Source organism: Coptis chinensis, chromosome 8, assembly GCF_015680905.1.
Source record: "Coptis chinensis isolate HL-2020 chromosome 8, ASM1568090v1, whole genome shotgun sequence".
Lineage (NCBI taxonomy): Eukaryota > Viridiplantae > Streptophyta > Magnoliopsida > Ranunculales > Ranunculaceae > Coptis > Coptis chinensis.
Window position 1 is genome coordinate 42,888,145 of NC_141463.1, and position 144,179 is coordinate 43,032,323.

Genomic DNA, 144,179 nt, shown 5'->3' on the forward strand with positions numbered 1-144,179 from the left:
CTTCACTGGAAAACTCTCACTGGCTATAACTCGGCCCACTAGGGAATTCCTATTGGTTTAAGGCCTTGTTGCATATGGTCAATGCAATCGACTCAGCTTAAATGAGAGTAGTAAGAACTCCATTTTTGGTCACTTATTCTAATTTCTCATCTTTGCTTCGGACAAGCAAAAAATGTCGCTTGGGGGTGGTTTGATAAGAGCCCAAACTGTAGTTTTAACCCCTTAATAATCATACTTGTTAGACCAATTATGTGAATAATAAGTAAGAGTTAATACCGATTACGTGTTTTATGCATTTCAAAGCTTCAAAGTCCATTATGTGCGAAAATGTGCCACTTTAGCGAGATAAAGGAGCAAAAGTCAGCAGAACTTCCAAATGCCATATCTTTGGACTCAGACCTCGGATTGAGGCCTACCTTATGTCAAAACGACCGGCTCGGAAAGAGCTTTGCAATGGTCCAAGCCTTGACCCAATCAGAGGAGCAGAAGTGGACGAAAAGTCTGTGGAAGCCAACTGCAGCTGAAGAGGCCTTTTGGATCGAAGACTGGGTTTTGGGCCCCCGATTCTCTCCGCCCAAAACATGGCTCCAAGCCCATGCACGATTTTTGGATCTGGATGTATAAAAACAAAAGCTTGACTCAGTGTTAATGGAGTCAAGGGCAGTTAGGTTAGGTAGATAGGTTAGAATAGAAAGTAGCTATTAAAATAGCTTCTAGATCTAGATTTAATTGTTTTATTTAATTAGCTTCAAATCCTTTATTATATTAAACCTTTGAATCTTGTTCTTCATTTAATTAGATCAATAAAGTAGTATTTTTTATCAATTTCGATTTTGTCATTTCCATTTCTAGATCTAATTTCAATTCTTGTTCTTATTTCATTTTAGTCATTAATTTAGATTTCATTATTGTTTAAATTAGTAAATTTCAATGCTTTATATTATGTTTAGTTCTAATCTAAATGGGAATGATTGCGGAATGATTCAAGGCTAAACTCCATTAGAGGGGGTTGAGAAGCCTTGATGAAAGCTTGATCCCGTTTATCGTAGAGTCGTCGTAATTTCTATTCCACGCCAGAAATAATTAGTTCACCATGAGAATGGGTTTAATTGTTCACATGCTAGTTATAAATTGGTAGAAATGCCATGTGTAATTAGGGATTAGGAAGAACCGATTGTTCCGTGGTAGCAGTTCAATTCGGATTACGACGACTCGTCGTTAGTGGATTAAGTTGAGTTAAGGTGGAATCAATCCCCCCTCTAACTCCTTATCATCGAATCAATGTAGCATTCCCTTAGTTGTCTGATAATCGACTAGTTGCATTTCGTGGGTAGTTGCATCGTAGTCTAGTTCGTAATTCGTAAATCTCTCATTGACTTAAGACTGATTTCTTAGACTTAGAAAACAATCCATGCTAGGGAACTAGGAGTGGAACGAACTTCCTACTCCACTTAGTGCAATTCGCATTAAGAGTAGAAGATTTGATAATTGAGACTAGTAAAAGTAGAGTTTTAGTTTACTTACGTTGTGAAACCATCGTTCATTTCGTAGGTAGACTATTCATTTCACTTTTATCAGTAGGGACGGAACTTATCTAAGGCATAGATAACGGCTAAAAATTCCTTTTCAGTAGTAATATAATTACGTTGAGCATCATTTAAGGTTTTACTAACATAAAAAATAACATTAGACTTATAATCTAACTTCTATCTTAGCACAGCACCGACAACATAATCATTAGCATCACACATAAGTTCAAAAGGTTTTGACCAGTCTGGTGGTTGTATGATAGATGCAGAGGTTAAAGCGGCTTCCAAAGTTTCAAAAGCCTGTTTGCAGTCATGATTAAAATAAAAAATGGCATATTTTAAAAGCAATTGTGTTAAAGGCTTAGTTATTTTTGAAATATCTTTTATGAAACGTCTGTAGAAACCTGCATGGCCTAGAAAGGTTCTAATCTCACCTGGACAAATCCGTGGTATAAAGCAGAGACGATATTTGATCTATTTTAGCTCTATCTATTTATATTCCATTTTTAGAAACAATATGACCTAAAACTATATGGTCGGCTAGACGTTCAAGCATTTGGTCGACAAAAGGTAAGGGAAAGTGATCATTACATGTCATAACGTTAAGCTTCCTATAATCAATACAAATCCGCCATGTTATAGGAATCCAGGTGGAAACTAACTCTCCATTTGCATTACGAATGACTGTAACACCTGATTTCTTAGGGACTACATGAACTGGGTTGACCCATTCACTACCTGAGATAGGGTATATAATGAAAGGGTTCAAACGATGTTGTGGCTCACGGGAAGTTTTCACATTATCCTCCAAATGTATGCGATGTTTGCATACGCTAGGGTCAATACCTTTAATGTCGTCTAAAGACCAACCAATCGCAGAACTATGCTCACGAATAACCCTAATCAAATTTGCCTCTTCAATAGTAGATAACCGAGATGATATAATAATCGATGAGTGCCATCCATATCAAGATGAATGTATTTTAACTTTCAAATGGAAAGAGGTTTAAGCTCGGGGTAGGAGGAGTGGGAATGAGGGAATCAGGGAGGGTTTTCCTCCTCTAAAACGCAAATTTGTTCAAGTTAATGAGTTCTTCACACTTAGGAGCTATATCGTGGATAGGAGTAGATTCTAATAGGGTATGTACTTCTTGGATGTAAGAATCCTTAATAATCGCCAAAGAAAAGAAATTGGTGCATCCGATTATCCGGAAAAGTTTTGTTAAAATAATCTTAAGCTTAGGCTATCTATCATGGTAATTTCACCATCTATAGTTGTGTCTAGTGTATGTTACATCATTTTAAAAACATTTACCTCAACAGTAAGATTTCCAAAGGAAATGGACAACGAACCACCGCGGCAATTAATAAGGGCATTGGTAGTTGCCAAGAAATGATGCCCTAAGATGATAGGAACAGAGTCATGAGCGACTTCTGTGTCTAGAATGACAAAATCCGCTGGATAATAGAAGTCTTGTACTTTAACAAGAACATTTTCAACTACGCCCTTAGGATACTTAATCGAATGATCGGCTAACTGCAAAGTCATTTTAGTCGATTTTAGATCGTGTATACCTAGTTGTTTATAAAGGTAAAATAGGAGTAAGTTAACACTCGCCCCTAGATCTAGAAGAGCAGTTGTTGTAAAAGTATCACTTAAGGTGTATTATATAGTGGGACGATCAGGGTCCTTATACTTAAGGATTCCGTTGTGCTCAGATAAAGAGGGAAACTGTTATGTTAAGAAGGTTTCTTTAGGTGTATTTTTTTTTCTCTTTGTGGTGCACAAATCTTTAAGAAACTTAGAGTGTGTTGGAAAACATTTTATGGCTTCGAGGAAGGGTCAGTTTATAGTTAAATTTTTAAAAACTTCCCTAATCTCATCAAAATTATCGTCCTTATTTAGCATAGCTAGTCTCTGGGGTAACGGTGGTTTTTCTCTAAGTTTAGCGTAAGTGTCAATATGAGTATTGCCCTTGTCTTTAACTGTTGTCGGTTTCCCTTTAGGTTGAGGTTTCACTGGTACTTCTACAGTAGTAGGATCTTCAGTTTCAACTATGGTATCTACTAAGTTTTTTTTATCTTGTTGTGGGGAATCCTCAAGAATTATTACTTTGTTGTCAACCATTTTCCCCGAACGGAGAGTAGTTATAGCCTTTAGTTCTCCTTGTATTATATTTTCATTACTAGAACTACCATTTAATTCAAAGATTGTGTTTGTTGATTTTAGATTAGGTACAAGTTGACCTGGAAACACGCCTTTTAGTTGTGGTTTTTCTTGGGCTAACTGTTGGATGGATTGTTAGATGGCTAGTAATATCTGTTTTTGAGCTTGCATGTATGCATCGAATCTATCAGTTTGGGAAGGTTGATTTGTCATGGGTTGTGTAACAGGAACTATCTCGCGTTGATTATTAATGGGTGGATTATGATAGTTGTTATTTACCAGTACTAAACTTCTATTATTATTATTATTATAATTACCTTGCCCTTGTCCTTGCCCTGGTTGATATTGATTGTAGTTATTAGTGGGCCTAACATTTTGATTATTAAAACCTGGAGGTGCTGCTTGTTGGTGATTATTACGCCAACTAAAATTAGGATTTTGTTTCCAAGGTGCGTTAGGTATATAATTAAAAGCACAGACATCTTCTGGCTGTGATTGTGGTTGTTCATAAGCAAGAGAACAGTAATGATCAGAATGCTCAAGACTTTAACATAAATTATAGCGAAGAGAGTTTATATTCATGATGGGAGTTGGTTTTTCTTCTTGCTTTTTAACAGAGTGGGCATCTACCTTATGAGTGAGGGATTCAATTAAAGTTTTAAGTTCAGGATCTTGTTTAATCTCAAACATACTAGCTGCCTTAGCTGTAGAAAAAGGAATGTAGCAGGAGTAATCGTTACCTCCCAAGTTGTTACTTTTCTTGGATTGATTATCTAGAAAGTTATAAGCATTTGTGGCTCCTTTACCAAGGAAATTACATCCATTCATGATATCAAAAGTCTCTTTATGATGTTGGGATAGGCCTTTATAGAAGGCACGAACTAGTGTGTCTTTACCAAGATTATGATGTGGACATTCTACTAGAAGATGAGGTAAATGATTCCAAGCCTCAGAAAAGGATTCTTGAAACTTTTTGGCGAAGAAATGAATATGTGATAACATTTCATCAGTCTTCTGTGGCGGGTAAAATTGTTCCAAAAATAATTCTACTAGTTTTTCCCATGTGTCGACAGAGTTCGGCTTTTGTGATGTTAGCCAAGCAGCCGCTTTGTCAGCTAGGGTGAAATGAAACACCCTGTGCTTTATTTGTTCAGGTCTTATGTTAGGATGATGAAATGTAGTAAGAACTCGTTGTATCCTACATAAGTGTTGATAAGGCTTCTCATGCTCTGATCCATGGAAAACAGTAGCGATTAAATATATTGGGGGCATTCTAAAATCTCCGTAGTATCTCTCTGCAAGAATTATGCAGGACTCAGTCCATCGTTTAAAGCATTATAGAAATCAAAAAGGGTCTCTCTGCTATTTCTTCACCCATTGCTACAAATGTAGTATTGGTGGGTGTATATGATGTGTGTGTGGTGATTGGTGAATTTCTAGATAGGCGATTACTTATACGTCAACAATAAACAAATATAATAGGTTTATGCGTACTAGATCTTAATCTCATGCAAGTTTTAAGTCTAATAGGCAAGTCCTAATGAGCATGGAAAAATTAGCCTGATTATTACTAGAAATATAATCCTCTTATAGTAATTCGAGGAGTATTGCTTTTTTCTTTAGTTTTTGTTGGTTTCCCTTTAGGGTGAGGTTTAACTGGTACTTCTACAGTGGTAAGATCTTCAGTTTCAACTACGATATCTAGTAAGGTTCCATTATATTTTTCAGTTTGTGGGGAATCCTCAGGCATAATTACTTTGTTGTCAACGACTTTCCCTAAATGAAGAGTAGTTACGTCTTTAATTCACCTTGTATTAAATTTTCATTACTAGGATTACCGGTTATTTTGAAGGCTGTGTTTGTTGATTTTGGATTAGGTACGAGTTGACCTGAAAACAAGGCTTTTTGTTGGGTTTTTTTCCTGGGCTAATTGTTGGATAGATTGTTGAATATCTAGTAATATATGTTGTTGAGCTTGCATGTATGCATCAAATCTATCAGGCTGGGAAGGTTGATCGGCCATGGGTTGTGTAACAGGAACTATCTCACGTTGATTATTAACTGGTTGATTTTGATAAGTTGTTATTTACCGGGACCATACTTTTATTATTATTATAATTACCTTGCCTTTATCCTTTCCTTGGTTGATATTGGTTGTAGTTGTTGGTGGGCATAACGTTTTGATTATTAAAACCTAGAGGTGCAGCTTGATGGTGATTTTTATGCCAACTAAAATTAGGATTTTGTCTCCATGGTGCATTAAGGATATTAAAAGCGCAGACATTTTCTGGCTGTGGTGGTGGTGGTTGTTATTGTTTATAGGTAAGAGGACAATAAAAATCGGAATTCTCAATACTATAACATAAATTACAGCGAGGAGAATTTATGTTCATTACTGGAGTTTGTTTCACTTCTTGTTTATTTACATAAAGGGCATCAACCTTACGAGTGAGGGATTCTATTAAAGTTCTAAGTTCAAAATCAGGTTTAATCTCAAACATACTGGCTGCCTTAGTTGTAAATGAAAAAGCGGTGGAGCGGGAGTAATCGTTACCTCCCCAGTTATTACTTTTCTTGGATTGATTATCTAAAAAGTTAGAAGCATCTGTGGCTCCTTTACCTAGGAAATTTCCTCTATTCATGATATCTAAAGTCTTCTTATGATGTTAGGATAGGCCTTTGAAAAAGGCACGAACTAGTGTGTCTTTACCAAGATTATGATGGGGACACTCTACGAGAAGATCAGTGAAACAATTCCAAGCTTCAGAGAAAGATTCTTGAGGCTTTTGGCGAAAGAAGTGTATATTTTGAAGCATTTCGTCAGTCTTTTGTGGTGGGTAGAATTGTCCCACAAATAATTCAACGAGCTTTTCCCATGTGTTGACAGAGTTCGGCTTTTGTGATGTTAGCCAAGCAGCCAGTTTGTCAGCTAGGGTGAAAGGAAACACCCTGAGCTTTATTTGTTCAGGCCTTACGTTAGGATGATGAAATATAGTAAGAACTTGTTGTATTTTAACGTAAGTGTTGATAAGGCTCCTCATAGTCTAAGCCATGGAAAACAGGTAGCAGATTAAAAATATTAGGGGGATTCTAAAATCTCCCGTAGTATCTGTAAGAATTATGCAAGACTCAGGTCTATCGTTTAAAGCCTTATAAAAGTCAGAGAGAGGTCTCTCTGCTATTTCTTCACCCATTGCTATAAATGTAGTGTTGGTGGGTGTAGGTGGTGTGTGTGTGGTGATGGGTGAATTTCTAGATAGGCGTTGATTTTTGCGTCTACGATAAACTAATATGGCAAGTTTATGCGTACCAGATCTTAATCTCATACAAGTTTTAAGTCTAATATGCAATTCCTAATGAGCATGCAAAAATAGCCTGATTATTACTAGAAATATAATCCTTTTACAGTAGATTTGAGGATGTAAAGAAGTGTTACCTAGAGCATCCTTGCTACTCGTATAAATAACGTCTTCAATTGCCTTAAAGCACGTCTACGTTACTTGAACAATTATATGAGTAATCGTCCGGGTACACGGTGTAGATTGTGAAGTCCTGTAAAAAGATTAACCTTATTAGTTTTGAAATTTTTAAGGATTAGGAAAGGGCTTTTAACTATGGGCTTCATGTTGGGCCCTGATGTTAGGCCTATGAAACGGGCTTTGGTAATGGGTGGATTTATTAACTTAACTACGATTAATTAATTAATTTTTTTAGTATTTTTCTATCAAACCATATGATAAGAGCCCAAAACTATGTTTTTAACCCCTTAATAATATTACATTTAGACCAATTATGCTTATAATAAATAAGAGTTAGTACTGTTTACGTGTTTTTATGTATTTAAGGTATTGGAGTCAAATATGTGAAGAAATATGTCAAGAAATATGTCACTTTTGCGAGATAAAGAAGCAAAGGTTGGTTGCTAAGAAGTTCTATGATTAAAGGCCAAGATTCAAGGAGAAAAAGCCTTTTTAAAGCCTAGTCAAAGCTGAAAAGTCAAAGTCAATGTGGGCAGAAATAGAGCAAAAAAGTCAACAGAAATTCCGCAGGCCGTATCTTTAGACTCATACCTCTGAATTGGGCCTACTATATGTCAAAACGACTGATTTGGAAAGTGCTTTCTAATAGTCCAGGCCTTTACCTAATCAGAGGAGCAAAAATAGATGAAAAGGCTATTGTAGTAATTTCCAACAGAGAATCCCTTTTTGGGCATATGTAATTAGGTTTTGGACTTGATTTCATGGCCCAAAATATGGCTCCAAAGCCCGTGCACGAAATTGTAAACCTAGCCCTCTACTATATAAAGAGGACTAAGGCATAACTCTAAAGATACTTAGTTTCAGTTTTTAGAATAATTCTCTCCCTTCCCATTAGTTAGTACTAAGCTACCTAGGTTTTAATTCATATAACTCTTTCATTAGTTTTAAGTTAGTTGATTATTCAATATTTATTCTTTAATATAGTTTCAATTCTTAAACTCTCTTCCATTAGATTAATAAAATCCAAGTTATTGTTCCTCATTATGTCTTCTTCTTATTTTTCTATTAATGATAGTCTAATAACTTCTAGCTAAACCTCCATTAGAGGAGTTTGATGAAGCTCGATGAAAACTTGATGTGTTAGTTAGGATTATTGCCTTTTGAAGAGTTTTACTCTAGTAGGTTAGTTGATTCACCATGAGAATGGGTTGAACTTCCTCACATACTAGTTATTAGTTGGTAGAGATTGCCATAACTAATTAGAGATCAATTACTTAATCTTTATTGGTTAGGATTGCAATAATCTACACCACATTAGGAATCAATCAAAATGGAATCAAATCCCCCTAATCCCTTCTCCATATTCACATCTTAGTATTTAATTACTATAGTATAAGTTAAAACATCTTAATTAGTTCAATCATCATATTAGTATAATTACAATCCATTACTCTCATTGGTTTTTGATAAGAACCCAAAACTGTAGTTTTAACCCCTTAATAATCATACTGTTAGACCAATTATGTGAATAATAAGTAAGAGTTAATACTGATTACGTGTTTTGATGCATTTCAGGCTTCAAAGTCCATTATGTGCAGAAATGTGCCACTTTAGCGAGATAAAGGAGCAAAAGTCAGCAGAACTTCCGAATGCCATATCTTTGGACTCAGACCTCGGAAGGAGGCCTACCTTATGTCAAAACGACCGGCTCGGAAAGAGCTTTGCAATGGTCCAAGCCTTGACCCAATCAGAGGAGAAGAAGTGGACGAAAAATCTGCAGAAGCCAACTGCAGCTGAAGAGGCCTTTTTGGACTGAAAGAATTGGGTTTTGGGCCTGATTCTCTGGCCCAAAACATGGCTCCAAGCCCATGCACGATTTTTGGATCTGAATGTATAAGAACAAAAGCTTAACTCAGTGTTAATCGTAGATGGTTAGGTTAGAAAATAGAGGTAGCTTAGAATAGAAAGTAGCCATTAAAATAGCTTCTAGATCTAGTTTTATTTAAGAGTTTTAATTAAGTTTAGTTCCATTTAAATTATTGTATTAGATTAAACATTTGAATCTTGCTCTTAAATTTGATTAGATCAATAAAGTAGTGTTCTTTATCAATTTCGTTTTTGTCATTTACACTTTATTAGATCTAAATTCAATTCTTGTTACCATTCAATTCTTAGTTATTAATTAGATTCCATTATTGTTTAATTAAGTAAATTTCAATGCTTTATATTATGTTTAGTTTTAATCTAAATGGAAATGATTGTGGAATGATTCAAGGCTAAACCTCCATTAGAGGGGTTGAGAAGCCTTGATGAAAGCTTGATTCCGCTTAAAATTAGAGTCGTCGTAATTTCTATTCCACTTGTAAATAATTAGTTCACCATGAGAATGGGTTTAATTGTTCACATGCTAGTTATAAATTGGTAGAAATGCCATGTGTAATTAGGGATTAGGAAGAACCGATTGTTACGTGTAGCAGTTCAATTCGATTACTTAATTTTAACTTCCGCTAGTGGATTAAGTTGAGTTAAGGTGGAATCAATCCCCTCTAACTCCTTATCATCGAATCAACGTAGCATTCCCTTAGTATTCTGATAACCCGACTAGTGCATTTCGGTGGGTAGTTGCATCGTAGTCTAGTCCCCCCCTTTAAAGCTCTCATTGACTTTAAGTAGAGTATTGAGACTAGAAAACAAGCATACGGAAGGACTAAGAGTGGAACGAATCACTCTACTCCACTATATCTCATAGGATTGAGAGTAGAAAATATCTTTGATAATAGACTCGTAAAAGTCCAGTTTTAGTTTACTTACGTTTTGAATTCATCATTCATTTCGTAGGTAGACTAACCATTTTTATCATTACCAAATGGCGCCGCTGCCATCTTAGTTTCACTTTCGTATTATTTTCGTAGTGTTAGTACTATTTTTAAAGTCCCATTTCACCCACCCACCCTTGTTTGATTCATACCGTGGCTATCCGATTCGATCTTAGAAAAATTCGGGCAAAATTACCGAATGGCTAGGCTCTATACTGAGCGACCAGCCCTATGTTATCGATAGCGACCAACCCCCATATGGAGCCGACCAGCCTAAAAACACCGTAATTTGAAAATTACTTTCGGGCCTTGCCAGCGCTATCTGAAGCGAAGGCCTATCTTGGCCTTTGCCATGCAATGTTAAATTTTTTCGGATTACGACGGTTTTGATTCGAACTTTGCTCTTTCATATTTTTCAGTGTTCTAACCTGCTATATACACTCTAACAAGCGTAAACAAGACGCTATTCATAAAGCGAAAGCAAGGACGCAATCAGGTATTCCTTTCTCCCACACCTCGCGATCTCCTCGTTAGAGTTTTATACTAGTATATCGTAATTGTTTGGAGTGTTGCATGTTTAGTTAAGCTCGACTTAGTCTTGCAAAGAGATTAAGGTCCGGTAGAACAAAACACCAAACGTAAATACACAACAACACCAACAAACAAATCTATCTAGTATACCACACACTACACCTCTAGCTACTATTTCACACACACCACCGATATAATGGGGAAGAAAGAGACTCTCCTCTCGGACTTCTACAAAGCCTTGAGCGATAGCCCCAAATCTTGCATCATTCTAGCAGACCAGTGATTTCAGAATCCTCCAAATATTTTTAATTTGTTACCGTTTTTCATGGTTTAGACCATGAAAAACCTTATCGGCTACATCGTAGGATTGAACAAGTCTTAACAACATTCCACCATCCTACGGTTGGTGCGGAACAAATTAAATTAAAATTATTCCCTTTCACCTTAGCCCGATAAAGGCGTCTTGGTTAACTGCCCAAAGCCCTAATTCGGACTCGTTCGGGCTAAACTTGTTCAGCCTTATGGAACATTTTACCCACCCCTAAAGACGGATGAGATGCTTTCCAAGATTCATTTCTTTTCGACAAAATCCTCATGAATCATTTTCGTGAGGCTTGGAATCGTTTCACCGATCTGCTTATAGAGTGTCCACACCATAACCTAGCAAAAGACATGTTAGTTCGTTGCCTTTTTCAAAGGACTTCAACATCACCATAAAGAACCTTGACATTATGAATGGGGGTAGTTTCTTAAGTAAAGGAGCCTGAGGCTTATAAATTTTTAGAAGACCAAACTAAAGCGAAATAATAATTGGGGGTAGTGATGATATCCCCCGCCGGCTAGTTCTTCTTTCTTCAACAAGGCCGCCCGGTATGTTTGAAATTAAACACGATTCGAGCTTAAAACTCTAATCGAATCACTCACTAAAAGGTAGAGGCCATTTCTGTACAACAAAAGCCTATCCCCGTCATGAATGTAAATTCAAACCCATGTAGTTTCTGTTGAGTCCCGAGCATCCCGACTCCACTATCCTATAGCCTATGAACAGGCTTCTTCCATTAATAGTGAACCTAACCTCTTGGAGACAAAATCCCAACTTCGGTTGGAGGAATAACCAACAAGTCACACCTCAAGGGTACAATAATCAATATGTTAGGCCAACGCACGGCTTTAACCAAGCTCCACTACGACAAGGGCCAGTCGGGGTAATTTTAATAATTATAACAACCAAGTGCAACCTCGACAAGGTCAAGCACAAGGTCAAGGTAATTATAATAATTATAATGCTAATAGAGGTATCGTTACGGTAAATAATAACTATCAAAATCCACCTATAAATAATTGACGTGAAATAGTTCCAAAACACCACCCGTGACTACTACACCCACACAACCTGATCGCCGACACCTTCATACAAGTGAGCCAAAAAACTTTTCCAAACCATGGCTCAATCTAACCAACAGCTTCTACAATCCGTAAATAATTTAACCCAACAGTTGGCTCAAGATAAAGCCCAAACCAAAGGTGTGTTTGCCAAGTCACGCGCATAATACATAGTCCTAAAACAACAAACCACAGACCTTTGAGGTAACGGATAATACTAGTAATGAATTTGAAAATGTAGGTGAGATAAATGCCATCACCACTCTCTCCCGCAGAGTGGTTGATAACAAGGTAACTATGCCTATAGTTACCCCAAGATAACCCTACACCTACTATTTTACTAGATACGAAATAGAAATGAAGAGCCTACCACCGTAGAGGTACCGGTTACAACACATCCTAAGAAACGAAAGCCACGGTTAAACATCCGGTGATACCATTGCTAAATATAGACGAAACCACCGTTTCCACAAAAATTAGCCATGTTAACTAGGGATACAAATTACGAGGAGATTAGGGACGTTTTCAAGAATCTAACTATAAACCTTCCCTTCCTCGAAGCTATTAAAAGCTACCACATCATGCTAAGTTTCTTAAGGAATTGTGTACTACTAGGCGAAAGACAAATATACCAAAAGCGCTTTTAGCGAACAATTCCCAACCTTATCTGAACATAATGGAATTGTTAAGTACAAGGACCACGGTCGCCCTCTCGCATAATGCACCTTAGGAGATTCCTATCACGACAACCGGCGTTATTAGACCTAGGGGCTAGTGTTAACTTACTCCCATTTTATTTGTATAGACAAATAGGTCTAGACAAGATGCAACCCACTAAAATGACATTGCAATTAGCCGATCGGTCTATTAATTATCCTAAGGGTGTAGTTAAAATGTGTTGGTAAAAGTTCGAGATTTCTACTATCCGGCTGATTTTTGTAGTCCTCGATCTGAAATTAAGCTAACGACTCTGTCGATCATTCTAGGGCGCCCTTTCTTGGCAACCGCCAATGCGGCTCATTAATTGCCGTGATGGTTCAATGTCCATGTCTTTTGGCCATCTTGCTTACATTGAAGTCAATGTTTTTAAAACAAGGACACAGATTACCCGATTAGCCTATGGATGGAGAGGTTAGCATGATCGAGAGCTTTGCTTTCGAGATTATTTCAACAACACGTTCCCCGATAGTCATATGCCCAAAATTCTTTCCTTTGGAAAGTCGGACTCAACATTTTCATCCCTACACTACTAGTCGATACACGATTATTGATGAGGAAGGGATAGAGGGATTTTCTCAAAGATGTAAAGGACTACCATAGTAATGTGGATATGACCAATCTAGATGAGGAATTGGATGAGTTTCTTCGGTAGGTGACAATTCACCCTATCAAGAACTAACTTGCACAACATCCACCTCGACTCCCCTCCTTCCACCCTTTCAAAGGAATCTCGAGTTTGCACTCGATCCTTTTTGTTCTCACCGCGGCTTCATAATTTTTTAAATCCTCCTAGCAAACGGATACTTCAGAAGGACAAACTATTTGACACCTTCATTTTTAGAATTGAGACAGTCCCTACACACACAATGAATGAGTTGATTGCTAAAAACCACATCCTCATTGTGTACAAGCTGTCTTTCTACAACTTATCCATATCCACCATATTCTCCACACCTATTCACTTTTCCACACTTATTTACTAGAACACCCACTCATTCAAAAATTAAAAAGAAGGTGCATGATAGGTTACCTGATAGGGTAATCCGACTTCCCTTTCATATCACTAGGTTGAGTCATAGGGAAAATTGGTGTTTCATTGTGTTTGGATATGTTTTCTGTGATATTTATTTATGGAATGATCCACAACTATTTCGGTTGTTGATATATGATCAATCTGCATGTTCATACATATGTTTTAGATAAAGTCTTGAGTATCCGACTATAAACGACTCAAATTTCTGTGTTGGTGCATTTCCTTTTCATTCCAATATATTGGTGGTGAGTGCACCATTAAAGGTAACCGGGCCCTCCCTATGGAGAGTGTGGTACGTAAGTACCGGATCCTAAGTCCACGGTTCACATAGTTCACGTTTTCCAATCTTGCATGTTTTTCTCGGATTTTTGAGTCATGTTTCTCTATGGTGTGAATTATGTCTTTATTGCTTATTGTTTTTTTTTCTTCTAAAAATAAAATAAAAATAAATAAAAATAAAAAAAATAAAATAAACATAGTAATCTAGGAAGTCTCGAATCTCGACTCTAAAAGACCCATTGCTAAAACAAATTTTCTAAGCCGTTGTAAAAATTTGTTTGGGGTGGTGTTAGTGGTTTCCGTAATAAATGTTTATGTCCCATTAGAGTTGCTTAGGCCGTTTTATTGTATTCACGATTTGGATTGACATAATCTATTAATTTAGAGTTCATTCGTTTCATAGATAACTTACGTCATGCACGCACTTCGAGGCGTTTTCCACTATCTCGTATGTCATCTGAAGTCGGAATAGAGTGTTTTATGGATATTTGGATAGGAAATTCTCTCCTGATCATTTCCATATCTCATTCGCATAAATCGGACCGGTAACAAAGCGGGAATTTTGATTTGAAATTCGCGAAAAAAAAAATCGAAAAAATCAAAAATTTCGATTTTGGGCTTGGGCCCAACCCGCGCCCACCCGCGCCCATGGAGAGCGCGCTCGCGCTCTTACATTCTCACGAACAGTTCATCGTTTTTTTTTTTTTTTTTTCATCTTCCACCGCCATTAACACCAAGCTTAAAGCTTAAACCTAAAACAAAAATCAAAATAAAAAGAAAACTAAAAACAACCCACGCCAAAAATCAAATCCCAACCCCAATCGACTTCAAACACCAATCAAAACAAACTCCACCAATTTAACCCAAGAAAAACCACCGAAAAAATCAAAAAATTGGTGCTGCGCCGCCACCACTCCACCACCACCACTGTTCTTTCAGTCGGTCTAGTTAAACCACCACCACCACATCTTATTTAAGCCCTCACTCCATTCCAAAAACAAGATGGCTCAACAACGCCGAATTATACCGGAGCAAGTTTTCATCGCCGGACCATTTCGCCCGTTTCTCGGTGATCGAAATGGCTAGTAGAGACTGGAATAGTCTCACGGTACTCGTCGAAGCCTTCTACCACGAAGACTTGGTCCGGCGTTTCTACAACACCGAGGGGTTGTTGGGGAGTAGGATTTTTGTGATGGTACTGAAGAAGAGAAGGGAGTTGACTATCGGTCATTGGCCGAGATTCTAGGCATTCCGCGATAGAATCCATCCGAGGCCACCTTTACGGAGCCCCAGGTTGATGAAATTAGAGCCTCGATGGGCGGATCGCCATCAATGGGAGCTACAATACAAACTCCCATTGTATGCGCCGCCAGCATCCTCGGACACAAACCAAAGCTCTGACCCGAAGGATTGGTCGGAATGTCCTAGGGAAGGACAAGGTCGGCGACATCGGTCGACTGCCTCCCATCGCTATGGATACTCCGGGAGCGGAAGTGCGATTTCTGTATCCCGGAGTTTTTGCCGAAGCATGATTAGGGGGGGGAAGGTCTTTGGCACCTCTTCCTATGTTAATCACCAAGATCATGTCGAAGATGAAAGCAGCTCCAGCTGGTCGAGGGATTTACATTACCCCGCACTGCAACACGCTGCATCTATAGGGAGTGTGTCCAACAAGTTTGGAGGAGGATAGAGGATAGAAAGAAGAAGAAGAGGTAGGAGGAGCTGAGAATGAAGAGGAGGAGGATGAGGATGCCTCAGAGGATGAGGAGGACGGGCGTGACTCGCTTTGATGCGGATGCCTTCCGAGGTGTTGGTTACGATGCGAACGCGTGGCTATGCTTCATAGGGCATCGTTCACTAAACACTATCTGCCAAGACCTCTCGGACTTCGATGGCTTACTATTCATCACAACTTCGAGATCCGCACCGAGAGAGGATGAGAGATGGGAGAGGCAGGCGAGGGTGAGATAGAAGCCAGCCTAGAGTGGATATGCTATTCTTCCCCACCTCATACATTTCGCCTCACGAGGACACCTGACTACGACATGAGCCGTCGTCGCCGACGAAGGGCGATCTTCTTGGACCTTCCGGAACCCGGGAGCCACCACTAGAGATCGTGCCCTCGGCCACCACCGGCGAGGTGTTTAGAGAGGATGAGGAGGATAGTCGAAGTTATTTTTGTTTTATAAGTTGTTGTTTTATTTATTTTTGTTTTTTTTATTGTAATGTAATTTTTATTCTCGTAATTTGAATTTTGTAAGTGAAAGGACCTCCGAATGAAAATTATAATATAAGGGGTTATTTTCAGTATGTGTGCTTGTTTCATATTGATCCCACCTTCCCAACTTGTTTGGGGGTGGTTTTATCATTTCAAGCTGTATTTTTATAAAACCCTAGTGTTAGAATTTACTGCGGAGTAAGGTGAAAATATGGAGTTTAGGCCTATCTATGATTGAGAATCATTGTAGGATGAAATCTAGATTAAATAGGTACATTCTATCATAAAATCAACCTAAAAGATACTGGGTTTGAATTAGAATCCAGGTTATGAGTTGTTTCCGTTTTCGAGTTTGGAAATTTTTGGATTTCCTGAACTGCCGTATTAGTTTTGGCAACTTTCCGATCCTTTTAGCAACTTTAAACCTATATAAACTTGATACAAACTATTCTCACAACTCACACTACACCTAAACTCCATCACTCACCTTTCACACCACCCGATTCCCCGTTTTCGACTTCATTTTTACGCCAAATCGCAACTTTCGGGCCTCGCTTTCGCTGCCAAGCGCCTCTACAATTTTAACAGAAAATTTTTGTCGAGCGCCTAAGTCTTCAAGTCAAGCGACTTCGCTTAAAACACTGGAATTCCAAAATACTAATAAGCAGCGCCGCTCTCCTTGAGCGCCTTCCTTCTAAAGTTACCTTGAATTCCAAAACACAAACAAGGCGACTTCGGCGCCCTGGTTGAAATTAAGCTTCGGCGCCGACTTTGCATGGACCGAGAAATTTTCCAGTTTTTGGCGTAGTATCCGGATCATTAGCAGCTATCCCAAAGCTGGTATTTTGAGATGACATCTCCAACATTGATACCGAACGTCTTTTCGAAGATTTGTTCCAAAGCGGTACTTACGGTGCTTGGTTTCACAGGTGATCACATATGTTGGCTGGAACCTCTTATGGTAAAGACCGCTGAACTTTATTCTCCAAAGACTTGCATCTTATTTTTATAATAACTGCATTTTCTTTGAGACCGGATGGAGAACAAGTGTTCTCCATCAACATTAACGATGAACCAATGGAAATTACGGGTTCTTGCTAGCATTTGTTCTTGGACTTGCTATGCCCGGCTGAGATACAAGACCCATGGTGCTATTGGTCAATAATATGCATGTCTACACTTATGAGTCTTTGCACGCAGGCTTATGGGGCAGGCATTTTCCGTATTGAGGACCAAAGGGACTATAGCGTTCCCGCGGTAGCCTTGTCCATGAACATAGGAACTGTTATGTTTTGGATTATGCTAAACATTTTAGGGAATGGCGCTTTTCTTACGTGGAATGACGCCACTTGCGGCGTTTTCCTTGCTTTAGCCAATGGATGCGGTTCTATGACCTTCCCGAACTTTGATGTCTAGTTTAGCACGAGCCCATACCATGAGGCATAAGTACCTTCTTATGCCCGCTTCTAATTTCAATGTTATGCTATGTTTCTTTCTTTCCTTTTTTGTACACGCTTCACGGATTGGATTAGGATTAGACACGGTCGCGACCCACCAATAGTATTATTCGATCTTTCCGTGCAATGACTTGGCAAGGGTGGCGGATACAACCTCACCAGGTTGCACCCTACACCCCATCGCATCCAAGTGGCACTTAATAGGTTAGCAACCATAGATGATAAATGGCGTGAAGCCCGCAAATTATCATAGCATGGCGGATCGCTGGGAGCCTCACTTCTTTATAGAAGTAGAGGATGACTGAAGATGATGAATAACAACGGAGTGGAGGTAAGTTTTAGTTTTACGTTAGTGTGCGCTATGTCCCCCAGCAATTTCATTCCTTTAACCCCATAATGGGTAGAACTTCATTATAGAGTTGAGTCGGTTTATTTCCTATATTAGTATGCGTTCTAACCTTCTTTGCAGATGTTTTACACGAATTTCAAAGCTTCAATGGTATTTTTACTACCCTCTCTTTATTTAAGTGCGTTGAGGACAAAGCATGCTTTTGTTTGGGGGCATAGAAACACGTGTAATTAAGACATCTGCTAGGATATAAATATGTATAATATGCATTTGTTTTCTAGTAAAAATTTCAAAAATTTAAAAATATAAATAAATAAGTCATGCTATACACTTAGGAATATTGGTATTGTTTCTTTCTCCATGCTCTTAACAATCTAGAAGTCTCACATAGCTTTTGCATCAGAATAATTGTTAGGAACTTAGGTTAATATGTAGGTAATAATCTTTGCATCTATCTATAAATATATTACATGAGTATCTATGATTGTTTGGCAGTAAGTTTCTGAAATCTAGGCTAGAGTACTTATTCTACAAATCCTGTGAGAATATAGCCTAAAGCCTTATATATGAGCCGTAAACATTTGAGAAATGACACAAAGAGAAGTAAAATCCGGATAGAGAAATCACACGTCCACTTGCTTGATCACTAAACCATATCCTAAGCGAGAATTTAGGCCCTTTTTGGATCGATATAGCCAGAAATTCAAACCCATGAATTATTTTCCGCTAGTCGCCCCTCTGAGCCTTTCATTAGCCCTTCCATAAACCACAATTCCTTTACCCTGTTAAAAAAAAAAAAAAAAAAAAAAAAAAATATATATATATATATATATATATATATATATATATATATATATATATATAATAAATCAACCTACCCAATTTAGAATAAGTCTGAGAATAGAATGAATGGAGAAAAGAAGAAGAGAAAAACACGTGTAAACAAAAATTAGTTAGTGCTTTTAAAATAAAGAAAATAAGTTTCCATCCAAGAAAAAAAAATAGAAATAAAATAAAAACTCCAAAAATAGAATAAAAGCGGAGTCAAAAGCCAAAGAAAAAAAAAAAAAATATGGCTAAGGATGGAAACAAAGTGTAGAAGCAAAAAGTAAATAACAAGGTTTTCTCTAGTTACATAATATGAAGACTCTATTATCTCAGACTTGTCCTTTGAATATCCATTTCCTTCCTTCTTAAACCATCTCCTAATCCCGTAACACCTAATAAAGACCTCTAGCTCAATTAGGAATAAGTTAGTGTGATAGTAAGTGGCGATGTGTTTGATCGACCAGGCTTCCTTGTTGTCATTGAGTTGTAAGGTAAAGTGTGCCCACCGCATTAATCGGAGTAGCTTAAACTTGAGTGGAAAAATCGTAGTGTTGTTTCTTGACTATTATTGTGAGAACCTACTTAAGGACGCTATTCGAAGTTCTCGAGAAACAAACCTGCTAAACATTTGATAGTACTACTCATTGTATATATGTTTATTGTAGATGATTGATTATTATGCATATATTAACTTAGGGTTTTGACCGGTTATTCTTGTGTAATTGCTAGAGATGTATAGATAGTTGAGCATGAATAAGGAAACAATAGTTTTATTTTCTTAGTGGATTTATGCAGTATAGATGAAGTTTGTGAGTATCTTCAATCGAAAACTCTCAACGAGGCTATAACTCCGTCCACTAGGAATTCCTAGTGGTTTAAGGCCTTGTTGCATATAGTCAATGCAATCGCACTCAAATAAACGAGAGTAGTTAGAACTCCATTTTGGTCAACATTCTAATTTCTCATCTTTTTGCTTGAGGACAAACAAAATGTTTGTTTTTAAGGGTGGTTTGATAAGAGCCCAAAACTGTAGTTTTAACCCCCTTAATAATCATACCGTTAGACCAATTATGTGAATAATAAGTAAGAGTTAATAATGATTACGTGTTTTGATGCATTTCGGGCTTCAAAGTCCATTATGTCAAAGAAATGTGCCACTTTAGCGAGATAAAGGAGCAAAAGTCAGCAGAACTTCTCGAATGCCATATCTTTGGACTCGGACCTCGGAAGAGCCTACCTTATGTCAAAACGACCGTCTCGAAAGAGCTTTGCAATGGTCCAAGCCTTGACCCAATCAGAGGACCAGAAGTGGACGAAAAGTCTGTGGAAGCCAACTGCAGCTGAAGAGGCTTTTTGAATTTGAAAAGACTGGTTTGGGCCCGATTCTCGCCCAAAACATGGCTCCAAGCCCATGCACGATTTTTGATCTGAATGTATAAGAACAAAAGCTTAACTCAGTGTTAATCGTAGATGGTTAGGTTAGAAAATAGAGGTAGCTTAGAATAGAAAGTAGCCATTAAAAATAGCTTCTAGATCTAGTTTTATTTAAGAGTTTTAATTAAGTTTAGTTCCATTTAAATTATTGTATTAGATTAAACATTTGAATCTTGCTCTTAAATTTGATTAGATCAATAAAGTAGTGTTCTTTATCAATTTCGCTTTTGTCATTTACACTTTATTAGATCTAAAATTCAATTCTTGTTACCATTCAATTCTTAGTTATTAATTAGATTCCATTATTGTTTTAATTAAGTAAATTTCAATGGTTTATATTATGTTTAGTTTTAATCTAAATGGAAATGATTATGTGAAATGATTCAAGGCTAAACCTCCATTAGAGGGGTTGAGAAGCCTTGATGAAAGCTTGATTTAGCTTAACGAAAATCGTAATTTCTATTCCACGCTAGAAATAATTAGTTCACCATGAGAATGGGTTTAATTGTTCACATGCTAGTTATAAATTGGTAGAAATGCCATGTAATTTAGGGATTAAGGAAGAACCCCATTGTTCTGCCAAACACTTGATTCAAAGTACGACAACTCGTCGCTAGTGGATTAAGTTGAGTTAAGGTGGAATCAATCCTCTAACTCCTTATCATCGAATCAACGTAGCATTCCCTTAGTATTCTGATAACCACTAGCGATTTTAAGGGTAGTTGCATCAGAAGTCTTAGTCCCCTTTTTAAAAAGCTCTCATTGACTTTAAGCAGAGTATTGAGACGCTTTAACAATATTGCTTTAGACCAATTATGTGATTAATAAGTAAGAGTTGATAACGTTATCGTGCTTTTTGTGTATTCCGGGCATTGGGTCGAATGTGTATAAGGAAATCGTCCCTTTTCTTGAGATAAAAGACGAGGTTGGTTGCTAAAGTTCTATGATAAAAGGCCAAGATTCAAGGAGAAAAGCCTTTTAAAGCTGGTCAAAGCTGAAAAGTCAAAAGTCAACGATGGTAGGAAATAGTGAACAAAGTCGGTAGAGAACTGGTCATTATCTTTTGGACTCGGACACCAAAATTGGGCACAATATGTCAAATTGACCGCTGGAAAGAGCTTTCCAATAGTCTAAGCCTTGACCCAATCAAAGGAGTAGAAGTGGGCGAAAAGTCCATGGAAGTCAAATCCAAAACTGAAAATGCCTATGTGGATTTGAAGAAATTGGGTTTAGGCTCCCATTTTCCGACCAAAAACATGGCTCCTCAGCCCGTGCACGAAAAAGTGGATCTGGTCTCCTCCATTTGTATGGAGAAGACTTAACTCTGAAGATACCTAGATCTAGATTAGAAAATTAAGTTAGACTCATTAATTAGTTAGAATAGCTTGTTTTAGATCTAGTTTTACCTTCAATTAATTAGTGTTAGAATAAAGTAGATTATTATTTAGAATCACTATTAGTTTTATAATAAAGTATTAGTTTTCATTTCAATTTAGTTATTGATTAAATTCTTATTTAGTTTTAGTTGTTTTAAATTCATAAATTAGGTTGTCTTCATTTTGATTCTTAGGCTATTGATAAAATTAGATTTATAAAGTTTAAATTAGTTATTAAATTATGACTTGTTATTATTGTTCTTGTGTTGGGAATGATAGTATAGAAATTTCACATCACACATTACTCTCACCATTGTTCTTTGTGTTTGTTCAATGAAATTTGTTTAAGTCTTGATAGTTAAGAGTGGAGCGATTTAGGTACTCTATATATTGCATGAATATATATGTGAGAGTAGGAAATAAAAATAATTGACAATCGGTAAGAATTAGGTTAGAGTAATCTAGTCGTGTTTTTACGGGTTATCGAGGGGAAATATTATGCCCGAGCATTCCGCGAAGGTAATTAGAAAGGTGAGAAGCCAAGACAAGTGCCGTGCAGCTGCGCACCTGCACATGTTGAAATACTATAAGAAACGGGTGGGGTCAAGAACTACCACCCAGGCATCCCTCTCGCTCTTTGGGGATCCGCGTGATGATATCCACCATCACAAAGCATCGATTCGCGATCAATTGGTTACAGAGAAGAGTAGATGCGAGAGATAACAGCGAGAAGAACTAGTCCAAAGCACTTACACAAGATCTCATAAAGTTTATAAAGAAGCATACTTTATTGTTGGGGCATGGGCATGCTTTCTAGGACGAGGAATCCCATTAGCTCACCCTCAAAGATCTTGAGGACAAATATCCCGATCTTCACCCAAGACCACGATATGGTGATCATCCCAAAAGTCGTATTTGTGTTTCCCTTTAAAGAAAATGATTGGGCGTTAACATCTCTAGTCATGAGATAATAATAAGGCCCGGTCTTGAATAAGCCGAACCTGCGTAGAAATACCGAACACCCATCAGTTGAACAAAACCCATGTCTCTTCACCAAAATGGCGAGTACATAACAGATTCTATAGAACATGGAGCTGCTTCCAAAAGGTTAAAATGGATCGGACACTCTCTTAAGAATGGGTGGGCGGAAGGGAAAGACCCGGTGATAAAACATAAATTTTGCGTTTATTGGTTTTGATTACTTATTTCCTTAAGTCCGAGGTCCACGGTCCAAAGTCCGAGGTCCACAATCAAGTCAAAGTCAAAGTCCAACGTCCATTATAGTCGTGCGTTTTAGTCAAGTTACCTTACTCCATGGGATTGGTAGGATAGGTCGAGTAAAGGGATTATCAAACCTTAGGGCTCGGATAGGTTCTGGCTGGAGTTACACTTTAAGTGAGTAGGATTTTTAGGTTTCTTTTTTAGTTGGTTTTAATTAAAATAGCGGTAATGCAAATAAAATAAATTACTCACGGTGATTATATATAGATAAACAAAAGTAAGAAAGCGAGGGAGAGTTAATCATGCTCATCACGAGAATCATTTTTCAACAGTTTTATTACTAAATCACTACATCTCTAATTAGTCTCGTTTAGGAGGCGTCGATATTGATCCTAGTGCATGCCCACATCTCTAGGTAAGCATTTCACTAGCATAAGGAGTTTCGATAATACCTCATCTCACGGTATATTATTTTCAGCTCTGGCCTCAAGTTCACATCGGTTTGGGCGAATTGGAAATTTCGACACCGAGAGTATTGTGCGGGAACATTTTTAGGGTCGAAGACTATTCTGGAGCATCGACCTCGAACTTTGTCTGATCTGAGTCATTTTGGGACGGGATGTTAATTCTATGCCTAATTCCTAAGTAGTGATTCTAGAATATTAGCGAGTCAATCAGGATTTTCACACGCGGCGGCATAACCACCCCCGGGGATTAGCTAAATCATCATAGTAGGAATAATAAAACTTGCTGTATACATTAATTAAATAAATCACGGGACAAAAATTAAACAAGACAAGAAATGAAATTATTAAGGGTAAAATAACTTCTTGTATTAAAGCTGCTGAAATAAAAATGGCGGAAGGTAAGTCTTGAAGAAAAACTAAAAGCGTAGCTAAAGCATTAATATCTTTGAAGACCTTATAATGAAGGCCCGAACCCCTCATATATATAGGCGGATGTCACGGAGGATCATTTAATTCGGGTTTTGGCTGTTTTACTCCATTTGAGACATTCAAAACTTTGAATGTCGAGGTTTTGTTTTTCACGTGACTAAGTTTTGTTTATGAAACAAAACTTATTTAAAGTTTCGTCCGTTTGCCTTATATTTGTCCCTTTGCTTAATTTCATTTCCATCTTGAGCAGTGCGTGTCTTTCTCATTGCAAGGTGGCATCAATTTGAAACCATTCTCTTGCCACCCACTTTATCTTTGACTCATCATGTCTTACGGCCCCGCGTAGTGTGTCGATTAAATTAAAATTAAGCGTTTTATGACTTTTTGTCCTTTCTTGAGAGTTAAATTTCGAATTATTGCTATGGCTTCTTTCACTAGCCAACGTCGGCACCTAGATTTATCGATTTGAGCCGGGAAGTTTCACCGCCTCTTTATATGTGGGCCCGTTACTTTGGTTACGTTTCTTTTTGGAAACTTCGGCTCTAGTCGGGGCTTTGTTTGGGCTTTACGGGGATTGGCGGGGAATTCCAATATTCACGTATTCTTGTACTTGGCGGCTTCACTAGCGTCGGCACCTAGATTTATCCGATTTGAGCATCGGAAGTTTCTGTTTCTTTATATGTGGGCGGATTACGCGGTTACGTTCTTTTGGGAACTTGGCTCTAGTCGGGGCTTTGTTGAGCTTCCGCGGGGATTGAGTGTGAATTCCAAATATTCCGTATTCTTGTACTTGGCGGCCACTAGCCAACGTCGGCACCTAGATTTATCGATTTGAGCATCGGAAATTTCTTTGCTTCTTCATATGTGGGCCGTTCGTCCTTGGTTACATTTCTTTTGGAAACTTGACTTCCGCGGAGATTGAGTAGGAAACTCAAATATTCCCGTATTCACTGTACTTTGATGCATGTTTTATCCCTATATTCATTTTAATTGCGAAACACGCAAAAGTCACGAAAATATAATTATTACATGATTATTAAACACATAATCGACCAAAATGTTATGTCTCGGGGTTTAATATTACGGTTTTGGGTGCTTATCACACCACCCCAAAGCGACACTTTGCTTGTCCTCGAAGCAAAGAAGAGACGATAAAGCGATAAGTGATCAAAAATGTGTTGTCTAAGCTAAATCTCATTTAGCGAGTCGCGGTTGCATTGACCAGAGTATGCAACAAGGCCTTGAACCACTAGGAATTCCCTAGTGGGCCGAGTTATAACCTCGTGAGAGTTTTCGAGAAGATACTCACAAACTTCATTTATCTACTCTGGCGACTTCGATAACAAAGGCTTGTTTCCTTAATTAATCTAAGGTATCTAGTCATCTCTCTAGCGGCGGGAAACAAAGGATTTTATTCTTTTTCGAAATTCAAGTTAATATACATACAATAATCTAAACATCTACGTATGAGCATGCATGCGATGATCTAATAATGAAATGTCTGGCGGGGCCGTTTCTGGATCCTTTGGATAAGCGTCCTTAAGTAGGTTCTCACAGGTATGTGTGAAACACAATTTCTCTCTTATTTTTCCACTCGAAGCTTTGCTATCTCCGGTGTCGCGGTGGGCACACGTTTCCTCACATACTCAATGGCGGTCGGAGGAGGGGCGAGGGTCGAGAAGTCCATGACTACTACTTATTATCACACTATCCTATTCCTAATTGGGCTAGAGGTCTTTATTAGGTGTTATGGGGCTTAGGTGGTAGTGTAGAAGAAAATGGAATGGAAAGTTCAAAAAAATGATAAGTATGAGAGAATAAGGTCTTGAGATATTTATACTAGAAAATCCTTTTTTTCTTTTTCCTTCCAACATGGTTTCCATACTTGGATTTTTCAAGCTTTTGTATTCCCTTTTGATTTGATCTTTGGGGAAATTCTAACCTTGATATTTCTTTTGATTTTTTGGAAACATATTTCTATTTTCTTTTTCTTTTCTTAAAAAGCAGTGGCGATTTTGATTTGTGACAAGGTTTTCTCTTCATTTTTCGCACTTCATCCTATTTCTCATACTCATCATCTAGGTAGGCTTATTTATTTGTGGTTTACTAGATGGGTAATGATTTTTATTGGTGAAGTAGAAAGGATTAATGAAAGGTTCATTAGGCAACTAGCGGTAAAAAATTTTCTGGTCGCGAATTTTTGGCTATATCGATCCAAAGAAGGCCTAAATTCTCACCTAGGATTTGGGTAGTGATCAAGTAAGTAGGCGTGTGAACTTCTCTATTAGGAAGAACTACTCCTCTGTGTCATTACTCATATATCATACATTTTGAGGCTTTTGGTTAGATTCTTACGGGGATATGGAAACTAAGTTGTCTAACCGTGGGTCCCGAAAACTTACTTTATGTACATTTAATGATAGTCGGTCGTGAATGCTCATGAAAAGATGTAAAAACTATTGCATCACGTTATTAAATTAAGTTTCTAAGAACAAGTCCTAATTTTGATGCTAGGGTGAGATTTCTAAATATTTTTCATCATATAAAGAGAAACGAGAATTTGTCACTAAATACGTTTATTTAGACATTAAGTAACTATGTACAACTATGCATGCCTAATTTTTGCAAAAGGTTCTCACCACCCCTAAACAGTCGGACACTGTGTCCTCAAAGTGTTAAGAGGAAGAAAGAGTATACGAGAGGCTTTGAGCAAAAATAAAGTGACATCTTCCACATAAATTTATTGTAACACACTATATATTATACATCATAAAAGTAGAAAGCACAACTTTAGAGAGTAGCACACCTGTTAGGTCACTTATTTATTTCACATCAAAACATAAAACAAATATGTACATGCATCAACTCACATTGCCCCAACCTTGAATTGGGGATAGTCCTTCCTTGCCTCGTCCTGTAGAAATGCCATTCCTTCCATCCCCTTGTCTCTATCATAGCTTTCCGGACTTCCTCCACTTCCTTTTCTTTGCATTGTCTAGATGAGCTATCATTTTATCATCATTAGGGAAAGAGCGAACTTTCTTAAGATACCTTGCGGCGTGTCCATGTCCAAAATCGCAAAGGAGCGAATTATCTTGTTTGTTGGACACATAGAGTCGACCTTTACCCATCTTGAAAGGTGGCTGCAAACTTCGAGGAAATATGTCCTCACTATCACGCATCTTTATGTGGCGGGGTGATATAGTCTTGCCCGAAAAGACCGAGCCTTCTTAAGATTCTCAATTACTAGTTACGTAATGTCGAAGGTGAATGCGTTCTTTGGGCCCAATGCATGGAATGTCTTACACGCCCTTTGATGCCGTGGAAAAATGCCAATCTCCCATGATGTTGAAGAATAAATAACATAGCGGTTCCACATTCATGGTCATCTTGGCTAGTGGAATAGTGAATTATGGCCATCGGCCGGCCGCGTTCTTTGGCGTGGGCAAGGCCATCGCCATAGCGGGCGACAAAATCTTCCCTAGAGTAGTCATTAAGGTCATTCTCTATCATGTATTGGATGGGGAGATCTGGCTGAAGAGGAGGAAGGTCTAGAGCCATAGCCACTTTGTTGGCTCATAAAAAGCGTGTCGGGTGTTACCAATACATAGTGTAAACCCATTCAAAGGGAAACCACTGGACGGTTGGTAGATCTTCCATGTTATTATAAAAATAAGTTGCCAAACACGGGGTATATGCGCTCGGGTGTAGAATGAGAGAGTTCCATCCAACTTGGTGATGTAGTCTCTGAAAGATGTCCATATGCGGGAGAATTTAGCAAGGAATGGAAAGATTGTTGCGGGATCATCTTTGGAGCTTCCATTGTGAAAAAAAAATGTGACTGTTTAGACAAGGATAAACAAATATTAGAGCATGATGAGAATTTAAGTAAAAACAAATTACCATACTGAAAATTAAAATTAAAAAGAAAATGATAAATAATATAAAATTGCAAAATTTAAATGGTTTTATTGGCCCAATAACGGCGAGGATCCTTTTGTGGAAGGGATCCGTTTATAAGATTTTCTATGCCGTCAATCCGTTAACAGCGACTGTTGCAACATTTTGCTTTAAATGCGGTAAATCTCGGTGGTTTTCCATTATGAGAGTGTGATTTGCCAAGAATTGGTTGTGGGTACATTGTGCAAGAATTGTGCTTGTTCCTCTTAGTTTATTGTCCGAGTCACGAAATTCAAGAAGGTTGGTGATAATAATGTTAAAGGCGTTTGAATAATGTCATCAGTCCTTGTTGAATTAAAGCGAAGCCCTTCCATGGGATTAAATCGTTGCATAAGGCATTTTCATTAAAAGATGTTGTCGGTGGAACAATCTTCGTTGGTTCTGCGCCCGACATGGTTCTTTAGCGTCGGGGTTCGAGAATCCGTTCCTACATCTGAGTGAATGGTAAGAATGTTAGCTATTCAAGAGGTGTATGAGGAGAAGTACTAGAAAAACCCCAATGTATCATGATAAGTGTCACAATGGTTGGTAAAGGGGCTGCCTTTTTCACGGCACGTCGCGATCGCATTCGAGAAATTTTATAATGCAAAAATCATTGCGGTTAGTCTACAACACCGAGTAAATGGAGGAGTGGTTTGGTTATTTGAAGTCTTAGATGTGCCTAGGACATTATGAGCTACCCATTGGATCCGCGGATAATTGGTTCTTTTGTAAAGATCTCGATAAACAATACGGTTTTCGGTTGTATTAGCCGTGAAGGATAGTTGCAAACATCGGATCTGCGGATATTATCGAAGGTGAATCCACGAAGGTGAACTCCTTGGTTTGTAATAGGAATTTGAAGTACCTCAGAGATGATTTCCATAGTCAATTCATGCTTTCGCATCCGTTAGTACGGACAAAAGAATTGTCCGTTTTGGAAATAATCGCTTTTATAGAATAACAAGACCAATTCTCCGGAATAAAATGTTTGCTTATGGTGTAAAGAGGGTACCATCCTCGGCGTAATATTTCATTGTAAAAAAAAAGGATGAAAAAAGACCATTTTGAAAATTTTCCATAAAATTTTGCTCGAGGCCGCGAAACTTCGAGTGAGGGCCATTAAAGATGGATGGTGAAAAATTATTTTGGAAAAAAAAAGGAAGTTAAATATTTTGAGGTGCTCATCCTTGGTATAAATAGCCACCCATCCGAAAATGTAAAAGATACGTTTGAGGTGTCCACGGGGTAGTTATACCACGTGTATCTTCTAAGATATGCAAAAGTGGATGAAGTGTGGATGAGAAGAATGGGGCATGTGACAAGGAGTGCCCCTTTTTTTTTTTTTTTTTTTTTTTTTAGAAGGACAAGGAAAAATGTAGATATACTATCACAATAGGATGTAAGAACGTATAAATGGTATGGAAACACAACATAATGATCACGATAACTTAACTACAAACCTAAATATTAGATAGAATAATATGCCACATTAACAACATGCCTATAACAAAATAACCTAGCATGAAAACTTGAGTAGCATATTCAAGTCTGCTGCTTTGCTCAAAAACTTTTCTAGTGCATCCATGAATCTTGAACTTGGAGTGATCTAAAAGCGTTTTTAGAATAAGAAGTGTAGAGGGAAGAATAAGAAATGAGTGAATATGGAGGAAGAGGTGAACTTATTTATAGAAAGAAATTTGCCGTTTTTCGACCGTTTTCTAGATGTGGTCATGACCGCGTTTTCGACCGTTTTTAGTTGTGGTTCATGACCGTTTTAGATGTGGTTCATGACCGTTTTCTGACCGTTTTTTTTTCGTTTTCATTATCGGTTTCTGAGCGTGTTAATTCGTTAAAATTTGTTGTTTAAGTATGACATATGAAATATATTTATATATATATGTATGTATATAATTTATTATTAGCAATATATGTTCCTACCTATATACTATTAGATATATATAGCTAATATATCAAGATAAAAATATTTAGGAACCATCTACTATTAAGCTAGAAAGTGCAAATCGTAAATAAAATATCGATATAAATATTATACAAGACCAGAAAAAAATAAAACTAGCTCTTGATGATCCTCAAGTGTTTAGTAGAGTCCTCGGGGCTGCGAAAGAAGAACCGAGGGAGTCTGCGGACGTCGTGCGATCTGAGCTCCGTGGAGGCTAACTGCTCTGGATATCACCAAGAGTATCCATCACGAGCACTGAAATCGATCTTTGGCTTCGCCATGAACATTCGCTGGCCCTGGTTTACGGCGAGTAAGCATATTGTCTGAAAAATGTAGTCATGGAGGCTCTCATTTCTGCTGGAATTCACCCATGCTTCTCATCATCGACTTCGTGGCGAGTGGTCATATCGGTCCTTAACTCACCCAAAGGTGCGTCTCATCGATACACGCGAGTGTACATGTCTCTCGGACCAACTTTTCACTGCCGCGTAGGGCCTCTATGGGTTGGGTGATCTTACTCATGGCGAGTCTCATCAAAGTATGGTGGGTGAGAGGATCCTACGCTAAGCGTGCTTTCGGCAGCCCTAGGTGCTTTGTGGGTTCCCAAAGGGTCTTGTATGCATTTCTTAAAGACCAGCATATTCTCATATTGTGGTATAGGGAGTAGTGGGGTGGCGGATAGAAAGCCCGGATTAATCATGACTTGCGTTACTAGAGCGGCAAGGGGCTGACCTAAGAGTGGCATGTGTGATAATATCAAAAAGAAAGGTAACGATGCGAGAAGTTACCCTTTAAATCTGAAGGATCGAGAGAAGGTGGAGGAAGGTCTTGTTGATGTCGGAAGGCTTCGAGGTGCCAATGGCGTTGATCCGACCATTGAGTCAACGCTAGCTGGTTCCGTCGCGCCGGCTGATCTGGCGCATTTCCGTCGATGTTGTACTCTCCCTCGATAAAGCGTGTCGAGCATTAGGTCGTAAGTCCGTGGGTACCGCGGACTGCTCTTTGAAAGTCGATCCGTGGGTCGACCCGATGGAATGCCCGTGATCCCTCGAGAGCAACACCGGTGTGACTTAAGTTAAAGCGCACACCCTCGGCGGTGATCCAAAATGGTAGCCATTAAAGCTTCCATTGTCGTAGAATTTCATCACCAAATCCTTAGAATAAAGCCCTCCATTGGTATATAACAAACTCTCCCATCCTCTAGAGTGAATTTCGTGATCAAAGAATGGAGCAAACATCCGTTTTTCAAACAAATTTCCAAAAATTTTTTCCACAAATCCGTCTGTTTCCAGCCATTTCTGATCTAAGAGGGAGGATGGCTATTGATTATTGATGAGGGAAGAATTGGGATGATCGGCGGAAGGAAATCTTGATCGAACTGTGAGGGTCTCGTAGCGAGACTGGTTTTAGTGGGGCTGTCTCGTCGCGAGGCCCGATTCGAGGGGCAAAGATCCGGTTTTAGGAAGGCGAAAGCGTGGATTTGTGGCCAGCGTGTGATCGGGTATTTTGGGTTTAAATGGACCGAGAAATCGATATTTGGGCTGGGCCAAAATTTTTTCTCGAAGCCCAAATCAAGCCTAAAGCCCGATTTAAACCTAAAAATCTAATTCGCGTACGACTCGTTTGGACTCGAATTGGACCGAATGAAATATCAAAGCGATCGGCACGAAAAATTCTATCCAATTATATGAGTCATTCTTGAAAGCCACAATTTTTTTTTTTTTTTTTTTTTTAAAGAAAGTGTAAGGGTTTTATTTACATACAAAGGGAGATATACATGAAAAACACTAGATGTCGGGGGAGTCACCATCTTAAATCATAGACAAGCTGTCATGTCGGCTCTGGAGGCGAACCCAATCCAGCCGGTGTGGCTTCACCTCTATGTATTATGGGGTTAGGGCGGGGCGGTACCATCTGGACCCGTCGTCTTGCTTCTGATCTAATAAAATTGCCCTTTTTACATACGGCTATCCTCAAACCGCTCCATGGGACTCAAAGTAACCAATTCTAGGGTTGGTCTAGTGGAATCCATTGCCCGTTTGTGTTCCAAGTATGCAACATCTGAGGTTTGACACGAATCCCTTGTGCAAAACTTAATGCAAAGGGAAAAGGTAACAAAATAAACATATTTACAAGGCGAGTCTTTTAACGTCAGATCCTCAAGACGAATCGAGTCTTTTAACGTCAGATTCTTAAGACGAATCGAGTCTTTTATCGTCGATTCTCAAGAGGCGAATCCCAACACAGGAGAAAGCGGTAGCGGCGACGAAGATTATCCTGCGCGTTTGGTGTTAGACAAAAGTATACCTTAAAGCGGCTAGTATCGGATAGGAAGTCCGGCCTAGGAAGGAAGAAGGGTGTTTGGCAATGCATACACCAGCCCATCCCTTCAGCGCCGCGTCGTTTCTGAGCAAAAGAACTACGACCATTCCCTATTCGTGATGAGTGAGACTTACACCAAATGATTAGCTGAAGTTCGCGAGGTAGAGAGTAGAAAAGGGAAGAGAAGGAAGGAGTTGAAATTTTAGGTACCCATCGTTTACCGAAAAGTACGTTTGCTCGTGGTACAGAATACATTTATACTCCGTTCTGTAAAAGAGTTTTCGTGGACTAAGGTTCCGGCGCTTGCAACCACACACTTCAAAGAACTTTGGAGATCATAAGATAGAAGATGGCCCGCTACCAAAATGGCGTACCCTCTATAGAAACAAGATTGAGTATGCCAAATGAAAACATCTAGTCGATTAAAAGCGGGATTCCAAGAAGAGTCCGTTCAACATCTGGTGGCGTAATTAAGTGGTAATGTTTTAGGCGTTGTCCATTGACTTGAAATTCAGCTGTTATCTTTTGGATTAAGCAAAGAGATTGCCCCATAATGTTTCACGGTGACCAATGAAAGGACCGGACCATCGTGTTTTCAATTTACGGGGAAAGATGTGTAATCTGGAGTTATGCTGATAAAACTTTTTGGCCAATTTTGAAACCCTTTACGCCAAAATGTGCTTGTCGTGCACTCTTTTCATATTAGCCTTGTAGGATTTCGAGATCATAAGCATCACTCGAATCTCCTCCACTCATTTAATTGCAGTTTTTAAACTTCTCACCGCCTCGATGATATTGTAATTGAGGCTTTTGATGGCCCAAAAGGCCGCGGTGCTCAAGTTCAACCGGGCGGATGACAAAGTTTTCCAAAACAATGCGGTAAGGAGACATCCCTATAGGTGTCTTAAAATCTTTTCGGTATGCCCACAAGGCATCCGATAAAAGTAGAACCGATCCTTTCTTGATGGGTTGACCAGTTTTCTCGAATAGACTTTATCTCTCTGTTGGAGACTTCCACTTGGCCACTCGTTTGTGGGTGGTATGGAGTAACAACCTTGTGAGTAACTCCATATTTTTTCATTAAAACCCAAAAATTTTGTTACAAAAATGTGTACCCCCATCATCGATGATAGCTTTGGGAACACCAAAGCGAGAAAATGTTTTCTTTTACAAATCTCACGGCGGTCTTATGGTCATTTGAGCGACATCGAGAGTGCCTCAATCCATTTGGACACATAGTCTACAGCTGACTAAAATGTATAGAAAACCTTGAGAAATAGGGAAGGGTCCCATAAAATCAATGCCCCAAACATCAAAAATTTCCACAATCAAGATAGGATTTAGGGGCATCATATTTCGTTTTGGTAATTCGACCTAGGTGTTGACAACGAATGCAAGCTACGCGATGTTAGGTGCATCGCATCGCGAAAAAGGGTAGGCCAATAAAAACCACATTGTAACACCTTGGCGCGCAGTTTTCTTTCCACTGAAATGACCTCCGCAAGATTGTTCATGGCAAAGGATAATCGTCGGTGTGTTCCCAATCGGGAATGCAAATGGCGACGAATGAGTTGGTCGGAACAATACTTAAAGAGGTAGGGTTCATCCCGTAAATAATATTTTACGATGGATAAGAACTTTTATGATCGGGGCGTGACCAAAAGGAGGGACTTCCTCGGTAACTAGGTAGTTAACGATATCCGTACCATGGGGATGAGAAAATAGAGTACAAGTATTAGATGCGGGAAGGAATCACCGATAGCTTCAGAATCACTATCGATGTCACCAACCAGCCTTGATAAATGGTCGGCTACGACATTTTCGGTTCCTTTCTTGTCTTTGATTTCCAGGGTGAATTCTTGTAAGAGAAGGATCCAGCGGAACAATCGTTGTTTTGCGTCCTTTTTCGCGAGTAAGTACCGAATTGCGGCATGGTCAGTATATACTATGGTCGATGTTCCAACTAGGTAGGGGCGAAACTTATCCAAAGCATAGACAACAGCTAGGAACTCTTTCTCAGTTGTGGTATAATTACGTTGAGCGTCGTTAAGAGTTTTACTAGCGTAGTAAATGACAACGGGTTTGTCGTCACGTCGTTGGCCTAGCACGGCACCAATAGCAAAGTCGCTAGCATCACACATCAGTTCGAATGGTTGAAACCAATCAGGGGGTTGAATGATAGGAGCGGTAGTCAGAGCGGTTTTTAGAGTATCAAAAGCTTGTTTGCAATTGAAATTGAAGTCGAATACTGCATCCTTAAGCAGGAGATTGGTTAAAGGTCGAGCAACTTTAGAAATCTGAATGAATCTCCTGTAAAACCCAGCGTGGCCTAAAAAGGCACGGATATCCCGAACTGTGCGTGGAAAGGGTAGCGAAGAAATTTTAACAATTTTAGCTTTATCAACCTCTATCCCATCTTTTGAAACAATATGACCTAGAACAAGTCCTTTGGTAACCATGAAATGACACCTCTCCCAATTGAGTACCAGATTTTTCTCCTCGCAACGCGTTAAAACTTTGGAAAGGTTGGATAAACAGTCGTTAAAGGAATTTCCGTAAATGGAAAAGTCGTCCATGAAGACTTCCATATAACGTTCCACCATATCACTGAAAATGTGAAGCATGCAGCGTTGGAAAGTGCCTGGAGCATTACAAAGACCAAAAGGCATTAAAATGCGTATGCAAAGGTTCCAAAGGGACACGTGAAAGTTGTCTTCTCTTGATCGGCGGGATCGATGACAATTTGGAAGTATCCGGAATAGCCATCAAGAAAACAGTAGTAAGCATGACCGGCTAAACGTTCTAGCATCTGGTCAATGAATGGGAGAGGAAAGTGATCTTTACGGGTTCTGGCATTAAGTTTGCGATAGTCGATGCAAATTCTCCATTTCAAAGGAATGCGAGTGGAGATGCACTCACCATTTTCATTTTGCACAACTTGAATGCCGGACTTTTTGGGAACAACGTGGACAGGACTAACCCATTCACTATCTGAGATAGGGTATATGATACCCGCATCAAGTAAACGTAGAACTTCCTCTCTCACTACTTCCTTCATAGCGGGATTAAAGCGGCGTTGTGGTTCTCGTGATGTCTTTGTGCCATCATCAAGATGTATACGATGCGTGCATATGCTAGGGTCTATTCCCTTGATATCATCTAAGGACCATCCGATATGGCGGGCGGTGTTCACGAATGACATGAATCAAACGCGTGTCTCTTCGTCTCGTAGTCAAGTGAGCGAAAATTATTATAGGGTGACTACCATCGAATCGAGATGTGCGTACTTCAAATCAGGGGTAGAGGTTTTAAATCCGGAGTTGGAGGATTGGGGATCAAGGATTAAATTGAGGGATCATCTCTTCAATGGAAAAGAGCGAATCGGTTCTTCTCAATTAGTTTGCAGACGAAGCATTAGGGTCAAATAGTGGTATCGACTCTAATAATGCATGGACATCCCTTATGTACGCAGTCATCGTCAAACTCGGATTATCAAAAGAAAGAAATTGGTGTATCTCGTCCGGGGAAAAGAGTTTGCGAAATAATCATGTTCCGGACTATCAACCAAGCTAATCTAAGCCTCCATTATAGGATCGGAACTGTTTCATTAATTTGAACACGTTGAGTTCGACGAAAAGGTTCCCGAAAAGACAATGTCATTGAACCGTCCCGACAATTTATGAGAGCATTGGCAGTTGCCAGGAAAGGACGTCCCAAGATGATAGGGATGGAGTCACAAGCTACTTCCGGATATCTAGAATGACAAAATCAACCGGATAGTAAAAATCTTGGACCTTTACTATAACGTTCTATACTATGCCTTTTGGGTACTTGATGGAGCGATCCGCGAGTTGCAGAGTCATATTGGTAGGTTTCAATTCATGAAGACCTAACCGCTTAAATAAGTAGTAGGGAAGTAGGTTAACACCGGCACCTAGGTCTAAAAGCGCATGGCGGTATACTTGTCATGGCGTGCATGGTACAGGTTAATCGAATTGGGTCCTGTACTCTACCACACCATTGGTAGTGGTAATCGAGGGAAACCGCTTCGATGAGGAACGCTTGTTGAGGTACATTCATGCGTCGTTTGGTGGTGCACATGTCCTTCAAAAACTTGGCATGCTTGGGCAAATGCTTTAAGCATCTAGGAAAGGTAAGTTTATGGTCAAATTTTTGAAGGTTTCCGCGGATCTCATCAAAATGTTCGTCATGTTTGTTCTTTACCAAACGGGCGGGGAACGAGCTTTTGGATGGAATCGCGTATAAGGATCGGGTGGTATCTTTTCCTAGAGGCGTGGGTATAGATTTTGAAGGTACAACTTCGTCCGTTATAGGTTCGCGGGTAGGAGTTGGAAGGATGTTAGTCGTGGCTTCCGTCGATTTCTCGTCCGCATATATGTATATTATTGTCGATGGTTCGGCCGAGCGAAGAGTCGTAATGGCATTTACCTCACCCTGCTCTCGGATTACTAGGTCCCGGTGCATTGTTGAGTTCAAAGGCGTGTTTGTAGGCTTAGGGTTTGGAACTACTTGGCCGGGGAACACGCCTTTTGACTTTTATCCCGAGCTAACAAATGAAGAGATTTGTTGGATAGAAGCTAGGATTTGATTCTCATTGATTCATGTATGTCGTCGGAAAGTTTCAGCCGTTTTATCGGGCGGATTATACTAAGGAGCAAAGCAGGAACTAGTTCACGGTTGTTATTCACGGGTTGATTTTGGTAGCTATATCCTTGGTTAGCGGGAACAAGGTTTCGGTTGTTTTGGTATCCCATATTTGCGTTGTTGGGAAAATTACTTTGCCCTTGCTGAAATTGTGGAGGATTTCCTTGACGATAGGAATTGTAGTTCGCGGGTGGTCGTACAGGAACGTTGTTGCCACCTGAAGTAGCTTGTTGTTGGACAGGGGGTGCCCAAGCTAAATTCGGATGTTGTCGCCAAGGTGCGTTAGGGATGTTGAAAGCACAAACCTCTTCAGAAGGTTGGGGAGGACACTCGTATACCAAAGGACAATAAGAATCGCGCGCTTTCGGGACTTAAGCAAAGAGGGCATGGGGAAGCGTTGGCGACCATGACTGTTTGGGTTTTGTTCATTTACTTGTCTTGAAAGAGCATCGACCTTTTTGTTTAGGGACTCGATTAGAGTTTTTAATTCCGGATCGGGTTTGACCTCGAACATAGACGTAACTTTGGTAGGAGTGTCTTTAGAAGATCTAGAAGAATCAGTGTTACCCCAATGGGTGCTTCGTGAGGCCTGTTTCTCAAGAAAAGTGTATGCTTCAGTAGCGCCCTTGTCCATGAAACAACCGCCGTTCATGATATCTAATGTTTCCTTTTGATGGTCAGAGAGACCATTAAAGAATGAACGGACTAATACAGCGGTGTCGAGTTGATGATGGGGACATTCGAGAAGTAGATCAGTAAATCTGCTCCACGCTTCCGAAAAGGATTCCTGGGGGTTCTTTGCGAAAGAATTGAATCTTTTGAAGCATTTCTGTAGTTTTCTTCTGAGTATAGAACTTTATCATGAATGCTTGAACAAGTTTGGCCCATGTATCAATGGATTGGGCGCTTGTCCGGGCGAGCCGACCGAAGCTTTATCGGCTAAGGTGAAGGGAAACAACCTAAGCAAGACTTGTTAGTTGGTAACGGTCGGATGGCGGAAAGTGGTGACTACTTGTTGCATCCGGCGAAGATGATTGTACGGTTTTCATGGTCTAAACCATGGTAAATAGGTAACAAACCAAAAATGTTTGGCGGAATCGAAAATCACCTACAATCGCGTCGAGTTTAATGCGTGAAGCGGAGTCCTTCCCCGTAAAGGCGATATAGAAATCGAAAGGGGTTTCTCGACCGTGTGATTTTCTTCAGCCATAATTAAAGGAGATAATGGAAACGGAGATGTTTGACGAGGTTGATTTACGGAGGAGGAACTATGCCTAGGAGATAACATAAACAGTTGTTTCTTGTATTTTCGACGATGATATGTAAGTTCTAATTCCTTATGTTTACCGGACCGTAGTCTCATACAAATATGAATTTTAATTTAGTGCTCATAAAGAAACGAATAATGACCGGAGTTTTTAGAAGCTAGGAAGGAGGGAGTTGAAGCACGTCTTCTGAAATATTGCTAACTTTCGAAAGGGGAAGCTAGGATAGCGTGTGAATATTCCAAAGAGCCCGTGTTACGAGAGAATTAAGGGAGGTTGTTAGTGCTAGCACGTTCCTTAATTAGGCAACCTCAATTTTTTTCTCAAGTTTCTTAGGCACTGATGGAATAGGATGATGATTTATGATGGTGTATTATGCGGGGTGTTATTAAGATGATTTAGATGAAATTTTTAATTACTATGATTTTTTTTTTTTTTTTTTTTTATTTTTTTTTTATTTACGTAATTAGTGTATTATGGAGACGTGATTATGAAATATGCAATTAAAAACGATAGATGCTAAAATAAAAACTAACTAACATATACTAGTTCTGTGAAAAAGTCTACCCATGCAAATCTATATTACCTATACGTGCAACTATGTGTAAGTTATACGTGAGCTAGGGGAATGTCGAGAACGAACTCATGCAATTGAATACCGCGTACGTGAATTGATGTAACATACACATACAAAAATATTCTAAGCAGGTGGTTTGACGCTACGCATATATCAAAATATATTCGAATCATATTAATTGTGTTACGTGAATATATGATGACAAACCACCTTTACATGCACAGAGTTCTCATGCCAACATACAAATATACGAGGTAAAACAGGTTATAGCAAATAATATCCTCGACAAAGTTTGAGGAGTTTAAGAGTTTGAAACCTAGCGTCCCGCGATTCCTCGTATAGCGGTCGACTACTCCCAAGCTTATGCTTACTAGAAAAAAAACAGGACCAAAGAGCCCAAAAGAGTACTGAAAAGGAAAGTGGCATGTACCTGAAAACCGGATTGTTGATACTCCAGGTTAGTTTCGCTTGCTTACTAATTCAGTCTCGTCTGAGACTCTTTTGTCCGTTTAGTACTTCAAATTCCCTCTACGGAGTACTTAGATCGTGTGCTAATGAAAATAAACAACTTGGCTCCGCGGTTATTTGTTAGTAGAAAAAATTACGGTAAAAAGTTAGTATTGTAAATGTAAATGAAAATTAAAAAGATGATGAGGTAAGGGAGGGTTTTATAGATGTATTCCGGTTATTACGTTAAGTCCGTAGAGTCCTTCGGTGCGGTGGCGCATTTGATAAAACATATATTTTACACGCGTTTATTGGTTTTCGCCACTTATTTCCTTAAGTCCGAGGTCCACGGTCAAAAGTCCGAGGTCCACAGTCCAAGTCCAAAGTCAAAGTCCAACGTCCGTATATAGTGCGTTTTAGTCAAGTTACCTTACTCACGTGGGATTGGTAGGATAGGTCGAGTAAGGGATCGTCCAAACCTTAGGGCTCGGATAGGTTCACAACCGAGTTACACTTTAAGTGAGTAGGATTTTTAGGTTTCTTTTTAGTTGGTTTTAATTAAAATAACGGTAATGCAAATAAAATAAATTACTACGGTGATTATATATAGGTAAACAAAAGTAGAGAAACAGGGAGAGTTAATCATGCTCATGCAAGAATCATTTTTCAACAGTTTTATTACTAAATCACTACATCTCTAATTAGTCTCGTTTGAGACGCGGCGTCGATATTGATCCCTAGTGCATGCCCACATCTCTAGGTCGCATTTCACTAGCATAAGGAGTTTCAATAATACCTCATCTCTGGTATATTATTTCAGCTCCTGGCACAAGTTCACATCAGTTTGGACGAATTGAGAGGAGAGTATCGACACTGAGAGTCGCGGCGACATTTTAGTCGTGTCGAAGACTCCGATCGAGCATCGACCTCAACTTTATGCAGTCTCGGTCATTTTGGGACCGGATGTTAATTATATGCCTAATTCCTAAGTAGTGATTCTAGAATATTAACGAGTCAATCCGGATTTTCACACGAGCAGCATAACCCTCCCCCTGAGGGGGGGGGGATTAGCTCATCATCATAGTAGGAATAATAAAACTTGCTGTATACATTAAGTAAATAAATGCAGGACAGAAATTAAACAAGACAAGAAATGACTGTTATTAAGGGTAAAATAACTTACTGTATTAAGCTGCTGAAATAAAAATGGTGGAAGGTAAGTACTGAAGAAAAACTAAACGTAGCTAAAGCATTAATATGCTGAAGACCTCATAATGAAGGCGAACCCCTCATATATATAGGCGGATGTCTGGAGGATCATTTAATTCGGTTTTTGGCTATTTACTCCATTTGAGACATTCAAAACTTTGAATGTCGAGGTTTTGTTTTCACGTGACTAAGTTTTGTTTATGAAACAAAACTTATTTAAAGTTTCGTCCGCTTGTGCCTTATATTTGTCCCTTTGCTTAATTTCATTTCCATCTTGAACAGGTACGTGTCTTCTCTCATTGCAAGGTGGCATCAATTTGAAACCATTCTCTGCCCACCGCCTATCTTTGACTCATCATGTCTTACGGGCCCGCATAGTGTGTCGTCGATTGGCGCCAAAATTAGGCGTTTTACGACTTTTGTCCTTAGCGAGTTAAATCGTAAGCCGAATCGCTATGGCAGCTTCACTAGCCAACGTCGGCACCTAGATTTATCCGATTTGAGCTTGGAAGTTTCACCTCCTCTTTATATGTGGGCCCGTTACGCGACCGGTTCGTTTTTTGGAAACTTCGGCTCTAGTCGGGGCTTTGTTTGGGCTTTACGGGGATTGGCGGGAATTCCAATATTCCTCAGTATTCTTGTACTTGGCGGCTTCACTAGCCAACGTCGGCACCTAGATTTATCCGATTTGAGCATCGAAAGTTTCCTGTTTCTTTATATGTGGGCCGCTCGTTACCGGTTACGTTCTTTTGGGAACTTCGGCTCTAGTCAGGCTTTGTTGAGCTTCACGGGGATTGAGTGTGAATTCCAAATATTCCCAGATTCTTGTACTTGGCGGCTTCACTAGCCAACGCGTCGGCACCTAGATTTATCCGATTTGAGCATCGGAAAAATTTTCGCTTCTTCATATGTGGGCCCGTTCAAGACGGTTACGTTCTTTTGGAAACTTCGACTTCACGGGGTCGAGTGGGAAACTCCAAATATTCCGTATTCCTGTACTTTGATGCATGTTTTATCCCTATATTCATTTTAATTGCAGAAACCTGCAAAAGTACGAAAATATAGTTATTACATGATTATTAAACACATAATCGACCAAAATATTATGTCTCTCGGGGTTTAATATTACAGTTTTGGGTGCTTATCAACCAGCTCTAAGTTGGCCAATAGTGACGAGTGCCACTTCCTTGTAGGCTTATTCATCAAATAACCTTCCCCATTCCAGCCCAATATTGGCAGGAATATGGAATTTTTCCCTGATCAACTCAAGAGATGAGAGATCCCCAAAGTTTATGAGTAACCAATTTGGATGCGTCATTGAAAAAGAGAGAAAGTTTGAAGTTTTTGAGGTAAACCCTAGTAGGAGAATGAGAGGTTTAGTGTGTTGAGGAAGCTAGACAAGAAGATGATATAGGTTATCTCACCAGATCCTTTATATATAAATAAGATGGCCGGTTACAATTAGCCTATGCATTGCGTCTTTCCGGGATGAAACTGCCTTAATTAGTTAGGTACGTAAGCAGTTCCAACAACTGCTCATAAAAAATATTCTCGTGCCAAAAGCAGTGTTGCTTCAAGTGCCCATGTGTTAGGTGGCATGAGAGGGGGCATCTGTAAGATGGATTTCCCATCATTAGACAGATGACACGTGTATGGGGAATAACCCAGGACTATGGATGTCCATAATGAGAAAGGATCATCGGATCAGTTCCATGAATAAGTGATCTCGTGTTAAGCATGAGTGTTTGGTAAACATGTGCCAGACGCGTGACTGACCACCTCTAAGCATAACAATTCTCCAAGTCATTAGAAACTGATATGGGCAGTTCTTGAACAGAAGGAACCTAAAGAGGACAGTCTTTGATGATAAGGAAGGAATCGTGATTGCATATCTTTAAAAGTTACCTTTTAGATATAATCTTCCCATATACGATGGGACATTATGATTAACAAGGAAACCTACCTCTAATAAGATATGATCTAGATTCAGACTTTCAGAAGGAGAGGATTCCTAATAGGAAGGTAGAGTCCGAAGATGGAAGGGAACTCACAAGCGGTGAGGGCAACCCTAACCCTAAGACTCTCAAAACTCTTCCTATATAAACTAGAAGGATTCGCTCTTAAGAACTACGCAAAATAGGGTTTGATTCTCCGCATAAACAAGGAGATACGTAGGCAGCTGCCAGGCGGTTCAACCCTGAACTCTAAATCATCTCATCCCTTCTCGATCAAGAAGAGAGCTCTTGAATCACAAGGCATAGAGGAGGATTAGGGGATACTCAGAAAACCCCCTACAATACCTTTAACAGTTACAAAATTACACTTCTCAGATTCTGACTGATCTCCTCTGATTTCGTGTAATCCGTATGTTGTTGGGAATCAAATGACTTGATAGAAAGTACTTGGCACGGCACGCATGTCGTGAATCCACTTCATTCCCAAGATTGCATTGTGATCTAAATGATGCTTGATGACTATGAACTTTGTCATCATAGTTTGAGGTCCAGCTCGAACTGTTAATTTAATCTCCCCCACTGGCTTCGTGGAGCTTCTGTTAAATCCATATAGATGGAACTGTGGGGCTTTTAGATGCAATTCATCGAGATCGATGCCCGTAAAAGCTCTCCAGAATAGATAGTTAACCTAGCTATCGCAATCCACCAAGACCTTCTGAACGTCATATTCGGATATTCGTATCGTGATTAACAAAGCATTATCATGTGGCAACATAACCTTTGACAAGTCGTCAGGTACGAACATTATTGCTCCTGGTATACTGGCTGATATCAGACTCTGATTTACAGGAATGGGATCGACATTGACCTCAAGAACTTCTTTTACTGTCGATATCTTTCTTATTTTGTCTCAAATAATTTTGTTCTGAGATATCTCCCCTTTATATATCATATTGATTACGCCAACGAATTTTTCATGTATGGTAGCAATCTCCGCTGGTTTGACATCAACCCTGAACTTTCGCAACTTATTCTCTTTCATCAATCTATCAATTTCTTTCAACAATTTCAAACATCTGTTTGTCTCATGATTCTCGACTTTATGAAAGTGGCAATAAGGCTTACCCTTTATTTACTTGAGAGTGTACTGTGGCCATATTACAAAATCTTCTTTCACCACCTTCCTTAAAATATCTTCAGGTGTGGTATTGATGGTGAAATTTTTTTTAGGATCCAACTCTTCTTTTAGTGTTCTTTCATACCTCCTTCTTTACTGCGGTTGATTTTCCTGACTTGTATAATTCTCCTGAGGTCTTTTGTTGTCTGACCTCGAGGATTCTCGATTCTCATGTCGATCTTGATTATCCCTGTCTTTCTTTCTTGACTCTGATACTTGCATTACAGTTTACACTGTGGCTGCTTGTATCCCTTCTTCCACCCGAATATCTCTATTAGCTTTGGCATACAACACCTGCAAACTTTTCACTTCCTTTCACAAGAGATACATGTGCATCTCTGATCTTGGGACCAAACCCGTTTGGAAAGCCATGATGGTCGTCATCTCAGAGTCATCAAGCTTCTCAACTGATTGAGTTTCAGTCTTGAATCGGGCGAAAAAATCTTTCAATGATTCCTTCTTTCCTTGTTTCAATTGAAATAAAATCGATACCTACTTCGGTTTTATCCTTTGATGACCATAATTCGTGAGGAATTTCTCCTCAATCTCACGAAAGCAAGAAATGGTCCCTTCAGGTATTGTATAAAACCATTTTAGTGCTTTGCCTTTTAAGCTTGAAGAAAAAGATCGACATAGCACCGAATCCCAATACTCAGTTCCATGATATATCGAGAACTGGTGGCGGTAGCATAAAAGATAGTCCATTGGGTCTGTAGTCCCATCATATTGAGTGAATTTAGGAATTTTGAATTTCAGGGGTAATGGAACCCTCTCTATCTCCTTTTTCAGAGGGTTTCGACCTACGCAATCAACTAATTTACAAACCGAGGCTGATACTTTCTCTAGCAGCTGATCCCCGAATTGTCTCTGCATCATTTCTTGCACCATTTCTTTTGTGATCGGCTGAGGTGCTTGTTTTTCTTCTTCCTCTTGTACCACCTTTGGTGTCGTTTTTGCCACTGACTGTACCTCTTCGAGATGGTTTTTCCTCACTTCCTCGAGATGGCTCTTCTTCGCTACTGGAGTACCCGAACTCGACTCAACCCCATCTTTCTCAAATAAATCTTCCACTGCATGCCTCTCGTTCTCTTCCCTCACTGCCTTATTTTCTGCTATCAGAGCCTTGTTTTGTTTTTCCAACTCCTTAAACTTCTTTAACAAGATTTGCAAAGATATCTCTTCCTCCTGTATCTCTTCTACTTCCTCTAATAATCTACTCACTGAACGTCTTGTTCTTGGTTCCTCAATTTTAGATGCCACTTGAGAAGTACTTCCTTTATTTGTTGCTACTACCTTACTTGTTGTAGAACGCTTTGGAGGAATTGTGAAAAGAAGAGGAATAATCCATTGATCTCACAGAACTTCCTTGAACACAAACGATTACTCTTTACCACAAATGTCTACAAAAGGATTCGATCTTCAAAGAAAAAGAAAAGAAACAACTTTTCTTGTCTTTGAATCACAGACGGCGCCAATGTAATGTTCAAGAGAGTTTCTCTAAAGAATAGTGATGTTTATGATGTGTTTGAAAGATTTGAGATGAAGTAATTCAAGTTTATTGCTTAACAATGGCGGTTTACAGATCACTCAGAATAGTTCACTATTGCTCTGGTTTGTACAAGTTTTGTAGAGAAAAATAGAATGAATTTTGTCTCTCTTGATCATCCCTTTATATAGTCCTCCAGTTGTAGTCTTGTCCAATGGTGTCTTAACGCGTGTCCATTATTATTCTTCTTCTTCTCCTTCTCCTCCTTTCCCATGTTTCTCTGTAACACATGAACTTAAAGCAAGATATTGACAATCATGTTGATATCTCAAGTTATTTATGAAATTATATGCTGAAATATCTTATTGAGGATATTTGCGCATGACAGTTTCCTTATTCAAATCCACTACGACAGACCCTGTATCACAGATTTACCTCTCTAGCTTGCTGCTTATTCTCTAGCACGTACTGTTTCATTATTCTTTAGTAACTCCAAATATATATATATATATATATATATATATATATAAAAGCTCGCACCTGACATCTCTCCTCACCATATCACTATATTTTCTAAACCGAGCAATATTAGAGACTCCTAAAAAAAATTGTGCTAATAATTAAAAACACCTCCCTACATTTGTTTAATTCTCCTTAATCTATTCTCCAATTATAATCACCTCCCTGACACACGAAACTTTCGGCCAATTTCAAAAGTATCTGGAGAAATATTAGGAGCTTTGACTTAACACCGAAAAAAAATTGGGTATACTTAAGAAAAACAATAGGGGTTACGAAAAACAAGGAGGAAATACGATAAAAGAGGAGAGAAAAATGGAAGTCTACGTAAGAAAAAAACAAACTCAAAAAACCCTTTCTTCCCATCCAAAACCTTTTCTTCTCCCTTCACAAAAGATCTTTCACTCAAAAGATTTTCTATAACTTCGGAGGCTTAGGGTTATCAAAAGCAATTCCACGCCCTTTTCAATTGTTCGTTCGATAATTAAGGGGGAAAAAAAGTTCCCTCCATGCATCCCTTCCTCTCATCTCCCATCCCTTTCTCTCACCTTATTCAATCTCTTATGTTTTTTTTTTTTTTTTTTTTTTTTTTTTTTTATCAATTTACGTGTATCAATCGTTATTGTGTGCCAAAATATCCTAATAATAGTTGTCGAGTAATGTGCGCCCAAAATTGATCCAAGTATATAACATGTTTGGTCTACTGATGAATTCTTTTAGTTTAGTCTTCCTTTAAATTTTATTCAATACTAGTTGTACTCCTTTTTCAATTTGTGGTACTTTTTGTGCATGCTCTTCAAGTAGTGAGAATTTGGTGTGGTCACATGTGTGATTTGATAGAACATAGTTTCAACGTTGCTGCTAAATAACTTTTAATAGGGCGTGTTGATTTCACTTTGCATATTGTGTATTGGATTTCAATGATCATGTTTTAATTGCCATGTGTTCAGAAAGGAAGGAAGGAAGAAAGACCTATTAAACCTCTTTTGCGTAATCTCGGCAAATCAAGTGTGTCAAAGCCTTATATTCATCTTTGTTTCCTATTGCTATGTACATACTATATGAGAACATTTAGTATAAATTTTTGGGTGGATGCAAGTCAAAGACCCACCAAAAGGAGAAGGTAAGCCACTCTGACGTTCCATATATATTCATTAATTGAAGGAGCTATATTTGAATACTCTTATATGTTTTTGTTTAGGATAACCCCATAGTTTCAACGTTGCTGCTAAATAACTTTTAATAGGGCGTGTTGATTTCACTTTGCATATTGTGTATTGGATTTCAATGATCATGTTTTAATTGCCATGTGTTCAGAAAGGAAGGAAGGAAGAAAGACCTATTAAACCTCTTTTGCGTAATCTCGGCAAATCAAGTGTGTCAAAGCCTTATATTCATCTTTGTTTCCTATTGCTATGTACATACTATATGAGAACATTTAGTATAAATTTTTGGGTGGATGCAAGTCAAAGACCCACCAAAAGGAAAAGGTAAGCCACTCTGACGTTCCATATATATTCATTAATTGAAGGAGCTATATTTGAATACTCTTATATGTTTTTGTTTAGGATAACCCCTACTGAAGCTTATTGAGTGTAAGGATAGGACAGTGTGTGTGCATATTTTAGCAAATAGATATGTAACACATGGTATCATCTTCTTAACGCTCGGGTATGGTCTTAGTGTGGGTAGGAAGTACCAGAACACACTTTAAGTCCAGGTCCTGACTAACTCACCTCCTAGGTTTGGGAGTGAAATAAGAAAAGGAGGTTCGGAAGTGGTTGGAGTAGGCTCGGAGAACTGAAGGTTTGGAACTGGTTGGTCGGAATAGTAGGCTCGGAGCAAGTTCGTGGGCTTTGGAACTAGTTGGAGTAGTAGGTTCGTATAACCAACTCCTAACTATGAACTCCAAATCCAGAACTCAACTACTAGGTTTGGAGCAGGTTCGTAGGCTTTGGCTTTGGAACTAGTTGGAGTAGTAGGTTCGTATAACCAACTCCTAACTATGAACTCCAAATCCAGAACTCAACTACTAGGTTTGGAGCAGGTTCGTAGGCTTTGGAACTAGTTGGAGTAGTAGGTTCGTATAACCAATTCCTAACTATGAACTCCCAATCCAAAGCTCAACTACTAGGCTCGGAGCTCTAACTACTACTCCGAACCTAAACATGTGTTTTCTGTTGTTTAAGTCAATAAAGGAGACCTATTTGACTTGGGAAACATGGGGCTTCTAGAAGAGTCAAGATGAGACTTAACAAGAGACGGTCTCCTAATTAAACACTAATTGGGAAACCTCATTTATTCTTATAAATAGAATAGTTGAACTACGCTTTGAGTTTGATTCCTATTCACAGGATACGTAGGCAGCCATTAAAGAACTTGGTTCAACTCATCATCTTCTACATCTCTTCTTCTTCTTGATCCAATACTTCTCATTGTTCTTTGATCATCAACAAAATATTTGTGTTTCTAGATTAGGAAAAATCATCACACAATTGGCGCAGTCTGTGGGGATTACTATACAGAATTGATTTGATTTCTTGGTCGAAATTTTTTCGGTTCTAAGTTCTCCTACCCACCAATTTTTCTTGGGTTTGTTGTTCTTTTAAAAATATATATATATATTTTTTCTTCACTTTGATTCAAAATCATGGTTACTACAAGAGCCAACGCGAATCAAGGTAATAAGGGGAATAACGAGATCAATAACCCACATGTTACTTCTCAAAGACAATCTGAACGTAGAGGAGATCGTCGTTTCGGACAGGGGCATGAAAATGATGAGCCTAACAATGATACTCCCCAATCTGCCATAACCAACCAAGCCATCATGGATGCTGTGATGGCCGAACGTGGTCGACAGGAGGCTCATTTGCGTTTTTTTACAAGACTACTACCGCACGCAGGAGGGTCGTTCACCTCCAAGAGTGTTGCCTACTGATGGGAACGCGAGGGGGCAGTTCCGGCCACCAAGTCTCGACCCTGGTGAGGGTTACGTCCCTACGCCTTATATCCCTTACTTTGTTGGGTATCATATCGACCAACCAGATTTGGATTATAATCCGGACTTGGATCCAACCCAACATTCGAGCTCACATGGAACTGACTTCTCTTGGTATTCAAGTTCTCGAGGTACGAGGAATGGACGTCCGAATGTGTTTGCCCAGAATCCACAACTATTGAGCTCACCCTCGGCACGAAGAAGACTTTCAGTTCCAAGGGAACCTTCATTGCCTCGGAATCCCTCAGTTCCCCGATCCAGTTTTGCAAACTCCTCCACTCGATGTCGGGAACTGGAACCACGTTATCATCAAGATGAGAACTATGAGAGTCCAGGTCCGAGGTACAACAATGAGAGAACTCCAATTCATGAACCGACTACTCTTGCACAGCTCAAGGCGCAAATACTGGAGGAACTACGAGGTTCAAAACCAACCAAGATGGATGAGTCAGTTGTTCGGTCAGCAATCAAGGGTGACATTGGAACTCCTTTTTCACGGCATGTTATGAGTGAATACATCCTCCATGATTATAAACCACTGAAGTTCTCTAAATTTAATGGCAAAGTAGATCCAGTCTCTCATGTGCTCCGTTATCGTCAAGCAATGGTGGGTCTTTCTAAGAGAGATCATTATTTGTGCCGGTATTTTGCTTCAAGTTTGACAGACTCGGCACTCATCTGGTACACGAAGCTACCCAGGGGCAACATTCACGAGTTTAAGGTGCTATCCATCAATTTCATTAAGAAATTTAGTTGCAACCGACCCTACATTAAAACCGCTGATGCACTGTTTGACATGAAAATCCGAAAAGACAAGCGTATCAGGGATTTCACCAAAAGATTTAACGAGGTTTAATTGCATGTTGACAACGTTGATGAGACCCTCGCCATTGTGGCCTTTATAAAGGGATTAGATCCCACTTCTGGTCTATACACGTCTTTGAAGAAAAAGAAGCCTACGAACATGACAGAGTTGCAGGCTCGGATTGATAAGTATGCGGAACTGGAAGAAGACCAATTGGACAGGGACTCTTCTCATAAAAGAGTGATAACCAGTGTCACCTCCGCTCCTGTTGGTAGGAGCTCTGCTAGTCATTATGATGATAGGAAGTCCGAGGAACCATAGTTGGAGCACAAGTCACTCGATAGGAATTCCTATCAAGATAAGTCCAAGAGGCAGAAGATTAGTGACACGTCAGGAAGTGAGCAACTACCCCCGCTGGATAGGGACTTTACCACTTTAACTCATCCTTACGAGGACATCTTTGATGCCATAAAGAACAAGAACATGTTAAAGAACCCTCCAAAGATGAAGCCCGATGCTATTGGAGCTAGGAATACTAACATGTACTGTAAGTTCCATAAACAGGCCGATCAAGGAACTAAGAATTGTAGGTCTCTTAAACATGGAATTCAGGATCTCGTAGACCGAGGTTTACAAGAACGGATAAGGTAGTGATTCACACGATTGCTGGGGGCAATTCTAAACGCCCATTTGAAGAGTTGAGTAGAGGGCAAAGGTACCAGGAAAGACAGGTGAAGCATTTGCAAATCATTAACAATGTCACTTCCAAACTGACCAAGGAATCTAACTCCGCAGTTGTTTTCACTGATGACGACGCTAAAGGGGTTTTCTTTCCACACTCGGATGCATTGGTTTTGTCCTTAGAAGTTGTTGGGTGTGATATGCAAAGGATCCTCATCAACCCTGGGAGTTCTGCGGATATACTTTACTATCATGCTTTCAAACAAATGCCGATTCTAGAAACGGAACTTCGCCCCGTGAAATCTTCTTTGTATGGATTTAATGGTGACATGGCCGATGCAGCAGGAGAGATTGAATTGACAGTCAAAGTTGCTGACGTCGCTCTGAATGTCAACTTCACGATTGTCAGGGGAGTTACGCAATATAATGCTATTCTTGGTAGGAGTTGGCTTCATCACTTGAAAGCGGTTCCAAGTACTTATCACCAAACCTTGAAGTTCCCTCACAAAGACAATATCGTGGTGATCAAAAGAGATTAACAAGCTTCCAAGCGATGCTACGCAGCTCTTCTAAAAAATGGTTCCGGAACTGCTCCAATAACACTGGGGGCAGGTTTGGTACCCGCCAAATAGCAATTACAGAACGAGTCTCGCTCTCAAGACATCGTGTTGGTACATTTGGATATAGTTACATTAGATTCTATAGGGCCGGATGAGAGGAGGACTCCACCAACATTGGAACAAGTTGACGAAATCGGCATAGGAGATGGTTCCGAACCTTGACTTGTCTCAATTGGCACCATGTTGAACCTGAAGACTAGAGAAGAGTTGATAAATTTCTTACAAGAATTCTGAGATGTATTTTCTTGGAGTTATGAGGATATGCCTGGAATTGATCCCTCCATAGCCTGCCATAAGCTCAATTTGGATCCGAACGTCGTGCCAGTTAAGCAGAAACTCAGAAAGATGGGTCCTAAACGTACTGAGGCTATCGACAAAGAGGTGGATAAATTGCTTAAGGCCAAGTACATATGAAATATCACATACCCCACTTAGATCTCTAACGTTGTCACTGTCAAGAAAAAGAATGGGAACTGGCGAACGTGTGTCGATTATACGGATGTGAACAAGCACTGTAAGAAGGATTGTTTCCCTCTTCCTCGTATTGACACATTGGTCGATGCCACTGCAGGACATGAGATTTTCTCTTTCTGTGATGGCTTTTCGGGTTACAACCAGATACTCATGTACCCTCTTGATTAAGAGCATACTACTTTCATCACAGCACAGGGTACTCATGTACCCTCCTGATTAAGAGCATACTACTTTCATCACAGCACAGGGAACATATTGTTATCGGGTTATGCTTTTTGGTTTAAAAAATGCAGGGGCAACGTACCAACGCTTGGTCACAATGATGTTCAAAGATCATATCGGTGATTTTGTCGAAGTCTATGTCGATGACCTCCTGATCAAAAGTAAACAGAAGTCTGATCATCTTGCACACCTTCGTGCGTCTTTCCAGATCCTGAGGAAGTATCAGATGAAACTTAACCCAGCTAAATGTACCTTCGGTGTTACTTCCGGGAAATTCTTAGGACATCTGGTTACTAAACGTGGAATTGAAGCTAACCCGGACTAGATCAAAGCTATTCTTGATATGCCTTCTCCAAGGTCTCTGAAAGAGGTACAACAGTTGGCTGGGCATCTTGCCACACTTAACAGGTTCATTAGTAGAAGTTCGGATAACTGTCAGGTTCTGTACAAGTTACTAAGGAAGAATATACGCTTTGATTGGACCGATGAATGTGAGATGGCTTTTAAGGACCTAAAAAATTATTTGTCTTCCCCTCCTATGCTCACTACACCGAAGCAAGGAGACATTTTAGGGTTATACTTGGCCTCTTCCGAGCATGGCATAAGCGCCGTATTAGGACGAATTGATGAGAGGAATATCGAAAAGCCTGTCTACTTTGTTATTAGAGCCCTCTTGGATGCCGAAACACGATATCCGAAGATTGAGAGAATAGCTCTAGCTCTAATCTTTGTTGCTGAGAAACTACGACCATACTTCCAAGCTCACACCATCATAGTCATCACTGAGTATCCTTTGAAGTCGGTCTTGGCAAGACCAGACAGGGCCAGACGTCTCTTGGAATGGTCCATTCAATTAGGGGAATTTGACATTATTTATGTGTCGAGAATTTCTGAGAAGGGGCAAGCTTTGGCTGAGTTCTTGATCAATTTTCCTCTAGATACCTCAACCTCGGCAATGGTAGCAGATTTGGAATAGTCACCTCCTACTTATATGGAGTTAGACGAACCTAACTCACTTCCTCATAGTCAGGTTCGACCTTGGAGTCATATTTTAGGTTGGAAGTTGTTCGTAGATGGATCTTCCAATGACCAAGGAGCAGGTATTGGTATTGGTTAGACAAAACTGAGTACGAAGCTACGCTAGCGGGCTTGTCTATGGCATTAAACTTAGGAGTACTACATCTCACAGTATTCAGCGACTCTCAATTAGTTGTACAACAGATTGAGGGTGGTTACGAAGCTCGAGACCCTCATATAACTCAATATTTGGAGTTGGTTAGATCTCTTACTTCTCATTTTGAAGATCTAAATTTCATAAATTTGCCTAGGCTGGACAACAGGCATGCTGATTCACTTGCCTACTTAGCTTCTTTGCTTGGGAATATCGAAGCTCGTTCCATTCCCGTCGAATATCAGTCAGCGCCTAGTATTGAAAAAGAATTAGTTTGTCATATGGCTCCAATTTTGCAAGCTCCAGTGGGGACCTGGATGGATCCGTATCGTTCTTATCTTTTAGATGGCATTCTTTCGGCAGAGAAGACAGAAGCACATAAGTTGTTAGCCAAAGTAGGTCGTTATTTATTTGTTGGTGACAACTTGTACAAGAAGTCTTACTTAGGACCTCACCTGCGTTGAGCTACTCATGCCGAGGCTCATACTTTACTTGAAGAGATACACTCGGGCGAATGTGGAAATCGTGCTGGGGGCAGATCTTTGGTACTCAAGATACTCCGACAGGGGTACTTTTGGCCTTATATGCTTAAAGATGCGGAGGCTTATGTCCGGAAGTGTGATGCTTGCCAAAGACATGCTAACTACATCCATGTTCCAGCCGAAGAGCTCCATCCTCTGACATCTCTGTGGCCATTCGTTCAATGGGGAATGGACATTGCTGGTCCTCTACCTATAGCTCCTGGCAACATGAAGTTCCTTTTAGTTGCAACAAATTATTTTACTAAGTGGATAGAGGCAGTTCCTTTAGCGAATATCAGGGAAGTTGATGTCACGAAGTTCATCTAGAACAATATCATTTGCAGGTTCGGATTACCTAAAGTCATTCTTTCTGATAATGGGACACAATTCTGGGGCACCAAAACACACGTTTTTTGCCGAGATTGGGGCATTGTGCAACTTTTCTCTTCTCCTGGATATCCTCAAGGTAACGGTAAGGTGGAAGCCTCTAACCACGTTATTTTGGATAATTTGAAACGAAAACTCATGGAGAGAAGGGGATTGTGGGTTAAGGAGTTGCCTAAAGTACTTTGGGCCTACCGAACAACTCCTCGACGTTCGACTGGGGAATCACCTTTCACTCTCACTTATGGTACCGAAGCTGTCCTTCCTACTAAGATGAGGGTCACTACCTAGAAGTCGGATTTAGTACTTACCCTCGACAATGAGGAAATTCTTTGTCGGGAATTGGACTTGTTGGATGAAAAAAGAGAATCTGCAGCCTTACGATTGGCATCTTATCAGCACCAGCTGAAAAGGTCTTTTGATAAAAGGGTACGACCTCGATCTTTCAAGGAAAGGGATTTGGTCCTTCGTATGGACTCCGCACCTAAGAAGTTAGGAGCTAATTGGGAAGGTCCGTATATTCTTGATAGGATAGTTGGCAATGGTAGTTACTATCTTAAATCCATGGATGGTGAAGTTTTTGTTAAACCTTGGAATACTGCAAACTTGCGCAAGTATTTTCAATAGTAGTTATCTTTCTCTTTGTTAGAGTATTACCCATGGAACACTACAAATTTCTGCAAGTATTTTTAATAAAAGTTATCTTTCTCTTTTCAGAGTGTTGTTTCTTTTAAATTATTATTTTTATGCTGGGATACTTTTTGGATGTTGGGTGCAAGATCCCATATGTTGGCCAAACTTGTATCAGAACCTTAAGAAAGCTTTCTTTGGATAATGAGTGAAAGATCTCATATGTTGTTCCATGTGTGTGCTTAAGAAAGTTTACACTTAGATTGGATTTTATCTAGCTAAGCGCAATTCTAATGCCTTTTGTCTATAAGTGTCGATTTATGCATTAGCTTTGTCGACATTGCAGTCTCTACAGGAACTGATACAGGGGCATACCCTACTTTCCTATATGACCTTTCTTTATTGTCCCAGATAACCTCGGGGACATTAGCGGAGTTAAGAAATCTCATAGCACGCATACTTGATTATTTTGAAACAAATTTAGCAAAGTTTAACTCAAAATAAAAACTCAAGTATAGCTAATCAAAAGTCAATTGCTAATAGATAAGTAAATTGCAACTTAATAACATTTTAAGAATTTACTTATCGGGACAGAATCAGGTTTCTTCAGGAGCTACAGGCGAGTTATCAGTCAATTCCTCTGCCTCATGCACATTTGCATCATGGTCTTCTTTAGAACCTACTTCCAAACCTTCCCCTCGAAACCTTGTTGATACTTTTGTGAGGCCAAATCATCCTCTAACTTCTCATGAAGTTTGTCAACATCAATCACAAGATCGGGATATAGGACGTCATCATCGTGAGGGAGGGTTCCAGATGCCCAAGCTTTATCGAGTTTCTCACCATATCGCTTGTCGTACTCTGGTTCAAGAATGTCAAGCACGCGACAAGCGGTGGAGATACCATTCTTGTATGCTTCAGAACTGACCACATCAACTAGCTCGGTGTAGAATTCGTTCACCTCCTTTACGCTCCTTTCAGGAGCTTTGAGAATCAGAACTGGGGCAAGCAAGGAATTGGAAGGAGATGCAAGTTGATCTCTCAGTAGCTCAATCTCTGCATTAGCTTTGCTTAGTGCTTCTCCTAACTCCCTATTTATCAACTGAGAGTCTATCAACTCTAGTTCTGTCAACGCGGCATTTTTGTTAACTTCGGATAGCTCGGATTTTAAAGGGTCCAGTTCTTTTTGTAAAGTCGTGGTATTATCCTCATAATACATCTTCTGATTCTTCAACGTTGCAAACTCGCCATTCAAACGGTTTCGATCAGCTTGCCATGCCTCACGACAACCGTCAAAGTAACTCGTTCGGCTAAGTTGTTTTTTACTTTAAGAACTTCTTGGTGCTCACGTTTGGTGAATTAAAGGTCTCTTTCAAGATTCCTATTCTTCTCTCTAGTCTTTCTAAGATCTCTCTGAACGGCTCTGACCTGCTCAATCTCATCGGCTAGGCTTTCATTCTTACTCTTGCTTATATCATAATCACCTTCTAATTTTTTAATCTTTTGGTTGGATATGAGGAGTTGCTTCGTCAAGTCACCTTTCTCTCTTGTGAATTTATCCATTTCATCCTGATTCTTATGCAACAGAGCATAAGTCATGGACGCATCCATGCTAGCCTGCAGTGCCAGAAGAATTACAATTTATGTATTAGGAGCTAGTGTATATAAACAAAAAGACAACCGGAAACGATGTAAGGAATTGAAGTACAAAATGGTTACCTTCAACATATGTCGACACATTCGTTCCAGGCCTGCCATTGCGCGAAGTTCTCTTTTATGTTTTGCTTTCTCTTTGGGAGGTCCCATAGATTCAACCAATCCCAAAGCAACTCCAAGGTCCTTAAGCGTATCTTGGTCAGTAATCAAGGGGTTCTCTGGTAATCCAAGCACTCTAGGAACTGGAACAAATGGGTTTGGAGTAAGTTTAGAGTTCAAAGATATCGATTTACTCTTTTTCCTTAAGCGAATGTCCTCATCTTGGGAAATTGGGGAAGGTGATTTTCTTTTATTTGACTCAATGGATGGAACACGGTTATTGTCAGATACAATACTGGCAGAGCAGGTTTGTTCCACATTTTCGAGGTTCGTTATCAATTTCGGATCGGATTGTATGAAGTCCACATTCTCAATATCAGTCAAAAGGAACTCGACATTACTATCTACCCCTATAGTGTCACCACCCACTTCAAGATTTGACTTATTTGTATCATAAACAGAAAGTTGAAGGTTCGGTGTTTCCACTGTACTCTTGATTCTTGAGGATTGAGCACACTCTAGACTTTCAGTTCTAATGGGATTTTCATCTTCATCGAGAATGGTAGCGTTGGAAGCTTGCCCAATTCCTCGTTCGGTATGTTTTTTATTTATTGCCTTACTCACCTTCGCAAACCTAACAACCTCGGGAGGAGGTTTATTTGATTTTTTTGGAGCTCCCTTTTTTATGTTAAAATTTGACTTGGAAATAAGACCAAGGACCTTCTTTGCCATAAAGGCCTCCCTTGGGTACGAAGTTGTAGCAATTTCGGGGTTCCCACCAATATACCCAACTCCGGGCTCCAAAGCTTGCAACTCCATTGGTTACATAGTCAGATACTCTGAGATTAATAATGGGTCTGGAACTATGGACGCAGGGCGTTTCTCGGAGTTTGGGAGTGCAATAAGGGTTGTCACAGCATCTAGTTCCACAGTAGTTAGATACGGGAGTCCCACGTCCACTCTCTCCTTTGACAAAGAAAAGCCGGACCGGATCCTCTTTCGATTATTATCAAAGGTGACATCACCCCACTCACCACCAGTTACACGGATAGCATATTTACGCCAGTAGTCGTCGTTGTTTTTACCTTTATATAATATGACGTGTTCAACTCCTGGTTTAACAGAGAGAGTGCAGTCTCCATTATTTAGTATCATCAGTTTATAGAAGTATGATATCACTCCGCAAGTCACCAGTATATTGTGCTTTCGGCCTAATATGTGCATGTATGTGACATTGCGAACAAACCAAGGCATTACTCTGTTGATCGAGACTTTGAAGTACTCGAGGGCATCTGCCATAAACGAAAGCAAGGGGAGTCGGAGTCCAGCTTTCAACAGTCCAAGGAATATCAAGGGACTTTCATCGGTTCTAAGGTCGGTAGTCCATGGATATTCAATTTTGATTTCTTTTGGAATTGCAAATGTGTTACGAATCTTTCCCAAATCCGAAATATCACCGAATGGGATAATATTCTAGTCAAAAGTGGGGATTTTAGTTTTCGGCGCGGTCGAAAGAGAAACATAGATAATTGTTTTATAATCCGGAACTGCTATAGCAATTGAACCTGAAACGACATTACCCAGTACTGAATCCGAAACTGCCTTGCTATTTAAAGGACCCGAAGCTGATGGGTGAGACATTGAAAGTTGATTAAGAGTGCACGGTCAAAAGGATATATTCGGAACTGGAAGTGGTGGTAGCCAAAATTGCCTGTGCAACTTTAGAAACAAAAACGTGGCTGTTGACACCTTGACACCCTAAACTTCAAGTTCTTCTACACAAACCTTAGCACACTTTGGACTCAAACTCTCAATCAATCAAAGAAAGAACAGGTTCAACACCTTGTGTCCGGTGGTCTTCTAAGCAACCAAACTCAAATTTATTAAGTTTTCTTCTAAAGAAATTGTCAATGGGGGAAACTGTGGATCTTTGGTAGTAATGGCAGCTAGCAAGGGACCTATATAGTGTTTACAAAGGAGATATCCAAATAGATGCAGGAAAAGAATTCAAAGTGTTTACAAAAGAGCTATCCAAATACATACAGGAAAAGAACTCAAAGAAGGACGTGTTCTCTCTTCCGAATAAAGAATTTCCTTTATTCTCTCTTCCGGATGACTCAACTCCGGATGAATGAGTGTGGTTTTGAGTTATTGCAAGTTGTTGCTTCCTGTGCTGATGCACTGCCTAGCTTGTTCAGAACTAACTTTGAGTTTGTTAACTATGATTCATCTTCCACTGAGAATGCCTTTGAGAGCCTTGTACTGCTCTTGTTGGAAGAGTTTCTTCAGTTGGTCCAAGTTATTTCCTATGACGGTGCAAAGAATTGAGTGGGAGCAGCAAGAGAATTCGCGAGAATTCGCGTTGGGCAAAACTCAAAGGATGAAGGAAGAAGTTAGAAGAAAGGGTTTACACAAAGTTAGCGAAGGGTGTCTTTTTGTTATGTTCAACATCTCAATTTTGCAAGGCCCAGTTCAAGTTTCGCAAGGCCCAGTTCCGGGTTTCACTTCCAGTTCCAGGTTGCACTTCCGAGTCAAGGTGATTTGATGAAATCTACCTACGTCCGGACCATTTGACCATGTTTGGTCCCTTACATGAGCTAGTATTCTAGGTCTGGGCAATCACAAAGCATGGCAGGTCCGGGTTCCACCAAGTTCCTAATGTCCAAGTCTGGATCATTATAATATTTGGGATGTCCGGACTTGACAAATTTCGATTCCTTGAGCTAGCTCCTCATATACTTGGTTCAGCCTAATATACAAGGTTCAGGGGGCACGGTCATGGCAAGTCCGAATTTACAATTCCTTGCACTGAAGTAATGCAAAATTTTGTCGATACATTCCATAGAGAAAATCGAGGCGTAAGACGTCGTGTACAGTTTTACCCGGCCTTTTTCTTTAAGGGTTTGATTCACAATCCATGAATAAAAAAGGGGGGCATCTGTGTGTGCATATTTTAGCAAATAGATATGTAACACATGGTATCATCTTCTTAACACTCGGGTATGGTCTTAGTGTGGGTAGGAAGTACCATAACACATTTTAAGTCTAGGTCCTAACTAACTCACCTCCTAGGTTTGGGAGTGAAATAAGAAAAGGAGGTTCGGAAGTGGTTGGAGTAGGCTCGGAGAACTGAAGGTTCGGAACTGGTTGGTCGGAATAGTAGGCTCGGACCAGGTTCATGGGCTTTGGAACTAGTTAGAGTTGTAGGTTCGTATAACCAACTCCTAACTATGAACTCCAAATCCGGAACTCAACTACTAGGTTCGGAGTAGGTTCGTAGGCTTTGGAACTAGTTGGAGTAGTAGGTTCGTATAACCAACTCCTAACTATGAACTCCAAATCCAGAGCTCAACTACTAGGCTCGGAGTTCTAACTACTACTCCGAATCTAAACATGTGTTTTCTGTTGTTTAAGTCAATAAAGGAGACCTATTTGACTTGGGAAACATGGGGCTTCTAGAAGAGTCAAGATGAGACTTAACAAGAGACGGTCTCCTAGTTAAACACTAATTGGGAAACCTCATTTATTCTTATAAATAGAATAGTTGAACTATGCTTTGAGTTTGATTCCTATTCATAGGATACATAGGCAGCCATTAAAAAACGTGGTTCAACTCATCATCTTCTACATATCTTCTTCTTCTTGATCCAATACTTCTCATTGTTCTTTGATTATCAACAAAATATTTGTGTTTCTAGATTAGGAAAAATCATCACACAGACAGCATCAGCCTATGCAATAGGTGAGCATGGGTTTACTATGCATGATGAAGTCCAACTGAAGTGAAGTAGCAACTTATATTCAAGAGTAAGTTGGTGAGAGCCTTATAGGTATCATTTAGTGAGTCCAGTGTATATTCGAAACTTACCTCTTAAAATGAAAAGTTAATAATGTTAGATTAGGAGAATTACATGTATTCCAAGAAAAAGTTTGGGACATAAGAATATCTATATAGAGATCAACCACAACTTCTACTCCTGCTCCCATCTAAGATTGTGATACTCAGAGACTTCATTAAGATTTCAAATTCTAGAATAACATTGAATTGATGTATATGTTTTATGGTGCCCATATATGCTATATGATATATGATGCAATTATATCATGTTTTGGACTCGCCTTTGCTTGGACTTAAATATCCAACATTCATAATATTTTCTACAATTGAATTTCCTAATGATGGAGAGGCAAAGAGAGATAGTTGCATCCACGGTGTGAAGGAGTGCAATTGGGAGAAACTATATGCCATGCTTTAAGTTGCTCCCATTTCATTGGATTCTCTTTATCCACTTTAATTTTTTGGAAGGTATGTGTTGCAAATTTACTCCAACAATCCAACTAACCTGTTCTTATTAGAAGCTCGCACCTCACATCTCTCCTCATCACATGATTTGGTTTTTTTAACCGGGCATTCTCATAGACTTCTAAAAAAACGAGGTGCTAATAATTAGTTAGACCTCCCTGCATTTGTCTAAATCTCCTTTCTCTATCAAGTAATTATATTTATCTCCCTGATGTTAATTAACATGCCAAAAAGACATTAAACCCAAAACTACTCGAGAAATTGAAACCCAAAAGTTAGAAACTCCAACACACAAAACATCTTGCCGGCCCTAAACAAATTCTTCTCACCTTGAAACCACAACAACCTTTCTTCATAGAAGAAAAAGAGAAGAGAGAAAAAACAAGAGAACCAATGCAATTTAGAGAGAGGGAGAGAGAGAAAATGGCATCAGCAGCACGAAGAAGTAGTTGAGGTGCAAGAATAGGAATGCTTGCAGGATTATACAAACTTCTCATACGCAGAACACAGGAGTTTATATATTCTACTGCAAACACCCGAGTCGTTCCCAATCAAAGCACTGAATCCATACACCCAACATCATTCCCATTGTCCGCATTGCCAAGCCATCTCAAGGACACGCCCTTCGTCCTTCACCAAATGGAATCTACTTAATTAAATAATTTGTTTATTTTGTTGGTTGGTTGGTTTGTGCAGGCAGTGGATTATGGTGTTCATAAGCTATGGGAGCACAACAATATTGGGGTATGAATTCTACTACCCTAATTTTTCATTAAGTAACTTCACTGTTTTTATTAAGGTTTTGTTCCACACTAATGAAACTAATAAGTCACTTCAAGTGATTTGTTGGTTAACGAGTAAATGGTCCATTTGCAGTTCGTATTATCTAACCTATAAATTGAACTTATACATATCAAAGTTTAGTCGTTGGGTTGTTGTTCACCTATTTGCTAGCCTATTTGATTTTTGTGTGTAGTGAGACAATGCAAGGGGAAAATGTTTCTAAAGTGATTTATGGCTTTAGTACTTTAAGATTTAGGATTTATTACCTAATAGTTGTGTACCCTTTTTGCAGAGAGAGAATGATGAGTACCTGAAGCTAGCATTATCAAACTGCAAGACATGATCTCCTTACTTCTCTTAGAGGCTTTAGGTATTAGTCATGATTATCTTTGATCACATTGAATGGATGAAAAGTGGGTCATCGCTTGGTAACTACTATCATGCACGCTTAGAGCCAGATCCTACTTTAATCACTATTCTTCTACAGTTTTACAGATTCATCATCAAAGTCAATCGGTGGATGTTCAACATAGGCAAGGAACTCTAATAGTGAATATTGGAGATCTTCTATAAGTATGATTGTACATAGATTCCTAGAACCTTTACATTCCAAAACTTGCCTGTTTGTTGTTTGTCAATTATGTAATTAATTAAAAATGACAAGTTCAAAAGTGTGGAGCATAGAATAGTAGTTGGACATGATAAATGTTTTACCTACTTTTAACTAGTTATGCTAAGAATAAGTAAAAATAAAAAGGGTTTACTCTAGATCAAAGTTTTCTACTCTCGATTATCTTGCGATATGGTGGAGTAAAGAATTCGTTCCACTCCTAGTTTCTTAGACGTAACAGTTTCACAAATTTATTAATTTTATAATATCAACGAGAGCAATAATTGAATTAAACTAATATGGTGAAATAACTAATTAAAATGTTCTAAAGTATACTATGGCAATTTGATTATAAAATGGGAATGAGAAGAGAGGTATTAGGGGGATTTGATTCCACCTCAATTTATTCTTAATATGCTAGTATAGATTTGTTGTAATCCTAATCTTTATGTTTTCACATGAAGGTTGGGTCTTTTTAATCCCTAATTATTTATGACAATCTCTACCAACTAATAATTAGCATGTGAAGCAATTTAAACCCATTCTCATGGTGAATTAACTACCTTCTAGAGTGGAATAGATTACTATAACTATTTTATACTAATATATCAAGTCTTCATCAAAGCTTCATAAAACCCCTCTAATAGAGGTTTAGCTAAGATTCATTATACTATCATTAATAGAAGAATAAGAAGAAGACATCATAATAACAATAACTTGGCTTTATTAATCTAATAGAAGAGAGTCTAAGAATAAAAAACTATATTAAAAACTAAGTAGTGAATAATTAACTAACTAAAAACTAAGTAGTAGAGAGTTATGCCTTAGTCCTCTTTATACAGGAGAGGGCTAGGTTTACAATTTCATGCATGGGCTTTGGAGCTATATTTTGGGCCTTTAAATCAAGCCCAAAACCTAATTACTTAAGTCCAAAAAGGGTTTCTCTGCTAGAAATTACTGCAACAGTCTTTCCTTCTACTTTTACACCTTAGGAAGCTCTTTCTGAGCCGGTCATTTTGACATATAATAGGCCAAATTCTGAGGTCTGAGTCCAAAGATACGCCCTGTGGAAGTTCTGTTGACTCTTATTCTTTATTTCTACCTGCGTTGACTTTGACTTTTCAGCTTTGACCGGGCTTTAAAAAGGTTTTTTCTCCTTGAATATTGGCCTTTAGTCATAAAGCTTCTTAACAACCAACCTTTGCTCCTTTCTCTTGCAAAAGTGACATGTTTCTTCATATATTTGACTCCAAGACCTGAAATACACAAAAGCAAGTAAACAGTACTAACTCTTATTTATTATACACATAATTGGTCTAAATGTAATATTATTAAGGGGTTAAAACTACAGTTTTGGGCTCTTATCAAACTACCCCCAAACAACATTTTGTTTGTCCTCAAGCAAATATGAGAAATTAAAATAAGTTACCAAAAATGGAGTTCTAACTAATCTCGTTTCGCCGAGTGCGATTGCATTTACTATATGCAATAAGGCCTTGAACCAGTAGAAATTCCCTAGTGGACGAGTTATAGCCTTGTGAGAGTTTTCCAGATAAGGTACTCACAAACTTCATTTATACTATAACGACTAAGAAATAAAAATTATTGTTTCCTTATTTATTCTCAGATATCTATACATCTCACTAGCAATGAATACAAAATAATCAATTCAAAATCTAAGCTAATACGTGCATAATAATCAATCATTTACGGATAAACGTATATATAATGAACTATGCTATGAAATGTAATAACAGGTTCGTTTCTGAAACCTTGGAATAGCGTCCTTAAGTAGGTCCTCACAAATATATCAAGACAAAAACACTCTGATTTTTCCACTTAAGTTTCGCTCACTCCAGTGCACAATGGGCACACTTTACCTTACAATCTCAATGATATACAAGGAAGCCGAAGTCGATCAAACACATTTGCCACTTACTATCACACTAATCTATTCCTAATTTAGCTAAATGTCTTTATTAGGTGTTACGGGGATTAGGTGATGGTTTAAGAATGAAGAAAATGGATATTTAAAAGGATAAGTCTGAGATAATAGAGTCTTCAAAATATGTAACTAGAGAACCTTGTTTTACTTTGCTTCTACACTTTGTTTCCATCCTTAGCCATTTTTTTCTTTTTCTTTTGCCTTTTAACTCCTTTGATTATTTTTTTGGAGTTCTAACTTTTTATTTTATTTTATTTTTTTCTTTTCTTTGGATGGAAACTTTCTTTTCTTTTCTTATTTGAAGCAACTAACAAATTCTTGGTGTTCTACAAGTCTTTCTCTTTTCTTTTCTTCATTTCATCTCTATTCTTAGACTCATTTAAAAGTGGGTAGGCTGATTTTTATTTTGTTTTGTTTCTTATAAAAGGGTGAATGATTTGTGGTTTATGAAAAGGCTAAAGAAAGGCTTAGAGGGGCGACTAGCGAAAAATAATTTAATATAGGTTTGAATTTCTGGCTATATCGATCCAAAAAGGGCCTAAATTCTCGCTTAGGATATGGTATAGTGATTAAGCAAGTGGACGTGTGATTTCTCTATTCGTAATGTACTTATCCTTTATGTCATTTCTCAAATATTTCACTTATATAAGGCTTTAGTATATATTCTCATAGGATTTGTAGAATAAGTATTCTAGCCTAGATTTCAGAAACTTACTGCCAATACAAACACAAATGCTCATGCAATATGTTTATAGAAAGATGCAATGATTATTACCTACATATTACCCTAAATTTCTAAAAACTATTATAATTTAAGAGCTAACATGAAACTTCTAGATTAATATCATCATGGAGAAAGAAACAATACCAATATTCCTAAGTGTATAGTATAAATACTTATTATTTATATATATTTTTTATTTTTTACTAGAAAACAAGTGCATATTATACATATATATATATATCCTAATAGATGCCTTAAATGACGCGTGTTTCTGTGCCACCCCCAAACAAAAAGATGCTTTGTCCTCAAAGTATTGAAATAAGAAGGATAGGAAATACCATGGAAATGCGTGAAAATTTAAGAACACTTGCAAAACAAATTAGAACATACTAATATAGATAAATAAAAATAGACGTAACTCTAAATGAGTTTCACCCGTTATAGGAATAACAAAATTTAAATTGCTTGGGACATAAGCAGACATTAACAACAAGTAAAACTTACCTCATATCCTTCATTTAAGTGTTTTCCTCCTCTTATATAAAGAAGTGAGGCTCCTTTGCATCCTGCCACTCCATGACAATTTGCCAGGCCTTATGCCATATATCATCAACTCGTGCTAATCTGTTAAGCGTTACTCGGTCTGATGGGGTGTAAGGGGCAACCCAATTAGGTTGTAACCTCCACCCCGGCCATGTCATTGCACGAAAAGAACATACAATGCAATTTGTGGGTAGCATAATATCAACCCCAACCCAATTCGTATAACGGAATGTGAAATCAGGAAAGAAACATATCATGATGCGGCAAACCAAGACAGGCATAAGAAGATACGTATGCTTCATACTATGGGCTCGTGCTAAACTGGACATTAAGGTCTGGGGAATGTCATATAGCATACGTCCCTCAGCTAAAGCAAGGAAGACGTCCCCAGCGGCATTATTCGCAGAAGAAAACCGTCATTCCCCAAAGATATTCAGCATAATTAACAACATGATAGTGCCCACGTTAAGGGACAGGCTACCAAGGGCTACATTAAGATTCCATTGGTCCTTTACACAAAAAATCCCCGCCCCATAAGTCTCTTGTAAATACTCATAGTTATATAAATATATATTATCAGACATATAATGAGTTTCGGGGTAGGCATATGCATCCCAATAGCAAAGGCTACCAAAAACTTGCTGAAATCCATTGTTATATCATCAATGGTGACAGAGAACACTTGTTCCCCATCCGGTCAATAAAAGAACTTACAATGGTCATAGAAATAAGAAGTAAGTGCAGGAGAATAATAGTCATTGGCACTTACCAATAGATTCTGCCATCCTGACTGTACAATCCTATCGCGGAACCAGTATTTATACGTGTTACTATCGAGCAATTCTTCAAAGGATTGCTCCGGTATGATTTGAGGAGACTTCACATCAAACAAACACACTACGGAACTTCTGGAAGTGACTGCAGAAGAACCCAAAAATCAAAACTGAAGTTGTGTTGAGGTGAAGGCGCGGGTGCGCTTAAGATAGCCTATGGAAAGGTGCGGCGGCGCTTAATCTGACAAGAATTCCAGTAAGTTGGGCGCGGGCGCGCTTTGTTGTAAGGCCAAATAGAGGGCGTGCGTGCTCCATGTGCGTGAAGTGCTCTGAAGTGAAAGTAAAAGTGAGAGGCGCAAAGTGAGAGGTGTGGTGTTAAGTTAAGAGTGAACCATGTATTTATAGAGGACTAGTTTTTTAATCTAAGTTCCACAAGTTGACCAAATTGTTAAGTCAAGATGATGGAAAAAGAAATATTTCTAAATCCAAAATAGAAACAGACCAGATGTAGACTCCAAAATCAAACCAATAGCTTTTTGGCTGGAATTAAAATAGCAATCATCCAATTTCTAATCCCTGACATTGCACAAACCAAGAGTAACTAATTCTAGCTACACCATATCTAGCAACATGCTCACATAAACCATATTCTCACAACCTTGCAATATTAACTTCAAAAACCAAGTGGATATGGAAAAATACAATGCTAAACAAATAATACCACCCCCAAACAAATCAGGAAGGTGGGATTCATGAAAACTAGGTAGCATGCTCGGACAAAAAAATTAAATTAACTTGAAATTCAAATAACAATTAATTACTCAAAAATAATTACATAATTCAATATTAACTACTTAACTAAACAACTAAGAATCCAATTCTATTAAAAATAGGGAAAAATACATTAAAACAACAATATAACTAAAAAACTAGCCACGAGATGAGGATGGGCCAGAGTCATCTGTCCTGCGTCGACAACGCTCATGCCTCCCAGAGTCAGCAGAAGAAGAACCCCTATAAGGTGGCAAGCGTCGTAGAACTTCTACTTGAAACGTGCTTTGTTGTTCCATAAAAACATTCATGGCTTCCCAACGCTCGTTATCATGCTGGACTAGAGTCTCCATGTTAACCTGGAAGTTTGCTTGGCTACGGACAATAGTACCTTGCCTAGTCTGAATAGCCTCGCAGAGGTCACGCAAAGAACTTTGGCCTGTAGGGATCGTCTCATACTCGTTATAGAGAGTTCGCATGCCACGATGAAGTAATGAGACTCGCTCTATATCCATAGTAGCCCTTTCCAAGGCATCGACATCAAAACATGTGGTGTCTTCCTCATCTTCCTCATCTGATACCTGCATAGCACCCAAAACCTCAGGCAAATGCCACTCCCTTTTATTACACTCCCGATAAATACGTGCATTTTCATGCAATTTCAACATCATTTTACTAGTCTTCGGAACACATCCCCAATACATCATAATCTTCATAATCAATCGAGGATACAGAACTCATATCTCTTGTTCTGAAGGATCCAGAGAAGGTGCAGACAATTTGCATTGATGTCCCTTACTTTCGTGGTGCCAATAATATTCCTACTAACCCACTGAGCTACAGCCAGCTGGTTCCATCTCAGGGACGTCTGACGAACACAATGCGATTTCGGATTGTATTTTCCTTCCTTTACCGTCTCCTTCATCAAAGGAACGATTCCACCAAATTGAAATTCCTGCATTGTGAGTACGAGTGGCCTTTGCCCAATGCCAGTAATCTCAAACAACACTGCTGTAGTCAATTCCCTCCGACTACCATTAACCTTTACAAAAAGCCTATGACCCTCAATCTCCTTCTTCTTGTAAAAATCATACACCAATTCAGTGTGATAAAAATCCTGCGTAGTATACCACAACCTTTCCCACCTCCTAATAGCCATTTCGGTATAAAAAAAGGGTGAAAATAGTGTTTGGTTAAAAGCTTGTTCCGGAATAATTTTTGGGGTTTGAGGAGCTATTTAGTTTTGGATAGGGAATTTGTGGTGAATGGAAGGTGGGGAAGAGTAAATTAAGCACTTGATCGAAATCTGGATTGGGTTTGTGTGGAGATAGGCGCAGTAAGATTTTCTTTGTTTTGGGTTGATGGAGGCGTGGAGAAGAGAAAGGAGTCACGTCCGAGTCATGTGAGCGCGTAGGGTTTAAGCAGTTGGGCCTAAGCCCAAAACAATTATGTAATGTCCATCCTATTCTATGCCTCGTAAACTTAAAACTAAAATACTCGATTCGTAACGGTCCAATTTTTGCGAATGAGCTATGAAAACGATCAGCAGAGAAAGTACAATCCAATAATCTATAAAAAAAAACTCAAATCTAACCGTGGTTAATATATAATAAAATGCCTCAAAATGCATGAATGACGTAAGTTATGTGATCAAAAGAAATCTAAATTCATAGATAATGTCAACCCGAATAAAAATACGACGAAATGGCATAAACAACAAGAATAGGAAGTTGAACGATCAAGAATGGAAAGACTAAATTAGATTTACTCTAACCTTATTCTTATGGTATCAATTATTTATTTCCTACTCTCACATATAGATTTATGCAATATATAGAGTACGGAATCGTTCCACTCCTAAACTACCAAGACATAAAGAAATCAATTAATCAACGGGTTAGTTAGATTTACCCCTCCATTACTAGTTGCAATTAGTGTTACCCCCGTTTTCAAAAATATTAGTGATACCCCCCCAATTGCAAGATCCAACGGTTACGAGATGAATTTTTTTTTAGATGAAGAAATCTAACCGTTGGATCACTCAAATGGGGGGGCGGTATCACTAATATTTTTGAAAACGGGGAGGTAAGTCTAACTAACCCTTAATCAACACAAGGGAACAATGGTGAGAGTAATATTTATAGAGGTGAATTTATACTATGAAACTAAATATATGAATTTAACTTATACTAATTTTACTAAGCAATTGAATATGAATTGAATAAAATATAGAGAAGAATATGGAGAAGAGATTAGGGGGATTTGATTTCACTTAAATAAATTCATAATATGCTAGTGTAGATTATTGCAATCATAACCAATTAAGATTAATTGTGATCCCTAATTATTCATGGCAATCTCTGCCAACTAATAATTAGCATGTGAGGAAGTTCAACCCATTCTCATGGCGAATCAACTAACCTACTAGAGTGAACTCTTAAATGCAATAATTCTAACTAACACATCAAGTCTTCATCCAAGCTTCATCAAACCCATCTAATGGAGGTTTAGCTAGAATTCATTAGACTATCATTTATAACACAAGAACAGTAAAAACAAGTCATTATTGCATAACTAATTAAACTTTCTTAATCTAAATTAACAATAGTTTAAGATTCAAACATGGATTACAATTGAAATTTAAACTAATTTAGAACTAAGATTATGAATACTAATTATCAATTTAAAACAACTAAATCTATGAGTGAAAGATTGAATTCGAATTTAAATATTGAAATATAACTAAGTGATTTATTCTAAAATTCAGAACTTGTTCTCACTACTAATAAAATTGACAACTAACTAGATTAATCTATATAAACTAATTTAATTAATTAAAACTAATTCTATATTACAAAACTAAATTTTATGAACTAGAACTAGGTTTAGATCTAGATAGCTTAAGAGCTAAGCTTTTGTCTCTTGATATAGAAGAGCTAGATCCTCAAATTCATGCTTGGGCTGAGGAGTCATATTTTGGGCCGAAAAATCGAGCCCAAAACCCAATTTGTTGAATCCAAGACTTTCCATTCTGGTCTTGTTACTATAACACAAGTTTTCACCTACTTATACTGCTCTGATCTAGTTAAGGTCTAAACCATTGGAAAGATCTTTCTAAGCCGGTCATTTTGATATAAAATGGGCCCAAAGCCGAGGTCTGAGTCCAAAGATATGGCCTATTGAAGTTCTATTGACTTTTCTTCAGCTTTCTAATCCGGTTTGACTTTCACTTAACAACTTTGACATGGGCTTTTTAAGGGCTTTTTCTCCATGAAACTTGGGCTTTCTTCATAGAACTTTCATAGCAATCCCTTTAGCTCCTTTTAGCGCCTAATTAGTAACGAATTTACATTTATTCAACTCCAAAGCCTGAAATACTCAAAAGCACGTAATTAGTAATAAACCTATATTATTAATCACATAATTGGTCTAACAACAATATTGTTAAAGGGCTAAAACTACAGTTTTGGGCTCTTATCAGTACACCGAAGAATAAATAAGTCTTTTATAGTCAGATACTCGAGACGTTATCTAAAACATGTATTTGTAGGAACCGTTATGGTTGCACCGAATGTTTACGAACCGCGAAAACCCACGCACAGCGGAATAAGGGGTTCATACGGTTTTGGATAAAAGTCATACCTTTAGATCGGCTAAGATAACTCTGAGAATCCAAGATCTACAAATCCGAATCAACCTCTTGATCGTCTGTTGTATTCCTATCAATAGAATGGACATTGTATCGGCAACGATCTACCACCCTCTTCTTTCTCTCTTGGCCTTTCTCACTCACAAAATTTGGAACCGATTTTAGATATACTTTTCTTGAGCAAAAACTTGTTAGAAAATGGCCAGAGAAAGAGGTTTCTATTTATACGCTACAACAGGGACCATGAGGAGAAATTAGGGTTGGGCCTCCTGACGGGCTTGGGCTTCCCATGTTCGCCCAGAACACACGGCCCAAGTTCGTCAACAAATGGCTTATTCCACTAAAGGCCATTATTGCACTATCGCCCAAACCCCAAATTACGTGATACTTTTATAGGCTCCATATTATATGCTTGTTGATCTCCCCGTGTTTAAGATATTGAATGCCCGTTGATTAAGTCAACTTACTGACAACTACATTAATAAACTTATTATGTCCTTGAGTAGTACCAGTCAACCTCATTGTCATGTCGGATTAAATCCACCTACAGGGTTTACATGACAATCCTTATGAGCTCCTCAAGGGGACATCATCAACCCGACTTCCTGTGGGTCACAGATTCCTTCTATAATCAACAGCATACCTTACATAGAATTCCATTACCCAATCCATCGAGTCTGTTGATTCACAAATGAATCTCACTCATTGATGATTTAAAGCAATGTATAATGCACGTAAGTGCCCATTATTATATCCGGATTAAGAGGACAAGCATCCATAATAACAGAGGTGTTTGTTCTCTTATATAGTCAGTATAAAGAGAAACAACCTCACTTGGTCCTGTCCAATACACACAAAGTGTACTAGTGTAATCCTGTAGTCAAGATAGACTAATACCTGATTATACTACGACCGTACCAATGGTTTGTCCAAATATATTTAGGTTGTAAACGTTTACTTATACTTTATAAGGTACTGATGATATGATCTTTTGTGTGTCACCACACACCATATCATCTACAACATAAAGTAATAGACACATGCATATAACCAATAACATATATAATATGCATAACATTTGCCCATATGATTCTCATTCAAAATATAAAGAATTAGAGTTAATACAAAAGTAATGTTTTTAGTATATAACTCTATCAGTATTAACATGCAGTTTACCATATATCAACAATCTAAAGAGTTGCGGGTATGTCCATAAATAAATATCACGGATGGCAAACCCAAACAGATTTAGGCACCAAGATCTCCTATGACGTGGCATAGCGGAATGAGAGTGAATACTGATGGATCTAGAACCTAACCTAGCATGCAATTTCTTCTTTTTTCTCCAACAAAAGGGTGGCCAATGGCCAAGTGAATGATCGTGAAAATATGGATGGTTGTGGAAGATATGCGGGTTATGGATAAGTTTTAGAAGGAAGGAATAGACAAAATGAGAATGTGGATTTAGCACAAAACTCATTGGTGGCATGGGTTGGTATTATCACACATCTAAAAATGAAGATGTCGAGGTGGTGGTAAATGATTGGATTTTATGAGGGATTGGCTCAGGTGGGTAATGGTCGGGTGGTGTGTTAGGTAGTTCTTGAGAAGGTGGATCATCACAGGCTCTTAGAAACTCGTCAAATTCCTCATCTAGCTTGGCCCCATCCACATAATTATGGTATTCATTTGCATCTTTGAGAAATTCATCAATCTCGTCCAAGGAGGCGAAATTATGATCTTTGTCTTTGTCCATAAGAGGGGTATCTGCTAGTGTGGGGATGAAAGCGTCGGAGTCAGAACTTCCGATGGAAAGGAATTTGTGCATCTGATTATCAGGAAACGTGTTGTTGAAATAATCTTGAGCTAAGCTCTCGATCATGCTAACTTCTCCATCGATAGTCATATCGGGTAACTGTCATACCATTTTGAAAACATTTACCTCAATAGAAAGATGACCAAAGGACATGGACATCGAACCATCGCGGCAGTTTATGAGCGCGTTGGCAGTTGCCAAGAAAGGATGCCCTAAAATGATAGGAACAGAGTCGTTAGGGACTTCTGTGTCTAGGATAACGAAGTCTGCTGGGTAGTAAAAATCTTGAACTTTAACCAGCACGTTTTCAACCACACTCTTAGGATACTTAAGAGAACGATCAGCTAATTGCAACGTCATTTTAGTTGGTTATATCTCATGTGGACTTATTTGTTTATAAAGATAATAAGGGAGTAAGTTAACACTCACCCCCAGGTCTAATAGCATCGTCGTCCTGTGGGTATCCCCCAAGGTGCATTGTACAGTAGGACGACCAGGGTTTTTGTACTTAACGATTCCATTATGTTCAAATAGAGTTGGAAATTGTTCAGTTAAAAAGGCGTCTTTTCTTATATTTGTTTTCCGCCTAGTAGCGCACAACTCTTTTAGAAACTTATCATGTTGTGGTAACTTTTTAATAGCGTCAAGAAAAGATAGGTTTATCATTAGATTTTTAAAAACTTCCCTAATCTCATCAAAATTTGTATCTTTGTGTAACATGGCTAGTCTCTGGGGAAATGGTGGGTTCTCTCTATATTTAACATATGGATCAATAGGAGTTTTAACCTTGGCCGCTCTCCTCTTGGGTTAAGGTTTAACTGGTACCTCCACAGGAGTAGGATCTTCAGTTACTACTTCGGTATCTAGTAAATTTTCAGTTGTAATGACCACTGGTGGGGTAACAACGGACATAGTTACGGCATTATCAACCACTCTGCCAGAACAGAGAGCAGTGATGGCATTTAACTTACCTACGTTAAAATTATCATTACTAGTATTACCGGTTACTTCAAAGGCTGTGTTTAGAATTTTAGGATTAGGTATAGCTTTACCTGGAAACACACCTTTCGGTTGGGCTTTCTCTTGGGTTAACTGTTGTATGTGGTGATTAATGGATTGTAAAATCTGATGGTTAGCCTGCATGTAGGCTTCGAAACAATCCGGTTAGGAAGGTGTAGTGGCCATAGGTGGTGTGACTGGAACTATCTCACGTTGATTAGTAATGGGTGGGTTGCGATAGTTGTTATTAACTGGAACGATACCTCTATTAGTATTATAATTATTATAATTTCCTTGTCCTTGTCCTTGTCTCAATGAAGCTTGGTTGTAATTGTTCCCTCGCCTAACATTTTGATTATTAAACCCTAGAGGTGGAACTTGTTGATTATTTCGCCAACTGAAGTTGGGGTATTATCTCCATGGTGGGTTAGGTTTGCTATTTATGGAGCAAACATTATCCGGCTGTGCGGGTTGTTGTTCATAGAGGAGAGGACAATAGGAGTCGGTATACTCAAGGCTATAACAGAAATTACATGAAAGAGAGTTTATGTTCATGACAGGAGTAGGCTTATGTTGAATAGAAATGGCTTCTACTTTTTTTGTGAGAGATTCGATTAGAGTTCTAAGCTCGGGATCAGATTTAACCTCAAACATACTAGCAGCCTTAACTGTGGAAGAATAATTATTGGAGTGGGGGATGTCATTACCCCCCCCAGTTATTTTGACACTTAGATTGATCTTCTAAAAACCTATAAGCCTCTGAAACACCTTTACTAAGGAAACTACCCCCAATCATTATATCAAGAACCTCTTTATGGTGATGTAAAAGCCCTTTGAAAAAGGCACGAACAAGCGTGTCTTTTGTATGGTTATGATGTGGACACTTGATGAGAAGATCAGTGAAACGATTCCATGCCTCTAAAAAGGATTCATGAGGATTCTGGTGGAAAAAATGAATATTTTGAAGCATTTCATCTGTCTTCAATGGTGGGTAAAACTGTTCCATGAACAATTGAACGAGGTTGGCCCATGAGTCCACAAAATTAGGCGATTGGGTAGTTAACCAAGATGCTGCCTTATCAGCGAGGGTGAAAGGAAACACCCTAAGTTTAATTTGTTCCGAACCTATGGTAGGATGATGAAATGTGGTAAGAACTTGTTCAATCCTACGCATATGCTGATAAGACTTCTCGTGGTCTAACCCATGAAAAAATGGTAACAAATTAAATATATTCGGGGGAATTCAAAAATCCCCCATTGGGTCTGCAAGAACGATGGATGACTTAGGGGTATCGTTAAGGGCTTTATAAAAGTCAGAGAGTGGAGTCTCTGTTACGTCAGCCATTAATGCAAGTGTAATGTGTGATATTCTAGATAGGCATGTGCATTGATGTTTACGATAAATAACAGAAGATGGTTGACTCTTACTGGACCTTAATCTCATGCAAGGCTAAGGCCAATATGAATATAAACCACTAACAATAGTCAAACAAACCTAATATGGTAGAATGAAAAATCGTCTAACAGAAAAGACGAGGAGTGAAGGAAAGAGTACCTGAGGGCCTCCTTGCTTTGCGTATTAATAACGTCATGTATACGCAATCCCAGTGTATTTAAGAAGTGGAAAACACTAAATAGTAAAAATAATTTGAACAAAGCAAGAGCCGACGACTAACCTGCAAAATCGGGCTATTATCCGCGGGTGCGCTCTATTGTAGGGTAAATAAGGACGCGGGCGCGCTCTATGTACTGTTAGCAAAAATATTTCCGGTAACAAGAGGGCGGGCGCGCTCCAAAGAAAGATTGAATAGGGCGCGGGCGCGCTTCTGAGCACAATGGCGAGAAAAAAATTACTGAAGAAAAAACCAACACAGTTAGAACCAAACAATTGGGTGGGAGGGTGAAATGGGATATTGGTAGAATTCTAAACACTACGGGAACTAGTCTAACAAAACAAAGATGGTAGTAGCGCCATTTGATAAATGTAAAAACTAATGGTTTACCTACTCTTAACTAATTATACTAAGAATAAGTAAAACTAAATTAATTTACTCTAGATCAAAGTTTTCTACTCTCGATTATCTTGCGATATGGTTGAGTAAAGAATTCATTCCACTCCTAGTTTCTTAGACATAACAATTTCACTAATTTATCAATTTTATAATATCAATGAGAACAATAATTGAATTAAACTAATATGGTGAAATAACTAATTAAAATATTCTAAACTATACTATAGCAATTTGATTATAAAATGTGAATGAGAAGAGAGGTATTAGGGGGATTTGATTCCACCTTGATTTATTCATAATATGCTAGTATAGATTTGTTGTAATCCTAATCTATATGTTTTCACATGAAGGTTGGGTCTTTTTAATCCCTAATTATTCATGGCAATCTCTACCAATTATTAATTAGTATGTGAGGCAATTTAAACCCATTCTCATGGTGAATTAAGTACCTTCTAGAGTGTAAAAGATTACTACAATTATTCTATACTAATACATCAAGTCTTCATCAAAGCTTCATCAAACCCCTCTAATGAAGGTTTAACTATGATTCATTAGACTATTATTAATAGAAGAATAAGAAGAAGACATCATAATAACAATAACTTGGCTTTATTAATCTAATGGAAGAGAGTCTAAGAATAAAAAACTTTATTAAAAACTAAGTAGTGAATAATTAACTAACTAAAAACTAAGTAGTAGAAAGTTATACCTTAGTCCACTTTATATAGGAGAGGGCTAGGTTTACAATTTCGTGTATGGGCTTTGGAGCTATGTTTTGGGTCCCTTAAATCAAGTCCAAAACCTAATTACTTACGTCCAAAAAGGGTTTCTTTGTTGGAAATTACTGCAATAGTCTTTTCGTCCACCTTTACTCCTCTGAATGGATCCAGACCTGGACCGTTAGAAATCTCTTTCTGAGCCGGTCGTTTTGACATATAATAGGTCCAATTATGAGGTCTGAGTCCAAAGATACGACCTATAGAAATTCTGATGACTCTTATTCTCTATTTCTGTCCACGTTGACTTTGACTTTTCAGCTTTGACCGGGCTTTAAAAAGGCTTTTTCTCCTCGAATCTTGGCCTTTAGTCATATAACTTCTTAGTAACCAATCTTTGCTCCTTTCTCTTGCAAAAGTGACATGTTTCTTCACATATTTGACTCCAAGACCTGAAATACACAAAAACACGTAAACAGTACTAACTCTTATTTATTATACACATAATTGGTCTAAATGTAATATTATTAAGGGGGTTAAAACTACAGTTTTGGGCTCTTATCAGGACACTTTGTTCAAGGTTTTCAGTGACACCATTTTCTTTCCAATGACACTTGAATCACAGTATGGGGATATATATGGGCATCGGACCAATAAAGCTAGAATATGATAAGTTGAGTTTGCAGTTTGTTTATGAGTTTAATATTGATATTATTAATGTAGTGTCACTAGAGTAAGGAAGAAATTTAATGATTCTGCTAAAATATTAAATAATAACATGCAAGAAACTTGGAAAAATTTGTAGACCCTAGGAGCTACAACCAACACTGAAATCATAAGTTGATATAGTGATATGAACTGATTAAATGACAGCTTAACATTGATGTGTCTATTCTGTTCAATGATATACTATGTTTTATCAATTTATGGGTTTACATAAAATTGGGTTTGTGTGCATAATTTGTACCTGCAATTGTTAAGGATAGTCTCTACTGAAATAATAAGATATGCAATAGATATGGAAAGGGAAGTGTGTCGATAATCTTTTCAGGTATTTTTAGCGTGTTCTAACTTAAGACTTTAGATTTTTAGAATAAAGAATATTATTATTTTCAACTTGGTATGAGTAAGAGTGTATGATCTTTTCATTTAATGTGCAGTTTGCTGCAATGTATGAGCAAAAATGAACTTAATGGGTGTCTGATTCTCTTATATGGCAACGATAACCATCAAATAAAAGGGCTGCAGTAAATTACTTCCTACTAAACTATATGATCGAGAAAAGGTTAGTGATATGTCTGCTTTCTATTTTGTTAATTTGGCATGTAATATATCTTCTAAATTCAATTTAAACATCCATTTTCCAGTAATGCATAGTGTTAGTTAAGATGCACCACACAGCACCATCCAACAAGAACAAGTAGGTAGGCTATGCCACACAAACTCAGGAGATGAAAATAGGAAGCGACAACAACAGTTGCGATGTCTGCATTGAATAGAGACACATGAAGCGGAAGCAACAGTTGTGATTTAGGCACTAAAATAGAGATACCTAGTCGGTTGTACATTCTCTTAGTGATAACCTCTTAAGATATATTGTTATGAGATATATTTTGTAGAGAATTTTTTTTTAAGGAGTGGCCTACTTACGTATGAATATTATATAATACGCACTGGAGGTGGAGGCAATTAAACTCATGATGATAAATTTCTTCTTTCTTTAATATCTATACAAACTCTAGCCTACCTCTTTTCAATTGGTGTCTTACATAGTTCTAATCAATTGATTCAAAAATCAAAATTCAATTTATCGACCAACAATGAATTTACAAGTTCCTGAAATGTTTAGGTCGTCGGAGTTAAGGTTGAGAAAAGATATTGGTATTGATGTGGGAGGCTTGGTAGTTTGAGAGCAATATGATTTTGTCTGAAATGAAAAAAAATGTTAATCTTGAAGATGATATGATCTCAAATACTATGTTTGGTGAAGACTAGGAGACACTTAGATTGCCAAAATATTAAGCCTACTATACAAAGGTGTGAGAGAGAAAATATAAAGAATAGGGTAGCATTCTCGGTAAAATGTCCATGTTTCACCCTTAAAAAATGTCTGGAAAGTAACAACATGTACCTTTGCACTCATTGGTATTATGTAGTAACAACAAACACTTGGTTTTCTGGATTTCTTTGAACAAGTGTCAGCAATAACAACCTGGTTTTCTGGATTTCTTGAATCACCTAAATCAAGTGTACGTTACATGACTAGGATAAAGCTTAGAAGTAAATTTGTGAAGAAGACCTTTATGACACTAAAAAATCAGCTATCTTTTCCAGTTTAGTAGGATGGAATTTTTCCATGGATCATGGATACATATAGTAGGAAGTGACGATCTGGCCCACCATAATGGACAGTACAAGTGATAGGCTAACAACTTAAAATGTTTGAAAAAATAGGTTACTCATGTAGACTTTGAAACCAGCACGAGCTCATGTAGATGTAGCTTTTGAATTCAAACTTAGCTATATTTGATACTAGACAGATTGTATTTAGGTTTAGTTGATCGACTTAACATTATTACTCAGATAATACTATTTGTAACTTACGGATCAAACACTAATGTAAGAATGCATTCAACAGATATGGTCTACTCTGCTACTGATGAGGATTCTGTTACATCGATAACACTGATACATAGCAGGAAATTGAAGGTATATGAATTATCTACAGAAGATCCTTTGGATACTTGATCTTAGCTCCTTTTTATTCCTTCAATAATTTGCTTGAAAATCTTTCTTGCAGGAGAATTTTGATCCAAGCACCAAGAGGAAGAGCCACACTAACTTGAATTTGGAGGATGACCGCCCTATTGATCCTATTCCCAGTTCAAAAGCCACCATTAAGCCCAAACCAATTGCACATGGCTCTCCTCTTATGCCTTATATTACAGCTGCTAAACGGATCTGCATAGCCAACTATCGAGAGTGTGTGTTCTTCTTGGGGGTAAATCAGCAACCATTCATTCTTGGAGATAATAATAAATTGCAGGTGAGTGTTTTCTTTCTTTTCTTTTTTTTACACTCTTTTTTGTCACTACAGTGGCATTGTTTCCACACTCTTCTCCTTGAGACCTATATATTGAGGTCAAATAATCTTAATCATGTTAGGGGAGTATTATTTAAACTGGCAGCTTGCTTACCTCGATCACTTTGTACAAAGTATCGAGAACTTATGGTCATTTTTTCGTCAGGTTGCACCGTACAGTACATTTTATCCACAATTGGAGGAGCACATGAGTCAAGTTGGTGTTGATGCAACTATCAATAGGTGGAATGAACCTCTGGTTTTGGGAATAGTTGATCCACATGACTCATTGTCTTATCCTACTGGGGTCTCTGATGTTCAAGCTGAGTCTGCTACATCTCTTGACCCTGATCAGTTCACAAATTTTTTGATATGGTCTTACTTTTTTAGTATTAGGTTTCATTTTTAATTTTTATTTAATTTTTAAAAATTTCATTTATTTTTTTATTTTTGTTCTTCACATTCTGGTTCAACTATATATGGAGTCGTTCATGGCGTTATGGTTTTCCTCAGTGTTCTACTGGAATTCAGTGTAATGTTCCTGTATATTCTCTTAGCAATATAGAACCAGACCATTTAAAATGTCTAGATTGGGGTGGGGAAAATGTCATCATTTGAAACATGACTCCTTGAGTTGTGCTTTTTCCAACAGGGACGTTGTATAGAAATATCTAAGCACTTTATACTCTTATATTATTAATGTTATTAGTGTTTTTTTAAGAAAAAAAAACATTTCTTTAATTTTCTTGGTATCCAGATTCCTAACTGGTTTGGAGAAGAATCATCACTGTCCACAAAACAAAATCATTTCCCATTACCTGAGGTTTACATGGCATCTCAGTAGAAAAATGTATGTTTACTGAATTATGTTGATTACTGCCTAAGACCTTGTTGTTATCCACAACTTTTCTTTCTAACACCACAATTACTTTGCAACATCAGAGTTTAGAAGAGATTAAGCAAGCCTTGTAGGATATTCCTCTTGAGGAGAATCGGAAACGGGAATTATCATGTGCCCTTCATGTGTACTTTAAAGATTGGTTGTATGGTAAAACATCTGGCCCCTCCATATATACATTCATATATCCACTCTTTCATTGTCGTTCGCATAATTGCAATCTGGTCATAATTGGAAAAACCATCATATCAACGTCCTGGCTATATGGTCCATGTAAATTCATTTATTGACTATTTTATTGCATATGTATACTTTACTGTTTGCCATGTTGATTTACTATACTCAAACACTATTGCTTCCTTGAACAACATATAATTCATGGTTAATTCATTTTCAACGTTTCAATTTAGTTTGAGCTACATTGCTCCTAACATGCTTTTATCGAATGTAATTGGAACATCTAATCAAGGAATGCTGGATTGGTACTTGGGCATTACTAGCATAAGCAAGCTTCTACTCGCTGTCATTCAACTGTAGCTGTCAGGGAAATAACTTATTTTACTAGGTTTGTTTACATTCTAAAACCATGTTTCTACTTTTTAGTCGTTAGTGAGTTCATTGACATATGCTATTGATCTATTTTTTCCCACAATAATATGTTTGCTTCCATCCAGATCTTTAGTTATTTCATATGTTATTGTCAGATGGTTAAGTAGTTTTCTTTTTTACTTTTTTAGGAGATATCAACATTGTTTGTCAATTATAAGCAGAAGTACACTGCTCAGTAATACACTCAGTAGTCGTACATCCTCATCCCCCAGCATTACATATAGAGACAAAGTTCATAGATTACCCTGTTCTACAAGGTTAAAAGAACAATTTCTTTAGCCAGGCATAGAAAACACTAGACTTGAATTACTAAATTCACTTGAAATTAACCAATGGAGTACTACTATATATAGGATACTACAATACTACTAAAGGAGAGCAGATTCAGAGTCCATCCATCCTACATATACTTGATTGTGAAAAAGCTTTTGTGCATCACTTGGTGAAATGATTAGAAGCTGGCATTCCCCAAGTTTCGGTTAATATATATATATATATATATATATAATAGCAGTTCCTTTTCCTCATCTCTGAGGGTGTCCACGTCAGCAAATTTTAAGTACTTACTTTTTACTCACGGGAAATCAGGAATTCAGGATGACAAAAAAACAAAACTACAAAAGTACTTCTCTCTGAAAATCAGGAGAGAAATAAGGAAGATTATGAGGAAAAAAACTACCGATAAAGTCGAGAAACAAGCTGCGAGAAAAAAACTAAATAGGAGTTCAAAAAATAAGTCTTGCAAAACGACCTAATGAAGGTAGTATTACAAATTGGACTAAACACCCACCACAAGCTCACTTTGGTCAGGAGAAACACTCGCCACAATTTTGGTTTTAACAACTTCCAACATCCTCTTACTAATTTCTTTAGAATAGATCTGAAGAATCACAATCCCATCGTCTTCCTCTTTTTAATCTTCTTCACCACCCATTTTTGAATCAGGTAAAAAAGAAGAATTAGCGATGGTAAAAGCTCCTTCTTCTTCGATTATTTTAGCGGCTGAAGAAGCTTCGTCGACTGATAATGGGCTGTAACACTTGGAGAGAATAGAGGGTGTTGATAGGGTTTTGATTAATTGGTTTGTTACGACCTCACGTGTGCGTTGTGAGGGTGGCCATATGCTTAAGGACATGTTCATTTTTTTCAAATTTTTGTGTTTTGTTTTCTTCTTCAATTCTTTTGGCTGGTTTTGTTTTGGTGGAGTTTCTTCAGTTTCTGACATTGTTTTTGTTTGCTGTTGGGGTTGCTCATTTTCTTCCATAAAGGTGATACACTTAAATGCTAGCAGTTAAGAACCTAAGAAAATCAGTTGGGTTATTGCAACTTCTTCAATGTATTATCTTTCTTGAGACACCTATGTGTTTATAGTTATGCGAATAGAGTGACGATGATTCCGTTATGTGCATACTATCTGAATTATGGATAGAACGTGTGAACAATGCTAGGAAATTTGTTCATTATTGATTCCTATATTCCTAATTTCTTATGTTATTTGACTGATTATTATATTCATGTTGAGCTTTTATGTAATGTCATTTGCTATTTTGCTCTGTAGAAAATCCTCTGTAAATGTCAGAGATGCAAAAACAATGTCACCAGATCTTGTTGTTGTCATTAAGCTCCCAAATAGAGTTCCATATGGGTTTCATGCTTTCTTTGTAAAGGAGGTTTGTATTAGTGGGTTTAATCAGTTTATGCAGTATCCATCTTCCTTAATTTGGTGGTTGATTGAAGCAAATAAGAGAGTAATGATGGAAATAATGGAATTACATCCTTAATGGAGAAATGAAAGAGTTCTGTCCAATACGGCAATACTAAATTCCTCATAAAAGTTAATTTTCCTCGGATAGCAGGGGATTCAAGTTGATCTTATTAAACTGAAGAATGCACTTTTCTTTTGCAATCAGATACAAACTTATGGAAATTAATATTTCAAGTAGCATGATGAACATACCTATTGGCATTTCTATTATCAAGTTCAATTACTCCATTTTATTTTGGCTAAATAAGTACAATTACTGCTTAAATGATATATAGAACAAACCATTAAAATAGTCACATCATTTATATCTCAAAAATGTATTTGCGCATCGCATGTTATTATTAACACGAGAAGACGGAAAGTTAATTAGGTTAGTATCTTAGCTTGGTTGTTTCAAATGACTATTTTACCTGGAAAGTCCTTCAGATGGCTCACCATGGAGGTTCATAAGTCATATCATTGAGTGTCCAAACTATGTTCGACTTGAATACTTGAGCATTATTCTATCTAAGTTGGTTTCTCCTGATTTTGCTATTTTTCTTTCTCAACTAGGATTACTCTCTTCCTTTTTTTTTTTTTTTTGGAAAACTACTTCTGATTAGGTTTTTTTTTTATAGGGTTATATACTAAAAGCATTATTTTTGTATTAACTCTAATTATTTATATTTTGAATGAGAATCATATGGGCAAATGTTATGCATATTATATATGTTATTAGTTATATGCATGTGTCTAATAGTTTATATTGTAGATAATATGGTGTGTGGTGACACACAGAAGATCATATCATCAGTACCTTATAAAGTATAAGTAAACGTTCACAACCTAAATAGATTTGGACAAACCATTGGTATGGTCGTAGTATAATATGGTATTAGTCTATCTTGACTATAGGATTACACTAGTACACTTTGTGTGTATTGGACAGGACCAAGTGAGGTTGTTTCTCTTTATACTAACTATATAAGAGAACAAACACGTCTGTTATTATGGATGTTTGTCCTCTTAATCCGGATATAATAATGGGCACTTATGTGCATTGTACATTGCTTTAAATCATCAATGAGTGAGATTCATTTGTGAATCAACAAACTCGATGGATTGGGTAATGACATTGTATGTAAGGTGTGATGTTGATTATAGAAGGAATCTGTGACCCGCAAGAAGTCGGGTTGATGATGTCTTCTTGAGGAGCTCATAAGGATTGTCATGTAAACCCTGCAAGTGGATTTAATCTGACATGACAATGAGGTTGACTGGTACTACTCAAGGATATAAGAAGTTGATTAATGTAGTTGTCAGTAAGTTGACTTAATCAATGGGCATTTGATATCTTAAACACGGGGATATCAACAAGCAAATAATATGGAGCCCATAAACGTAACACGTAATTTGGGATTAGGGGGGTAGTACAATAATGGCCTTTAGTGCAATAAACCATTTATTGACGGACTTGGGCCGTGCGTTCTGGGCAAACATGGGAAACCCAAGCCCGTCAGGAGGCCCAACCTCAATTTTTCCTCATGGTCCCTGTTGTAGCCTATAAATAGAAACCTCTTTCTCTGGTCATTTTTTAACCAAGTTTTTGCTCAAGAAAAGTAGATCTAAAATCGGTTCCAAATTCTGTGAGTGAGAGAGGCCAAGAGAGAAAGAAGAGGGTGGTAGATCGTTGCCAACACAACGTCCATTCCATTGATTGGAATACAACAGAAGATCAAGATGTTGATTCGGATTCATAGATCTTGGATTCTCAGAGTTATCTTAGCCGATCTAAAGGTATGATTTCTATCCAAAACCGTGACAACCCCTTATTCCGATGCGCATGGGTTTTCGCGGTTCGTAACCATTCGGTGCAACCATAACGATTCCTACATTTTTATCTTCTGAATAAGAGCAACTTCAAGAACAAGCCAAGTTATGATCCAGAACACGTCCAAGTTGATGGTGTTTGTAATTGGCAGCTTACAGTAGCATCTGTGCTGCCATAACTCAATTAGCCAAATATGTGTATGTTCTATTTTGTAAAGGTTCATTATATATAAGCTACTTGGATGTCAATGTAATCAATCCGATCGAAAGTAAGATACTTCGGCAAGCATTTTCAGACTTCCTTAATATTGAAATTATTTATCTTTGTTTGAGTCCTAGATAAGGGTTTGTTTTAGTAGGGTGAAAAAATGTGGATTTACTGCTAAGTTGAATGTTGTTGGTGCATTGTTGTGTGATAGGGTTATATACTAAAAGCATTACTTTTGTATTAACTCTAATTCTTTATTTTTTGAATGAGAATCATATGGGCAAATGTAATGCATATTATATATGTTATTAGTTATATGCATGCATCTAATACTTTATGTTGTAGATGATATGGTGTGTGGTGACACACAGAAGATCATATCATCAGTACCTTATAAAGTACAAGTAAACGTTCGCAACCTAGATTGATTTGGACAAACCATTGGTATGGTTGTAGTATAATCTGGTATTAGTCTATCTTGACTACATGACTACACTAGTACACTTTGTGTGTATTGAACAGAACCAAGTGAGGTTGTTTCTCTTTATATTGACTATATAAGAGAACAAACACCTCTGTTATTATGGATGTTTGTCCTCTTAATCCGGATATAATAACGGGCACTTACGTGCATTGTACATTGCTTTAAATCATCAATGAGTGAGATTCATTTGTGAATCAACAAACTCGATGGATTGGGTAATGACATTGTATGTAAGGTGTGTTGTTGATTATAGAAGGAATCCGTGACCAGTAGGAAGTCGGGTTGATGATGTCCCCTTAAGGAGCTCATAAGGATTGTCATGTAAACCCTCACTATACCATAATAGGCTATTACTAACAATCAAAAACCGTTACAAAAAATATTTGTAACGCTTTTTATCCGTAACAGTTTGGGCGTGGGTAATATGTTGCAATTTTTTGTAACGGTTTAAAAGCGTTACAAAGCATTATTTTGCTAACGGTTATTAAGCGTTTGTAAAAATATTTGTAACGGTTTTTTTGCTATGTTCTTTTGTTAATGTTTTACAAGTCTACCAACGGTTTTGCAAAATTTGTAACGGTTCAGGGGAGTTAGGAAATAATTTATGTTCGAAAAAAATATCACTTTGTAACAGTTTATAACCGTTACAAAGGGAATTGTATTTGAAAAAAAAAAATCTTATTTTTCTTCATTGCTTGGGGGATTTCTAGACCTGCATAAAAATGCCTTCTCTGCCATTGTATACAAGGGAAATATCACAATATGATTACACAAAATATATTCATTTATGGCTACATATTCCAACTTACTCAGAAATCCCAAGTTTGTACATTTAGCATTTCATACCGGCCAAATAAATTAAAGAAAACTTTTAAAATGTGCAACAAGACAAAAAATACCATAACAACGGTGCAAGTACAAATAACCATCTAAATCACACTTTTGACATCTAAGACTTCAGTTCACAGATGACAAAGAATTTAGATGGCTGCGCAAAAGCATTCTCCCACAAGCACCGGAAGACCATGCTAGATGACATATACCTGATTGAGCTTGACTGTTTTGAACAACACCCTAGACAGTCTCATCATATCACACAAAATCTTGGGATAAATAAGCAAGAATATATGTAAACAAAAATCCCAGAGAATAAAAGGTTTGTGAGTTAAATTAGTAGTAACCTGAAACAAAAAAAAAAAGAAGCAGCGAACGTGCTATACCATATGTCTAATGAATAATGAGACCAAAGACCAGGTCTATGGCACAAACAGAAATTCAAATAGGTCCCAAGTCGTAAACATTACATTATAGCAGTATTATAGCCACTAAACTAACTAAAGATTGTGAAGAGCAAGTTAAGTGTAAATGCTAACATACGTACAAGATAACATTATATTTACGAGCAACGAATGAAATGAAAGGTAAATATAGTATAAATATGAAAAGTTAGACTTATATTTCTACGAGGATTATACTTTACAAGAAACAAGAGAAAGACTTTGATGTGTTCACGGATCTTAACCATCCACCAATTAATTTTTTTTAAGTCATCGTCTTTCACCTGCAACAACCAACAATAAACTTGATCAGTTAATGTTCATTGAAGAAACTATGTTTACTTATTGGTAGTTATAGCCTAAGGGAACAAAGCATGGCAGGGTTTGTTATTAGCCATTTTATGAACTCCATATTTCACATAAATGCAAAGAAAGCAAAATTAGGCATACAAATGTAAACCATTATGTAGAAAAGGAAACTAAAATATTTGAATGCTATGTCCAAAAGCTAGAAGCATAAACGAAAACCACCAATGCCTCTTTTGTCAATTACACAACAAGACCTACCAGGCAATCAACAAAAGCCCTCAAGAAGAAATAAATGATGCATAAAATCCTATTTGTTACGCCTTCCATATTATTGAATATTATTGAGTAAGATTATTAGTCTAATGAATGAGGGTGTGAATTGGGGCTTTCAAACATCAAGATTTCCTAATCAGATTAGCGCAAAAAATGATAAACAGCACATCCACGCTGATTGGGTTCAATGATTCCTTGAAGATCGAAGATCCATTACAATTTACAAGCAAGAACAAACATGCCGAGTAAGTCATAAGAAAAGGAAAACTACATATCGAAATGGAAATAGAAGTTAGCCAAAGAAAAAATGGATATATAAACTTGGTGTACCAAAAAACACAATGACACCAGTAAACAAAGTAACGACAGAAAATTAAAACATATCGCTAAAATACAAATGAAAAGCTATAGAACCAATCCAATGAGTAAGATATTCACCTTCACTTTCCAAGGTATAGAACCAGTCCAAAGAGTAAGATATTCACCTTCGGTTTGACCTCGTTGATTATGGATCACATGTCGAAATCCAATAAAATAATCACTAAAAAAACTAGTTGTATACCTTATAGAACTTATACACTTTAAGAATATTAAGACCCTTAAAAGAAAAAACACATTCAGAAAACAATTCTTGCAATCGTATTCCTGATTGATATATCTTATGTGGGTTATATATAAAATTCTAAGACTACATCTCGGTTCATTCGAAATTCGACATATATCATACCAAACTATTGAAGTCTTTTATCCCTAGTGTACTCAACATTCTAACAAGCCTACAATTAATAAACCATGTATATGAATATATTAGAGTAACCACTTACCTTCCCCTTGTACACCCATTCAAAGCAAGTAACTTGCTCTACACAAGTGAAGATTGTGCGTATAGCACTTGTTCGCTTGTTACAGGCCATATTTCATAAAACATAACTTCTCACACAGATGTCTAAATACGATGAAACTTGGTGCATTAGAAAACAGACACATTGAACTATCTTTTCTGTATACGTAGAGGATACCTAAATTTGACTCTAACTATGTCTAAATTTAACTCAAAATCAGTCCAATACACTGAAAATTTAGTTAAAACAGTCCACCTTTCGATAACTGTAACTCCCAGCTCAGAAATCCAAATACCATGAAATTAGAGCCGTTAGAAAGTAGATACAAAGCACTAACTTTATTGCCAAGATCACTAAAACACAAATCTAACTCTAACTACTACAAAATTGAGCGCGAATCCGGCCAGCGCAGCTTTCCTGGCAGGATAGAATGCCATCTTTGGACATGCGTAACTCCTGACTCGGATATCCAAATACTATGAAACTGGAACCTTTAGAAAATAGATTTAGAGAACTAACTTTTCATCCTATGTCACTATATCCCAAAACCCACTCTAACTAAGACAAATTCTAGTGCAAAGTTAGACAAGCAAGTCTGCTTTGAGCAGACTGCAGCACAAGTCTTGTATATTTCCAGTTTAGTAACACACCTCCTTAATTCAATGTCAAACTTTCGGGAGACAAAGAACACTGGTTTAATGGTGATTCTAACTGAAATGAATCAGTAATAACTTGCAATCTAGATTATATAACCTACCAAGATTACAAACTGAAAGATAATATTAATCAAGCTCTTGTACATTCTTACCTTTGGCTCGATTCCTTGTTGTCTTACCTTTTGGAACAAGTCCATGCATGCCTTAAAAGCATTGAGCTGAAGATTAAAAGTCGTGGGTGTTTAACTCTGCATGACAGACCCTCACATAAGTCCCCCAATTTTATTTAATATATATTAGACTAGCAAAAATAATCAAGGATATAGAGAAAAATGAATAAAATACATACACATCCCTTTCTAAGGATATTATTTCTCTTTACCAGCTTTAATAAATTATTGTCCAAATTTTAAATAATGAAAGCAATGTATGAACAGAAAAGTCTAAGTATGAAAGCAATCTTACCTTTTTGTCAATATATGTCCCTCTAGTTTAAGGACTAACAGTGATCTTCTCCTCAAAACATCAACAACAACCCCAAATTATTATCTATCGGGTCTTTACGAGGGGATATCCTCTTTCCCCTCAGAAAAGTGAGAGATGCTGAAGCAAAAAGTACCACAAAATATGAACATATTCTAAGTTGGACATGTACAGACAACACAACATTCTTTTTCGACACAAACACATGGCTCAAGTAACAAGAAACAATGATAAAAGAAAATCAACACTAACAAACCACTAGAATGTACGAATAAGATGCAAATCTAACAGTTTCCTAGTATGTATTCTAGTCAAGGTCCTGATAGCATACTATAAAAACAGTAAATATCTTTCTTCCAAAATAACTAAGTATTTGTGAAAGTATAAGCAATTTTGGAGAAAAACTTCACCCATAAATAAAACAAAACTACATAATACAAGAAGCAATAGAAAAATCCAAACTGAAGTAGTGATTTATATTCGTGATATACTTAATCTCTTCCAAACCCCAAACCCTCAGATAAGTTTTCATTGGTCTATACCTGACTGCCTTTCCATTTTGGGTGCACATTATCTTATCAAATACCAACAACAAGCAACACTCCACAAACATTTCGCACCCCGACTTTTGGATAAGTACGAACTCAAACAACTTCACTAGAAAAAATCAATCAGAGAAACGACCAAATAGGAACATTATACACTAAACGGAAAACACTTGATGTGTCAATTAATAGTTGCAAATTTAGAGTGAATTCCTGGCTAAGCAACATTCGATTACCATGGAAGAAAGGATGGATACTTTGATACACACAAACAGAAAACCCATAATGACATACTCTAACAGTTGACTGAATTTATAACTGAATTAAAAGACTCAAGACCACACAAAATTCAGGAATGGGGATCACACGAATACCATACTGAATATCATAATCTAAAAATTAAAATTAAAATAAAAGATAAAATTACAAAATAAAGAAAGAGCACAACTACAAGCTGGAAATCTACCCATTCGCAGAAAAGACCACCAAATTTACTAGATTTAATTGAAAAATATGATAAAGGGAAAAAATCATACCTTTAAAACAAATCGTAGTGTTAACACTGAACCAAGACAAGAAAGCTATTAAAAAATTCGTGGATCGCATGATTACTACACAATAGTGGAGTAAAGAATTTAGTTTACTAAGAAAAAAAACGAAATTCGTTAGTTTTAACTTTTAAATGGCAGCAGTGAGACAACACGAGTAGGGAAACCCTAGATTATAAGAGATTTCAGAGATGGTTGAGAGAGAGAGAGAGAGGAGCTTTTATTTTAGTTCGAGAGGAGCTTTTATGTTGTTCCCAGAATTTCCCTCATTCCCAAATTTATAATTTTCAGTTTATTTTTTATTTTTTTTACACTGTTAACGTTTGCCTAACGATAAAATTTCACGACCAAATAACATAAAACCGTTAGAAATTAATTCAAATCTCACTGGCAATTAAACTAACACTTTACCATCATTCCTCACGGTAAAAAGGCAGTAGAAATACACTAACGGTAAAAAACTGTTACAAATTAAAAAATGTGTGCATTACAAATATCCTATTTTGGTGTAGTGCCTGCAGATGGATTTAATCCGACATGACAATGAGGTTGAGTGGTACTACTCAAGGACATAAGAAGTTGATTAATGTAGTTGTCAGTAACTTGACTTAATCAACGGGCATTCGATATCTTAAACACGGGGAGATCAACAAACATATAATATGGAGCCCATAAACGTAACACGTAATTTGGGATTAGGGCGGTAGTGCAACAATGGCCTTTAGTGGAATAAGCCATTTGTTAACGGACTTAGGCCGTCTGTTCTGGGCGAACATGGGAAGCCCAAGCCCATCAGGAGACCTAACCCTTATTTCTCCTCATGGTCCCTGTTGTAGCCTATAAATACAAACCTTCTTTCTCTGGCCGATTTTTTACCAAAGTTTTGCTCAAGAAAAGTGTGATCCAAATTCGGTTCCAACTTTGTGAGTGAGAGAGGCCAAGGGAGAAAGAAGAGGTTGGAAGATCGTTGCCCACACAATGACCATTCTAAGGATAGGAATACAACAGAAGATCAAGAGGTTGCTGATTCGTAGAGCTTGGATTCTCAGAGTTATCACAGCTGATCTAAAGGTATGTTTCTAAACAAAATCGTGAGAACCTTTATTCCACTGCGCATGATTTTCACGGTTTGTAAACTGCGACCATAATGGTTCCTACAGTTGTCAACATTTATAGAATATGTAAGCATTCAATACAGATATGAGGAGGACATGTTTGAAGTTATATCAAGTGCAACTTTTAATCCATCACTTACAACAGTTCCAAAAAAATTTGCATGTACAGTTGGGCAAAAGCCAAGCAAGGCCAGATACTATTTAAATGATACTGCTGAAGTAGTAAGGATGCTTCAAGGACTTGCTTCTGCTTCCTGTCAGAAGCCAAGATATAGTTCTAACACTGAAGCCGCTTTTGAGTGTTGCATGAAATACACCTGGATCATAAATATTTTGTTCTTTAGTTGCATACAAGTGCGATGATGTCGATATGGTATAGATTAGACCACATGCCCGATAGTATACCTTGGATTGTGTACTTGCATGTCCTTAGAGAAGGGTGTTGTGCGAAAACGTAGGAGTAAGCTTGTTGTTGATAGTACCTTAATTGGATACTTTATGAGGTGTTGTTGATATAATTTCGCTACAAAGGTCATTCTGGAACTGCTTTGGTCGAGTTTAACAAAGACTGGCCTGGTTTTCATAATGCAATGTCATTTGAAAAGTATTTTGAAGCAGATTATTTTGGCCACTTTAATTTTCTGCTATTTTTCTTCTTCAATTCAGTTGGAATAAGAATGAAGACTATCAGTTCTGAACCAATTTACTATAGTTGGTATTTAGTGTGGGTCAGCAAGTGGATGTTGAAGGCACTAAGCAGCAGCTCAAATCTTTATATATATATATATATATAATAGCAATCCCTTTTAAATAGGGTTGGAAATGGTATGGGATGTGACCCGAATCCAACCGTATCCGAATCCATTTTAACGGATATGGTTTCTATGTTTGTAATTAGAATCCGACCCGAATATCCGAAAACCCGAATCATTTTAACAAGATTTATATTTTGATGCCTAAAAATTAATTTATATATGAAAATCATTAAAATAGTGTATTTTTTGGTGTTTTTTAATGGATATTGATATCCAAAATCCGACCCGAATCCGGATGGATCCAAATATAGTAAAAAGTTTTGAGTGAAAATCGGACCCGAACTCGCTCCATTTCTAGCCCTACTTTTAGAGTGCATTGAGGGTGTCCACGTCGACCGGGGGATTACGAGAAATCAATAGACTAAAGCAGAAATAAAGGCGAACAAAATACTAAACCCCACTGAAACTATCTTTTGGGTTTACTGCATCTCTTCCCTACGTTCGTCTTGCTTTGTCCGAGATATCTCTGCCAATTCTTAATAATAAGTCTCTCTTCTACCTCTCTCCGTGAACCATACCCTCTTCAATTCACGAAGCCAACTTCAATTACCCACCCCTATTTATTCAAAGGAAAAAAAATGAAAGGTTTGGCATTTTAGATTCTCTCCCCATTCACGTTAATTACTTTAGTGTAATTCAAGACCTCATTCACGTTCTACTTTTTCCAGTTGAGATTAAAAAAAAGGGTCTTTGCACGGCTGCTCTTTCTCTATATTCTCTTTGAAATCCAACATGCTCTAGCAATCCCTTTATTACATCAATCGTTTATAGATTTTTTCAATTATGATTTGAAATTGGATTAGGCCATTGTGGGAAGGTACTAACAAGATTAACGATTTGTAAGCAACTTAGCAATAATAATTCTCTTCATTGATAATATCCATCTTTAGCTTTGTGAGGAAAGTTGGGAGTCTTTGTTAAACGCACTTCTTTGTGAAGGAAAATTGCACTATATTGGTGTAACAACAACGCAATATTATTATAAGTTTTTAACAGACAATAAATTTAATACATTGGGAACCAATTATTGTTGCTGAGAGTAGTGTTGTTAATACTCAAAAGATTCTTCGTGAAGTGAAACAGAGGTATGAAGGTTGTTATGGTTCTCTCTTTAGTTTTTAAAAATGTGAAAGAAACAGGAATTTTGTGTTCGAATCTGTTATAGATTTTATCACTCTCGAGGACGCCTGATAAATGCTGATAAATGTCAGTCTCTATTTGCTCGAGTGACATGGACAATTCCCACCACACAATGTTCTATAACTTTAGAATGTAAAATACTATAAGTTATGTAACATATAGAAGTTTGAACACAACTTTAGCATCAAACGACTTATGTTCTTATCGATGGTAGCATCATTGTGTCCACCACACAATGTTCTATAACTTTAGAATGTAAAATACTATAAGTTATGTAACATATAGAAGTTTGAACACAACTTTAGCATCAAATGACTTATGTTCTTATCGATGGTAGCATCATTGTGTGGAGGTATCCATATGACCATTAATACATTTGCAAACAAACAAATATAATAGCAGTCCCTTTTCCTGCTCTCTGAGGGTGTCCACGATGACAGGGGGATTACGAAAAAAGTGGAGAGAAAAAAAGAATTTTACGTAGACCTCTTAAAGTTAAACAATTAAAACCAAACCCAAAAGAAAATCGCATAAAAAAAATCATTTCTTCCCCGTCCAAAACCTTCATCACTTCTATAAATCTGATACGAATTTTCATCACGATCATCAGCCTAATAAGTTGCAAACCTCGATACTCGAGTTCAGGTACGAAAAATTTCCTTACAAAACATTAAATTGTGTTTATCTTTTTCACTTTGTTTAAGAATAATAATAATTTCAATAGGTTCAATCTCAGATTCAAAAACAAATAAGTTGAACACCCACGACATGAAATTCTAGACATGCAATCTAGGTCTCTCAAAATCTGAACAAGGTTAATGGGATTATAACTATACGAGATAGTGACACTCACTCCTTTTTGTGTTTATGAGATGGTATGTGGATGATGTAGATAGATGATGGTCGTTGAACAAATAAAAGCGTATCAAAACCTAATTATCCCTCAATAAGTAAAGGATGAGTAGGGTATCGTTCCACTTTTAAGTGTATATTATGTGTAGGACAGGACTGGACAGGGTGTTTGAGGGATTAAAAACTATGATTGTAGAGATTTTAGATTCTAATGCTAAACTAAACTAACTAAACTATTGAGAATTTATAAGAAATGAAATTCAAGAGATTAGAATCCACCAATACTTTTGATCTATGACCTTCTGCTTCATGGTTGTTCTTACAAGTAGACTACAATTAGGCAATCGAGCGAGTGCCGATGCTCTCTTTGGACGAAACATTGTTAACAATTAACTCTACTTAAGGTTGTTCCTATGTTTATGCTATCAATATCTTCTTTCCTTTTATATAAGCTCGGGCAGCCATTCAATGTATTACAGAGAGCAACATCAAGGAGTACTTCCTAATAGGGCAGCCATTCAATGAATCACCACTTAAAGCAAACACAAAGAATACTTAACCTAGGCAGCCACTCCCTGAGCTATCCTTTCTAAGGCAACACAAAGAATACTTCTTTAACCCTAAAGAACTATACTACTAGAAGAAAAGTAAAGAACACTAGCATGATATTAATATTGCAAAACATAAACCCTATTCTATACTTCCATCTCTTGGTGTGGGCAATGTAACTAATAACTAAAAACATAAATAACTAACCTGATTGAAGAATACCATGAACCAGAAGAATCATTAAACCTTAAGCATCGGCTTAATCTCCCCCCTTGAAGGAGAATATTAGCCTTCCATAAAGAAGGAAGAACACGAAGAACGAGAAGAAGAAGAGTCGAAGAATATAAGACTAGAAAGACTAATTTATTAAGACTCGACTAGTTAAAACCGAATCTTTTATTATTAATCTCTCTCTCTGCCTCAAGTTTTGGAGACCAGAGTATAAGTGAATTGGCCAATTACATGAGGCACTTAGGTCCTCTATTTATAGGGGTTACAATGAGTTCTAGAAGCATTCCAAACCACCATTTGTTTCCTAATACAAATAAACTTCTTTCAGAGTTCAACTTTGTCTCCAAAACTGAGAAAGAAGTGGCTACAATGTCATTTCATGCGTCTGGATGCACGATCCTTGCATCTCGAACCACGAGCAATGCGTCTGGGCGACGATCCATCGTCCACGCACGCCAAAAGTCTATTTTCTCTTTTTTGCTCTATCCTTCTATCCTCTTTTGCGGGCTTTGGTCCAAGCAACGAATCCTTTGGCCTTGGGCTTTCAAATAGGCTTTAAAATAGGTCCAAGTCACATATTTAATAGCTTCAATTCCTTGTCCTTCTCCATGATTGTCCACGGGCTTCCCATGTGATCCTTAATACTCTGAATTGCTCCGTTTTACCCCTTTTTATCTAATATTCCACAAAACTCTCTCTTTCACTTGTAGAATCATAAAATATAACTTACAAACACTATTAGTCCACTAAGATGGCTAAACAAGAGGCATAATCGAGGGTTAAATTGCACTTTTTGAGCACTTATCACAACTTCCAACTAGCATTTTGCTAGTCTCTTAGCAAATAAGATAAAAGAAAATAGATAAGTGATCAAAATCACATCCTAATAAAAATAAAATCCTAACTCACTTTCGCAGGCATCGCGATTGCATTTACCGTATGCAATAAGGCTTTAAACCTTTAAGTTCCCTAAAAAGGACGAGTTGTTGTCTCGTGAGGGTTTTCAGGTGATATACCCACAAAATCAATCAATAGCATGTTCAAGAATGATAGTATTTTTCAGAGAGAGAAATTCCTTACCCACTTAGTGCTTACTCCAACAGACGGTCTCTATTGCTAAGTACATTGCTGCAAAGACTCATAGATTATGGTAGAAGATAGTAAAAATTGACAAAATTCTCAATCAAGGCTTATGTGTGTACTTAGTCAATCTCCTATACTCTCCTATCCAAGAAACGGAATCCCTAGTTTACCTTTAGACAGATAATCTCGACTTTCAATCCTCACCGGTCATACTCTCAGAAAAGAATCTCTCAGAAGATGGTATACTATTTTACCTTATGTATGTGGGGAAAAGAATAATGAATACGAACATCCCACATACTACCTTGAAAAACAGACTTCTAGATGACAGTAGTCTCATGGAAAGAATGTCAATCACATATGACGTGTTTGGTCCTTCACTTTAGCATCCTCTCACCTATTCTAGACTTCGTACCATACTGTAGTGATAAGTCATGGGTTGTAACTTGGCTTGGGTATTGGTTTATGAAGGAAAGATAAAAAGGATTCAAAGGTTGTTTCTGAAAAACACAAAGGGTTTTGCTTCATTCTTTGGAAGATTTCTTCAAATTCTGTATTGCAGAGAAAATTTTTCCTTTGTCTTAGCTTTTCCATCCATTATGTTCAACTTATCCAATATTTTTTTTAACTCAGTGGTATATCCTTAATTAGTACTGTATATGCTTGTTTTCCACTAGCTTTTTTCACATAGAACAGAATGATGGTTTTCATTGTATCTCTCTGATGTTTCCTTGTAATCTTCCTTTTGTGCTCTTTCTTCCTCCTTGTTCCCCTCGTATTCTTAGAAACATATGAGTATGGCTGATAAAGGTTTTTGGCTATACTTCTTATCTGGAGTTGGGTAAAGGGTAAAGGGTTTTATGAAAGAAAATGGCTTATTGTAAGGCTCAAAAGGGTTTAACATGATGGTCCTATTAGGTGGGATAAAGGCTGGATGGGTTTACTACTTGACTTATCAATATGATACTCTATTTCTAATAGACTACAAGACCTAATGGCTATCTCCCCAGTTGATGCCACTTCGTGATTTAACCGAATCAACAAATAATGAGACTATATTATAACGACATAAAGAACTGAAAGATGTTGAGTCACTAAGACTCGGATTTTTCGTAAGAACTCTCCAAAGAATGGGTATAAAGTTCAAGTCTCATGGGCTAAGTCTAAAAATTCTACTTCCAATTTACTAGGGGTTTAAATCTCTCTTCTAGCAAAAGTACACAAAACTGACCAAGTACTATGGTGGTGCCTTGATATAGAATTCTATCAACAAGAACTATGTCCGAGCATAATAAATAGTCTAAGCGGTAATGAAATCAATAATATCAACTATCTATCAAACTCAACACTAAGCAGTATAGAATATATATCCCAAACTCATCATTAAAATTCATTTTGCTCATGCTACTGATATAGAAACAAAAATATTTTTTTGATTTTTTTTGAAAACTAATTTTTGAAATTCATTTCTCAAGTACACCCTCCCCCTACTTATGCATGCATTGACCTCAATGTATAAAAAAGTAAATGAAATGGATGAGAAAAAGGTAGGATGTTACCATTGATGCCGAATATCAGTAGAATTAGTTCAAGAAACAAATCAAATATTTTTAGGTCTTTTTACGTCAGATCCCCAAGACGTAATGTGAGTCTTTTAAAGTCAGATTTTCAAGACTTTTGAGTCCTTTATAGTCAGATCCTCAATACTAGTATTCCCACCCACTAGGTTTCACTTTGTAGGGATTCTTCCGATCTCTCTCAGCAAGTGATTGACAAAAGTATACCTTGTACCAACAATTTTCTCTTAATGGTTATAACCCAGGACAAGTTTCAAAATGGCAATTCTTACACCAACCTAGCTTACGCACTCTCCTCTTAAGCGTAAATGAACTTTTACCAAACCCTACACGAGCCATAGAAATAATCTTCCTTTGAAGGTCAACAGGGAGTAAATCCCATAAACTAATAGGTGGGGAACACTTAGGTTTCCATCTCAAAACTGATCTCTCAACAACATGCTTACTTCTTGTAGACATTTTATACTCGGTCTACTAGAGTTATGAGACTTTGACTCCGACGCTTGCAACTCCTCTCAGTAAAGGATAAAGTTATGAAAATCTGAGGGCCCGACTATCAGTGGCACTTATACTAATGAGATCCTAGGGAGTATAGCTTACGACGCTTGGCTTCCTCATGCAAAAATTTTAAACTAGACAGAGTACCAGGTTCAGCAAGACATAAAATATAATATTTAAGGTGTGTAGGTAACTTACCCTAATTTTCCACTTCAACAATGGTCTGATAAACCGGATCTTTGAGAAAAACGGCTCCACCTCTCCAGTAGGTAACTCCAGAAAAGGCTTCAGTCGATGAGCGTTGACTTTGAAACGAGTCCTTCTCTTTATGTCTTCTACTTCAATAGCTCCAAAAGGTGTGACATGTCTTACTATAAACGGTCCCGTCCATCTAGATCTCAACTTTCCAAGGAAAATTTCTAGTCGAGAGTTGTAGACCAGAACCTTCTGTCTAGGTTCAAATTCTCTCTTCAGAATTATTCTGTCATGTAATACTTTAGTTTTATCCTTGTAAATCCTTGACTTATCATAAGCATCACTTCTCAATTCTTCTAATTCACTGATCTGAAGCTTCCTCCTTTCTCCTTCTTGATCTAGGCTGAAATTCATCTCTTTCACTGCCCAATAGGCTTTATGTTCTAACTCAAGAGGTAGATAGCACGCCTTTTCATATACCAAGCGATAGGGTGACATCCCTATGGGTGTTTTGAATGTTGTTCTGTATACCCATAGTGCATCCTGGAGTCTAAGAGACCAGTCTTTCCTAGAAGAATTAACTGTCTTCTCCAGAATACTCTTGATTTTCCTATTCGAAACTTCTGCTTGACCATTAGTTTGAGGATGATATGGTAACGCTAGCTTGTGAATTACTCTATACTTTTCCATAAGATTCCCAAATATAGGGTTATAGAAGTGAGAACCGTTATCACTGATGATGGCTCTTGGTGTTCCAAATCTTGGTAGAATGTTCTTCTTCAGAAAGTCCATGACGACTTTATGATCGGCGGTCTTTATAGGAACTGCTTCAATCCACTTTGAAACATAGTCCACATCCAGTAGAATGTAGGTGTAACCAAAACAAGGCAGAAATGGTCCCATGAAATCTATACTCCATACATCAAAGATTTCTGAGATAAGGATCGGTTGTTGAGGCTACTCAAATCTTTTCAAGGTCTTACCCAAAAATTGGCATCTCGGACATGCTTTGCAATAAACATTTGCATCTTTAAAAAGAGTATGCCAATAGAATCCAGCTTGTAATACCTTGTCTGCAGTACGTTGCAGGCCAAAGTGTCCTCTGCAAGGCTGATTGTGACAAAATGATAGAATGGATTCCTGTTCCGATTCTGGGATGCATCTTCGAATAATCTGATCCGAACACTTCTTGAATAAGTATGGATCATCCCAAAAATAATATCTAGCCTTTGAGTATAATAAATCTTTTTCTTGCTTGCTCTAACGCGATGGTACCTTGTCGGTCACAAGATAATTTGCAATGTGGCCATACCATGGTACTTCTGATATACTGAATAATTTTTCATCAGGAAAAGTCTCACAGATTTGTAAGCTGTCTTCCGCATTCTCCACTAGCAATCTAGAAAGATGATCAGCAATGACATTCTCTGTTCTTTTCTTATCACGTATCTCCAAATCAAATTCTTGTAAAAGTACTATCCATCGGATCAACCTAGGCTTGGTATCCTGCTTAGCGAGTAAATGACGTAAGGCAGCATGGTCAGTATAGACAATCACCTTTGAACCTATCAGATATTGTCGAAATTTGTCAAGAGAATAGACGACGGCTAAGAGTTCCTTCTCAGTGGTAGAATAATTAATCTAAGCTCCATTTAGAGTCTTGCTAGCATAATAGATTGTGTACGGCACTTTCTTGTCTCTTTGTCCTAGAACGGCTCATATAGCATAATCAGATGCATCACACATGATCTCAAATGGCTGGTTCCAATCGGGCGCATGAATGATTGGTGCTTAAGTGAGTGCTTCCTTTAACTTCATAAAAGCTTCGACACATGATGTATCAAAATCAAAAACAATATCTTTTCCTAATAGATGTGACAGCGGTCTTGCAATTCTGCTGAAATCTTTTACAGTTCTCGGTTTGGGTAGATCCTTTATAATATCAACCTTTGCTCGATCTACTAGAATTCCTTCCTTTGAAACTTGGTGACCCAACACTATCCCTTCTTTTACCATGACGTGACACTTTTCCTAGTTCAGAACTAAGTTGGTATCGCAACAATGTTTAAGGACTAAGGAGAGATGGTGTAGGCAATCCTCAAAAGATGATCCAAAAACTAAAAAATTATCCATAAAAACTTCCATGTATTTCTCCACCATGTCGTCAAAAATACTCATCATGCAACGCTAAAAAGTGGTCAGTGTATTGCATAGACCAAAAGGCATACGACGGTAGGTGAATGTTCCGAACGGACATGTGAATGTGGTCTTCTCTTGGTCCTCAGGGTGAATATGGATTTGAAAATATCTTGAGTAGCCATCAAGAAAGCAGTAGTAAACTTGTCCAGCTAATCTTTCTAACATCTGATCGATGAATGGCAATGGAAAATGGTCTTTCCTTGATGCGCTATTCAGCTTCCTGTAATCGATGCAAACTCTCCATCCAGTCTGAATCCTGGTTGGAATCAACTCATTGTTCTTCTTCTCGATCACTATGGTTCCGGACTTCTTCGACACAACTTGAACTGGACTAACCCATTGACTATCAGAAATAGGGTAGATAATGCCAGCGTCAAGGAGTTTGATGACCTCTTCTCTAACTACTTCCTTCATCTTCGGATTAAGCCTCCTCTGTGGTTGCTTTGAATTCTTGGAATCATCTTCCAAATGAATCTTATGTTGAACTATCATAAGGATGATCCCCTTGATATCATCAATTGTCCAACCTATAGCTGACTTGTACTCCTTTAAAAGTGCTACTAACCTGGATTTTTGCTCCTCGCTCAAATCTGATGTAATGATTACTAGGTAGGTTTCTAAATCTCCCAAGAAAACATACGTGAGTGTAGACGACAAAGGCTTCAATTCTAGGTTAGGTGGCTCCTTCTTAAGCTCTTTAGATGGTTCATCAGGCATAAAGCGATTCAAACTTTTCTTTGAACTTGTTTGTCATCCATGACAGGTGATGAATCCAAAATTGCATTAATTGCCTTGACACTAAGATCCTCTCAATCTGAGTCTGTCAGAGCTTTCAACAACTCGTCAGCAGGATATGAATAAGTCAGATAATCCTGTGTTAACGCTTCAATCATGCATACCTCGTTCACAACACACACCTCTTATAGTTGCTGTAACATATGGAAAACATTGGTCTCGACTCTCATATTACCAAAGAATAACGTCATATTACCGTTTTGACAGTTGATGAGTGCATTTGCAGTGGCCAAGAATGGTCTACCTAGAATGATTGGTCTATCGAGTACTATGAAATCAATCGGATAATAGAAATCTTTGATCTTGACTATGATGTCTTCAATTATTCCTCTAGGTATCTTCACTGATATATCTGCCAACTGTAAAGTAACATCAGTTGGTTTTAGATCATTCAAGCCTAACTTCTCGTAGATGAAATATGGTAGAAGATTCACACTGGCACCCAAATCTAATAAAGCTTGCTCTTCCAAAGAATCTCCAATTCTGCATGTAACAGTGGGACTTCCAAGATCTTTCAGTTTTGCAACCGCTAGATTCTATAGGTACGATGAACATTTTTGAGCAATAAAAGCTTCTTTCAAAATGTTGGTCTGCTTCTTCACTAGATCTTTCATGAACTTGGCATACGAGGGAACTTGCTTGATGGCAGTCAGAAATAGGATATTAATATGCAAATTTTGAAATACCTCGCAAATCTCCTTGTACTGGTCATCCTTTCTGGTATTCACTAGTTTCGAAGGAAATGGTGCTGGCGGATTCTTAAATATCGGTTCTCTTCTTTCAGCTTCAGTTAGCTTGGTAACAGATAGTGGAGTGACAGGTGGAGTCACTCATGATGGCTTCTTCTTACTTACTTCCACAGTAGTTCCTTCAGCTTCTCTCTCAACAGTTACTTCAGCGGGTTGCACAATACTAGATATATCTAGAATGTTAGAATTGGGTGGGATGGTGGGGACATAAGTTACCTTAGGCTCTGCAAAATCTTTTCCTGGTTCATAGACAATCTTGTTATCAACTTTCTTGCCTGACCTCAGAGTGGTGACAGCATTAACTTGTTCATTTGATTGAGTAATCTCCAGGTTATCCACCTGCAAGACACCTCTTCCTTTTAGATTTAGCTCTGGATGGCTTGGTAATGCTCCTTTTGATCTCTTTGTCAAGGCGGCAGTGATTTGCCCTATCTGGCCTTGAATGACACTAAAGTTATTCTCCAACTTCTGGGTTCTTTGATTTGTCTGTTTCAACTCATTGACAATGGTGGTGATAGCTTCTTCTAGATGTGGGATAACTGCTTTGCTCGACTGAGGCGTAGGGGCAATGTATCCACTCATAAGATTTGGTACTAACTCTCTATTTGTGTTGGCTTGGTATTCTTTGGTTACGGTATGATTGTTGATTTTGTATGGTTGTTGGCGTCTTGGAAACCGATCGGTTATTCGAACCGATTTGATTGATTTTGGAATTCTGGAGGAAAATTTATCTGATTTGTATTTTGTGGCTTCTAATAATTATGTCCCTAATTAAACTGGTTATTTCTTCCTAAATATTTGATACTACATGCCTTTGCATTAGTATCTAGATAGTACGAACACTCTTCAGTGGTGTGGCCTTCAGCAGAACATAGCTCACAAATGGCATAACAAGGTTTGGATGGCTGAGGTTTAGCTTGGAAATTGTTTGCTTTTGGAAGATTCATGGAGAACTGATCAAACTTCTTGTTCAGAGTTTCAAGTCCTATTGATAGGCTTGCCATAATTGATAGCATCGCTTGATTTGGGTCTTCTTGAATTTGGTTGCCAAATTGCTTTGGCACCCCCCTCCACTCTAGCTACGTCCTTATTGCTAGTACTCCATTGTTGAGTGTCTTCAGCTAAATTCTCGAGAAAGTTGTAGGCTTCCTCTCCATCCAATGATGTAAACTTACCTTGATGCATAGACTGTATCATCTGCTTGTTCATAGTAGAAAGTCCTCAAAAGAAAAAAAATGAGTCAGTGTGCTCTTATCATAACCATGATGTGGACATGAGACTAGCAGATTATTGAATTTCTCCCAGCTTTGATGATATTCTTCAGTCACCTTCCCTTTGAAATTGCTGATGGCTTGCTGCATGGCATTTGTCTTCTGGGGTAGGTAGAACTTGTTCATAAACTTTGTTCTCAACTTCTCCCAGCTGTTAATTGAATTGATCGGCTGTGCAGTTAGCCATTCGGATGCTTTACCTTCGAGTAAGAGTGGAAAAAGAATTAACTTGATACTCTCATCCCTGATATTCTTGTTCTTGAAAGTTCTGAGGATTGATAGAAATTTGTTCATGTGAACATAAGGCTGAACATTGTCTGAACCATTGAACTTTGGAAGCATAGAGATTACTGATGCTCTAAGTTCAAATTGGTTAGCTTCTATCTCTGGAAAAACAATAATGCTGGGTGGGACTCCAATGATTGGCGAATAGAAATCACTCAGCTTCTTCCTCTGTTGTGCTTGCATGGGTGGGATAGCTTCGGGATTATTGGTGTCCAAAACACCTCTATCATTGCGTGCGGCCATTGTTTCAATCTCATCTAGTATTCTTGTGAGTCAGTTGTTAAACCTTGTCTATTGTTGTGTTCTTACCGGACGATGATATAGACAACGGAGCATACACTAGAAAATGCTATGCAAAAATTACGAAAAACTATCCTACAATGCTTGAATAATATGCAAATATTCTAAATTATACTAAAATGTAAAACTACTTTCCTTCAACTGGGTTGGGCTTTGCAGCTAGTATCTCGCCCGATGTCTAAAGCTGTCTCTTCTAGGGTTATGGTGAATCACTTGGATTGCTTAAGTACCACGGCCCACAGACGATAGTCCGTTTATCAAGATTCAGACAAGAAACACTAGAGTTTGATGTTTCGCTGTGTTGGCTTACAACTTCAATTGTTGAAAAGGTCCTAAATGCAATTATACTAGAAAACAATAAAACTAAACTATGATGCAACTATACTAAGAATGAAATAAAAAGAATGAAGATTCGACTAACCTGGATGTTAGATCTTGATAGGGTTATATACTAAAAGCATTACTTTTGTATTAACTTTAATTCTTTATATTTTGAATGAGAATCATATGGGCAAATGTTATGCATATTATATATGTTAGTAGTTATATGCATGCGTCTAATACTTTATGTTGTAGATGATATAGTATGTGGTGACACACAGAAGATCATATCATCAGTACCTTATAAAGTATAAGTAAACGTTCACAACCTAGATGGATTTGGACAAACCATTGGTATGGTTGTAGTTGATAAGTGCTCAAAAAGTGCTATTTAACCCTCGATTATGCCTCTTGTTTAGCCATCTTAGTGGACTAATAGTGTTTATAAGTTGTGTTTTAAGACTCTACAGGTGAAAAAGAGAGTTTTTGTAGAATATTAGAGAAAATGGGGTAAAAGCGAAGCAATTGAGACATTAAGGATCACATGGGAGGCCCGTGGACAATCATGGAGAAGGCCAAGGAATTGGAGCTGTTAAAGGTGCGACTTGGACCTATATTAAAGTCTATTTGGAAGCCCAAGGCCAAAGGATTCGTTGCTTGGACCAAAGCCCGCAAAAGAGGATAGAAGGATAGAAGCGAGAGAGAAAATGGAAGCTTATCGTGCAGGGGCGATGGATCGAAGGTCGAGGCGCATTGATTGAGTCACGGGACACATAGATCGAAAGTCCGGGCGCATTGATTGAGTCTGAGGCGCATGGATAATGCGTCTAGGCGCATGAATCGACAATGTAACCAATTCCTTCTCGGTTTTGGACATGAAGTTGGACTCACGAAAAAACCTATTTGTATTAGGAAACAAATGGCGGTTTGGAATGCTTCTAGAGCTCATTGTAACCCCTATAAATAGAGGACCTAAGTGCCTCATGTAATTTGCCAATTCACTTATATTCTTGTCTCCGAACTTGAGGCAGAGAGATTAATAATAAAAGATCGGTTTTAACTAGGTGAGTCTTAATAAATTAGTCTTTCTAGTCTTATGTTCTTCAACTCTCTTCTTCTCGTTCTTCGTGTTCTTCCTTCTATATGGAAGGCTAATCTTCTCCTTCAAGGGAGAAGATGAAGCCCGATCTTAAAGTTTAATGATTCTTCTGGTTCATGGTGTTCTTCAATCCGGGTTAGTTCTTTATGTTTGTAGTTATTAGTTCCATTGCCCACACCGGGGGATGGAAGTATAGAATAGGGTTTATGTTTTGCAATATTAATATCATGCTAGTGTTCTTTACTTTTCTTCTAGTAGTGTAATTCTTTAGAGTTAGGGAAGTATTCTTTGTGTTGCCTTAGAAGGGGTAGCTCGGGGGTGGTTTACCTAGGGAAGTATTCTTTGTGTTTGCCTTAAGTGGTGATTCATTGAATGGCTGCCCTATTAGGAAGTACTCCTTGATGTTGCTCTTGGTAATACATTGAATGGCTGCCCGAGCTTACATAAAAGGAAAGAAGATATTAATAGCATAAACATAGGAACAACCTTAAAAGTAGAGTTAATTCTTAACGATGTTTAGATCCAAAGGCATCGGCACTTTCGCTTTCGATTGCCTAATTGTAGTCTACTTGTAAGAACAACCATGAAGCGAAGATCATAGATTAAAAGTATTGGTGGATTCTAATCTCTTGAATTCCCTCTCTTATAAATTCTCAATAGTTTAGTTAGTTTAGCTTAGTTTAGCATTAGAATCTACAATCTACACAATATTAGTTTTAATCCCTCAAACCCCTTTCCAAATCCTGTTCTTCACATAACATACACTTAAAAGTGGAGCGATACCACTACTCATCCTTTTATTTATTGAGGGATAGTTAGGTTTTGATCACTTCTCTTTTTGTTCAACGACCATATACCATCTACTTACGCAAAAAGAGAGAGTGTCAATGGCGCCGCTGCCGTTTTAAAGTTGTTTATGTTTAAGGTTTTCTTTCAAGATTAGAATTTTGGATCTTGAGGTAATTTTAGCCGCATCATCCATCCTTTTAAGAAAGAAAGAAGCTTGAAGGACATCTCAAGACAAGATCTACCATCCAAAGTTAGTCAAATCTTCATTCTTTTTATTGCTTTTTAGTATAGTTGCATCATAGTTTAGTTTTATTGCTTTCTAGTATAATTGCATTTAGGATCTTTTCAACAATTGAAGTTGTAAGCCAACACAGCGAAATATCAGACTCTAGTGTTTCTTGTCCGAATCTTGACAAGCGGACTATAGATGCGTAGGCAGTGGTACTTAAGCAATCCAAGTGATTCACCATAGCCCTCGAAGAGACGACTTTTAGACAACGGGTGAGGTACTAGCTGCAAAGCCCAACTCGATTGAAGAAAAGTAGTTTTACATTCTAATATAAGTTAGAATAGTTGCATAGTAGGATAGTTTATTGTTATTTTCGCATAGAATTTTCTAGTGTATGCCCGTCGTCCATATCATCGTCCGGTAAGAACCTGACAAACATGGACAAGGTTTAACAACCGACTCACAAGAATACTAGGCGAGATTGATACCATGGCCGCACATAATGAGGGAGGTGTTTTGGACACCAATAATCCACGAAGCTATCCCACCCATGCAAGCACAACAGAGAAAAAGAAGTTGGCGATTTCTATTAAGCCAATCATTGGAGACCCACCCAAAGAATATTGTTTTTCCAGAGCGAAGCTAATCGGTTTGAACTTAGAGCATCGGTAATCTCTATGCTTCCAAAGTTCAATGGTTCGCATAATGTTCAAATTTATGTTCACATGAACAAATTTCTATCGATCCTCGAAACTTTCAAGAATCGAGAATATCGGGGATGAGAGTATCAAGTTAATTCTTTTTCCACTCTCCCTCGAAGGAAAAGCATCCAGAATGGTTAAGCTGCCGCGACCGATCAATTCAATCAACAACTGGGGAGAAGTTGAGAACAAAGTTTATGAACAAGTTCTACCCACCCCAGAAGGCCGGATGCCATCGCGACAAGCCATCGACAATTTCAAAGGGAAGGTGATGAAGAATATCATCAAAGGCTGGGAGAAATTCAATAATCTGCTAGTCTCATGTCCACATCATGGTTATGATAAAGAGCACACCGGCTCATTTTTCTTTTCGAGGACTTTCTACTATGAACAAGCGGATGATCTGATCAATGCATCAAGGTAAGTTTACATCATTGGATGGAGAGGAAGCTTACAACTTTCTCGAGAATTTAGGCAAGACACTCAACAATGGAGTACTAGCAACGAGGGCGTAGCTAGAGTGGAGGGGTGCCAAGAAATTTGGCAACCAAATTCAAGAAGACCCAAATCAAGCAATGCTATCAATTATGGCAAGCTATCAACGGGACTTGAAAATCTGAACAAGAAGTTTGATCGATTCTCCATGAATCCTCCAAACCAAACAATTTCCAAGCTAAACCTCGACCATCCAAGCCTTGTTATACCATTTGTGAGCTATGTTACGATGAAGGCCATACCAGCGAAGAGTGTTAAGTACTATCACGGATACTAATGCGAGAGGCATGTAGTATCAACTCTTTTAGGAAGAAATAACCAGTTCAATCAGGGATGAAATTATTGGAAGCCTCAAAATACAAATCCGCGGGGAATTTTCCTCAAGGATTCCAAAATCAGCCAAATCGGTTCGAATAACCCGATGCTCGGTTCCAAAACCGCCAACAACCATACAAAATCAACGGTCATACGGAACCCGCAATACCAAGCCAACACAAAAAGAGAGTTAGTACCGGATCTTATGAGTGGATATATTAGCCTATGCCTCGGTCGAAAGCAAAGCGGTTACCCACATCACGGAAGATGCTATCACCACCATTGTCAATGAAATGAAACGGACAAATCAAAGAACCCGAAGTTGGAGAATAACTTTAGTGTCATTCAAGGCGGATAGGGCAAATCATTTGCCGCCTTGACGAGAGATCAAAAGGAGCATTACCAAAGCCGGCCCGAGCCAAATCCAAAGGAAAAGGTGTCTTGCGGTGGATAACACGGAGATTACTTTCGATCAAATGCCCAAGTTAATTCTGTCACCACTCGAGAGGTCGGGCAAGAAAGTTGATAACAAGATTGTCTATGAACCGGGGAAAAAGATTACGTGGAGCCTAAGGTAACTTATGTCCCCACCATCCCACCCGGTTCTAACATTCCGGATATATCTAGTGTTGTGCAACCTTCTTTGAAAAGCTGTTGAAGGAACTACCGTGGAAGTAAGTAAGAAGAAGCCATCACAAGTGACTCCACTGTCACTCCACTATTTGTTACCAAACCAACCCGAAGCCGAAGAAGAGAACCGATATTGAAGAATCCGCCGACCGTTTTCCTTGAAACTAGTGAATACGAGAAAAGGATGACCGGTCTGAGGAGATTTGCGATGTATTTCAGAATTTACAGATTAATATCCCATTTCATTTGCCCATCAAGCAAGTTCCCTCATATGCCAAGTTCCTGAAAGATCTAGTAAAGAAGAAGACCAACATTCGAAAAGAAGCTTTTATCGCTCAAAGATGTTCATCGCCTCTGAGAATCTATCGGTTGTGGCCGAAAGATCACGGAAGTCCAACTGCTTACATGCGAGTGGAGATTCTTTGGAGGAACAAGCTTTATTAGATTTGGGTGCCAGTGTGAATCTTCTACCATATTTCGTCTACGAGAAGTTGGGCTTGAAGGATCTAAAACCAACTGATGTTACTTTACAGTTGGCAGATAGATCAGTGAAGATACCTAGAGGACTCATTGAAGACGTCATAGTCAAGATCGAAGATTTCTATTATCCGGTTGATTTCATAGTACTAGACACAGAACCTACATCTGGTAGGCAGATACCAATCATTCTAGGCAGACCATTCTTGGCCACTGCAAATGCACTCATCAACTGTCGAAACGGTAATATGACGTTATCCTTTGGTAATATGAAAGTCGAGACCAATGTTTTCCATATGTTACAGCAACCACAGGAGGTGTGTACTGTGAACGAGGTATGCATGATTGAAGCGTTAGCACAGGATTATCTAACTTATTCATATCCTGCTGACGAGTTATTGAAAGCTCGGCGAAGTTGTTGGAACTTAGTGTTGAGAGTCAATCAATGCGATTTTGGATTCATCACCGGGATGACATCAAGTTCAAAGAAAAGCTTGAATCACCTATGCTTGATAAACCACCTAAAGAGCTTAAGAAGGAGCCACCTAAGCTAGAATTGAAGCCTTTACATCTACACTCAAGTATGTTTTCTTGGGAGATTTGGGAACCTACCCGTAGTCATTGCATCGATCGACTCTGGAGCAAGAATCCGGTTAGTGGCACTTTTAAAGGAACACAAGTCAGCTATAGGTTGGACAATTGATGATATCAAGGGGATCAGCCCTATGATAGTTCAACATAGGATTCATCTGGAAGAGGATTCCAAGACTTCTAAGCAACCACAGAGGAGGCTTAAACCGAAGATGAAGGAGGTAGTTCGAGAAGAGGACGTCAAACTCCTTGATGCCAGCATTATCTACCCTATTTCTGATAGTCAATGGGTTAGTCCAGTTCAAGATGTGCCAAAGAAGTCCGGAACCATAATAATCGAGAATGAGAACAATGAGTTGATTCCAACCAGGATTCAGACTGGATGGAGAGTTTGCATCGATTACAGGAAGTTGAATAATGCATCGAGGAAAGATCATTTTCCATTGCCTTTCATCGATCAGATATTTGAAAGATTAGCTGGACAAGCTTCCAACCGTTTTCTTGATGGTTACTCAGGATACTTTCAGATCCATATTCACCCTGAGGACCAAGAGAAGACATTCACATGTCCTTTTGAGGATTGTGCGCATCATCTCTCCTTAGTCCTTAAACGTTGTTCGCGATACCAACTTAGTTCCGAATCGGGGAAAAGTGTCACTTCATGGTAAAGGAAGGGATACCGCTAGAAGGAATTCTAGTAGATCGGCGAAAATGTCTACAGGAAGTAAGCATGTTGTCGAAAGATCGGTTTTGAGATGGAAACCTAAGTATTCCCCACACTGTTAGTTTATGGGATTTACTCCTGTTGACCTTCAAAGGAAGATTATTTGTATGGCTCGTGTAGGGTTCGGTAAAAGTCCATTTGCACATAAGAGGAGAGTCGTAAGTTAGGTTCTTTGTAAGAATTGCCATTCTGAAACTTGTCCCGGTTTCTGACCATTAAGAGAAAATTGTTGGTACAAGGTATACTTTTGTCAATCACATCTTTGAGAAAGATCAGAAGAATTCCTACAAAGTGGAACCGACTGGGTGGGAGTACTAGTCTTGAGGATCTGACTATAAAGGACTCAAAAGTCTTGAGGATCTGACTTTAAAAGACTCACATTACGTCTTGGAGATCTGACGGAAAAAGACCTAAAAATTTGTTTCTTGAACTAATTCTGATATTCGACATCAATGGTAATATCCTACCTTTTTCTCATCCATTTCATTTACTTCTTTATACATTGAGGTCAATGCATGCATAAGTAGGGGAGGGTGTACTTGAGAAATGAATTTCAAAAATTAGTTTTCAAAAACAAAAACATTTTTTATATCAAGAGTAGCATGAGAAAAATGAATTTTAATGATGAGTGCCGGGATATATATTCTATCTTTGCTTAGTGTTGAATTTGATAGATAGTTGATATTATTGATTTCATTGCCGCTTAGACTATTTATTATGCTCGGACATAGTTCTTATTGATAGAATTCTTTATCAAGGCACCACCATAATACTTAGTCAGTTTTGTGTACTTTTGCTAGAAGAGAGATTTAAACCCCTAGTAAACTGGAAGTAGAATTTTTTAGACTTAGCCCGTGAGACTTGAGCTTTATACTCATTCTTTGGAGAGTTCTTACGAAAAATCCGAGTCTTAGTGACTCATCATCTTTCAGTTCTTTATGTCGTTGTAATATAGTCTCATTATTCGTTGATTTGGTTAATCACGAAGTGACATCAACTGGGGAGATAGCCATTAGGTCTTGTAGTCTATTCGAAACAGAGTATCATACTGATAAGTCAAGTAGTGAACCCATTCAGCCTTTATCCCACCTAGTAGGACCATCATGTTAAACCCTTTTGAGCCTTACAATAAGCCATTTTCTTTCATAAAACCCTTGACCCATCACCCAAACAAGGAGTATAGCCAAAATCTTTATCAGCCATACCCATATGTTTCTGAGAATACGAGGGGCACAAGGAGGAAGAAAGACCACAAAAGGAAGATTACAAGGAAATATCAGAGAGATACAATGAAGTCCATCATTTTGTTCAAGTGAAAGAAGCTAGTGGAAAACGAGCATATCCAGTACTAATCAAGGATATACCACTGAGCTTTAAAAAAAAAAAAAAAAAAAAAAGAAGAACAGAATGGATGGAAAAGCTAAGACAAAGGAAGAATTTTCTCTGCAATACAGAATTTGAAGAAATCTTCCAAAGAAATAAGCAAAACCCTTAGTGTTTTCAGAAACAACCTTAGAATCCTTTTTACCTTTCCTTCATAAACCAATACCCAAGCCCAGCCAAGTTACAACCCATGACTTATCACTACGGTATGGTGCGAAGTCTAGAATAGGTGAGAGGATGCTAAAGTGAAGGACCCGACACTTCATATGTGATTGACATTCTTTCCATGAGACTACTTTTATTCAAGTCCTGTCTTTTCAAGGTAGTATGTGGGATGTTAGATGCATTATTCTTTTCCCCACATACATGAGGTAAAATAGTAGACCATCTTACGAGAGATTCTTTTCCGAGTATGACCGGTGAGGATTGAAAGTCAAGATTATCTACCTATGGTAAACTAGGGATTCCGTTTCTTGGATAGGAGAGTATAGAAAATTGACTAAGTACACACATAAGCCTTGATTGAGAATTTTTGTCAATTTTACTATCTCTCATCATAATCTATGAGTCTTTGCAAAAGAATGTAATTAGCAATGGAGATTGTCTATTGGAGTAAGCACAAAGTGGGTAAGGAATTTCTCTCTCTGAAAAATACTATCATTCTTGAACATGCTATTGATTGATTTTGTGGGTATATCACCGAAAACCCTCACGAGACTATAACTTCGTCCCTTTTGGGGAACTTAAAGGTTTAAAGCCTTGTTGCATATGGTAAATGCAATCGCGATGCCTCGCGAAAATGAGTTAGGATTTTATTTTTGTTATTAGGATGTGATTTTGATCACTTATCTATTTTTTTATCTTATTTGCTAAGAGACTAGCAAAAGGCTAGTTGGGAGTTGTGATAAGTGCTCAAAAAGTGCTATTTAACCCTCGATTATGCCTCTTGTTTAGCCATCTTAGTGGACTAATAGTGTTTATAAGTTGTGTTTTAAGACTCTACAGGAAAAAAGAGAGTTTTGTAGAATATTAGAGAAAATGGGGTAAAACGAAGCAATTCGGAGCATTAAGGATCACATGGGAGGCCCGTGGACAATCATGGAGAAGGCCAAGGAATTGGAGCTGTTAAAGGTGCGACTTGGACCTATATTAAAGTCTATTTGGAAGCCCAAGGCCAAAGGATTCGTTGCTTGGACCAAAGCCCGCAAAAGAGGATAGAAGGATAGAGCAGAAGAGAAAAATGCGGCTTATCGTCAGGGGCGATGGATCGGCGCCCGAGACGCATTGATTGAGTCCGGGATAGCATAGATCGGCGTCGACGCATTGATTGAGTCGAGAGACGCATGGATAATGCGTCTAGGCGCATGAATCGACAATGTAACCAATTCCTTCTCAGTTTTGGACATGAAGTTGGACTCACGAAAGAAACCTATTTGTATTAGGAAACAAATGGCGGTTTGGAATGCTTCTAGAGCTCATTGTAACCCCTATAAATAGAGGACCTAAGTGCCTCATGTAATTTGCCAATTCACTTATATTCTTGTCTCTCGAACTTGAGAGAGAGATTAATAATAAAAGATCGGTTTTAACTAGGCGAAGTCTTAATAAATTAGTCTTTCTAGTCTTATGTTCTTCAACTCTTCTTCTTCTCGTTCTTAGTGTTCTTCCTTCTATATGGAAGGCTAATCTTCTCCTTCAAGGGAGAAGATGAAGCCGATCTTAAAGTTTAATGATTCTTCTGGTTCATGGTGTTCTTCAATCAGGTTAGTTCTTTATGTTTGTAGTTATTAGTTCCATTGCCCACACCAGGGGATGGAAGTATAGAATAGGGTTTATGTTTTGCAATATTAATATCATGCTAGTGTTCTTTACTTTTCTTCTAGTAGTGTAATTCTTTAGAGTTAGGGAAGTATTCTTTGTGTTGCCTTAGAAGGGGTAGCTCAGGGAGTGGCTGCCTAGGGGAAGTATTCTTTGTGTTTGCCTTAAGTGGTGATTCATTGAATGGCTGCCCTATTAGGAAGTACTCCTTGATGTTGCTCTTGGTAATACATTGAATGGCTGCCGAGCTTACATAAAAGGAAAGAAGATATTAATAGCATAAACATAGGAACAACCTTAAGTAGAGTTAATTCTTAACGATGTTTAGATCCCAAGGGCATCGGCACTCGCTCGATTGCCTAATTGTAGTCTACTTGTAAGAACAACCATGAAGCAGAAGATCATAGATTAAAAGTATTGGTGGATTCTAATCTCTTGAATTCCCTCTCTTATAAATTCTCAATAGTTTAGTTAGTTTAGCTTAGTTTAGCATTAGAATCTACAATCTCTACAATATTAGTTTTTAATCCCTCAAACCCCCTTTCCAGTCCTGTTCTTCACATAACATACACTTAAAAGTGGAACGATACCCTACTCATCCTTTATTTATTGAGGGATAGTTAGGTTTTGATACGCTTCTCTTTTGTTCAACGACCATATACCATCTACTTACGCAAAAAGAGAGAGTGTCAATGGCGCCGCTGCCGTTTTAAAGTTGTTTATGTTTAAGGTTTTCTTTCAAGATTAGAATTTTGGATCTTGAGGTAATTTTAGCCGCATCATCCATCCTTTTAAGAAAGAAAGAAGCTTGAAGGACATCTCAAGACAAGATCTACCATCCGGGTTAGTCAAATCTTCATTCTTTTATTGCTTTTAGTATAGTTGCATCATAGTTTAGTTTTATTGCTTTCTAGTATAATTGCATTTAGGATCTTTTCAACAATTGAAGTTGTAAGCCAACACAGCGAAATATCAGACTCTAGTGTTTCTTGTCTGAATCTTGACAAACGGACTATCGCCCTCGTGGTAGGTACTTAAGCAATCCAAGTGATTCACCATAGCCCTCAAGAGACAAACTTTTAGACAACGGGCGAGGTACTAGCTGCAAAGCCCAACTCATTGAAGAAAAGTAGTTTTACATTCTAATATAAGTTAGAATAGTTGCATAGTAGGATAGTTTATTGTTATTTTCATATAGAATTTTCTAGTGTATGCCCCGTCATTCATATCATCGTCCAAGAAGAACACAACAAATGGACAAGGTTTAACAACCGACTCACAAGAATACTAGACGAGATTGATACCATGGCCGCACATAATGAGGGGAGGTGTTTTGGACACCAATAATCCCGAAGCTATCCCCCCATGCAAGCAAGCACAACAGAAAAGAAGTTGAAATGATTTCTATTCGCCAATCATTGGAGACCCACCCAAAGAAGATTGTTTTTCCGAGACGAAGCTAATCGGTTTGAACTTAGAGCATCGTAAATCTCTATGCTTCCAAAGTTCAATGGTTCGCATAATGTTCAAATTTTTATGTTCACATGAACAAATTTCTATCGATCCCTCGAACTTTCAAGAATCGAATATCGGGGATGAGAGTATCAAGTTAATTCTTTTCCACTCTCCCTCGAAGGAAAAGCATCCGAATGGTTAACTGCCCCATCCGATCAATTCAATCAACAACCGGGAGAAGTTGAGAACAAAGTTTATGAACAAGTTCTACCCACCCCCGAAGATGATGCCATGCGACAAGCCATCGACAATTTCAAAGGGAAGGTGACCAAGAATATCATCAAAGCCGGGAGAAATTCAATAATCTGCTAGTCTCATGTCCACATCATGGTTATGATAAGAGCACACCGGCTCATTTTTCTTTTCGAGGACTTTCTACTATGAACAAGCATGATACTGATCAATGCATCAAGGTAAGTTTACATCATTGGATGGAGAGGAAGCTTACAACTTTCTCGAGAATTTAGTGAAGACACTCAACAATGGAGTACTAGCAACGGGACGTAGCTAGAGTGGAGGGTCAAGAAGAAATTTGGCAACCAAATTCAAGAAGACCCAAATCAAGCAATGCTATCAATTATGGCAAGCCTATCAACAGGACTTGAAAATCTGAACAAGAAGTTTGATCGGTTCTCCATGAATCCTCCAAAACCAAACAATTTCCAAGCTAAACCTCGACCATCCAAGCCTTGTTATACCATTTGTGAGCTATGTTCGATGAAGGCCATACCATCAAGAGTGTTCAGACTATCCGGATACTAATGCGAGGCATGTAGTATCAACTCTTTAGGAAGAAATAACCCGGTTCAATCAAGGACGAAATTATTGGAAGCCTCAAAATACAAATCCGCGAGAATTTTCCTCAAGGATTCCAAAATCAGCCAAATCGGTTCGAATAACCGATGATCGGTTCCAAAACCGCCAACAACCATACGTAAATCAACGGTCATACGAACCAAGAATACCAAGCCAACACAAACGAGAGTTAGTACCGGATCTTATGAGTGGATATATTGCGCTTTATGCCTCGGTCGAGCAAAAGCGGTTACCCCACATCCGAAGATGCTATCACCACCATTGTCAATGAGTGAAACGCACAAATCAAAGAACCCGGAAGTTGGAGAATAACTTTAGTGTCATTCAAGGCCGATAGGCAAAAATCACCGCCTTGACCGAGAGAGATCAAAAGGAGCATTACCAAGCCCGGAGCCAAATCCAAAAGGAAAAGGTGTCTTGCGGTGGATAACACGGAGATTACTCGATCAAATGCCCAAGTTAATTGTCACACCACTCAGGAGGTCGCAAGAAAGTTGATAACAAGATTGTCTATGAACCAGGAAAAGATTCTGTGGAGCCTAAGGTAACTTATGTCCCCACCATCCCACCCAGTTCTAACATTCCAGATATATCTAGTGTTGTGCAACCTGCTGAAGAAACTGTTGAAGGAACTACTGTGGAAGTAAGTAAGAAGAAGCCATCACAAGTGACTCCACCTGTCACTCCACTATTTGTTACCAAGCCAACCGAAGCCGAAAGAAGAGAACCGATATTGAAGAATCCGCCAGCACCGTTTCCTTCGAAACTAGTGAATACCAGAAAGGATGACCAGTACAAGGAGATTTGCGATGTATTTTAAATTCTGATTAATATCCCATTTCGACCCGCCATCAAGCAAGTTCCCTCATATGCCAAGTTCCCGAAAAGATCTAGTAAAGAAGAAGACCAACATTCCGAAAGAAGCTTTTATCGCCAAAGATGTTCATCGTTACCTACGAATCTATCGGTTGTGAACCGAAAAGATCCCGGAAGTCCAACTGCTTACATGCAATTGGAGATTCTTTGGAGGAACAAGCTTTATTAGATTTGGGTGCCGGTGTGAATCTTCTACCATATTTCGCTCTTAGAAGTTGGGCTTGAAGGATCTAAAACAACCGATGTTACTTTACGGTTGGCGGATAGATCGATGAAGATACCTAGAGGACTCATTGAAGACGTCATAGTCAAGATCGAAGATTTCTATTATCCGGTTGATTTCATAGTACTAGACCACGTAACCTACATCCGGTAGGTGGCGATACCAATCATTCTAGGCGACCATTCTTGGCCACCGCAAATGCACTCATCAACCTGTCGAAACGGTAATATGGCGTTATCCTTTGGTAATATGAAAGTCGAGACCAATGTTTTCCATATGTTACAAAGAACCACGGGAGGTGTATCTTTGTGAAAGAGGTATGCATGATTGAAGCGTTAGCACGGGATTATCTAACTTATTCATATCCTGGCGGACGAAGTTATTGAAAGCTCGACGGACTCGAGTTGAGGAACTTAGTGTTGAGTCAATCAATGCGATTTTGATTCATCACCGTCTTGGATGACATCAAGTTCAAAGAAAAGCTTGAATCACCTATGCTTGATAAACCACCTAAAGAGCTTAAGAAGGAGCCGCCTAAGCTAGAATTGAAGCCTTTACCGCCTACACTCAAGTATGTTTTCTTGGGAGATTTGGGAACCTACCCAAGAGTCATTGCATCGATCCGACTCACGGAGCAAGAATCCGTGTTAGTGGCACTTTTAAAGGAACACAAGTCGGCTATAGGTTGGACAATTGATGATATCAAGGGGATCAGCCCTATGATAGTTCAACATAGGATTCATCCGGAAGAGGATTCCAAGACTTCTAAGCAAACCCACGAGGAGGCTTAAACCCGAAGATGAAGGAGGTAGTTCGAGAAGAGGGCGCCAAACTCCTTGATGCCGCATTATCTACCCTATTTCGATAGTCAATGGGTTAGTCCAGTTCAAGATGTGCCAAAGAAGTCCGGAACCATAATAATCGAGAATGAGAACAATGAGTTGATTCCAACCGAGATTCGATTTGGATGGAGAGTTTGCATCGACATGTGAAGTTGAATAATGCATCGAGGAAAGATCATTTTCCATTGCCTTTCATCGATCGATATTTGAAAGATTAGGCGGACAAGCTTCCTACCGTTTTCTTGATGGTTACCGGGATACTTTCAGATCCATATTCACCCCGAGGACCAAGAGAAGACATTCACATGTCCTTTTGAGGATTGTCCATCATCATCTCCTTAGTCCTTAAACGTTGTTGCGATACCAACTTAGTTCTCAACTGGGAAAAGTGTCACTTCATGGTAAAGGAAGGGATACCGCTAGAAGGAATTCTAGTAGATCGGCGAAAATGTCTACAGAAGTAAGCATGTTGTCGAAAAGATCAGTTTTGAGATGGAAACCTAAGTATTCCCCACTGTTAGTTTATGGGATTTACTCCCCGTTGACCTTCAAAGGAAGATTATTTGTATGGCTCGTGTAGGGTTCGGTAAAAGTCCATTTGCATATAAGAGGAGAGTCGTAAGTTAGGTTCTTTGTAAGAATTGCCATTCAAAACTTGTCCCGGTTTACAGCCATTAAGAGAAAATTGTTGGTACAAGGTATACTTTTGTCAATCACATGCTTTGAAAAGATCGGAAGAATTCCTACAAAGTGGAACCGACTGGGTGGGAGTACTAGTCTTGAGGATCTGACTATAAAGGACTCAAAAGTCTTGAGGATCTGACTTTAAAAGACTCACATTACGTCTTGGAGATCTGACGGAAAAAGACCTAAAAATTTGTTTCTTGAACTAATTCTGATATTCGACATCAATGGTAATATCCTACCTTTTTCTCATCCATTTCATTTACTTCTTTATACATTGAGGTCAATGCATGCATAAGTAGGGGGAGGGTGTACTTGAGAAATGAATTTCAAAAATTAGTTTTCAAAAACAAAAACATTTTTTTATATCAGTAGCATGAGAAAAATGAATTTTAATGATGAGTCTGGGATATATATTCTATACTGCTTAGTGTTGAATTTGATAGATAGTTGATATTATTGATTTCATTGCCGCTTAGACTATTTATTATGCTCGGACATAGTTCTTATTGATAGAATTCTTTATCAAGGCACCACCATAATACTTAGTCAGTTTTGTGTACTTTTGCTAGAAGAGAGATTTAAACCCCTAGTAAACTGGAAGTAGAATTTTTTAGACTTAGCCCGTGAGACTTGAGCTTTATACTCATTCTTTGGAGAGTTCTTACGAAAAAATCCGAGTCTTAGTGACTCATCATCTTTCAGTTCTTTATGTCGTTGTAATATAGTCTCATTATTCGTTGATTTGGTTAATCACGGTGACATCAACTGGGGAGATAGCCATTAGGTCTTGTAGTCTATTCAAAATGCAGTATCATAATCTTGATAAGTCAAGTAGTGAACCCATTCAAATTTTTTATCCCACCTAGTAGGACCATCATGTTAAACCCTTTTGAGCCTTACAATAAGCCATTTTCTTTCATAAAACCCTTGACCCATCCACCCAACTCCGACAAAGGAGTATAGCCAAAATCTTTATCACCATACCCATATGTTTCGGTGAATACTGAGGGGCACAAGGAGGAAGAAAGACCACAAAAAGGAAGATTACAAGGAAATATCGAGAGATACAATGAAGTCCATCATTTTGTTCAAGTGAAAGAAGCTAGTGGAAAACGAGCATATCCAGTACTAATCAAGGATATACCACTGAGCTTTAAAAAAAAAAAAAAAAAAAAAAAAAAACGTAAGAACGTAATGGATGGAAAAGCTAAGACAAAGGAAGAATTTTCTCTGCAATACAGAATTTGAAGAAATCTTCCAAAGAAATAAGCAAAACCCTTAGTGTTTTCGTGAAACAACCTTAGAATCCTTTTTACCTTTCCTTCATAAACCAATACCCAAGCCAAGTTACAACCCATGACTTATCACTACTACGAGATGGTACGAAGTCTAGAATAGGTGAGAGGATGCTAAAGTGAAGGACCCGACACTTCATATGTGATTGACATTCTTTCCATGAGACTACTTTTATTCCGAAGTCCGTCTTTCAAGGTAGTATGTGGGATGTTCAGATGATTATTCTTTTCCCCACATACATGAGGTAAAATAGTAGACCATCTTCTGAGAGATTCTTTTCTGAGAGTATGACCGGTGAGGATTGAAAGTCAAGATTATCTACCTATGGTAAACTAGGGATTCCGTTTCTTGGATAGGAGAGTATAGAAAATTGACTAAGTACACACATAAGCCTTGATTGAGAATTTTTGTCAATTTTTACTATCTCTCATCATAATCTATGAGTCTTTGCAGCAATGTAATTAGCAATGGAGATTGTCTATTGGAGTAAGCACAAAGTGGGTAAGGAATTTCTCTCTCTGAAAAATACTATCATTCTTGAACATGCTATTGATTGATTTTGTGGGTATATCACCTGAAAACCCTCACGAGACTATAACTCGTCCTTTTTGGGAACTTAAAGGTTTAAAGCCTTGTTGCATATGGTAAATGCAATCGCATGCCTCTTGTAAAATGAGTTAGGATTTTATTTTTGTTATTAGGATGTGATTTTGATCACTTATCTATTTTTTATCTTATTTGCTAAGAGACTAGCAAAAGGCTAGTTGGGAGTTGTGATAAGTGCTCAAAAAGTGCTATTTAACCCTCGATTATGCCTCTTGTTTAGCCATCTTAGTGGACTAATAGTGTTTATAAGTTGTGTTTTAAGACTCTACAGGTGAAAAAGAGAGTTTTTGTAGAATATTAGAGAAAATGGGGTAAAACGAAGCAATTCGGAGCATTAAGGATCACATGGGAGGCCCGTGGACAATCATGGAGAAGGCCAAGGAATTGGAGCTGTTAAAGGTGCGACTTGGACCTATATTAAAGTCTATTTGGAAGCCCAAGGCCAAAGGATTCGTTGCTTGGACCAAAGCCCGCAAAAAAGAGGATAGAAGGATAGAAGCGTAAGAGAAAATCGGCTTATGCGTGCGGGGACGATGGATCGAAAGCGCCCGTGACGCATTGATTGAGTCCGGGACGATAGATCGAAACATCCGAGACGCATTGATTGAGTCTGAGACGATGGATAATGCGTCTAGACGCATGAATCGACAATGTAACCAATTCCTTCTCAGTTTTGGACATGAAGTTGGACTCTGAAAGAAACCTATTTGTATTAGGAAACAAATGACGGTTTGGAATGCTTCTAGAGCTCATTGTAACCCCTATAAATAGAGGACCTAAGTGCCTCATGTAATTTGCCAATTCACTTATATTCTTGTCTCCAAAACTTGAGGCAGAGAGAGATTAATAATAAAAGATCGGTTTTAACTAGCGGAGTCTTAATAAATTAGTCTTTCTAGTCTTATGTTCTTCAACTCTTCTTCTTCTCGTTCTTAACGTGTTCTTCCTTCTATATGGAAGGCTAATCTTCTCCTTCAAGGGAGAAGATGAAGCCAGTGCTTAAAGTTTAATGATTCTTCTGGTTCATGGTGTTCTTCAATCAGGTTAGTTCTTTATGTTTGTAGTTATTAGTTCCATTGCCCACACCAGGGGATGGAAGTATAGAATAGGGTTTATGTTTTGCAATATTAATATCATGCTAGTGTTCTTTACTTTTCTTCTAGTAGTGTAATTCTTTAGAGTTAGGGAAGTATTCTTTGTGTTGCCTTAGAAGGGGTAGCTCAGGGAGTGGCTGCCTAGGGGAAGTATTCTTTGTGTTTGCCTTAAGTGGTGATTCATTGAATGGCTGCCCTATTAGGAAGTACTCCTTGATGTTGCTCTTGGTAATACATTGAATGGCTGCCCGAGCTTACATAAAAGGAAAGAAGATATTAATAGCATAAACATAGGAACAACCTTAAGTAGAGTTAATTGTTAACGATGTTTCATCCAAAAGGGCATCGGCACTCGCCGATTGCCTAATTGTAGTCTACTTGTAAGAACAACCATGAAGCGAAAGATCATAGATTAAAAGTATTGGTGGATTCTAATCTCTTGAATTCTCTCTCTTATAAATTCTCAATAGTTTAGTTAGTTTAGCTTAGTTTAGCATTAGAATCTACAATCTCTACAATATTAGTTTTAATCCCTCAAACCCCTTTCCAAATCCCGTTCTTCATATAAACATACACTTAAAAGTGGAACGATACCCTACTCATCCTTTATTTATTGAGGGATAATTAGGTTTTGATACGCTTCTTTTTTGTTCAACCATCATCTTTATACATCATCCATACACCATCTAAACACACAAAAAGAAAAATGAGAGATATAATTAATTGTAATTCCAAGAAGAGGTTTCAAATGGTCCGTTTTAAGTTGTTTATGTTTAAGGTTTTCTTTCAAGATTAGAATTTTGGATATTGAGGTAATTTTAGCCGCATCATCCATCCTTTTAAGAAAGAAAGAAGCTTGAAGGACATCTCAAGACAAGATCTACCATCCAAAGTTAGTCAAATCTTCATTCTTTTTATTGCTTTTTAGTATAGTTGCATCATAGTTTAGTTTTATTACTTTCTAGTATAATTGCATTTAGGATCTTTTCAACAATTGAAGTTGTAAGCCAACACAAATAAAATATCGAGACTCTAGTGTTTTCTTGTCTAAATCTTGACAAACGGACTATCGTCTGGCGGCAGTGGTACTTAAGCAATCCAAGTGATTCACCATAACCCTAGAAGAGACACTTTAAACAACGGGCGAGGTACTAGGCGCAAAGCCCAACCCAGTTGAAGGAAAGTAGTTTTACATTCTAATAATTTAGAATAGTTGCAAATTACCTTCAAGCATAGTAGGATAGTTTTTTTTTTTTATTTTCATTTTAGAATTTTCTAGTGTATGCCCGTCGTCCATATCATCGCCCAATAAGAACACAACAAATGGACAAGGTTTAACAACCCACTCACAAGAATACTAGATTTAGATTAATACCATGGCCGCCAAAGCAAATGATGGAGGTGTTTTGGACACCAATAATCCTGAAGTTATCCCACCCATGCAAGCCTGACATAGAAAGAAGTTGGCGAATTTCTATTCGCCAATCATTGGAGACCCACCCAAAGAAGATTGTTTTTCCGGAGACGAAGCTAATCAATTTGAACTTAGAGCATCGATAATCTCTATGCTTCCAAAGTTCAATGGTTCGCATAATGTTCACCTTTATGTTCACATGAACAAATTTCTATCGATCCTCGGAACTTTCAAGAACCGTAATATCGGGATGAGAGTATCAAGTTAATTCTTTTCCACTCTCCCTCGAAGGTAAAAGCATCCGAATGGTTAACCGCATTGCGGCCGATCAATTCAATCAACAACCGGGAGAAGTTGAGAACAAAGTTTATGAACAAGTTCTACCCACCCCGAAAGACGGATGCCATCGCAGCAAGCCATCAACAATTTCAAAGGGAAGGTGGTGAAGAATATCATCAAAGCTGGGAGAAATTCAATAATCTGCTAGTCTCATGTCCACATCATGGTTATGATAAGAGCACAATGGCTCATTTTTCTTTTTCGAGGACTTTCTACTATGAACAAGCGGATGATGATGATCAATGCATCAAGGTAAGTTTACATCATTGGATGGAGAGGAAGCTTACAACTTTCTTGAGAATTTAGTCAAGACACTCAACAATGGAGGAGTACTAGCAACGAGGGCGTAGCTAGAGTGGAGGGGGTGCCAAAGAAATTTGGCAACCAAATTCAAGAAGACCCAAATCAAGCAATGCTATCAATTATGGCAAGCCTATCAATCAGGGGACTTGAAAATCTAAACAAGAAGTTTGATCGGGTTCTCCATGAATCCTCCAAACCAAACAATTTCCAAGCTAAACCTCGACCATCCAAGCCTTGTTATACCATTTGTGAGCTATGTTACGATGAAGGCCACACCAATCAAGAGTGTTCAGTATTATCCGGATACTAATGCGAGAGGCATGTAGTATCAACTCTTTAGGAAGAAATAACCCGGTTCAATCGAGGGACAAAATTATTGGAAACCACAAAATACAAATCGAGAGAATTTTCCTCGAGGATTCCAAAATCAGCCAAATCGGTTCGAATAACCGATGATCGGTTCCAAAACCGCCAACAACCATACAAAATCAACAAATCATACCGAACCCGGTAATACCAAACCAACACAAACAGAGAGTTAGTACCAGATCTTATGAGTGGATATATTGCGCCTATGCCTCAGTCGAGCAAAGCAGTTACCCCACATCTGGAAGATGCTATCACCACCATTGTCAATGAGCTGAAACAGACAAATCAAAGAACCCAGAAGTTGGAGAATAACTTTAGTGTCATTCAAGGCCAGATAGGGCAAATCGCCGTGCCTTGACAGAAAGATCAAAGGAGCATTACCAAGCCAATCCAAGGAGCCAAATCCAAAAGGAAAAGGTGTCTTGCAGGTGGATAACCTGGAGATTACTCAGTCAAATGCCCAAGTTAATTCTGTCACCACTCTGAGGTCAGGCAAGAAAGTTGATAACAAGATTGTCTATGAACCAGGAAAAGATTCTGTGGAGCCTAAGGTAACTTATGTCCCCACCATCCCACCCAGTTCTAACATTCCAGATATATCTAGTGTTGTGCAACCTGCTGAAGAAACTGTTGCAAAAGAAGTTGAAGGAACTACTATGAAAGTAAGTAAGAAGAAGCCATCATGAGTGACTCCACCTGTCACTCCACTAATTGTTACCAAGCCAACCGAAGCCGAAAGAAGAGAACCGATTTTGAAGAATCCGCCAGCACCGTTTCCTTCAAAACTAGTGAATACCAGAAAAGATGACCAGTACAAGGAGATTTGCGATGTATTTCAGAATTTACAGATTAATATCCCATTTCTGACCGCCATCAAACAAGTTCCCTCATATGCCAAGTTCCCCGAAAGATCTAGTAAAGAAGAAGACCAACATTCGAAAAGAAGCTTTTATCGCCAAAGATGTTTATTGTACCCTCTGCCGAAATCTATCGGTTGTGGCCGAAAGATCCCCGAAGTCCAACTGCTACATGCAGAATGGAGATTCTTTGGAGGAACAAGCTTTACTAGATTTGGGTGCCGGTGTGAATCTTCTACCATATTTAGCCTCTGAGAAGTTGGGCTTGAAGGATCTAAAACCGGTGATGTTACTTTTACGGTTAAGCGATAGATCGGTGAAGATACCTAGAGGACTAATTGAAGACGTCATAGTCAAGATCGAAGATTTCTATTATCCGTTGATTTCATAGTACTAGACACGGAACCTACATCCGGTAGGCGATACCAATCATTCTAAGCGCACCATTCTTGGCCACTTTGCAAATGCACTCATCAACTGTCGAAACGGTAATATGGCGTTATCCTTTGGTAATATGAAAGTCGAGACCAATGTTTTCCATATGTTACACAGCAACCCGGAAGGTATGTAATGCTTGTGAAAGAGGTATGCATGATTGAAGCGTTAGCACAGGATTATCTGACTCATTCATATCCTGCTGACGAGTTATTGAAAGCTCTGACAGACTCAGATTGTGAGGAACTTAGTGTTGAGTCAATCAATGCGATTTTGGATTCATCACCTGTCATGGATGACATCAAGTTCAAAGAAAAGCTTGAATCACCTATGCTTGATGGACCACCTAAAGAGCTTAAGAAGGAGCCACCTAAGCTAGAATTGAAGCCTTTACCGTCTACACTCAAGTATGTTTTCTTGGGAGATTTGGGAACCTACCCAATAGTCATTGCATCAAATTTAACTGCGGAGCAGGAATCCAGGTTAGTAACACTTTTAAAGGAACACAAGTCAGCTATAGGTTGGACAATTGATGATATCAAGGGGATCAGCCCTATGATAGTTCAACATAGGATTCATTTGGAAGAGGATTCCAAGACTTCTAAGCAACCACAGAGGAGGCTTAATCCGAAAATGAAGGAAGTAGTTAGAGAAGAGGTCGTCAAACTCCTTGGCCGCGGCATTATCTACCCTATTTCGATAGTCAATGGGTTAGTCCAGTTCAAGTTGTGCCAAAGAAGTCCGGAACCACGATGATCGAGAATGAGAACAATGAGTTGATTCCAACCGAGTTCAGATTGGATGGAGAGTTTGCATCGATTACGAGGAAGTTGAATAATGCGCATCGAGGAAAGATCATTTTCCATTGCCTTTCATCAATCGATATTTGAAAGATTAGCCGGACAAGCTTCCTACCGCTTTCTTGATGGTTACTTTCGGGATACTTTCATATCCATATTCACCCCGAGAGGACCAAGAAAAGACATTCACATGTCCTTTTGAGGATTGTGCGCATCATCTCTCCTTAGTCCTTAAATGTTGTTGCGATACCAACTTAGTTCTGAACTGGGAAAAGTGTCATTTCATGGTAAAGGAAGGGATACTTCTTTGGAAGGAATTCTAGTAGATCGAGCGAAAATGTCTACAGGAAGTAAGCATGTTGTCGAAAAGATCGGTTTTGAGATGGAAACCTAAGTATTCCCCACTGTTAGTTTATGGGATTTACTCCTGTTGACCTTCAAAGGAAGATTATTTGTATGGCTCGTGTAGGGTTCGGTAAAAGTCCATTTGCACATAAGAGGAGAGTCGTAAAGCTAGGTTCTTTGTAAGAATTGCCATTCTGAAACTTGTCCCGGGTTCTGACCATTAAGAGAAAAATTGTTTGTACAAGTTATACTTTTGTCAATCACATCTTTGAGAGAGATCAAAGAATTCCTACAAAGTGGAACCGAGCGGGTGGGAGTACTAGTCTTGAGGATCTGACTATAAAGGACTCAAAAGTCTTGAGGATCGACTTTAAAAGACTCACATTACGCCTTGGGGATCCGGCGTAAAAGACCTAAAAATTGTTTCTTGAACTAATTACGATATTCGCATCAATGGTAATATCCTACCTTTTTCTCATCCATTTCATTTACTTCTTTATACATTGAGGTCAATGCATGCATAAGTAGGGGAGGGTGTACTTGAGAAATGAATTTTGAAAATTAGTTTTCAAAACAAAAATATTTTTGTTTCTATATCAAGAGCATGAGAAAAATGAATTGTAATGATGAGTCTGGGATATATATTCTATACTGCTTAGTGTTGAGTTTGATAGATAGTTGATATTATTGATTTCATTACCGCTTAGACTATTTATTATGCTCGGACATAGTTCTTATTGATAGAATTCTTTATCAAGGCACCACCATAATACTTGGTCAGGGTTTTGTGTACTTTTGCTAGAAGAGAGATTTAAACCCCTAGTAAACCGAAGTAGAATTTTTAGACTTAGCCCGTGAGACTTGAGCTTTATACCCATTTTTGGAGTTCTTACGAAAAATCCGAAGTCTTAGTGACTCATCATCTTTCAGTTCTTTATGTCATTGTAATATAGTCTCATTATTCTTTAATTTGGTTAATCACGAAGTAACATCAACTGGGGAGATAGCCATTAGGTCTTGTAGTCTATTCAAAACAAGAGTATCATACTGATAAGTCAAGTAGTGAACCCATTCAGCCTTTATCCCACCTAGTAGGACCATCATGTTAAACCCTTTTGAGCCTTACAATAAACCATTTTCTTTCATAAAACCCTTTACCCATCACCCAACTCCAGACAAGGAGTATAGCCAAAATCTTTATCAGCCATACCCATATGTTTCTGAGAATATGAAGGGCACAAGGAGGAAGAAAGACCACAAAAGGAAGATTACAAGGAAATATCAGAGAGATACAATGAAGTCCATCATTCTGTTCAAAGTGAAAGAAGCTAGTGGAAAACAAGCATATCCAGTACTAATCAAGGATATACCACTGAGCTTTAAAAAAAAAAAAAAAAAAAAAAAAAGTTGAACAGAATGGATGGAAAAGCTAAGATAAAGAATTTTCTCTGCAATACAGAATTTGAAGAAATCTTCCAAAGAAAGAAGCAAAACCCTTAGTGTTTTCAGAAACAACCTTAGAATCCTTTTTACCTTTCCTTCATAAACCAATACCCAAGCCAAGTTACAACCCATGACTTATCATTCTGAGATGGTACAAAGTCTAGAATAGGTGAGAGGATGCTAAAGTGAAGGACCCGACACTTCATATGTGATTGACATTCTTTCCATGAGACTAATTTTATTCAGAAGTCTGTTTTTCAAGGTAGTATGTGGGATGTTCGTATGCATTATTCTTTTCCCCACATACATGAGGTAAAATAGTAGACCATCTTCTGAGAGATTCTTTTCTGAGAGTATGACCGGTGAGGATTGAAAGTCGAGATTATCTACCTATGGTAAACTAGGGATTCTGTTTCTTGGATAGGAGAGTATAGGAGATTAACTAAGTATACACATAAGCCTTGATTGAGAATTTTGTCAATTTTACTATCTCCCATCATAATCTATGAGTCTTTTGCAGAAATGTAGTTAGCAATGGAGACCGCCTATTGGGGTAAGCACTAAGTAGGTAAGGAATTTCTCTCTGAAAAATACTATCATTCTTGAACATGCTATTGATTGATTTTGTGGGTATATCACCTGAAAACCCTCACGAGACTATAACTCGTCCTTTTTGGGGAACTTAAAGGTTTAAAGCCTTGTTGCATATGGTAAATGCAATCCCGATGCCTCTTGCGAAAATGAGTTAGGATTTTATTTTTGTTATTAGGATGTGATTTTGATCACTTATCTATTTTTATCTTATTTGCTAAGAGACTAGCAAAAGGCTAGTTGGGAGTTGTGATAAGTGCTCAAAAAAGTGCTATTTAACCCTCGATTATGCCTCTTGTTTAGCCATCTTAGTGGACTAATAGTGTTTATAAGTTGTGTTTTAAGATTCTACAGGTGAAAAAGAGAGTTTTGTAGAATATTAGAGAAATGGGGTAAAACGAAGCAATTCGAGCATTAATGATCACATGGGAGGTCCGTGGACAATCATGGAGAAGGCCAAGGAATTGGAGCTATTAAATATGTGACTTGGACCTATTTTAAAGTCTATTTGGAAGCCCAAGGCCAAAGGATTCGTTGCTTGGACCAAAGCCCGCAAAAAGAGGATAGAAGGATAGAAGCGAGAGAGAAAATCGGCTTATCGCTGGGATGCTTGGATCAAAGCGTCCCGACACGTGATTAGCGTCACGGGGCCGATAGATCGAATCGTCCCACGCGCATTGATTAAGTCTGGGACGCATGGATAATGCGTCCAGATGCATGAATCGACACTGTAGCCAATTCCTTCTCAGTTTTAAAGACGAAGTCGGACTCTGAAAGAAACCTATTTGTATTAGGAAACAAATGACGGTTTGGAATGCTTCTAGAACTCATTGTAACCCCTATAAATAGAGGACCTAAGTGCCTCATGTAATGGGCCAATTCACTTATATTCTTGTCTCCAGAACTTGAGGCAGAGAGAGATTAATAATAAAAGATCGGTTTTAACTAGCTGAGTCTTAATAAATTAGTCTTTCTAGTCTTATGTTCTTCAACTCTTCTTCTTCTCGTTCTTCGTGTTCTTCCTTCTATATGGAAGGCTAATCTTCTCCTTCAAGGGAGGAGATGAAGCCGATGCTTAAGGTTTAATGATTCTTCGGTTCATGGTGTTCTTCAATCGGGTTAGTTCTTTATGTTTGTAGTTATTAGTTCCATTGCCCACACCGGGGATGGAAGTATAGAATAGGGTTTATGTTTTGCAATATTAATATCATGCTAGTGTTCTTTACTTTTCTTCTAGTAGTGTAATTCTTTAGAGTTAGGAAGTATTCTTTGTGTTGCCTTAGAATGGGTAGCTCGGGAGTGGCTGGCTGCCTAGGGAAGTATTCTTTGTGTTTTCCTTAAGTGGTGATTCATTGAATGGCTGCCCTATTAGGAAGTACTCCTTGATGTTGCTCTTGGTAATAAATTGAATGGCTGCCCGAGCTTACATAAAAGGAAAGAAGATATTAATAGCATAAACATAAGAACAACCTTAAGTAGAGTTAATTGTTAACGATGTTTCATCCAAAGGGCATCGGCACTTCGCTCGATTGCCTAATTGTAGTCTACTTGTAAGAACAACCATGAAGCAGAAGGTCATAGATTAAAAGTATTGGTGGATTCTAATCTCTTGAATTCTCTCTCTTATAAATTCTCAATAGTTTAGTTAATTTAGCTTAGTTTAGCATTAGAATCTACAATCTCTACAATATTAGTTTTTAATCCCTCAAACCCCTTTTCAAATTCCACGTCCTTCATATAAACATATACTTAAAAGTGGAACGATACCCTACTCATCCTTTACTTATTGAGGGATAATTAGGTTTTGATACGCTTCTTTTTGTTCAACGACCATCATCTTTATACATCATCCATACACCATCTAAACACACAAAAAGAGGTAGTGTCAGCAACTGGTCAGCCCATGCTCCTTTCCACTCCTCCAGCTTCCTCTTAAGATTATCCATTATGATTTTGTTCGAAGCCTCTGCCTGTCCATTCCCTTCCGGATTGTATGGGGCTGAGAACCCCTGCTTCACTTTAAACGCCTGAAGGAACTTTCGTACCTTTCCCCCAGTAAATTGTGTTCCATTGTCCGCGATGATTGTATGTGGCAATCCAAACCTACAAATTATATTCTCCCACAGAAACTTGTTCACATTTTCTTCCTTGACTTGTTGCAGTGCCACTCCTTCCACCCACTTTGTAAAATAATTGGTTGCTGCCAACATAAATCTCCTCTTGCCGCTTGCTGTTGGCAGGGGCCCTACTATATCCATCGCCCACATGGCGAACGGCCACGGACTAAACACACTGTGCAGTGGTTCAGCTGGAGCATGTATCAGCGGTGCAAATCTCTGACATTTTTCACACCTTTTGGCATATCCTACTGCATCCCTTTTCATATGTGGCCAAAAATACCCCTGTGAGATCGATTCGGTGTGTGGTGGTCGTGGCCCATGAGAATGACTTCCACAGTCGCCTTCATGTACCTCAGCCAGAACTTCTTTAATCTGCGGCGGCCCTATGCATTTTAACATTGGTCCGCTAAAACTTCTCCTATACAGATCCCCATCGAGTAAAGTGTATCTTTGGCTCACCTGTTCCATTCTGTGTCTTTCCTGTTTGTTTTCTACCTCCACCCCCATTAAGAAAGCTTTGATGGGTGTTATCCAACTTGGATCCATATCAGCGATAAGGCAGACATCTTCCTCTTCGGTGGTACTAGGCTTGCTCAACACCCTTACTTCAATAGATCTTCCCTCTGTCCCTGGAAGTACTGCCGCGACATATGCCAATGCATCGGCATGTCTATTTTCACCGCGGTTCAAATGTGCAAATTTAATCTTCTTGAACTTACGTTCTTTTCTCTGCAAGACTTCCAAGTATCTCGCCATCCTTGGGCAGCGAGCCACGAATCCTCCATTCAGTTGACACACCACTAGGTTAGAATCCGAGCAAACGGACAGTTCGCTCACTCCTAAATCTTGTGCCATACCCAAACCTGCTATCACCGCCAGTTACTTTCGGACTCATTGTTGGAAGCCGCAAATCCCAGTTTCATCGATAATTCCAGCCTATTGTTCTCAGGAGTCACCAGGACGACACCTATTCCGTTCCCTGTATCTGTAGCCGAGCCATCCGCGAAAACTCTCCAACCATTCCGCGCATCCCATGGATCCAATGGGTCGTGGTTAAGCTCCCCTTCGCGATCCATGACCATTTCCTCTCCCCACGTTGGGTCCTCAGCTGGGAATTCTGCTAACACCTCCGCCATCGCTTGTGCTTTTTCTGCGGTTCTGATCTGGTACTGTATTTCGTAGCAACTGAGTATTACTGCCCACTTCAGCATTCTTCCTGACTTCTCCGCCTTCAATGCCTGCTTGAGAGGCATGTTTGTTATTACCACCACAGAATGAGCTTCGAAATAAGGTTTCAACTTTAGTGCTGAGAATACCAGTGCCAAAGCGTATTTCTCAATTCTGCTGTATCGGGTTTCCGCAACCAGCATGGTCTTACTCTGAAAGTAAACGGGTTTTTCTATCTTTTCAACGATTCGCACCAATACCGAGCTCACCGCGTACTCTGAAACCCCCATATACAAATACAGTTTTTCCCCTTAGTTCCGGCCGCGACAAAAGTGGTGCTTTACCTAAATAATTCTTCAACTCCTGGAAGGCTCCCTCACATTCCGCGGTCCATATGAAGTCTTGTGTTTTCCTCAACAGTCGATACAGCGGTCGACATTTGTCCGATGATTTAGAAATAAACCGATTTAGTGCCGCGACTCTTCCCGCTAAACTTTGTACCTCTTTCACATTTTGCGGGGACGGCATTTCTATCAGTGATCTAATTTGTTCTGGATTTGCCTCTATACCGCGGTGTGTTACTATGTAACCCAAGAACTTCCCAGACGCTACTCCAAAGGTACACTTCTCGGGGTTGAGCTTCAGCTTGTGCCTTCGTAGTATGTGAAAAGTTTCCTAAAGACCTTCCAAGTGTTCGTCTTCTGACATGCTCTTTTCCACCATATCATCAATATATATCTCCATCCCCTTCCGAATCTTCCCTTGGAACATTTTTTCTCCTACCCGTTGAAATGTTGCCCCAGCATTTTTTAACCCAAAGGGCATCCTGGTGTAACAGTAGGTGCCCCCCTCTACCACGAACGTGGTCTTTTCCTGATCCGGGCCGTACATGGCGACTTGATTGTATCCCATGGACGCGTCCATGAAAGAGAACACCTTGAATCCTGCAGTTCGGTCCACTAGTTCATCCACCCACGGCATAGGGTAACAATCTTTCGGACACTCCTTGTCCACGTCCGTAAAGTCCACGCACATTCTGACTTTGCCATTCTTTTTCGTAACCGCGACCATGTTGGACAACCATTTTGTGTATTCTACCTCCCTTATTATCCCCGCCCCTTTCAGTCGAATAACCTCCTCACGAATCGCTTCCGCGTACTTCGGACGTATGCTTCTCATCTTTTGGCGAATTGGCTTAGCACCCTCATTCATGTGCAGATGATGACATGCAAACTCTGGATCCAAACCCGTGATATCCTCTATCACCCACGCAAACACATCTGAATTTTGAGTTAAGAACTGCACGAGTTTACTTTTCCATTCTCTTTGTAAGTCGGTCCCTACGGATGTAAATTTCTCATCGTCTCCTACCCCCAGGTTAACTACTTCAACCGTGTCCAATGTTTTCGGACCCAATGGCGGCTCGGATCTTTTTGTCTCTGCCGCTTCCTGTAATTGCTACGCTGCTCCTTGTTCATGAGACGGCCCCTCTCCTTTTGTTCCGCGGACCAAACTCTTCGCAGTTACCTGCTGTATACTCTGCGCGGCTACTTGATCCCCCTTAATTTCATATGTTCCCCCCCCTTAGTGGGAAAGCGGATCACCTGGTAATACGTTGATGGAATGGCCTTCATTTCATGAATCCATTTTCTCCCTAAAATCGCATTATATTGTGAACCAGTGTCCACCACCATGAACCTAGTGAATACAGTCGTCGGACCTGCTGTCACAGGGAGAGTTAACTCCCCAACGGGCTCTGTCATACTGCCATTGAACCCATACAGATTGGTTTGCGGAGCCTTCAACTGGTTTCTATCGATGTTCATATCCTCCATGGCCCCTTTGAACAACAAATCCACTAAACTGCCGCAGTCTATCAACACCCTTCGAACCAGGTAATTTTCCATTGCTATGGTAATTACCAAGGCATCCTCATGCGGCGAAATTACCGACTCTAAATCCTTCGGGGTGAACATTATGCTCCCGTCTATCATCGCGGCTCCACTCACTAACCGCGGTATGCTCACCACCTCACTCACCTGTTGTAGACTTGCTGTCCTTCTTATCTTATCCCTATGTGTATTCCTACCCAGCGTCTCTCCACTGAAAATGACATTGATGGTACCCAAAATTCTAGCCGAGGCTGGCACTCTCTCAGCTTGGTGAACTTCGGCGACAAACTCTCTGAGCATTCCCTTTTCAATCATCCTTTCTACTAACCATTTCAAGGTGTAACACTCATTTGTAGCATGGTTTCTGACTTGATGATACTCGCAGAATGGTTTCCCTTCTATCTCCCTTGGGATACTTCGCGGCCCCTCATAATACTGGTTCCCCTTAATTAGAGGCAAGATTTCCTCTAAAGGTCTGCTAAGAGGCGTCTGTTCTAACTCACGGTATGGCTTCCTCTCCCGTATGTCCCTTCTACCCCGATCTCCTGTCCTCTCCGGACCTCGGCTCTCCCCTTTGTAAGACCCCCTCTCCTTGTCCTCTATCTTTCGTTTACCCTTTCGATCATCCCTCTCAACCACTTGCACTGCCTTTTCCGATTTCTTCTGTTCCTTTGCAGTTCTCTGCATTATATCCTCATATCGTATGTATTTTTCTACTTTCGGGTATAGTGCGTGCAAAGTAGTAATTTCAATTTTGGAGACCGACTCATGGACTCTCGTTCCTGACCTCAATCCGTGCTGGAAAGCTATGACCGCCGTATGCTCATCCAAATTTTCCACTCTTAGCGTCTCTTCCTTGAATCTACATAAAAACGCCCTTAACGATTCTGCGGACCTTTGTTTAATATTGAATAGAGCCGCGATATCGACCATCCTTCTCTTCTGGTGAATGAAGTGGTTGATAAATGCGCGCTCCAATTCTTCAAACACTTTGATGCTCCGCGAAGCCAACCGGTAATACCAGTCCGAGCCTCCCCTTAAGGCTGGCCGAGAACATCATACAGCGGAGCCCATCATACTTACTCTCCTGCCATAACGGCATTTGCTGCCGAAAATGGTGCAAATGATCAGTTGGGTCTCCTTTCCCATCGTACCATTCAAATCTGGGCTGGGAGAACCTCTTAGGTACTTCGAAATTCCATATTGAATCTGCCAGCGGATTTTTATTAAGGCTCGCCACCTCTTTCTGAGCCACACTCTGGTTCACTTTTTCTGCCACACGGTTCACTTCCCTATCTTTCTCGATCATGGCCTGAACTACCTCCAAAGTGATACCCGCCATTGGTTCGACGTCCGGTAGCGGGTACTCCACATTCTCCCCCTCCGCTTCACTGCCCCTAGGATCCCCCAGCTCCGTTTCCCCCCGTGTAGTCTCCCTGTCCTTCCTAAACTCTTAGCCTAACTACCTCTTCCTGCAAAAGTCTGGTGGCGTCCGCCGCCACATCTGATAATTCTTCCTCTCCTACCCCTTCCATCCCAGCGATCTCTACTTCCTCAACGGCTTCTCTAACTGCTCCTTTCTTAGGTCTTCCTACGCCTCTTTTTGCTATAGTGGCCATTTTCTCCTACGAGCTCCCCACAAACGGCGCCAAAATGTATGATTAGATTTTACAACCTCTGAAATCACAATGTCTCTGATCTTACTCCCTCTCTTTTTTCACCCTCTCTCTCTCTTCTCTGGCGCTCCTCTATATATCCCATAACCGCTATCATTTCTCTAACCGCTCCATCCTCTCTAACCGCTCTCCATGATCTCTTTTCGTGTCCCACGTCTGCCACTTGTCCAACCGTCTCTCTAGGTATTGTGTTCTGGCTACTGTGCTCCTGCTACTTCTTTCCTTAATCCACATCCCTTTAGGCCCCGATACTTCACTGAATCTTATGCCTTTCTAGGTTCCGTGGTACATCTCTGTTCCGCGGGCTTGATCCGACGCTCCCACTCTTTCTCTGGCAGTTACAGGGCAGTTCTCGGCAGTTGTATTACCGCGGACACGATCCGCTACATTAGGTCTCTTCTTTGCTATTCGGCATACGACCCACTTGCCACCTATAACCCCACGTGTCATGAATACGTCCTATACAGTATACATTTACACCATTGGAGTGTGATCCAATGTGCATACTACACATCATTGGTGTTTGATCCTATATGTGATGACAGAAGACTTGTATGTATGTTGGTGTGTGAACCAGTGTATAATTGCACATCATTGGTGTGTGGGCCAATGTGCATGCATCACATTGTAGGTGTTTGATCTTATATGATAGTGGACATAGTGTAGGTTGTTGATGATATGCGTCTGCCTATACGATTTGTATTTTTATTTTAGAACATGCGGTATTTGTGAGACACTAAGAGAAATGTTGATATATTTGTAAACACCAAGATGGTAGATGAAACTTGTAAGCTTTTAAACAAAAAGTTTTGACTGGGAAGATCATTGAGAAGGAAATTATTATATGTATATTTATATATTGTTAAACATCTTGAACTAGTGGGGAAATACTAAAAGAGGAACTGCCTCAGTGTGAGAGGAACTACCTTACCTTCTTAGTATGATTTAACTCGAAGAATATGAGTTATGTTGAACTGAGAAAGAATGATTTTAATTAAGTGTTGGAAATTGAAGAAACTAATTACATTTATTCTTTAAAGTTGTGTATCTAGCGTATACACGTGTTTCTTGGGTTCTATACATTTATGGACATACTTTAATGGTTAGTACACTCACAAACATGATGTTAAATGTGTTTCATTAATACAACGTACATGCATGTATGTCGTTTGAAATTTTTGCATTTTCTCTTATAAAACTAAGTTGATTTGATATTACTAATTGTTTGCTTAGCTCTCTATACTTCGAATCTCGGGACGAGATTCCTTTGAGTTGTGTATATTGTAATGACCGCTATTTTTCTATATGGTTAAAAATTAATCGAAAATATAATTAAACATCATATGTCTCACACTTTTTGCTTGTTGTATTAAAATATTGTGCTCTTGTGTAAAATTTATTTATTAGAAGTAATAAAAATCAAATACGGGTTTGTTAGAGTTATATTTGAGCTTATTTGACATGTCAAAATTAGCCCATGGGTTATCATAGGTTCTTGGGCCTTTTTGAGACCCATTACAAGCCCAAATATAGTCATAATATATGTTTTTAAAAATTAGGTTTTAATTAAATATGAATTTGAGATCTATTTCCATTACTTTCAATTATTTGAAACCCTAAAACAAATTAAATTAAAGAATGAAAAAAAAAAAAATTAGATATTGGTGAAGAAGTGAAGAAAGGAAATTAACATATATAATTTTTGCATTAAAATGTGAGTAAACATCATCTAATTTTTCTTTTGCTATTGTTATTGATAATACTCATAGGTTGATTTGATTAAGAAATAAAGTGTTGTGCATTAAATAAATCGTAATGTAGATTTACAATACAAAGACTATGACTTCATTGTTACAAGTATTTTAACATTAATTGAATTCAAAATTCTTGAAATCGTTATTTTATATATAATTACATTTTCCATTGATGTAGTTGTTAAAATTCAGCAAGTCCAGGCTAGCTGAATATATATTTTTGAGGCAGTCAGAATACATATCTCGTTTGTACCGTTTGGACAGTTTTTCGATTTTATAATATTTTTCAAATTTTATTTGTTGTGTGAATTTTATAGTGTTCATTGTTTGTGATAAAATTCTGAAAATTTTAGGATATGTTCAAATTACTCAGTATTATGCATAGTTTGGAATTTCAAAATTCTCGGAATTCCAACAAATCCAAAAACCGAAATTCATTAAATTTCGACCCCTATTACATTCGGAATTTCGGATATTTCGATTCTATATTCGGAATTCCAGTTTTTTGAAAAACCAAAATTTCAGGCGGAATTCCGAAGTTTCGTTCGGAATCATGAACTATGGTATTATGTTGGAATTTAATTTTGTAATGTTTAGAAATTTGTAGACTCACTAAATAAATTTGTTCCTATATATGTTAAATACGTAGGTGGTACGTATCTATACAAATTAATTGTGTGGTCAATTTTACGTAACTAGTAAATGAATAGGAGTTGTTTTGTATATATTGCAGAACAAGATCTAATGTAAAGAGTTAGAGAATTATTGTACTTTAAGTCGGTATGGAATTAATAAACACTATTATTGATTTTATAATTATTAATGTTTGTGCTTATTATTTGATTTTGAAAGATTGTAAGATGATTTTGTTTGGTGTAAATATTAATTATTTATTAGTTACCGTATGAGGATTGTGTTTATTTACGTGGAAAATATATCATTAAATGATAACATGTGAATGACCACCCAAGAAAGGAACTATGGTGATCGCCTTGAGGGTTGGTGTTAATATAGATGGTATTCCTAGAATGTGTGGGAATGACATCACGTTTTATGTATTGGATTGCAGTGTTGTAAAATATATGTTTAATTATGAGTAAAGAGTTTGACTTTGTGATATAAAGACTTTTATTAGTGATGTTTAACCATGTTATGCAGGAGGATAAGACCTATTAATATTTTATGCGGGGATGACGTCCTATCCTAATACGTGGTTCGCTTAAAGGTAATGCATGCATAAGTGCTACGTAGATTAATATTTAGGTAACCACTTGGAAGAAACTTCTTGTCGTTTTTTTTTAGAAATGAAACTACTTATCTTCCGAGCTAGCTGTAATTATTTTTGTTAAATAAGTTGTTGTCAAGGGTGGTTGGTTTTATTCGTTGAGTTTGTTTTTGTTTTGTCTACTCACACCTGCAAATTCAATTTGCTGACCCCATGTTTGTTTTTGTTTTGTAACGGGGATGTGTTCTTGGGAGCGTAGTTGGTGGAGAACGGTGAGGTGAGACGTTGGACTTCGATGCGTTAAGCCTTGGAGTGTGTGTGTGTTTTTTGGCTTTTAGTTCCAAGCAGTTACTTAAAGATTAATCTATGTAGCACTTATGTATGCATTATCTTTAAGCGAACAATGTATTAGGGTAGGACGTCATCCTTTCATAAAATATTAATAGGTCCCTACCCTTCTGCATAACATCGTTAAACATCAGTAATAAAAGTCTTCATATCACAGAGTCAAACTCTTTACTCCCACTTAAACATATATTTACGACACTGCAATCCAATGCATAAAACGTGGTGTCATTCCCACACATTCTAGGAATACCACCTACAATAACACTAACCCTCAGGGCGATCACCATAGTTCCTCTCTTGGGTGGACATTCACATGTTATCATTTAATGATATATTTTCCACGTAAATAAACATAATCCTCATACGGTAACCAATAAATAATTATCTTACAATCTTTTAAAATCAAATAATAAGCACAAACATTCATAATTATAAAATCAATAATAGTGTCTATTAATTCTGACTTAAGGTACAATAATTCTCTAACTCTTTACATTAGATCTTGTTCTACAATATATATAAAGCAACTAATATGCAGGTACTGCCTAGCAAAGTTGGTAAAACCTTTGGGTAATGATACTAGAGGTCTGGGGGTCAAACTCCGCCAGCATCAAAGAGTTACTTATTTCATTTAAAACAAGCTTACCGATAATTTTTTTTTAAAAAAAAATGACCACATAATTAATTCATATAGATACGTACCACCTACGTATTTAACATGGGAACAAATTTATTCAGTGAGTCTACAAATTTCTAAAAATTACGAAATTAAATTACAACATAATATTGAGTAATTTGAGCATATCCTAAAATTTTCAGAATTTTATCACAAACAATGAACACTATAAAATTCACGCAACATAGATAATTTTAAAAATATTATAAAATCGAAAAATTGTCCAAACGGTACAAACGAGATATATATTCTGACTGCCTCAAAAATATTTATTCAACTAGCCCAGACTTGCTGAATTGTAACAACTACACCAACAAGAAATGTAATTCTAAATAACAATTTCAGGAATTTTGAATTCAGTTAATGTTAAAATACTTGTAACAATGAAACAATAAAGTCATAACTTTTGTATTGCAAATTTACATTACAATTTACTTAAAACACAACACTTTATTTCTTAATAAAATCAACCTATGAGTATTATCAATAAAAATAGAAAAATAAAAATTAGATGATGTTTACTCACCTTTTAATGCGAAAATTATATATCTTGATTTCCTTTCTTCACTTCTTCACCACTCTCTCATATTTTTTTTTCCTTCTTTAATTTAATTTTATTTAGGATTTCAAGTAGTTGAAAGTAATAGAAATAGATATCAAACTCGTATTTAATTAAAAACTAATTTTTAAAAACATATTATGAACATATTTGGGCTTCTAATGGATCTCAAAAAGGTCCAAGAACCTATGCTAACCCATGGGCTAATTTGACATGTCAAATAAGCCCAAATATAATTCTAACTAACCTGTATTTGATTATTATTACTTCTAATAAATAAATTTTACACAAGAATATAACATTTTAATACAATAAACAAAAAGTGTGAGACATATGATGTTTAATTATATTTTCGATTAATTTTTAACCATATAGAAAAATAGCGGTCATTACAATCTGATTATTCAAAATTTGGGGTGTAACACGTTGAGAAAAAAAGTTCAGTGATATCTCAATCCGCCTGCTCTTTTTCTCAATTGCAATCTGATCACACCCCCAATGTGCATTTTATTACCTTTACAATGTTTCAAATATGTCCTTCTTATGCTTAATAAACAAACAACTCATAACTTTTGCTACCATTTGCATGTTATATGTTTTTTCAAACTACTTATCATAACAGATGCAATTTAGCACCAAAAGAAGCTCTATTAACGCTGCTTAGGAAGACTCGAGCTTATATGAAGAAGTGCGGAAAAATCAAAGTGAACGATTAGTGGTCAAGGACTCAAACCCAAAAGACTGAAGATTATGACATTGTCTCAAAAGTAGCATTGCATAACCAAAACTTGCTCAAGAAGAAAACCAAAAGCAAAAAGCATAAAACATAAAGGAAAAAAACAAACTCATGAGGTGTCTTGCATCTAGGAAAAAGCATAAAGCAAACTCATGAGGTGGCTTGAATCCAAGGGATGAGAGCAAATCTGTAACTTGTAAAATGTGAAGTATATAAACCAAAAGGTGAGAAGAGAGAGAGCACCGAGAATTAATCTATGGTCATTAGGAGTAGTGTAGAATTTTAATTCAAGTCCTTTATTTTCAAGTCTTTTATTTGCTTTATTTTATTTTTGTTGTTTATCAAGTTCTTCAATCTAAAGTTGTTTATCAAGTTCTTCATTCCAAGTTTTAAATCAAGTTCTCTATGTTTTGCAAGTTCTAATCAATGTTTTCATTCAACTCAAGTTTTCATCTCAAGTCTTTATGTTTGTTTTCATTTCAACCTTCTCTCAACATTTCAGTTCATTGTTTTCATTCAAGTCTTCATTTTAAGTTAAGTCACTTCTTCTTGCAAAACCAATCAAAGTAGGAACTTAGAAAGATCAAACTCATTGAAACTACATTTCCTTATTCTCTAAAAATTGTCCATTCATTCTCCTTAGACATTCCATGGTGAACCTCAAATACACCACTAAAAACACAATAGATTACAATCTCCATTCCAAACCCGCAATAGGGAAAAAAAAATCGTTCGTAGTGCGACTAATAAAATGTTGCATCTTTTCATAATTCTTGATTATCCAACAAAAAAAATCGTGTGTTGCATGGGTATGCCAATATTAGTGGCGTGTCCTGTGTCGTGTCGACACAGACATGGACACGGACACGGTATAGATTCGTTGAGAGGTATGATTGTTTTTTGAGAGAGAGAGAGAGAGAGAGAGATTCACCTTATAATGAAGAAATGAGAAATGAGGAGAGGCGTGGTTGTTGTGAAAGAGGAGAGAGAGATCTAGGGTTTCTACTTTCTACCATGGCAGCTTGCTAAGTTTGAGAAGAAGACCTCAAGTTAAGGAAGACAATTACAAAATGGACCGTTTTAAATGAGCAGTGGACTTGGGCCTTTCTAGAATGGGTATTATATTCAAGATCTAAACTTTTACACCTTGGTTTCTAAAGGGCTAATGGGCTTTATATTCAAGTAATAACTGTTTTAAATGGTTAATGGGCCTTATATTCAAGTAATAATTGTTTTAAATGGCTAATGGGCAATATCAAATAATTTAAAAAATATATAAAATTAAAAATATTAGGTGTGTTCCCGTGTTTGACTATTTACAACTTGATTTGCCCAAATCGCCGTACCCGTGTCCAAATCAGACACTCGTACCCGTACCCATGCAACACAAAAAAAAAAAAAAAATAAAAAAAAAAAAAAAAATAAAAATCTAAACAAATTTCTTTCTGCCACAAGCCCACATCCTTAAAAGCAAAGAAAAATTCTTTATCAGAAACAATAATAGCAACATGTTTTTAAACATTAGCACTACACAAAAATATAGATATAACATATTGTAGTGCGTGTAGAAACTTTTTGGCAATATAATTGATAGGATTAATGATGACCTTTTTTACATAGTCTCTCTCTCTCAACACCAATTAAACATGGATTGCATTTAATAAACAAAAAACACACTGCATAAGTATCTACCCTCTCATTTCATGGTTCATCTTTCAAAACATCATTGTGTATGCCTGAGATGTGATTTTGTTGGAGCCAGGTGCACTGGCCATTCCGACAACTCCTTTAGATGAATGTTTTAGATCAACCCTGACCTCGCTATCAATTGAGCGCCATTTGGGACCACTAATAAGGATGTAGACAACGAATGACAGTTGGAGAAAAAAAATAAAACATGCAATAAATAATTAAAACTAAACGAATAAAGAAAATCAAAGAAGTGGGGATATACCCAAAAACATAATTGCCCCTTTCACCCATATCGGTTGGATCTCCGGTTTGACAAATGAAATCTCTAAAGACACCCATTGAAAAACTTAACCCTGGAACAAGAAGAAAAGCAAAGAAAAAAACTCTGAAGGTTTAGAGTATGAAATTGGATGATTTAATGAAATCCTCTTAAATCTAGGGTCTAAAACAGCATAATTAAAACACTAATATGCACATTTCAAACCCTAAATTGAAAAAATGAGGGTTTCAATTCGCAGTTTAGGGATCAAATTGTGAAATTCTATGATTAAGGGCAGAAATTGTCAAGTTTAAGGTTCTAGATTGTAAAATTAATTGAGGATTACTTTAGATTTTGTAAATAAAAATTCTCTAATTTGGGTTCAAAATCCAAACTGTAAAAATCTAATTACCATAATTCAAATACTGATTCAAATTGTAAATTTGATGATTGAATTAAGAATCATAACTTTAAAATATTATGTTAAACAAACGAACTAATATGGAAATTTTAAGGTTACCCACGGAGGATTCACATAGTTTATGTCCATGGAAGAGTTATTTTATCTGTTTTGACTTTTCTATATGTATGTTATTCTTTTATTTTTCTTCTTGGTTTTTTCTCTCGAGATATGTATATGTATGCATCGTACGGTGTAGCCGATCGAGCACTTTTTTGTTTGGTTTTCGTCGTTTAAAGATAGAATTGTCAAATCTTTTAGTCTTAATTCGGGTTATATACTTGATATCAAATCAGAGATTCATATAGTGCAAGATGGATAATATGTTCATATCTATAGTCTTTAAATTCTTACCACAAGTATAAACCCAAATATTCTCAAAATCTCAAACCAGATTTGGAGCAAAAAGATAGTACATATTTAGCAATTTTCATTACCTTTTTTTTTTAAAAAAACCAATAGATACTTTATTCATTAAAAAAATTGTGATATTACAAAATGTTCATAGAGATCACTCTTGACTCGACTGTAAACAAGATTAATATACCAAGGTACCACTATACCATTACAACACAAGTCGATATTATTTTTTCCTGCTTCAACAAGGATATGAGCATGCATAGTGACACTCCTTGGACAAAAAACAGCCCTACAGTAAGCAAAAGACTTCATACATCTTTGAATTCTCAACTTGAGATCCTCTAATTCCCAGGAAGAGCATTCAGACAACCATTGACTGCATTAACTAAAGACTTGCAGTCTGAGATAATCACCACTTTGCTAATAACTATTTGCAAAGCCTTTTCTAATCCCCACAAAAGAGCTAGATATTATGATTAGCTTGCTCCAGATACTACACATTTTTTGTTTCTTGCATGCTTAAGATTGTTGAGCCATTCACATATAGTAAACCCAACACCTCCATTTTTTGTTGTGTTGTCAAAGCCTCCATCAGTTGTGATGAGATGAAGTGCTTGTGAATGGGATTCTGGGATGTAATATTTATTTGGATATAACAGAAGTTTGTGCTTGTGTTAGTATCTAATTAGTATATGTTGGCTTTTGATTAGGTTGATTATGATTGATTTGATTCCTATCAAACCAAATAAAGTAGGTCAAGTTTGCAAAAAAGGTAAGGTTATGTATAATTGTTTCTTTGTCATGGACCTAAACTAAACTATTATATCTTACTTCTAATCAAAAATTTTGTACCTATCACTCTCTAAATATCAATTGTAATATCAAGTAAAGGTTATCGAACACTCCTTGGTATGGTGAAACATAACATTCAAATCATTAAGGAAAAGAAAAAGCGGATGAGAGTGGGATTTTGATTGAAGGATTGATTATACTACGGAAGCAATAAACTTAACTAGATGTATGAAGATGGATAAGGTAATGGAGAGAGAAACTCCTCCGCCCGAGATTACTTCATTAATAGACTAACTTAAACTTGTTTGCAGTACAAAGGATTCATATTATAACTAATTGCTTTACAACCTAATCATAGAACTTACCTTTGTATGGTTTGCTTCAACTTATCAATTGCTTTACAACACAATAAAAAGAATTAAACCATTTAACATGTTCACATAATACCAATTGTTTTACTACCTAATATTGAATTAACTAATCCCCTAGATTCAATTCTCTATCTCTATGTCAATTGAATTTAGGCATGTAGAATTATTAAGCCTTCTATCTCTATATGGACTTAACAATTCATAGGTTATTGAAGTTGTTGTTTAGTGGTAAGTGTATTCAAAAGATTGAAGATGAGGTTCACCATAAATTGTTTAGAAGATGGATTAATGGGAGTTTATGAAGAAGAGAAGGTAGGATTCTTAACTTTCATGAATTGTTTTTGAATAACTCAAACTTTATATTAAAACTTTCTAAACTTAAATGAAACAACTTTGATTGAATATTGAAACATAAACTTGAAATGAAACAACTTTGATTGAAGATTGAAACATAAACTTGAAATGAAAAAGATTGAATTGAAGAACAAAAACTAAAAACAAAACTTGAATGTAAATGACTTGAAAATAAAGATTACACTACTCCTATATGACACTAGAATAAATCTAGGTGTATTATTTCCTCCTACTTTTAGGTTTTTATACCCTTACTTTTATAAAAGTGATTTGTCCTCTCCCTCTACAATCAAGACACCTCACCATGTTGCTTTATACTTTTCTTTTATGCTTTTTCTTTTGCTTTTTCATATCTTCTTGAGCAAGCTAGGTTTTGAGCAAGTCTTCTTTTGCAGCAAGGTCATCCATATCTAGTCTTCTGAGTTAAGGACGTGACTTTCAGTTCTCTAGTTTTGAGTCATTAACCTTTGACCTTTGACTTTGACTTTTTCAGCACTTTGAGTCTTCATAATAAGCATAGATAAGGCTCTTTTTGGTGCTAAGATGTAGCTTTGATGATAAGTGGTCTGAAATGGCCTGTAACCTGAAAAAGGTAGTAAAAGCTATGAGTTGTCTTTTCATTATGCGCAAGAAGGGTTGTAATGTAGTAATATAAGGGTAATAAAACGCACATTTGGGAGCTGATCACCACCCCCAAATAGCATTTTGCTTTTCTTCAAACAAGG

General features: G+C 38.0%; 3 protein-coding genes and 1 non-coding gene across 4 annotated transcripts; 2 read left to right on the forward strand and 2 right to left on the reverse strand.

Annotated features, from left to right (window-relative positions):
• Positions 1 to 52,198: 52,198 nt before the first annotated feature.
• LOC147481522 (uncharacterized) lies at positions 52,199 to 52,678 on the forward strand. The gene has a single exon (XM_086578963.1). The coding sequence runs from the start codon at positions 52,199 to 52,201 to the stop codon at positions 52,676 to 52,678; it is 480 nt and encodes a 159-aa protein (XP_086435089.1).
• A 20,608-nt stretch (positions 52,679 to 73,286) lies between these two features.
• LOC147481523 (small nucleolar RNA R71) lies at positions 73,287 to 73,389 on the forward strand. Its single transcript, XR_015207089.1, has one exon. It is a non-coding gene; the product is annotated as a small nucleolar RNA R71 (small nucleolar RNA).
• A 56,613-nt stretch (positions 73,390 to 130,002) lies between these two features.
• On the reverse strand, positions 130,003 to 130,590 carry LOC147481524 (uncharacterized). Its single transcript, XM_086578964.1, has one exon. It carries the CDS (start codon positions 130,588 to 130,590, stop codon positions 130,003 to 130,005), a length of 588 nt encoding a protein of 195 aa, XP_086435090.1.
• Positions 130,591 to 131,847: 1,257 nt separating this feature from the next.
• On the reverse strand, positions 131,848 to 132,879 carry LOC147481525 (uncharacterized). The gene has a single exon (XM_086578965.1). It carries the CDS (start codon positions 132,877 to 132,879, stop codon positions 131,848 to 131,850), a length of 1,032 nt encoding a protein of 343 aa, XP_086435091.1.
• Positions 132,880 to 144,179: the final 11,300 nt, after the last annotated feature.

What these genes read in the sequence shown, in the direction of transcription:
- LOC147481525 (XM_086578965.1), bottom strand. Translation starts at nt 132,879, where the DNA reads ATGCAGAGAACTGCAAAGGAACAGAAGAAATCGGAAAAGGCAGTGCAA.
- LOC147481522 (XM_086578963.1), top strand. Translation starts at nt 52,199, where the DNA reads ATGGCATTAAACTTAGGAGTACTACATCTCACAGTATTCAGCGACTCT.
- LOC147481524 (XM_086578964.1), bottom strand. Translation starts at nt 130,590, where the DNA reads ATGGGGGTTTCAGAGTACGCGGTGAGCTCGGTATTGGTGCGAATCGTT.